General features: G+C 33.1%; 8 protein-coding genes across 14 annotated transcripts; 5 read left to right on the forward strand and 3 right to left on the reverse strand.

The window, feature by feature from the left end:
* The first annotated feature begins 9,606 nt into the window (after positions 1–9,606).
* On the forward strand, positions 9,607–20,142 carry LOC114310987 (DEA(D/H)-box RNA helicase family protein). The gene is made up of 19 exons (XM_028257079.2): positions 9,607–9,998; positions 10,352–10,531; positions 10,650–10,718; positions 10,852–10,958; positions 12,909–12,987; positions 13,509–13,682; positions 13,917–14,065; positions 14,306–14,401; positions 15,245–15,347; positions 15,425–15,487; positions 15,589–15,650; positions 15,929–16,025; positions 17,351–17,469; positions 17,549–17,591; positions 17,789–17,890; positions 18,050–18,148; positions 18,254–18,337; positions 18,508–18,776; positions 19,719–20,142. The coding sequence occupies exons 1-19, from the start codon at positions 9,705–9,707 to the stop codon at positions 19,732–19,734; spliced, it is 2,205 nt and encodes a 734-aa protein (XP_028112880.2). The 5' UTR covers positions 9,607–9,704; the 3' UTR covers positions 19,735–20,142.
* Positions 20,143–21,969: 1,827 nt separating this feature from the next.
* LOC114310989 (uncharacterized) lies at positions 21,970–25,514 on the reverse strand. Its single transcript, XM_028257083.2, has 4 exons — positions 25,211–25,514; positions 24,706–25,079; positions 23,184–23,439; positions 21,970–22,580 (listed from the first exon to the last, which is right to left on the reverse strand). The coding sequence occupies exons 2-4, from the start codon at positions 25,015–25,017 to the stop codon at positions 22,186–22,188; spliced, it is 963 nt and encodes a 320-aa protein (XP_028112884.2). The 5' UTR covers positions 25,018–25,079; positions 25,211–25,514; the 3' UTR covers positions 21,970–22,185.
* Positions 25,515–31,194: 5,680 nt separating this feature from the next.
* On the forward strand, positions 31,195–36,324 carry LOC114285401 (uncharacterized). 2 transcript variants are annotated; one of them, XM_082903457.1, is made up of 5 exons: positions 31,554–31,585; positions 31,666–31,772; positions 34,757–35,285; positions 35,422–35,653; positions 35,749–36,324. In XM_082903457.1, exons 3-5 carry the CDS (start codon positions 34,767–34,769, stop codon positions 36,216–36,218), a joined length of 1,221 nt encoding a protein of 406 aa, XP_082759583.1. In that variant the 5' UTR covers positions 31,554–31,585; positions 31,666–31,772; positions 34,757–34,766; the 3' UTR covers positions 36,219–36,324. The 2 variants fall into 2 exon arrangements, with proteins under 2 accessions (XP_082759584.1, XP_082759583.1); XM_082903458.1 differs by lacking the exons at positions 34,757–35,285; positions 35,422–35,653; positions 35,749–36,324 and adding exons at positions 33,409–33,735; positions 33,826–34,692 and having other exon boundaries at positions 31,195–31,585.
* A 7,917-nt stretch (positions 36,325–44,241) lies between these two features.
* On the reverse strand, positions 44,242–49,721 carry LOC114310988 (syntaxin-32). 2 transcript variants are annotated; one of them, XM_028257080.2, is made up of 5 exons: positions 48,872–49,721; positions 46,635–46,885; positions 46,330–46,499; positions 45,069–45,278; positions 44,242–44,636 (listed from the first exon to the last, which is right to left on the reverse strand). In XM_028257080.2, the coding sequence occupies exons 1-5, from the start codon at positions 49,107–49,109 to the stop codon at positions 44,477–44,479; spliced, it is 1,029 nt and encodes a 342-aa protein (XP_028112881.2). In that variant the 5' UTR covers positions 49,110–49,721; the 3' UTR covers positions 44,242–44,476. The 2 variants fall into 2 exon arrangements, with proteins under 2 accessions (XP_028112881.2, XP_028112883.2); XM_028257082.2 differs by having other exon boundaries at positions 45,069–45,275; positions 48,872–49,678.
* A 22,984-nt stretch (positions 49,722–72,705) lies between these two features.
* On the forward strand, positions 72,706–81,735 carry LOC114310990 (uncharacterized). 2 transcript variants are annotated; one of them, XR_003646350.2, is made up of 6 exons: positions 72,833–73,149; positions 73,321–75,901; positions 76,299–77,996; positions 80,050–80,305; positions 80,401–81,259; positions 81,369–81,735. XR_003646350.2 is itself a non-coding variant. In XM_028257084.2 (5 exons), exons 2-5 carry the CDS (start codon positions 73,406–73,408, stop codon positions 80,976–80,978), a joined length of 5,028 nt encoding a protein of 1,675 aa, XP_028112885.2. In that variant the 5' UTR covers positions 72,706–73,149; positions 73,321–73,405; the 3' UTR covers positions 80,979–81,735. The 2 variants fall into 2 exon arrangements, 1 of the variants encoding a protein (XP_028112885.2); XM_028257084.2 differs by having other exon boundaries at positions 72,706–73,149; positions 80,401–81,735.
* A 6,131-nt stretch (positions 81,736–87,866) lies between these two features.
* LOC114310991 (uncharacterized) lies at positions 87,867–94,746 on the forward strand. 4 transcript variants are annotated; one of them, XM_028257087.2, is made up of 14 exons: positions 87,867–88,106; positions 88,219–88,346; positions 89,486–89,547; positions 89,755–89,842; positions 89,961–90,022; positions 90,102–90,198; positions 90,407–90,823; positions 91,902–92,399; positions 92,708–92,872; positions 92,962–93,069; positions 93,162–93,245; positions 93,701–93,869; positions 93,961–94,006; positions 94,359–94,746. In XM_028257087.2, exons 2-14 carry the CDS (start codon positions 88,248–88,250, stop codon positions 94,501–94,503), a joined length of 2,040 nt encoding a protein of 679 aa, XP_028112888.2. In that variant the 5' UTR covers positions 87,867–88,106; positions 88,219–88,247; the 3' UTR covers positions 94,504–94,746. The 4 variants fall into 4 exon arrangements, with proteins under 4 accessions (XP_028112888.2, XP_082759585.1, XP_082759586.1 ...); XM_082903459.1 differs by having other exon boundaries at positions 87,902–88,106; positions 90,150–90,198; XM_082903460.1 differs by lacking the exon at positions 89,486–89,547 and having other exon boundaries at positions 87,920–88,106.
* An 8,895-nt stretch (positions 94,747–103,641) lies between these two features.
* Positions 103,642–108,895, forward strand: LOC145806445 (protein TAP1-like). The gene is made up of 2 exons (XM_082903461.1): positions 103,642–104,005; positions 108,613–108,895. Exons 1-2 carry the CDS (start codon positions 103,693–103,695, stop codon positions 108,678–108,680), a joined length of 381 nt encoding a protein of 126 aa, XP_082759587.1. The 5' UTR covers positions 103,642–103,692; the 3' UTR covers positions 108,681–108,895.
* A 1,480-nt stretch (positions 108,896–110,375) lies between these two features.
* LOC114299913 (leucine-rich repeat extensin-like protein 7) lies at positions 110,376–112,618 on the reverse strand. Its single transcript, XM_028244738.2, has one exon. It carries the CDS (start codon positions 112,286–112,288, stop codon positions 110,735–110,737), a length of 1,554 nt encoding a protein of 517 aa, XP_028100539.2. The 5' UTR covers positions 112,289–112,618; the 3' UTR covers positions 110,376–110,734.
* Positions 112,619–130,900: the final 18,282 nt, after the last annotated feature.

Here is a 130,900-nt window from a genome sequence, read left to right on the forward strand (position 1 = left end):
CGAAGGGTAAACTATTTTGGGTCAATAAGTTTCATACACAAAGTTCAAAATCTATCTAATTCCAAAACAAAATACTTGCTTCAATTAGTCTTACATATTTTTAATTATTACCAAAAACACTTTTTTTTTTTTATCACTTTAAAAATGTTGCTACATCCAACGACTTTCATAAGACTTACCGAAGACTCACCGGAATATTCAACATTACCGGAAGTCGCCGGAGCATCACCAGAAATTCACTGGAGTGTTTTGAGCATCGCCAGAAGTTCGCTAGAGTGTTCTGAACGTCACTGGAAAATGTCAAGAATATCATCGGAGACTCACTGGAATATTCAAAATATTGCAGGGGAAAAAAGAAGAAGGAATAACTGGAAAAATTATAGTTAAAAAACATAACAACTAAGCAAATAATCTGTAATATTGATCAAATTGAAAAGTAAGTTTTGAAACTGTAAAATGTTACAATTTCAAAGCATTATTCTATTAAGCTGGAAAACATGTTATGAACCTGCAAAATTTTACAGTTTCTAAATAATGTTATGAAACTACAAAATTTTACAGGTTTAAAGCATAATTCATTTCAGCACCAAAAAAGCTTACAGTTTTCATCGCTTGTAACTAAAACTTGAAAACAACTTATTCAGAACTTGGATTTTTTCTTCATTAAAACAAAAAAATAGACATGTGTAACAGAGAAAATGTAGAAAAATTAAGAAATCGAAAGAAATAATAGATATAGAAAGAATATTGTACTCCGACAACTATTTATGGTTTAGATCTAGTCGATTCTCATGTAGATCTGAGTAGATATATTCATCTTTTTTGCCGTCAGTGAAGATGAAGTAACGAGTTGATGTCGGTGGTTGCTGGTTGCCGGTGAACCCAATCAATGGTGGTCGTCGGTCATCGGTGACTATATATTAGAAAGCGAAAGAGAATAAAGAAGGTGATCACATCGATCGTCGAATATGACAAAGAAAATGAGAGGAAAACGTAGGAAAAAATAGAAAAACGTAAAGAATGAGAGAAAACAGAGAGAAAGAGAGGAAAATGTGTAGGACTTTTGGGTCTACTCAAAAAATTGTTGGATTAAATAGTGTACACATATTTCAAACAGGACTTACGGGTAATTTTTCCAACTATTTTTTAGTCCGCCCAAGAAGCCAACTTATTTTCTTAATTTATTTTTGTTTTTTGTTTTTGTTTTTGTTTTTTTATATTTCTTTTTCCAAATTTGAGTTAAGTTTTTTGTTAAAACTTTTTTAATCTATCTTGACTAAATGAATATAATTTTTTTAAAAATTTGAGTCAAGTTTTATCTTTCCTAAAAATAAATAAATAAATAAATTACATATTTACATGACTTTCAAAAAATATGTCTAAATAATCTTAAGCGCTTCACAAAATAACATTATTCTTGACATCGTGCAGAGAAAGCATATTTTGTTAAGTGTTGGGGCACCACCACCAGTTAAATGTGAGGTGGTGCCCAAATGTACAGTATCACCTCTTTTAAAATTTAGAAAAAATATAAAAAAATTCAATATCATTGTTAAATTAGATTTTCTGAAAATTTAAATTTTCATAACATTTATAGTCATTTTTATCAATAATTCGTTAATCACATAAATGAATAAATTATGTTGTTATATTTTTTTTATTGAAATATATATTTTTATTTATTTATTTCATATTTTCATATCATTTATATTGGGCTTGTTTAGTTTGTATTTCAGAAACAATTTTTGAGAGAAAAAAGTACCAAAACACGTTTGGCAAACCTGTTTCTGAAATATTCTCTGAGACTCATCTCAGAACACGTTTTGGAACTTCTCTCTCTCAAAACTTCTCTGAAAACGCATCTTCTGTCTTCTCTCTCTCAAAAGAACCTCTCTGACCTATCTCTGCGATACAAAGAAAATCATTCAAGGCAGTCCAACGACTCTCTATCGGCTGTGTGAAGGAAGATGATCCGCACTTGTACATCAAGATCTGCACTCGCCCAAGTGCCTTCGAAGACCACTTGCCTTTTCTGACCTATCTCTGTGATACAAAGAAAATCATTCAAGGCAGTCCAACAGCTCTCTATCGGCTGTGTGAAAGAAGACGATCCGCACCTGCACGTCAAGATCTGCACTCGCCCAAGTGTCTTCGAAGACCCACTTGCCTTCCCTCCATCAATACGTTGTTCAAGATTTGAGAAATCTTCCGCATTAGATGCACCGACACTGTCTATCACAACTTCTCTGCCTCACAGATTTCCCCAAATCGTGCCCTAGCTTTGGTCTTAGTCAAACTGAATGAAATCTTCACACAATCGGGACTTATAACATCAATGCCCTTCGTTTTTTTCTTCTGGGCTCTATAAAATGCAAACCAACCAGCGTCGAACCCCACCAAGACGAAGTATAACTTCATCCTTCGCTGCAAAAACGGAGAGGCCGTGCTCAAAACTTCGTTGTGGACGATGGGATTTGAGGGCCACCAAAAGCAGGCAAGCAAGAGGTATTTCTAATGCATGACTACTTTTTTTTTTTTTTTTTTTTAAATTTCATTTGGGTTTGCCAGTTCTGAACAATGTATTGACTGATTTTGGTAAATTTTTGAAATCGTAGTCCATACAGTCACACACCAGATAATTTTCGAAATCAGTAAATTAACCTTAGCCTAATTTATTTGGTGTCTCATAGAACATATGCAGATTACAGATAGTTCTCTTTTTAGGATTAGCAATTTTGATAAGAAAATGGCTGTTTCTCCCCATTTTTTGTGAAAAGATGAATTTACACTGATTTCAGCCATGAATTTCGTTCCACGGCAGTACACAATGAAGGTGAAAGAATAATTTAAAGGTCCCTCAATTCTGCTGATATCATTTTCAAGCTCTCAAATAAGAAGGAAATTTTTGCCCGAAAATGCAAGATTTTATGGTCATATACTGTAATATATCCCTGCATATCGTGCAAAAGCTTGATGCAATTTGTTATACTATCTTTGACGCCAGACTTTTGGGATATGGAATCGATAGCAATTGCTACACCACTTGGTTTACACCACAAACATTGGAATCTTCTTTACTTTATTATACATTTGCACTCTTATTTTTTGTTCTGTATCATTTTGTGCTGAATTGATTCCGGTGAAGCTTTCATTCTGTAGATTAGTAGGCTTGGTGTGTGTTTTATGTTTGTGAGCAAGCCAAGGCTAACATAGCAGTTGATGAGTGTTGCTTTTGTTGTAGTTTTGGCTTTTCAAAAAATCTTTTACTTTGAGAATATAAAAACAATGAGAAAATAGAAAATGCTGCACATATTTGATGTTGGAAATATAAGATGCAGTTTTGATACATTGAAAAATAGCAAATGTGAGGTTACAAAACACTACTGATTAGGCTTGTAAATGAGTCGAGTAGCAGTTTAGAATGTGTTAAAAAGTTTAAGTTGTTTATCTTTTTAGTAGATTTTAAAGTTTTAATGGAGTAGTTTAATTTTTTATATAGTGAGCTTTCAATGATTTTTTTTTGTATTGAAAGCTAGGATTTTGCGGTTCTTAGAGATCTAATTCATTGAAATTCCATCCAATAAAACAGAAGAATTATAAATCTCCAAAATAATAGATAGAAATATCGCAAATAAAGCCATTGGTAGAGTTTGCATAATGTTGTCAAGGCTAGTAGTTTTACTTGGTTGTGTTAGTGGCAATGGGAATGAGCCACTGCAATGTTTTCTCCATTTCAGCTTTTATTTTGGGAACAATATGCTGCAAATGAACCATTCAAGAGAAGGCTATAGATGACCACACAAATTCTGGTCAATGCAAGTACCGCCTTTTTTCTAGTCATGTATGCATACATAAATTCTGGTCAATACAAATTCTGAGAGCATTTATATCATCAATGACAGATCAAAAACTCTGTTTGGTATATTCGTACTGAAATGATCTAATGAACGTTTTGCAAAAATTAATTTCCCTGTTTGGATCAGCCTTTTTATTTTCTTCTTCAATAAACTTTGAGTTGTTCTATTGGCATTTTTCAATTATATTCATTTTTCTACTTTTGTTGGGATTTTAGAGTGGAATTAATTTAGTTTTTGAATTTTTATCAGTTAGTGCTGTGGAGTCGATGTAGCTGGAATGACAATTCTCTTCAGTTTTATAAGGCAAAATTGATTTATAATACTGGCAGGATTTAAAATTTAAACTATGAAGGTTTGAATATTGTATTTCACATATGTTCACTTAGAATAACTTCAATGATTTTTCTTGCATTGACCAAAAATGAATGACTAGAAAAAAGGCGGTACTTGATTTGAAATATAAATTCTGCTCATGTATGCGTACATAAATTCTGCTCATTCTGAAAATTCTGCTTTGATAATTCTGCTCATGTATGCCACATAAATTCTGCTCATTCTGAATTTTTCATTTTGATTTTAAACCAGGCCAACTTTGTACTCTACGGTCATTGTTCAATACACCAAGGGCCAAGAGGAAGAGATCACCTCAACCATCAGTCAATTCCTCCACAGCTGAAAACGATTGTCCTTATCCGGTAAACTTTTGCACGCGGAATCTCATATTAAATATTTGTAATATTCATAATGGCTATTATTATGCATATGCTTCATGTCACATACTGCCAAACTTTTTCTGGAACTTAAGTTGTTCACATAACTATAAACTGTAATTTGTTGCACTTGTATTAGGCTAGAATGGCTAACGATAATGATGACTTTAAGATGTGGGGGTCCGAAATTGTCGAGACATTTTTAGAAATATTGGTGGACGAAATAAAGAAAGAGGGTCCTTCCATGTCAAAGAAAGATAGAAGTTTTTTACCAAGGCAGTGGCAAACAATTGATGATGAGATGACTAAAAATGTTGGAAAAAATTATGGGCAAAAAAAATTGAAGGGTAAGTTCGCGCGTTTGAAGGCAAACTACAAAGAGTTTGTTGCTCTGAAAAACCACGCGGGTTTGGGCTGGGATCCAATCACTCAAACAGTGACAGCCCGAGACGATGTTTGGGAAAATTATGTTCGGTAATTATTTGGCGCATACATTTAGCATAACCATGTGCATAGAGAAATAATTTTCTAAATGCTTAATTAATTAAAGTTTACTACTTGTAGGCACACCCAAATGCAAAACAATTCCAAACCAAAGGCCTTTAACATTATGAGCTCCTGTCATAAATATTTGCCAAGTCATTTGCCACGGGCGCTTTTGCGCGTTCTTCTCATCAGGGTGCACCCACATTTGATAACGAGCGAGAAATGGATGAACGCTTTCATGCATATACATCGGGAAAAGGCGTAGTAGATGAATCTATAAATTCCGAAAGTAAGCGTAAGTCTAGTGGCCAGGGTCAGTCCAGCAAGAACCCAAAAGTGGACGATGCACTGCAATCATGGCAACGTTCATGTGAAGCACGTGAACGGTTTTACCTTCAAGCCGAGGCCAACGCTGGGGCAGCTGATGCGTACTCTGTTGCAGCATGTATGACTATCCTAAAATCAATGGCCCTAGATCCGAGTTTGTTTTTGAAGGCCATGAACATGTTCACATCACTAGAATGGCGAACCATGTTTATGACCATGGAACTGGAAATGAGGTACCTTTGGATCCTCAGTTTGTGAGAAGCTTGGTCATCCCACTATTTGGTTTGAGGTTTCTGGAAATGAAGATGCTCGTAGAATTGTTTGGGTGTATTTTTCTTTGTTTTTCGCATTTGTTAAACTTAAATTATATTTGTTTTAATTTGTTTGTTTTTGTAATATTCGGTTTGGACTATGTTAGGTGTTGACCTAACTATCTATATCATGCTGTCTAAGTTCATTGGCTTTAGACTTACCACTATGTTGTTGTAATATCTTTTCGCCATGCTTTCTTTGTTGCAATGTCCTCATTAAATTTTTAGTGCTGTACTCATGTCATTACTGATAATACCTTGACTGTTTTACACTTTCTGCTTTAGATGTCGTCGTCACGACCTAATGAAAGGCAATCGAACAATATGTACAACCCGTACAGTGACGATGGCGATGATGTGATGGACTTACACATGGTTTGTCAACTAACACGTGACATTCCTACGAGACAACCGCAACGTAATTGTCTATACACCGGTGAGCAGTACATAAAATTCTTACTAAGTGGAAATCCTAAATCAATCCGTGAACAATTGTGAATGGAAGTCCTGACATTTGTGGAATTAGTTAAATAGATTGTCCGTAGAAATGTTGTAGACTGGTCGAACATGCGATTGTCACTTGAAGAGTCGTTGGCTATGTTTTTATTTATCTGTGGTCAAAGTTCAGGAATAAGAAATGCTGGAGATCGATTTCAGCACTCAAATGAGACAATTCATCGTCATTTCGTACTTATGATGCGGGCGTTGGGAAATCTTGCGCCATTTGTAATCCAACCACCGAACATGGATGTGACCCATCATAAAATTCGGAATGACAGACGGTACTGGCCATGGTTTAAGGTAACAAAAACTTAAGTTCATTTGCATTATTTTATATGGCTTATTCAGACTGAAAATTAGATAAATTAATTCAAAGTTATGTCATGTAGGACTGTATAGGGACCATAGATGGCACACATGTTGTTGTTGTGGCACCAGAAGGTGACCAAATGCCATATCGAGGTAGAAAAGTGCATACAACTCAAAATGTCATGGCTGCATGTTCATTTGACATGAAGTTTACGTTTGTATACACTGGTTGGGAAGGTAGTGCACACGATTCGCGAATTTTCCTAAAAGCACTTACCACAAATTCTGCTGACTTTTCACACCCACCACCTAGTAAGTGTATTTGTTTTTAATTTAGAGTTTTCCTTTTTCTCACACCCAAATATGGCATGACATGTTCTTACTGAAAGAGTTTTCCTGTAGACAAGCATTATCTCGTTGACGTCGGGTATACACACATGCCCGGGTACGTAGCCCCATATCGTGGCAAAAAATACCATTTGCAAGAGTTCAATAGGCGGCGTCGCTACCATGGTCCACAGGAGTTGTTCAACCATAGACATTCTTCTTTGAGGAATGTTATAGAAAGAACCTTTGGAGTGTTGAAGCAACGGTTTCCATTATTGAGACACATGTCACGGTATGATATGGTACGACAAGGGCCAATCGTTATGGCAAGTTGTGTTCTCCACAATTAGATCCGGACGGTGCAAGAGCAGGATGAATTTTTCGATGCAGAAGAATCAAGTGACGAAAATGAAGATGACGTTGAAGACGAAGATGAAGATGAAGGTGAAGGTGAAGGTGAAGGTGAAAGTGAAGGTGAAAGTGGAGGTAAAGGTGCAAGTCAAGTTCAAGGTGAAGTTGGAGTTCAAAATGTCCACAGAAATGAAGATGGAGTACCAGCTATGCAACAACACAACCGTGTGAACATGTCACGTGAACAACTAGTGCAGATGGAACAATGGCGAGATGAGGTTGTAGCATCTATGTGAGAGGCATACAACAATAGGTATATGATAACAAGTAGGTAGATTCTTTTTGGTAATTGGAAAAAATGGAGCACATAATCAAAGTAGGTTAATGTTTCAAACTTCACATTATATTTGTATTTCTTGTATATATTTGAAAATGGGATTGCTAACTCAAAAGCCATATGCAGATGAAGCCAACGCATGGTGCAGCTGCTGCAATCAAATTCACTGTGGTGCTGTTCTGAATCTGTGTCTTCTTTATCTAGGTGATGTTCTGTATCCATGTGTTGAAGTCTATGTTGCTGTGTTGCTGGCAAATTAGTGAAACAGTGGATGAATCTGTATTTTATAAATTTGCTGTGTTGCTGGCAAGTCTGTGTTGCTGTGTTATAAATTTGTTGTGTTGCTGGCAAGTCTATGTTGCTGTGTTCTGAATCTGTATTTTAAATTTAGATGCGGTAACTGGTGAATCTGTATTTTAAATTTAGATGCAATGGTAAATCTATATTTTATATTTAGATGCTGTAACTGGAACAGTCTCATCTCTGTGTGTTCTGAATCTGTAACTGGAACAGATGCTTCTCTGTGTATGTTAAATTTGCATTATGCTGCTTTCTGTTTTCTGGTCTATGAACAGACGCTTTTGTGTGTTCTGAATGTGTGTTTACATATTTAGATCTATTTTTACATGTTTTTACAGAAGGTCTTAATTGGGTGCTTTAATAGATTCTGTTAGTCTTCATCCATTGAGACACTGGTTTGGTATGTTGTCAGTGTGGTAACAGGTACTGTGTTCATTTTAGTCTGGTAACTGGGTTATCCTTCATCACATTATAGAGTTCGGTGGTTTATTTGAAAGGAGCATTTGATAGGAGTAGTAGAACGAATCTGTATTGCTTGTCATCTCGTTCAACATTTTAAATGTATCATAAAGATCTGAACACTTTGCATACATTGAAAGTAAAGTGTTACATACTGCTATACCTAAATCAAAACCCACTTTGATAAGGTATGGCTGTATCTGCATGCCTTGATTTAGGGTAACTGGACTTGTACAGGCACAAAGCAGGGAGCGAACTGTGATATCATCTAGGGTCAATGCCAGATGCCTCATCTGAGAAAAAAATAGCATGGCTTCGTCTGCATCACCACCATACGCAAACCCTGCAATGATTGCATTCCAAGACACTAAATCAGGCATCTCTATGTGATAGAAAGTTATTTTTGCAAAATCCAATAGACCACATTTTGCATACATATCACTGAGCGAGCAAACTGCAAAAGTGTCTCTCCCTAGCCCAAATTTTGTAATCATCCCATGGATCTGCCTCCCACATTCTGGTTGCAGGAGACTGCCACAAGCACTAAAAGCACTACCAAAAACAAATTCATTTGGCTGATAAACACCTTGAGACAGCATTTATTTAAAATGGCTCAGTGCTTCTAACTCGTAACCAATTTGTGAAAAGCACGCAATCATTGAACTCCATGAATGAAATCCTTTTTTCTTATACCAGAAAACACATCCAATGCATCAGCAATTTGACCAAATTTTGTGTACATTGCAATCAAAGCATTTTGTGCAATAAGGTGGGAACCAAATTCTGATTTAATGACATGAACATGCAACTACCTCCCTAGCTCAATGGAACTCAAACTTGAGCAAGATCTTATTATGCTGCTAAAGGTGAACTGATTTGGCATAAGGCCAGATTTTTACATTAGAAAATACAGCTTTATTGCATGAATTTCTTGACCATGCTGTGAGTATCCATCAATTTCATTCTAATTTGTGTTGTTTTGCTTCATTCTCAAAAAAAAAAAAAAAAAGAAAAGAAAAAAACAAAACATGTTTACATAATTGGAGGTGTTTGTATTTTGTATTTCTGAAAAAACCAACCAAACGGATTTCTGAGAATTTGTTTTGAAAAGTGATTCTAAAAAAAGACAACCAAACACATTTCTGAGAATTTTTTTGGGAAAATCTGTTTGGTTTGATTACTCCCAAAAATGTGTTTTCAGAGAAGATTTCAGAAAATTATTTCTGAAACACAAACCAAACAACGCCATTAATTTTGATTTTTTAATATAAATATATTAAAACTAGGAGACCTATTGTATTTTCTTAAAAATACGAGGGAGTAAGTGTAATTTACTATTCTTCAAAGCGTCTAAAACCCCTGCGCGTAAACCTAAAACAAAAGCTCAACCTTTTTGCTTAAACCCCTCAAATTGGACCTGCAACTTCCCATGGCGGAAAATAGCTTCCTCTTCGAGCCCCCGAGCGACGAAGACGTCGAGCACCAACACGACGAGCAGGAAGAAGAAGATGAAGAAGACGATGGAGAACAAAGCCTAGCTAATCACAAATCTCAATCTCCATGGGACTTCGCTGCCTACTCCGAATCAGTCGCCGAAGAGCACGCCCGCCGCAGCACCACCTCTGTCGATTTCAAGATCTCCAAACTCCTCCAAGAACGTTCCACCACTCTCCCCGTCGCCGCCGCCGACGAAGACTCCTCTGATTCCGAACCAGACCGCCAAGTAAGTCCTCCTCACATTTTCTCGTCAATCTTATCTTCATGTTTGGTTTTCGAACTCATAATTTGTTATTTTTTTGTATTTTTTTTCCATATATTTTTTAGATGAAGGTGCAGTACCTAAAAACTAAAAACTTTAAACTCTTGTGAAATAATTCTTTGAAAAGAGCAAAAAAATCGGCACTTTTTGGTGTCTTTTTAGTGAATTTTTGCAAGATAAGTGTTTTTAGTGATTTTTTTCATAAATATTTTATTTTTAAGTGTATTTAAGAGATAATTGAAAAAAAAAATTAAATATTAACAAATTAATACGAAAAACAACAAATTAAAAACTAAGCAAGATGATTGTTTCTTTAGGAGGATTACAAATCCGAGGACGGTGACGATGCGGCTAACACCTACACCGGTGAGAAGTCGTTCTTTGCCCCCTCAGAAGGGACCTCTTTCCACGCGAATTCGTTCATGGAGCTTAATCTGTCAAGGCCATTGCTTCGAGCTTGCGAAGCATTGGGCTACACTAAGCCGACGCCAATTCAGGTCTTCTTCTATCTGTGGCTTCATTTATTTCTAATTTACTATTCAATATATATTGCAAGTCTTTGTGTATAGCATTTGGTTATGTATTTTTGGTAAGGTAATAGCATTTGATTTGTAGGCAGCCTGCGTACCACTGGCTTTATCGGGGCGTGATATATGCGGGAGTGCAATTACTGGTTCTGGAAAGGTAATTGTCTTGTCTGTAATTAGTTGCCAATTACAATATGAAGTTTAATGATTGTTTTGAAGGAACAAAAATTGTAGCATTTGATGATTGGCAATTTGGTGAAAGTAATTTCCTGTGGTGTTCCTCTGTACAGACTGCTGCCTTTGCCTTACCTACTCTGGAGAGATTATTGTACCGTCCAAAACGTGCACCAGCAATTCGAGTTCTTATTCTTACTCCAACCAGGGAGTTGGCTGTTCAGTGAGTGTTATTTTAACCAAGTTAATCTTTGTTTGATATTATAATGATCCGGTATAGTGTCATATTTACACTTGAATCATGGATTTACTTCTGTGTGAGGGATTATTTTCCTTTTTGGCAGAATAAAATAAGCTCAAGCAACAATTTGCCCCTAAGTGGTTACATCATTACATGACTAAAAAATATATGACTTTTGAAGTAAAAGTCCAGAACTTAACTGACTGAATTAATCATCAAATCTGCGAATATAGCACAGATTAGACTCCAAAGCAACTTAGAAAGCACACAAAGTGGTCTCACAAGCACAGGCTAATCCAAAAAGAGTGCATAGTATTGTTGTTTCTTGGATTTTTAATCCACATTATTTGCATCATTATGTTAACATGTATGGGTGACAAGGCATGGAAGGACATAATGAAAATGAACATATAAGAGGGTCAATTGAACACAAGATTGGAGAAGTAACCTGAGATTTGCCATGTGTAAAAGAGGAATGAATGATATGGATGAGTTATTTGTTTCAATGTGAAGGCTCTACCAAGCTATGAATCACGGATACTTCAAATAGGGTGATGTATTCGTATCGTATCGTATCCGTATCGGATACCGATACTCCTTGGATACTCACGGATACATATCGAATACTTATTAAAAGTATCGGATACTTCTTAATTATTTTTTCATTAATTTTGGAGTATTGGATACTTAATTTTGAAATATCAGATACTTCAAGTCATGTTTACTTGTTTTATGAAATTAAAATTGTAACATTTCTTGCATAGTAATATAATATAATATAATTGCAAGTATAAATATAAGAATATTTTTCTAATACTTTGTTAAGTTCTTCGATAAGAAGAGTATAGTGAGTTAAATAATAGAATTTATCAAATTGATGTATTTTAATTATTTCATGCATGTCCCCTATAACTGCATAGAAAGTAAGAATTAACAAGAGAATATAACAATGGTAAAATTAAATATCAATAAATAAATAAGCAAGTAAACTTGAATACAATATTTTTCACTAGTGTCAAAAGAAAAAGTATAGAGACAAGTTGTGAATTGTTCTATTATTGTAATATAAGTATATTAAACTTGATATTGAAATGAAATATTTGCAAGACCTATTAAAAATTTAAAAAGTAAACAAGCTACTAGCTTAAATTAAATCAAAATTCTTAAAGGTTAGTATTTTGCATTATAAAATTACATTATGGTTTCTCAACGTTCTTTAGCTTTTGTGTAACTCACTATTAATAATTTTAAAAAATATATTTTTCACAAACGTATCCTAGCCGTACAGGTATCCTATTTTTTTAGGTTTTATCGTATCGCCGTATCCGTATCGTGTCGTATCTGTATCTCGTATCTGTATCTATGCTTCCTAGCTACCAAGGGGCAAGAGGAGCATGTAAAAAAATGTGGGTGGAAATTTATGAGAAAAGAAATGATGACAAAGGATTTAATTTAAAAGTTAGCACGTATAAAATATGTTTTTTACTTGGAATGTTGTTACATCTTTTGTTTTTTTAAGTTTTCCCCTTTTCCTTTCCAAGATGATTTAAAGCCCATCTTTCTTCTTACTTTGAATTACGAAGTCTCCCTTTCCCCTCCCCTATGCATCAAAGCATGCATACTGAGTAACAATAACCATTGAGGGATATGTTGCAGTAATCTGTCCACTAGGAATAATTGTTGATTATCACTTTCTAATTTGGGTTATTTGGAAAACTATGGATTGACAAATAGCTGCTATTAATGTCAACAATCAAGATGCTTTTCAAGAACCACACAAATTGAACTTACTCCCAATTTTGGTTCCTTAGTACTTTACACTTTTTAGCGAGAGATATTGTTTGGAGAACATGTCCTTCCAATTGTACTTATATTCTCCATTTGGATTACCTTGTTTATGAAACAATTTTGTGTTTCTATTATTTCTTACAGGGTTCATAGTATGGTACAGAAAATTGCTCAATTCACAGATATCAGATGCTGTCTGGTTGTGGGTGGGCTATCAACGAAGGTTTGTATACAAGTTTTGATATCCTTAATAGTTTATTAACTTTAAATCTGGTTTTTGGTGGAGTTAGTTCCTTCTAGTAGATCAGAATTCAACCCCTCCGAACCTCTTTTAATTTTTGTGCAATTGAGTTTGCATCTACTTTGTGGTTGAATTAGTGGTTACTTCCCCCAAACACCTGAATCTATTTATTGATTTGGATATGAATGTCTCTTGAAATTTCAAACATTCAGTTAGTTTGGAGTTTTTGATATTCTCGATTTTTTTGGTCACTTAAGAACACTAAAATGGCATGTATGAATGATTGCCTTTTCCAGTTTTCTTAATGTTGTGTACAGGCTCTATGGATGGAAGGCCTCTTCTCTTTCCCGAGAAGAAAAATGGTCCATCCTTGTGCGAACGATGTGGTTCTCACATTTCTCATTTATTTTAGGAAATGTTGATTCCCTGTTATTCATATCGTTTGACCTTCTAAAATCTGTGTTTCTGTCAAAATGGTATTATTGATCCTGAATTTATTTCAGATGCAAGAAGTAGCTTTGAGATCAATGCCAGATATTGTTGTGGCAACTCCAGGACGTATGATAGATCATTTGCGCAATTCTTTGTCCGTAGATTTGGATGATCTTGCAGTTTTGATCCTTGATGAGGCAGATCGCCTTCTGGAGCTTGGATTTAGTGCTGAAATTCGTGAGCTGGTATATTCTAACCTACAGTTTCTTTCCCTATTTTTTTTTTTGATAACTAACTAAACAAGCTCGAAGTTTTTGTCTGCGCATGGCTTTGATGAAATGTCTGTCCCTCTTGAACAAGCCGAAACCAAACTGAACTTCTGAATTGCTCATGTGGAGCTTGCTTTGTTTTGCAGCCCTAACCGGAATATGCTGTTTTATTTTTTATATTTCGTATTTCTTTTTCTTTTATTTTTTCAGGTTAGACTGTGCCCTAAACGAAGACAGACCATGCTATTTTCAGCTACTATGACTGAAGAAGTCGACGAACTTATCAAGCTTTCTCTCACCCGGCCATTGCGCCTCTCTGCTGACCCATCCACAAAAAGACCAGCATCACTGACGGAGGAGTAATACCTTTTAACTTCCATGGCCCCTTATATTTGGCTGGAATTTTACAAATTGATGGTCACATGTCAGGATGATATACTTGTATATGTACATTTGTGTATATATATATATGAATAGTCTTTTATAATCTTGAAGGATTGAGGGTTATGTTAATAACAATTTTGATGTATAAGCATTTTATTTTTTCTTTACATTCAATTTGGGTTGCTCACAAACAACTATTGGTTGCTTGTGTGCAGGGTGGTTAGGATACGCCGAATGCGTGAAGTGAATCAGGAGGCAGTTCTTCTTGCACTGTGCTCCAAGACTTTCACATCCAGAGTGATAATTTTCAGGTTTTTCAATGCTGTTAAGCATATTCTTACCGGCGTTCCTTGTAATCTAATAATGTGATTCATTTTGGGGGATGCACTTTCTCTAAAAATGTTCTTTTGATCATTGTAACTCAAATAGAGAAACAAATTTGGGTCAGTTTGAATAAACTGTATTGATTGAATCTACATTTGTGCGCTTCATGATTCCTACTGAAGGCCCCTGAAAAGGGATCCATAAGGTAATCTATTATGAGGCAGTTTCGACTCAAGATTCTCTTCATGGACATTGGCCTTAGCAATGAAACATTCAATCCTGGATTTGGTGTTACAGAGGAAGTTATATCGAAAGCTATTACCATGAACCCTGAACAACCTTGATGGTTATTTTGCAAGTCACTCAATTGGAATTGGAAAAAATTCAAGGCTCAATGTGGATTTTGAAGATTCGTTTAAAATGTTTTATTTTGAGAAATGTGGTGCAAATCTCATTACTGGTGTCCATCTTAAGAAAAATGAAAAATGAAATGAAATGAAAAGAAAGAGAAAAAAAAAAAATGGGAGCACTCAGGAGTAGGGATGGGAGGGACTTGCATCATGAATCCCATCCTGTTATAGTCAATAGAAGAGAGAAGGGGAACAAGAAAAGCCACAATTTAGCATGTTGATCAAAATTCATGTTTGAGCAGTTCAGCATTGCTTTAAGCTGATCAAAACCCTCAATATATATTTAACGCAGGGAGGCGTGTGCTTAGACTAATAATAGTCTCATCATTAATATCATTTTGTTTGTTCAATTTTCCACTTTCACTTACTGATGTGGTCTCTGTGACTTCATTATATTGATTTTACTTTTTCCGTTGGCAGTGGAACAAAGCAGGCTGCACATAGGCTGAAGATTTTATTTGGATTAGCTGGGTTCAAAGGTGCCGAACTACATGGAAATCTTACCCAAGCCCAGCGTCTTGATGTGAGTTGCTAGTTCTGTGAGTTGCTAATTGAGCGGATATTCAGTTTGCTAATCTGTTACTCATGGTTTCTGTATAGGCTTTGGAACTTTTCAGGAAGCAGCAAGTAGATTTTCTTATTGCAACTGATGTTGCTGCTCGTGTAAGATGAGATTATTCAACCCAGTTCTTCAACCTAAACTAAAATAAAATACCAAGCCATATTTTGTTAATGACATCTTACAGCTTGGTTGTCTTCTGTAGGGACTTGACATCATTGGTGTTCAAACAGTTATAAACTTTGCATGCCCCCGAGACCTTACTAGGTTGATACTTACTTGTCCTTGATGCTGCTATTGCATTTCTAAACTGTTATTTACTTCAGTTTCACATTGGAACTATAATTTTTGCTTTTCTTGATGTGCATACACATACTTTGTTGTCCCCCATTATTTTGTTATACATACACTAAACTTGCATTAGCATATGCCCAAAGAAATCAGAGATCAAATTATCCTTTTGCAACTATTGCTTATTTAGCTTAATTGAAATTTTTTTGTTCAGTATCTCAAATCTTATTTCTTTTTTATTTTATTTTCTGCAGTTATGTTCATCGAGTAGGTCGCACAGCAAGAGCTGGTAGAGAAGGATATGCTGTTACATTTGTCACTGATAATGATCGGTCTCTCTTGAAAGCCATTGTGAGTCATCATATTCTTTCTCATATCTAGCTAACTCCTTATGGGGTCTATTAAATTTTTTGTATGTATATTATACACTGAAAGATGGAAGCATTATGATGAAATGAAAATCTAATATATCAGTCAGACTCTAATTTTTTGACATTTCATCATTGAATCGATGAGCTCCAGGCCAATTAATATCTAGTGTGTACTAGGTAATTGAGGGGTGTTGGGTTTGATTTTTTCTGAGGATGCTGATGACTAGGTTAGGCAGGGTTGTACATCACGGGGTAGAACTGAGGGCAATACTACGTGATTGAAAAATAGAATGTTTGAACCACTCAGTTGAAGTTGGTGTTGGCATTCGCGTTGGTGGTTGCATGATAAGTTTATCTAAACTTTGAACTTCTGTAGATGTGGTGGCATTTTCTCAACTGAAGTCATTTCAATTTACATACCCATGTGGCTATATATGCTTCATGGTTAAGTTTTCATGCATGATCCCTCAAGGGCCCCTTTGTGCCTACAACTCTAAGTTGCGTCTAAGACAACCAAAATTTGCCAAATGCATCTCTTTTAGACAGAAATCTGTACATCTTTTTATTGTTGATAGGCAAGATAAAGACTCACATGAGTCTTCTTGTTAGGGGGATGTGACCCTAAGTCACTGAGGTGTCCACTAGGGGTCCAGAAAACTGTACATCTTGCTAATGTGTATATGGCGTCTTCTTGTGGATTCAAAGCCAAAGAAGTGTATTCCTTGCTACCCTGGTATATCCTTAAGTAATTTGTCTACTCTATTTTGAATTTCAGAACTTTCTATTTTATGTTAATTTTTCTTCTTCAGTCATAAAATAAAATCCTATATTAAATTCTAGAATGAAGTATTAAATCTCTTCTAACTTTTAAAAAAAAAATTAGTTAAGCTTCCCATATTTGTTTAAAAATCCAAGTCCTACAAAGATGCATGCAACGGTCATGCCAAGTTCTTGTTTCTTTCAGCCCCTCTCTACCATTAACTAACTTCATTTGTTGTAGCTTTTATTCTTTCTCAAATCAAGTTGTGCTTGTTCGTTCATCTCCTTAGCCATGTTGACACACACATAATTGAGTGATCATGCTTTCAATCAGTTCTGGTCCTTGCAATAACACAGTTGCACCATCACTTTTATTAAAATTATTATCAAAAGGATGCATGGTTATGGGAACATGGTGGCTCGACTTTCTGTAGTTCAAACCATCCAACTCTTTTAGCATTTTTTTTAGGGGCCCCTCTCGAGAAGTATATTGATGCTAACAGATGGTGAATGACAGTTATCGAGTTGTGGTTTTTACTGTAACAGGCAAAGAGAGCTGGTTCAAAGCTGAAGAGCCGGATTGTTGCAGAGCAATCAACAACTAAATGGTCTCAGATCATTGACCAAATGGAGGATCAAGTGGCTGCAATTCTCCAAGAAGAGAGGTCTTTATTATTTCCAATATCAGTTTGTTTTCCAAATGTGCCCTCCTTTAAATTTGATCATCATTTTATGTTTGTGCAGGGAAGAGATGGCCTTAAGAAAAGCTGAAATGGAGGCAGCAAAGGTTTTTCTCTCTCTTATCTACTGACTGAAATTTATGGCTGTGGTTTGTTGGAAATGGCCATAAGTTCGATGATCACTTCCAAAACTTATACCATAAATGCTTTCCACCTAATGGGAAAGTTTCATTTGTTGAGGCAATGTATTGCCAAAAGCTTTATTTTTTTTAAATGTGATTTACACTCTTAAATGACTTCACAGGCAGAAAATATGATTGAACATAGAGACGAAATCTTTTCACGCCCTAAAAGAACCTGGTTTGTAACAGAGAAGGAGAAAAAACTTGTAGCTAAAGAAGCAAAGGTAGTTTTTTTTGTAGCATAAATGTTTTATTGAAGAACCCTGCATCTCTTGCTGTATGCCTTGATTTCTCATGTATATCAAAATTTAATCTTGGAAAGTAAATTTTCTTGCTGTGTAGTTAAATAATTGTTGACTTGGCATCTGAAATCCCTTTTACAGGCAACTTCAGAAAAAGGAAGAAGTTCTGGAAATGAGTTTATTAGTGCCCAACAAGCTGAAGACCTTAAGATGAAGGAAAAGAGAAAGCGAGAGCGTGAGGTGTTTGTTATTGTACATTTAATTTATATATTTCAAACTAAAATATTCTGTGAGGTAACCAAAATAATTGATGGTACTCACTGTCGCCTGATCTTTGTTGAGTAGAAAAATCTTCCGAGGAAGAAGAGGAGGAAACTGGAAGCAGCTAGAGAGAGATTGGACGATGAGAATGACATGGAAGAGTTGGAAGTATGTGCCTCTCCTTTTCTTTTTCTTTGTTTTGTCGGTTGAATTTCACTGTAATTTATAGGAAATTAACAACATAAAATGGGCCCCTATACATGTAAAGTTGCTGGTTAATCAGTTTTTATAGTTCTTGCATTACAAAGTGGTTGGTAATTGATGTTTGAACTTTTCAGGGAAGTGGAAAAAATAAGAAAGAAAAAGGTGGGATTTCCCTTGTTGACATAGCTTATCGACGGGCAAAAGCAGTGAAGGCTGTGAAGAAGGCAGCGGATGCTGGCAAGATTGTTAAAAAGACAGTCAAGAAAGCAAAACGTCCTTCACAAGGAACTCAGTCAAGGACAGATGAGATGCGGGACCTGTTCCAGAGTGATATGAGTGAGAAAAAACAGAAAAGAAACCTTCATGGAGGTGGAAAGAAAAAGTCATTTAAGAGCAAGTCAAGGTATGCATTTTGTTCCAAGTTCCATTTACCAAAGCAATTGTTGTTTTGCATGTATGGTTGGTATTGATATCAAATTCAATATTTTGAGTGGTCAACTATGGGAGTTAGCTGTCTCAGTTTCTTCCTATCTTAGTAATTCAAGAATATATTCTACAGTTACGTATGAAAAGGTTAGCCTGATTGCTTGCTTGCTAATGACCCCTTAATTGTGACCTATAGTAGCTTAACAGTGCTGAACATACTTTGTTGTCACATGTTACTAGCCTGTATTTCCTTAAGGTTGTGTTTGGATCTTGGATTTGAGTAGGGATTTATGGAGGGAAAGGAAAAGGGAAGGGTTTAGTGACCAGAATAGAAGCCAAAATTTTCACTTTTCTTTCCCTCTCATTTTCCTTTCCTTTCACAAATCCCTACTCAAATCAAGATCCAAACATCAACGTAAAACTTATTTCTAATTAATGTAAACTTACAGAAACAAAGAGAAGAAAAAATGAGTAGTTTTTTCTTCTTTTGTGTGAAGACCTGAATTCTCCACAAAAGGAATAAAAATCAGTTTGTGTTTGTTTGTGCCCTGTGGTAGCTGATAGAGGCTTCTTTTTCATGTTGTTCCCTTGTATGATCTTGCAGTACTGTAAATGAATCTGTTTGTCTTGTCTACTCACTTATTTGGTATTATTGGCATTTTGGGTCATCACTTCCAGTTTAACTGCTCCTAATTTCATAGCTGATTTGTGAGTTTTACAATGTGAATTCTTGGTCCATGATGGCTCCTCACTTTCTAGGTCTCGCTTGAGAAATTTTTGGTTAATGCTGCTGCCCTACTTTCATGCTGAATCTGTGCTAGTAATCCATCGGTGTCCTGTTAATATGCAGTATTTGCATTTGCTTCATCATAAAAGTTGGAAGTAGTTTCTCATACTGTCTTTCATCGTTTTTCTGCAGGTACAAGCGGAGATAGTATCAACACGGGCAAAATCTGTGCTGCCTTAGATTCATGTCTTGGAATTGGGTTGGGATCCATGATATGGTTAATTAAATGTTGGAAAAGAGCTTATCATCGCTCTCTCTGTCTTCTGCTGCCAAGAGATAAGAGGCATCATCAAGCATAGATTGTATACCTTGACAGGTTGTTCAGTAAGCTAGCAATCTATAGCTAACATTATCACAGAGGGGATGTGGGATATTTGTTGGATTGTTGTACACTCTATATTTATTTTCAGAGTTGAAGAAATGAAACGGTCAATTGACCTGACCATTTTTCTAGAGACTTCCATTTTTTCTTCTTCTTTGCTATTGGTGCTTAAAAATGTTTGTGAATTCTATGAAGATTTTGATTTGAGTTGAATGCAGCAATAGTTTCTAGATATTAGGGCACATTGTACATGGTTGTTTGGAAACTGATCAGAATGCATCCCTTACGTGGTGGTCCTATTGGTATAATTTATTGAGTTGTTTAGGCTGTGTTTGGTTGTGTTTTGCAATCATGATTTTACATTTTCATTCAAGTATCATGTTTGGTTACAGTTCTCAAAACACGTTTCCAAAACTCTGCACAAAACACTCTATCTCAGGTGCAGTTTTCAAAATTTTTTTTTCCAAATTTCGCCTAACCGGTCGTCCCACCGGTTGACCGGAACAGTGCAATTTTTTTTTTTTTTTTTACAATTTACATATGTTAATTTTTATATATTCAAAAAAAATATTTTCTGAATTTTTAAATGTTTTTCTGTGTTTTAATAGAATTTTGAATAGTATGTTTGGTTATGAGTTGTAAGTTTTTATATCAAACATTATATATCACATCAAAAATTCTCTACTCAATTCAAACTCTTTTCAAAATTCTTCACCAAATAAATTTTTCACACTCAAATCATAATTATAAACCTCATAAACTCAAAATACAACTCATATTTTCAAATTATATTTATAAAATTCTATCAAGCGCAACCTTAAATTTTACAGTCTGGTTGGTTGAGTTTTCAAAAATAATTTCATATTTTGTTGTTTTCAGTGAAGGTTTTTCATATTTTACTCAATTTTTTTTTTAAAAAGCTCTTAGATGCACTTAATCAAAATGGACTTAAAAAAGTAAAATAATTATGAAAAATCTAAAAAGAATTCAAAAAATACAAAAAAAAAAAATGAAAATGTATTAAATTTTTGTATTTAGTGAATTTTAATTTTTTTAATTATAAATTATATATTTTTAAGTGCATTTAAATTATATGAATTTAAATTTTTTTAATATATTATTAAAATATTAAAAAAATCACTAAAAATAAGAAATTATGAATTGAAAATTCAAGAAGTAATTTTGGGAAAATCCAAAACCAAAGAAAGTGATTTATTTTTTTATGGAAAATTTACCCATAAATCCTAATTTCTGAAAAGTTGAACCATTTAGTCCTAAAAGTTTTCTTATGCTCCATTTAGTCCCATTTATACATCATCATGATGTTCATGATGTAAATGAATTTGATGTTTCATTCTATAATTTCAAAATTTATTGAAATCTGATGAACATTAGATGTTTGAAATCTAATGTTTGAAACATTCATCCTATAATTTCAAACATTATTGAAATCTGATGAACATTAGATGTTTGAAATCTAATGTTTGAAACATTAATCTGATGTTTGAAACATTGTAATGCGACCTTTCAGTCTATAAGAAAATTTTTAGGACTAAACAGTGTATAAGTTATTAATTTGGGATTTATTGGTGCATCCCCCTTTTTTTATTTCAAAAATTTGTGTCAAGTATTTGGTATAGATTTTATTTATAACTAATGTACCAGAAATGTATACAAGATTGGTGAATCCTATGATTCAAATATGAATAATGCTACAGACCTTAAAAATTCTATCAAAATTTCTACCAAAGGTTTCACATACGCGTGAAACCTACACCATGTGAATCACACACGCATCTAACACAGGATAAAATTTTTGATAAAAATTTTAAGATCCCTAACATTTTTGTTCAAATATATAATTGCCATCAAACATAATTTAATAATAAGTACATCTACAGAATGAGATTCATTATGCTCAGTTTGATTGTTATTAATAATAACAACATGATATTATTGTTGCATTGATTTATTTATTTATTTTTTCCCGATTATAGTACCAAACAGTATTATACTTTCTTCTGTAAAAACAAGCACAACTACCAGTCTACCACCAACAAATTACATAACCTTTCTGAAAGGGCTTTTGATTTGAAATTCTCTTGATAAAAATTTTGTATTGAGTTTTCTGTTTTTATGAAACACTACACCCATGGAAAAACTACAAAAGGTCATCTGTCTTCAAATCAGCACCACCCACATCCCGCTCTGATTATTCTGCGTTGGCAAATGAACAACCAAAGGTATCCTCGTATCAATGTCAAACAAAAAGGGCTCTTAACGTGCCGGCTGCTGGTTATAGTGATTCTTCTCTTTCTTTTTCGCAGCAGCAAGTCTTGCACTTCTTGCAGCAGCCTCTGTGGCAGCAGCTTTGGCGGCACTGTCCAACTCTTTATTGGATTTCTTCTTCTTTGCAGCAGCAATCTTCTTTAGCCGCTCTTTTACATCAACAGCAGATGCATCTTCTTCTCCTCCCTGTTCGGTCCCAGCAGTTTCCTCCGGTGCATTGGTGACGTCTGAGCTGTTGGCTTGATCTTGCAGTTCCTTGACCTCCTTGGAAGATTTATCCTTCTTTTTCTTTTTCTTTGCACTTTTGGACTCTGAAGGTACATTCTCATTCTTTTCACCAGCTCCTACTCCATTTGTCTCTCCATCTTTCTTCTCTTTCACATCTGCAAATGCAATCAAACACATCTTCCTCGTTCAGCCACAAGTAAAATAGTAACCTAAAAGTTTTATAAATGAAATCATTTTGAAGTACAGAGTTTAAAAGCCTTAACACCAACAAATTGTAGTCACTTCCACACAAAAAAAAAAATATATATATATATATATATATTACTTGGTGGAAAGTATTAAAATTCATTTTAGAATGGTATCATGCAAAAATATAGAACACATGAAGTCCACATAACATAAGACAAAGGACTCGGCACTAATATTTGCAGAAGAGCAGTCTTCAAAGAATGATAATCACTAATCTAAAGCTCAAAATCAAAGAAAAGGTGATGATAGTGCAACTATACAAACTATAATTTCAACCATGATTTTGGAGTTGAGAGAGAGAGACTTCAATTTTAATTGCATAAGTCACCCTTTGATGATGAACTACTACTTGGGAAAATATGAATAATTGAATATCAACAAGATTCAATCCTCACGCTATAACAAACTCGAGTTTTAGGTTGCAAGAAATATTAGTCCTAATTGTAGAATTGAAACAATTAGAGATGAAAATCAAATTTTTATGAGCCAAAAACTGATTGCATAATTACCTCGCGACTCATCTTGGGCATTATCCACATTTGGGGAAACTCCAAAATCGGCCAAAAGAGCCTCGAGTTCTGCAAGCTCCTTTTTCTTCTTTTCCTTCTTAGAAAGCTGCCTTTCTGCCTCTTTAGGTGCTGAAGAAACTTCAGAGGCCTTATTCACCACAGGCTTGGGTTGTACTGGGACTTCTGGTTCTTGGTCATGCTCTTCATCTGCCTCCTCATCACCCTCATCAAGAATGTCTTCTTCACTTTCACTTTCCTGTAATTCGACATCATATTTGAGCAATAGTTTTCCAAGACTCGTCATTTTTTTAAACCAGCTATTAATATAATGCCACAAGTAAAAAACATATAAATCCTGAACTGCTCAAAACCAGGAAAACTTTACTCAACTCAACGAGTCAATGTCCTTAATACTCAGGGTCGCTACGTGGATCCATCTCTTCCAAACCAAGAAAATATTAAAAGATAACAAAACACCTTTAACAAAACAAACGAGAATAGAACTATTAATCAAGAAGTAAAAGTCATAATTAATATATGTATATGTGTATTTATATTACAGGGTAAATCTGCATCAGATACAAATTCTAAAATTTTACACAGAAGGCTTGTTTCAGTCAAGTATCACAATATTAATTGCCGAATGGTCTCCAATTGATAGCATGAATGCAAACAGAAATTCTACCCCATCTTCATTCTTGGACCTTGCTTCTTAATATTGTGAAAACAGCTTCCAACTTTTATGACTACATCACCTACGCATTGAGATAGAACCAACCCAAGCCAATGATTCTACCTCAACAAGCAATCATCATTCTATAGAAACTACAGTACCATTGTCAAATATGGTGCAAACCTCAAATATTATGGCTAGAAAATCATTCATAAAGAAATTATTGTTTTGTCAAAACTAAAGCTTCATTTGTCTCAATGGAAAATAACGAATTAAAAGCCCATCCTCTGAACATAAATTGCCTAAGGTCATTAACTCAACGAAGGTTTACTCTATCAATTTCTTTTGATGAACCAATTAACATCAATTTCAGCAGCTTTACATAATTGTATCAAATAAACTATTATAAGATTTCAATTCTTTTACACACTCCCCATTGCGAGGATCTATAATACTTGTGTCCTCCTCACAAACACAGTTCTCCTTTAAGCAACAAAGGGAAGAAAGAGGCAACCAACACAACACAAGTAACCAACACAACACAAGTATACCATCAATACACCATCCTAAAATTGATGCAATTGGAACCTTGAACACAGCTAAATGAATGGTGCATAACATTTCACAAGCTAAGAGTACTCAAAAACAACTAATAAGAACACTAACTGAAGATGATGTAATAAAATCTTCATGTTACAATTCTACCAAAATCATACAAATAATAGATGAAATCCCAAGAAACGAAAAACAATATACAGCACTGTAATGTTGCAACAGAATTTCATAGCATAACCACAAAACTACAATAATCTGATTGAATAAAGAGTGGAAAAGCATTCATATACACACCTCAACATGTGCTTGATTGTCCTTAGTCTCTTGAGATTCCGACGAACCCCAAACCGACTGAGGCGGTGCAGTGGTGGCATAGTAATCATCATCATCCTCATCATCAACATCTGCCCACGATTTCACTGTCAATGGTGCTGGAGCCCAGAAAACCTGTGGCTCAGACTCTTTCGATTTTGATTTCGAAGAACCCTTACTCTTCGAAGACCCACGATCCTTATCAGACTTCTTCTTCTTCCCAAGCGCTGCAAACACGTTGGTATTGTTAATCATCAACGACCCTTCATCCCTCCTATTTCCACCACCCACCATTTCTCTTTCACTTCCAAACACGTCACAAAAACCCAGAAAATGTCTTTCAAAACCTGACCCTCCTATATAGCGAAATTTCACAGTTTTTCAGATAAATCAAATCAAAACCTTTTATTTCCAATCCAAAAAAGCTTCAAACAATTAATGTAAAATTTTTGAAAAATAACAACAAAAAAAAAGATCAAAATTTTACTCCGAACACTGATAACATTTATGCCAAGGATTGTTATAGAGACTTCGATTTTGCTCTTCTCTCTGTTTTTTGTGCGAATTTAAAAAATTGGTATGTAATTTACAGGACTAGAAACGTTTGACAGATCAGAGGTTTGATCAAATTAGTGAGAATTCACGCTATATAAGAAGGGAATTAGGGTTCTGATGAGGTAGGGTTTCGAGTACCTGAAATATATATATATATATAGAGAGAGAGAGAGAGAGAGAGAGAGAGAGGGTCGGTTGCCGTGATACAGATAACACAATGGGAAAGAAATGAAAGCGAGGCTTATATATCTGTGGTTTTAAGTAAATAGGACTCAAAAAAATTGTTTTTGCGAATTAGCCCCAAAATGTTTCCAAATTTCATATACGTCCCACTAATTTATCACTACTAAATGATCCCTAATTGTGTAACATTGAAGTTAGATCCAACATAATAAAATATTTGATATATTAAAATTTAACATTTGTCAGACGTATCATTATGAGTGATTTTTAAGAGTGATAAATTAAATGATAAATTATGGGTTATATATAGAAAAGACTATGGTACATGTTATAACTAAACAATAAAATGACATAATTTTATATTTTTTAAGTTATAACTAATTTTTTTTTAAAAAAAAAATCATAATCAAATACAAAAAAGTCAAAGTCAAAATCAAAATCTCAAAATAATGTTATAACTAACGAAAATTAGTTATAACTAAAGAAAAAAATGACATAACTAAATATTCATATGGTATATGATATGATATGCATAATAGAATTTTTCTATATATATAGTGAAATTCTATTATGCACACCTCATACCATATGCACCTTTAATTGCGCTATTTTCTTCTTTAATTATGATCAATTTTCTTTTTTAATTATGACATTATTTTAATTATAACGCATGAATTATTTAGTTATGTCTCATGTTGTGTTCAGTTATAACATTTTTTCTTTTTTTTAGTTATGATTCAAAAAATTAAAATTATATCATTTTTTTTTTACTTATAAGGCACATATGATATGTATTCAGTATGCACCATAATTTTTGTGTGTGTATATATATATATATATGGGATTCACTATTTGACATGATATATATTTATGAAAAGGAAAATGAGTGGGAGCATTAATTAGTGCTATCACTAATGATGTGGCACCACCATCAATGATTTGATGTTTTGACTTTGATGTTGTATTTTTTTTTTTATTGAGTGTTATGTCATTAGTGATCTTTTTAAAGCTCCAAAATTAATGGTCTCTGTCATTGTTGTTATGAAAAATAACATACGAGCCCACTTCTAGATCCATGATCCATTTTCTAGGCTGTCAACAAGAAAATTCGTTAATAATTAGAAAATAAATGAAAGAGAGAGTGAGTTGACGTTTATGGGAAGTCAGGCTTTTTGGTTTTTTTTTTTTTAAATTAAAATAGTTAATAAAATAAAATATCACATTAAATCATAATCGTTTTATTTTTTTTCTCACAACTATCAAATCAACTATCATAATAATAATAATAATAATAAGGGTAAATTACATTTACTTCCCCTGATATTTTTGACAAATACAGGGACTTCCCATGTGATTTGAATAATTATAGTAACCTCCCTTACTTTACTTGACAATGTCAACATTTTCCTTTCTGTCAAATTGTTCCAAACGGTGTTACTTTTTCTATAATAAATTACCTTATTGCCCTTCCTTTTGAAATATTAAAAAATGTTTTTGAATTTGATGATAGGTTTGGAAGAAACAAACAGTGTTTGGAACAGTATTTTTGGATTTATTTTTTAAAAAATATTAAAAAATGTTTTAAAAATTTATTTTTATTTTAAATATGTAATTTTTATTTAAATATGTTATTTTATTTTGTAAATATTTTAATTTTTTAAATTTTAATATTTTAAACTCAAAACACAACTTCACACTCGAATCATAACCAAATACATAACTAAAAACTCAATTTAAAAATTATTTTCAAACCTCATAACCAAACACATAACTCGACACTCTACACTACTTTCAAAACTCTATACTCAAATCGCAACCAAACGCATAATAAAAAAATTAAAATATTTAAAAATATATTTATAAAATAAAATAAAATATTTAAAATAAAAATTATATATTTAAAAAATATATTTAACATAAGTTTGTATTTTTTTAAGTTTGTGTTTGGTTATGAGTTTTGAAAATAATTTTTGAATTGAATTTTGAGTTGTATATTTGGTTAAGACTCTATGAGTTTTGAAAAAAAAAAATGAGAATTCTAATTAGAATTGTGATTCTAAAAAAGAACTAAACATGTTTCTAAAAACAATCTTTTTTCGGAACATGTTTTTACTCAAAACTCAATTCAAAAATTATTTTCAAAACTCTTAACAAAACTCAATTCAAAAATTATTTTCAAAACTCTTAACCAAACACAAACTTAAAACTCAATTAAAAACTCTTTTAAAATAAAAACCATATATTTAAAATTAAAAAAATATTTAAAATTTTTAATATTTAAAATATTAAAAAAATACAACACATAGATGTATGAAATATAATGCACATTAAAATAAATAAATAAATATTTAAAATATAAAATATTTACCCTAAAAAAATAAATTCAAAAAATTTCAAAATTTATAAGCAATAAATTTTTTATTTTCAAAACTCATAACTCAAAATACGGCTCCATACTCAAATCATGATTCTAAAAATAATTTTAAAAAATATATATATTTTTTTTGAAATTTTTTTCTTTTAAAATAGAGTTTTTGAAAAACTTGGTTTTGAGTTTTGAAAAAAGTTTTGAGTTTTGAAAAGAGTTTCTTTTAAAATAGAGTCTTAACCAAATACACAACTCAAAACTCAATTCAAAAATTATTTTCAAAACTCATAACCAAATACAAACTTAAAAAAAATTATTTTTTTATTTTATATGTATATAATTTTAATTTTAAATATTTTATTTTGTTTTATAAATATATTTTTAAATATTTTAATTTTTTTGTTATGCATTTGGTTACGATTTGAGTGTAGAATTTTAAAGTAGTGTGAAGTGTCGAGTTATGTGTTTAGTTATGAAGTTTGAAAATAATTTTTAAATTGAGTTTTGAGTTATGTATTTAGTTACGATTTGAGTGTGAAGTTGTGTTTTGAGTTTAAAATATTAAAATTTAAAAAATTAAAATATTTTCAAAATAAAATAAAATATTTAAAAATATGTAAATAAAAATTATATATTTAAAATAAAAAAATATTTTTTTTAAAAATATTTTTTAATACTTTTAAAAAATAAATTCAAAAATACTATTCCAAACACTATTTGTTTTTTCCAAATTTGTCCTCCAATCCAAAAATATTTTTTAATATTTAAAAGGAAGGACAATAAGGTACTTTATTATAGAAAAAGTAACACCGTTTGGAACAATTTGACAGAAGGGGGAATCTTGACATTGTGAGGTAAAGTATGAGAGGTTACTGTAATTATTCAAATCGTAGAGGAAGTCCTTGTAGTTGTCAAGAACCTCAGGGGAGGTAAATGTAATTTATCCTAAAATTTATATAACACTTAAAATGTTCCTCTAAATACAAAATAAAAGGCACTTATTTTATAATGGTCAAAAATCATAATTATTTCTTATTTTTTTTATAGTAAAAATTTATAATTTTTGTTCTTCATTTTTGTCACCTAGTTTTCCAAATGAACTGTGCCTGTCACATATTTGAGACCACAAAAATGTCTCTCTCTATTTTTTTTCCTATTCTATTTATTTTGATTATTTTTATTTTAATAACTCTAAAAGGTGTATGCAATAATATATTCAATATTCAATTAATGAGAGGGTAATTTATTTGAAAATTGGGCCGAGCTGGATCTATGGGCCGATCTGTGGGCCATAATAAGAGAGGCCGAGTAAAAGGGACTGGAAGTTAGCCCGGTCCAAGTGAGTTCTGCAGTTTGCTCGGTCATCACACTCAAAGCGGTAACAGTTAGCTCGGTCATACCATGTTGAGTCGAAGTAAGGTGGGATTTCCTCAGAACCTTGCTATTGGTTAGCTCGGTCCAAGCTTATTGTGGATAGCATGGTTTCAGACAACCTAGTTGGAATATGTCAACCGAGGTACAAGCGCAGTGAAAGGAAGAACCGAGCTAGTTGGAGCTCGGTCTAGTCTGCGGCTTTAGCATGGCCATGTTATCTCGGTCGTAACATCCAACCATGATATAACCATCTCACTTGGTTTAAGCAGTGAATAGTGTTGAAGGATAAGTATTGTCTTTCAGGAATGTGATTCGTAGGAGGACTCTACATGAAGGAGTAAGAGTCCTACTAGGATTGTGCCACACGGAACCTATAAAAACTTATAGCATCACCTATGGAGAGGTAACACAACTTTGATTCCCGAATACACAGAACTTTTGTTTATTTGTCTATTTTGTTGACTTAGGCATCGGAGGGGTATCCGGCACACACCCGCTGGTTAGCTCACGTTTTGCTGACTTAGGCATCGGAGGGGTATCCGGCACACACCCGCCGGTTAGCTCACGTTTGTGTTTTCAGGGAGTAAAGTGATGTCGTACGAAAGAGCGCAGACTTAACCAATAAGATTATACGAGAAGGTTTATTTCTTTCCCGTATAATTAACATTTTTTTTTTGGATGAGGCGTCACTGCAGTGGTGCCCCTGCTGTGCCGTTTAAAACGGCAAAACGGCACCGTTTTTTTTTTTTTTTTTAGAATTACATCAACTTCTTATTTCATTACTCAAAAAAAAAAAAAAAACCTAAATCCTAAAATAAAAAATAAATAAATTTTATCCCTAAATCTTAAAATAAAAAAATAAATTTTAAGAATTAAACATTAAACCCTAAAATTAAAAAAAATAAAAAAAATTTATCCCTAAACCATAAAATAAAAAAAATTAATTTTAAAAATTAAACCCTAAATCTTAAAAAAAAATTAAGAATTAAAATAAAAAAGTGACCAAATATATGGATAAAGTGTAATTTATCATGTCAAAAAACATAGTGAGAACATGAGAAAAAAAAAAAGAAGATGAAACTGTGCCCTTTTTTTCTTCTTCTTCTTCTTCTTTTTTTTTTTTTTTTTTGAGTAATGAAATAAGATGTTGATGTAATTTTAAAAAAAAAAAAAAAAAACGGTGCCGTTTTGCCGTTTGAACGGCACAGCAGGGGGCACCAGTGCAGTGACCCCTCATCCTTTTTTTTTCGAGCACATATTCAAGTAACATTTATGTAATGAAGAATATGTTGGGAAAAGAAAAAGAGAGAGACAGATAGTTATACGTTCAATTCTTTGGACATTTACTCATTCACATTCAATATTCAGTTTTTATTTATTTATTTATTATCATTAGAAGTTCAATCCTTTCCATTCTGAGGAATGCTACATTTATTTATACATGTCCAAATATCATTCCTTTTTTAACAATCAATGGCATTTGACCTATTATATTTTTAATAAAAATTTTAATATATGTAGAATTATTCTGTAGAAAATAAGATTAATCTGAAAATTATAAACACGTGATTTTGTTATAAATGTGTTCAAATAAATAAACAATATATATATTTTAAATTATATTTACTATTCACTTTAATATATCTATATATATAATAAAATTATGTAATTATAATTATTTACATACAAAAGTTATAACATAATCATTCAAATCATTAAAATGATGATTCCCAACAACACAAAGAGCTAAAAATATCACAAATTTTTTTAACATGGGTCCTTGAAACATGTCCATAAAAACGTTAGTAAATAAAAAATTAAATGATCAAATATTCATCGTTTTGTTAATGCATGTTCTTAAAATATTAATAAAAGTTAAAAGTATCACAAATGTTTTTAACACTTGCCTTTGTTTAATAATCGTATATTCCTACTTTTGTAAATTTGTGCCTTTAAAACATTAGTAAAAATTAAGGCTCTGTTTGGTTGTGAACTGAAATCAATTTTCAACACGTGGGCTCGCGTATGACGTTTGGATACTATGTTCAAAAATTGATTCCGCGTGTTAATTCAAATTACATTTTCAAAATCTGTTTGGTAGCAAATATCTCTTTTTCAACGTTTCTGCCTTGTTCATCATCTCCCAACTTTCACGTGAACCTCATCTAGACCTGTCCTTCAGATTTATCACGGGCGACTTCTCAGTGTTCAGATTCATCACGGATGAGTTTCAGAGAGTTTCAGAGGTCAGACTCATTTTATAAATAATGAATCTATCCAACCCGCTTCATACTCGTATCATATTTCACAAATCAACTGAGTTACGATTTGTGCGTTGCGGACGATTCTTATTACGGGCAACCAATCAACGACGACTGCGAGGTGAAATTATTCACAAAATTATTCACATATTTTGTTGTAGGAAAATTATTTGAAAAATTCATTCTAATTTTTTTTTTCAGGTCAAATTTATCAAATTTATTGTCGAATTCGACGAGCAAACAGTGGCTCGTTCAATCAGTATACACATTCCATCACCGGCGATAATTATTCAACTCCCACTAATCTGGTAAATAAATCCTTCATCCTTCATCCTTCGTCTGTTATCTGTTATCTGAAAATGATTTCAAACGAGTCGATCAACTGTTTCAACTTTTTGTTCTTCAAAAATAGTGTAAATCATTCATCTGTTATGTATAAATGATTTTGGAGAAGTTGAAATCAGTTCGTAAATGGTTTATCAGAATTTGGTATGTCGTATTTTCCATTTCAGATCGGTTGTTATTTGAAATTATGAACGGTTTGAACCTTTCTTCTATCAAATGTATAGTGGCAGTGAACATACACACCCGGCAGGTCGACCACGCGGTCGACCACGCGGTCATCCCACCTCTCTGCCGCTTTGTCTTCCACCTTCCATTCCTGAATTCCTGAATGGTTTGAACCACTGGTCCTCCCTGAACTGTTTGAACCCACCGGCTTTTTTACTATTTTTTTTCCTTAATTTCAATTAACAACCAATACTAATTTGTTTTGAATTCAAATCAATATAACACAATGTTAAACACATTATTAAACATTGAATGTTAACTAATTTTTTTTGTAAAACATTGTTAACATTGTGTTTTTTTTAATTAAGCTTTTTTTTTTTTACATTGTTAACAACCAATATTAAATTTTTTTTTATCTGATTGTTAATTAAAAAAAAATTACTGATTTCTTTCCTACTATTTAAACACAATGTTAACTGAATTTTGAGGCTTTGAGAGCAAAGACACCCCAATGTTAACTGAATTTTGAGGCTTTGAGAGCAAAGACACCCCTAGCGCTGGCACACACGGTTAAAACCAGGGATAGCTAGTGTTACATTACCATTTAGACATATATATGTCTATATTTATTTATTTATATGGTAAATAAGATTTATACAAAATATAGTAAAGTTTTTAATTTTTATAGCATTTCATTTTTTATTAATAATTTATCATTCATATGAATATGAATTAAAAACGAAAAAATAATAATGTTATCTTTTTTACATTAAAATATTTTTTATTTTGATGTTATGAAAAGATAAGTCAATATACTTATGTTAAAATTAATTATATTTTTTCATAATTTTTCAACATATTAGAATATTTATGTATGTATTTTAATTTTTTATTATTTTGAGTCATATTTTAATTTATAGAAATAAATAAATAAAATGTTCATACCATACTTTTGTTTTGATCGAGTTCATACCATACTTTACCCTCCTTTTCTTTCTAGTGGTTGAAATTACATTTTATAGAATTAAAAAAAAACGGTTTAGCGAAATTTTTTTTATGCAAAATTTTTTTTGATAAAACAAAAAAATGTTTTTTCCATGACTACTTGCAAGGGGTCGTTTGGGACACAGGAAAAAAAGTTGGTTTTGGGTTTATAAAAGTCGATTTTTTTTTATTTATTATTTGTGGTTATATTTCTGCTATCTGAATTTTTTTTTTTTTTGTAATTATATTTCAGCTATTTAAATTCAATTAATCTGCTACGTACTTTTTTCCTTGAAATAAAATAATCTGTACTTTTTCCTTTATCTGTGTTCTCCTTCAAATCATTTTGCACTGTTATTGTTGTATATCCATCGCAGTGTTCTTTAAAATACTTTGTTCTGCTTGTATATTCATCCCAAACTAGTTTAAATATAATTTGTATATTTATAGATGGATGGAAATAATTCCGATGACAATGAGAACACCAAAATGTGGACGCCCAGAATTGAAACGAAATTAATAAATATGTTGAGAGATGAGGTTAGAAACAATCAAACAACGGGCCGTACTACTTCATGGACAATTAGGCATTGGAATCATTATGCAAATCAGTTGCACAACATATATGGATTTCGGTATACAGGTGTTAAGGTGCGCCAAAAATATCAGCGCTTGAAAGCTGATTACCAGACATTCAAGCGACTCCAGGCACAAACTGGTCTGGGATGGGATCCTATTATAGGCACTGTTGTTGCACCCGATGAATTTTGGGATAAGGTTTTCCATTAATCTGTACTATTTTCTAATTTTATTTTAAACGTTTCATGATATACACAATGCTTAATTCTTGTTTTGTACTTGTTGTAGGCTAGCAGAAATGTGAAGAAGTTTAGGACAAAAGGGTTTGAATATTTTCAGGAAATGGCAGAAATTGTTGAAAATTGTTGTGCTACAGGGGCCCTGTCTCGTGCATCCACACAAGGACCCCTTGACTCAGAAGAAGAAGACGACATGTTAAATAAATTTTGGAACGTTGATGCTGGTGGGAGTAACGTTGGTGGGAGTAATGCTGGTAGGAGTAATGCTGCTGAGGCCATTCCTGTTGACTTATTCGGGGATGAGTATATAGATCCAGCCAAGGGCAAAAGTCACAAGAGAGGCCCTGCAACCAGCCAGACTGACAGTGGCCGTTCCAAAAAGTCACGGTCAAGTGGGTTTGATGATGTGTGTGCTGCTTTCACATCCTATGTACAAGCCAAAACAGGACATTCACGTGCACGAGAACATGAGACTGAGGCTGTAAGTGCAGGTGGTGATGATTATTCCCTTGATGCATGTCAAGATGCATTGCTTGAGCTTGGGGACATACCACCGTTGCAGTACGTTAGGGCACTGACACTGTTCAAGGATAAGGAATGGCGAAGGTTTTTCATGCGCACTCCTACCCATTTGCGCCTAGCCATGATCCTCGCTTTGCAGTGAACTGAGATTATCCCTGTTTTGCTTGTGTTAGCAAATCTTCTTGGCTGAACTGTTTGATCATTTCATTATCCCTGATTTGGTTTTAATTCTTATTTTTTTCATTCCATCATATCCTCTTTTCTTTTCTATGTTCGTATGTTTTTTTTTTTTTTAACTTTTAAGTGTTTTCTGTTATATTAAAACTATGGAAGTTATTATAATATGACCATGTGTTAAATAAATTTTCTTATCCTCTGAATTTTACTGTTGCACGAATAACGCTAACTGTTACTGCATGAATAACATATTTTATAAGTATGCTTTTACTGTGATGTAGACAAAGGCATATGTCATCCGACAGAGAAAACAATACAATGGAGCTCTCATCAGAGGAGGATGAGGTTGTTGATGATTTTATGGATTTCTTGATGATTGCTGTAATGCATGACCATATCAACGCGTCAAGTAGTCGCCGACCGCAGCGAACGTGTCCATTCAGAGGTGATGATTATATCTTCGGCCTATTAAATGGCCATCCAGAAACAATGATGAACGTTATGCGAATGGATGCACAAACATTCATTTTATTGAAAGACACTTTACTCCATAATGGCTTTATGGATACTGAACATATGCATATAAGTGTGGAGGAATCGCTTGGAATTTTTTTATACACTTTTGCACAAAATGATCGCCATCGAATAATGGCAGATAGATTTCAACACTCAACGGAAACAATTTGTCGGCACATAAAAATTGTTATGCGGGCATTGTGCAAGCTTTCATCATCGGTTATCAAACCACGTAACCTAGAGGACATCCCAGGAAAAATTTTAAATGACAGGCGGTTTTTTCCCTGGTTCAAGGTACGAACAGTGTGACTGTCCTGTAAATTTGTTCATATCCATAAGGGTTAATAAATATTATTATTTTTTAATTATGAAAGTAAAATCAATCAGTTTGTTTCGCTTTTAATATCAAAGGCTGATATCTGTCAATTAGGATTGTGTCGGTGCTATCGATGGCACATTGGTGGATGCATGGGTCCCTGCTTCAAGACAACATACATTCCGCGGTCGAAAAGCAACGGTATCGCAAAATGTACTCGCAGCTTGCAACTTCGATATGTTGTTCACATTTATTAATTCTGGATGGGAAGGTAGCGCTCACGACAATGCTATTCTGGTTGACTCTATTACACGAGCTGATCTACAGTTCCCACACCCACCCAATGGTGACTGTCCCTGAACAACATACTGTATATTTTTTTCCTTGGCTGTTTTTATATATATTAATTGACAGAACTGTGTATTCATTATTTACATGTAGGCAAGTACTATTTAGTTGATGCTGGTTTCACGAACATGCCTGGATTTCTTGCTCCATTTCGGTCTCAACGATATCACTTGCAAGAGTTTCGTGGCCATCGTTATGCAGGACCTAAGGAATTGTTTAACCATCGACATTCGTCATTACGCAACGTCATAGAAAGAACATTTGGTGTTTTGAAGAAGCGCTTCCCAATATTGCGGTCCATGCCAAATTACAAGTCTACACGACAAGGGCCTCTCGTGATTGCATGTTGTGTCGTGCACAATTGGATCCGTTTGCATGCAGTTATGGATCCATTATTTATGGAAGCTGATAATGAAATGGCCGCAGAAGCAGAAGCAGACGGGCTTCCTGGAGACCAACCTGACTACGTTGACATGTCACAACATGGGTTAACGTCCCAATCGAACGTTAGGGATGCAATTGCTACTGCTATGTGGCAAAATCATGTTCACCATGGGCACTGAAGATAATGGTTTTCTTAGTACATGTGTAGTTAAATATGTTGTTCATGCAATGTGTAATATGCAAATTTATGTATAGTCTACCAAAGACAATTAAATATGTTATTAATATGCAATGTGTTTCTTAATAACTTTTAGAAATAAATATGTTGTCATTAAATTAAATGTGGTGGTGGGTGGTGGGTAGTGGGTGGTGGTGGTGGTGGCAGATAGGTGGTGGGTGGTGATGGGTGGTGGTGGCAGGTGGGTGGTGGGTGGCGGTGGGTGGTGGGTGGCAGGTGGGTGGTGGGTGGTGGGTGGTGGGTGGTGGTGGTAGGTGGGTGATGAGTGGTGGTGGTAGGTAGGTTGTGGGTGGTGGTGGTGGTAGGTGGGTGGTGGGTGGTGGTGGCAGATGGGTGGTGGGTGGCGGTGGGTGGTGGGTGGTGGTGGCAGGTGGGTGGTGGGTGGTGGTGGCAGGTGGGAGGTGGGTGGTAGGTGGTGGTGGCAGATGGGTGGTGGGTGGCTGTGGCAGGTGGGTGGTGGTGGTAGGTGGGTGGTGGGTGGCAGGGGGGTGGTGGGTGGTGGTGGTAGGTGGGTGATGGGTGGTGGTGGCAGGTGGGAGGTGGGTGGTAGGTGGTGGTGGCAGATGGGTGGTGGGTGGCTGTGGCAGGTGGGTGGTGGTGGTAGGTGGGTGGTGGGTGGCAGGGGGGTGGTGGGTGGTGGTGGTAGGTGGGTGATGGGTGGTGGTGGTAGGTAGGTTGTGGGTGGTGGTGGGTGGTGGTGGTACATGGGTGGTGGGTGGTGGTGGCAGATGGGTGGTGGGTGGCGGTGGGTGGTGGGTGGTGGTGGCAGATGGGTGGTGGGTGGCTGTGGCAGGTGGGTGGTGGTGGTAGGTGGGTGGTGGGTGGCAGGGGGGTGGTGGGTGGTGGTGGTAGGTGGGTGATGGGTGGTGGTGGTAGGTAGGTTGTGGGTGGTGGTGGGTGGTGGTGGTACATGGGTGGTGGGTGGTGGTGGCAGATGGGTGGTGGGTGGCGGTGGGTGGTGGGTGGTGGTGGCAGGTGGGTGGTGGGTGGTGGTGGCAGGTGGGAGGTGGGTGGTAGGTGGTGGTGGCAGATGGGTGGTGGGTGGCTGTGGCAGGTGGGTGGTGGTGGTAGGTGGGTGGTGGGTGGCAGGGGGGTGGTGGGTGGTGGTGGTAGGTGGGTGATGGGTGGTGGTGGTAGGTAGGTTGTGGGTGGTGGTGGGTGGTGGTGGTACATGGATGGTGGGTGGTGGTGGCAGATGGGTGGCGGGTGGCGGTGGGTGGTGGGTGGTGGGTGGTGGTGGGTGGTGGCAGGTGGGTGGTGGGTGGTGGGTGGTGGTGGGTGGTGGGTGGTGGTGGCAGATGGGTGGTGGGTGGCGGTGGGTGGTGGTGGCATGTGGGTGGTGGTGGTAGGTGGGTGGTGGTGGTGGGTGGTGGTGGTAGGTGGGTGGTGGGTGGTGGTGGCTGGTGGCTGGTGGGTGGTGGGTGGTGGCTGGTGGTGGCAGATGGGTGGTGGGTGGCGGTGGCTGGTGGTGGCAGGTGGGTGGTGGCGGCAGGTGGGTGGTGGGTGGTGGTGGTAGGTGGGTGGTGGGTGGTGGGTGGTGGTGGTAGGTGGGTGGTGGGTGGTGATGGGTGGTGGTGGCAGGTGGATGGTTAGTGGTGGTAGGTGGTGGTGGTGATAAGTTCACCATTTAAAAGTGTAACAAATAACGAATAATAATAAGAATAATAATAATAATAAATTAAATAACATAAAATAATTATTATATTTTACTTTTTTATATTCCCCGATTGTTTATTATTAAATATATTTTTTTTTGCTTATCTGAATTTTTTTTCCCCTTTTCATTAAAAAAAAGAATGTTTATTATTAAATATTTGTTTTTTTAGTACACATGTTTATTATTAAATTATAAGTTGTTGTATTTAATTTCAGAACATTAATTTCATTTTTTCTATTAATTGATGCACACAAATTATTTAATAATTGTGTAATTTTTATTTTTTTTTATTGAAATGAAGGTTTTCATAGACATGTATGACATACTATTTATTAACATTATAACTGTGTAATTAAATGCTTCCAAAAAAAACCCCTCGTTCTTATTCATTACGTGAATAGGAAAGTTTATAACAAAATAACAAAAGTAAAACAATCACAACAAAACTCACCAAATAAATAAGCAAAACAAAAATAAGAGAAAAAAATATAACAACCGTATGATTTTTAAACAAGTTAAGCATCCTTATCAGGTGGTGTTGGAGGTGGAGGGAAATGCTGATGGTACAGCTGAGTGACTCGATGGTCAATCAGATCAATGCGGTTCCTTGTCAGTTCAGCACGTCTCTCGGAGTCTACGCGAAACTCACCAAATTGATGAATTAGTGAGTTCTGAGCGGTGGCAATTTCATCGAATCGAGTACCAAATTCATCAAACCGAGTACCCAGTGTATTGAGCTGATTAGCCATTTGTTGTTCCCATTGTAGGCGCTGATTGTACCGTTCTTGTTCCAAGGCTAAATAATCTGTCCAGTAACGGGGTTGTTCATTTGGTGGCATGGCACTGTCATGGGGTTCTTCCTCATCAGGTATTGGTTCATTTTGAAGATTAAGAGAGCCCATCAACGTGTCAGAACCACCAGCTCGGGTCAGTGTATATTCAGAAATTGGTGAAGTGATTCTGATCCATGCTTCATCTTCAAGGTTCACATCATGGGCTTTGAAAATTATGGTTAGTAAAGCTCCAAAAGGTAGGGACCGGCCACTCAGAGTATCCAATTTTGCAACCATCATTTCTTTTAGTAATATAAAGCATAAATCTAATTTTTGTCCAATTTCAAAACAATATAACAAGTAAACTTGAAAACATGCAACAATATTATAATGTCCTTTTTTGGGGGTGACATTTTCAACTATCCATCGATGGAGAATACGAAGGTGAGGTTTTAAATGGCTGACTTTTAAATTAGTGCCGCTAAATCGATTGTCACAAATTGTGGTATAAATCTGAGTGACATCATCAACAATTTTTTCTAAGGCAGACTCATTTTGAAAATAACATTGTAAATCTCCTGTTTCGACTCCAATAATTTGTGCAAAACGACGCAGAGAGAGTGTGATTCTTTTCCCTTTAACATAAGAGGTAAGACTCCACGGTTCATTTTGTTGGTCACCCGCTGTCAAGTGAACATAAAATAATTGTACAAGACGGGGATATATCTTACTTGGTAAATTATTTAATGGTAACCATCCCATTGTATCTAATTTGCCAATTAAGAGTGAATCATATTGAGAAGGTAGTTTTACGTTTCTCCCCGTAACAATTGGTCGACGAATGAAATGTTCATTGGCTTGTTCATAATGATATGAATAAAAATCATTAGTTGGATAGCCATCATCTTGTTGCTGTGGTGGTGGTACAGGGTTTGACGATTCACCAATTTCGGGTCTGGTTCGTTTTGTTCTTGGCATGATTGTTCTTGGCATGATGACTGTAAAAGTGAAAGAAAAATGTATATTAAAATATACGAGAGGTAAGAAAAATGAATGAAAAATATATCAAACATTAGTATCTTTTTATGCATACAAACTTTTTTTTATGAAAAAAATAAATATAAAAAAATTTGGTGACAAAATTTAATTAGGCAGATTCCAAAGAAACAGATTTGTATAAAAAAAAAAATCATAATGAATAATATTTGTCATTGGGGTTTGATTCATAGAGTTTATTAGAACTTAGAAACTGATACTTAGAAAAATAAATGATAGTGCGAAAAATTTAAAACAGATATCAAAAAATATAACAAATGAAAATGGAACAGAAATGAAAAGTGACTGGGCCGGGATGACCGGCCGGAAGTCCCACGGGATGACCGGCCGGTCGTCCTCCCCTCCCCCTTCAGTGAAGCTAATTTCTGAAGCTCATGTCTGAATTTCTGAAGCTCATGTTTGAACCAAATATGAAGATGAACTGGCATGAAAATCTCACCTGTAAATTATGGAAGTGGAGAAGGAGGACCTAACCAGATGGTGGATATCTTCTACTTGTCTAAATTAATTCAGTGATGTAACTGGAGAAAGTGCTTCCGAGAAGGTGAAGTTGGTGCGTTAAATAGAAGGAGGTTCAGATTTAATAGGAAGGGTGAGGTTCAGAAGGGTCAGGTTCATATAATTGTAGGAATATTTTTTTTTTTTTTTTTATTTGTTAAATATAATATTATTACTTTTTTCAAATCTTCATCACATGCGTCCTCTGCTTTTTCTTTCCATCAGTGTTAGAACACAGCTAGAACACAGCTATTATATAATAGGGAGTATATATTAAGTAAGTGAAATTACGATCTTACCCTTTGTATTTTGTTTTATATCATCACTTCTCATTTAAGTTCAGAGGGGCATAATGGTCATTTCACATGTCAATTCCTACAATTATATGAGCTCTTCGTGGACAATAATAGAGTGTATCTGTGTTACACATCTGTACTAAATTACAAAAAATGTAATAAATGAAAAATAAATTGATAATATTTTGTAAGATTTATATTATGATTTGTATTTTAAAATATGAAAGTTAGTATATTTATCCCTTATTTATTAATATGTATTTTCAAAAGTTGTTGACTTTAACAAAATGTTAGAAAAAAATTAAAAACGTATTTTATAAATGAATTGATAGAAAAATTAATTGGCAGAAAAAATTGACATCGGTTTATTTTAAAATGAAAAAATTATTTCGGAATCACAATTATTCAAAAAAATTACTAAAAAAAAATAATTGACAAAAAAAATCAATGTTTAATTTCAGTATTTTAAAAATAGTTTGGTTATTATTGTTGATAAAAAATATAGATATCGATATCGATATATGAGTTGTGTGTTTGATGATGAATTATTGATTGAATTAAGTTTTGAAAATTACTTTCAAAACACATCACCAAACAAATTTTCACCTTTCACATGTCACATCAAACTTCCAAAACATAATTCAAAATACATCTTCAAAACACAATTCAAAACTCTATTTAAAAATCATAACCAAACAAATTTTCTACACTCAAATCATAATTCTACAACCCATAAACTCAAAATATAATTCATACTCTCAAATCACATTTACAAAACACAACCAAACGCAGGCTAAAAGTATCACAAACTTTTTTAACACGTGTCTTTGTTAAATGATCGTATTTCCTACTTATGTAAACATGTGCCTTCAAAACATCAGTAAAAATTAAAAGTATCACAAACTTTTTTAAAATCGTAGAGGAAGTCCTTGTAGTTGTCAAGAACCTCAGGGGAGGTAAATGTAATTTATCCTAAAATTTATATAATACTTAAAATGTTCCTCTAAATACAAAATAAAAGGCACTTATTTTATAATGGTAAAAAATCATAATTATTTCTTATTTTTTTATAGTAAAAATTTATAATTTTTGTTCATTTTTGTCGCCTAGTTTTCCAAATGAACTGTGCCTGTCACATATTTGAGACCACAAAAATGTCTCTCTCTATTTTTTTTCCTATTCTATTTATTTTGATTATTCTTATTTTAATAACTCTAAAAGGTGTATGCAATAATATATTCAATATTCAATTAATGAGAGGGTAATTTATTTGAAAATTGGGCTGAGCTGGATCTATGGGCTGATCTGTGGGCCATAATAAGAGAGGCCGAGTAAAAGGGACTGGAAGTTAGTCTGGTCCAAGAGAGCTCTGCAGTTAGATCGGTCATCACACTCAGAGCGGTAACAGTTTGCTCGGTCATACCATGTTGAGCCGAAGTAAGGTGGGCTTTCCTTAGAACCTTGCTATTGGTTAGCTCGGTCCAAGCTCATTGTGGATAGCACGGTTTCAGACAACCCAGTTGGAATATGTCAACCGAGGTACAAGCACAGTGAAAGGAAGAACCGAGCTAGTTAGAGCTTGGTCTAATCTACGGTTTTAGTATGGCCATGTTATCTCGGTCGTAACATCCAACCATGGTAAAACCATCTCACTTGGTTTAAGCAGTGAGGGGTGTTGAAGGATAAGCATTATCTTTCATGAATGTGATTCTTAGGAGGACTCTACATGAAGGAGTAAGAGTCCTACTAGGATTGTGCCACACGGAACTTATAAAAACTCATAACATCACCTATGGAGAGGTAACACAATTTTGATTCCCGAATACACAGAGTTTTTGTCTATTTGTCTATTTTGCTGACTTAGGTATCGGAGGGGTATCCGGCACACACCGGCTGGTTAGCTCACGTTTGTATTTTCAGGGAGTAAAGCGACGTCATACAGAGGAGGACAGACTTGATCAACAGAATTATATGAAAAAATTTATTTTTTTCCCGTACAATTAACATTTTTTTTCGAGCACATATTCAAGTAACATTTATGTAATGAAGAATATGTTGGGAAAAGAAAAAGAGAAAGACAGATAGTTATACGTTCAATTCTTTGGACATTTACTCATTCACATTCAATAGTCAGTTTTTATTTATTTATTTATTATCATTAGAAGTTCAATCCTCTCCATTTTGAGGAATGCTACATTTATTTATACATGTCCAAATATCATTCCTTTTTTAACAACCAATCGCATTTGACCTATTATATTTTTAATAAGAATTTTAATATATGTAGAATTATTTTGTAGAAGATAAGATTAATCTGAAAATTATAAACACATGATTTTGTTATAAATGTGTTCAAATAAATAAACAATATATATTTTTAAATTATATTTACTATTCATTTTAATATATCTATATATATAATAAAATTATGTAATTATAATTATTTACATACAAAAGTAATAACATAATCATTCAAATCATTAAAATGATGATTCCCAACAACACAAAGAGCTAAAAATATCACAATTTTTTTTAATATGGGTCCTTGAAACATGTCCATAAAAACGTTAGTAAATAAAAAATTAAATGATCAAATATTCATCGTTTTGTTAATGCATGTTCTTAAAATATTAATAAAAGTTAAAAGTATCACAAACGTTTTTAACACTTGTCTTTGTTAAATAATCGTATATTCCTACTTTTGTAAACATGTGCCTTTAAAACATTAGTAAAAATTAAAAGTATCACAAACTTTTTTAACACGTGTCTTTGTTAAATGATCGTATATTCTTACTTATGTAAACATGTGCCTTCAAAACATCAGTAAAAATTAAAAGTATCACAAACTTTTTTAACACGTGCGATGTATCCTTAAAATATTAGTACCCAAACTATTGGCACTTTGGAAAGCTGGCTTTTAACCCATTTTATGTTACTTTAACTCTCACATTTTTTATCCATAAAAAAATAAAAAAGAGTTAAAAAATCAACTTTTATCTAACTTTTCAAAACACTCCTAAATGATCGTATATTCGTACTTTTGTTAACACATGTCTATAAAACATTAGCATCTAAACTATAAAATGATCATCTATTTGTACTTTCGTCAATATGTGTCCCTAAAACATTAGGAAATGCTAAAAGTATCACAAACTTTTTTGACATATGTCCTTCTTGTAAAATGATATATTCCTACTACTTTTGTTAACATATGTCCTTCAAATATTAGTAAAAGCCAAAAGTATTACAAATTTTTTTAACACATACACAAAAAGTTAGTAAACAAACTATTAAATGATCTTATATTCTTACTTTTGTTAACACGTGTCCTTGAAACATTAATAAAAACTAAAAATATCACAAATTTTTTTTAAAACATGCCCTTAAAATATTAATAAACAAACTATTAAACGAACGTATATTCCTAATTACTCACTTGTAAAAATGTAAAATTTTTACATTTTACAAGATTAGCAAAGAACACATGTTGACAGGATCCAATATTATATAACCACACTTACCATGGACACCCCACATCAGGATGCAAATAATTTTCATAATATTTCATCCAAACAAGAAATCAAAAGATTGGTTTACACAGGAACGCTCAGGGCACAATTAGAACGAGAAACATGTCCTCAGCCAAGAAAAAAAAATATAGGCCATTTACAAGACATACTTCAATTTACTTCCAAATTACACTCCATATATTTCAGAGCAAATTTAGTAACTATTTGAAATGAGTTTCATACAAATACATTCATGACATGCTAGTACAGAAGGCAAAAGGTGCACCAACTTCACACACGCGGATATTAAAAATGGAATACAAAATATTAAAAAGAATATAACAGGCTCATCGTTACACCAGTAAAAATTACATGATCACTGTCTTTTGTTATAGGCCTGTGAACTTTACCTATGCCACAAAAAATAGGAAAATCATGAGGAAGAAAATCAATACAAAGAATATTTTGATCATCAGCCACCTATTAGATGATATGCTGTTCATATATTTGAGCAAAGCCCCTTGTGCCCCCTCTACATTTGCCAATGTGTCTTCCATGTTTTCATCAATCCTGCCACAAGCATGCCATTCAGTTGGTTAAGATCAAATTCAAACGAGTCTTGTAAATCATCATTAGAGATCTAAAGATTTGCAAACCTAGATCATGCAGAATGACTACAATTTATCTACCAAGCACAAGCAAAGAGTTGTTAAAATGAATGCAAGTTCCCAACACAAATACATCCTTAGGTTGTGAGGTTCAAATTCAGATGAGTCTTAGAAACATCTAAAGATTGACAATTCAATCATGAAGAATTTCTGGTTAACACAAGCAACGTTGTACATCAAAATGGGAATGCTTAAAAGTGAACATTTCCAATCAAAATGTTAAAACTGATTGGGCAATAATAATGATGCATGAAATATAATTGGCTTAAAAAGAAGAAGAAAAAGAGAAGTTAGTGCATGTAACATGTAATGTGCCAGGAGTTAAAAGTGAAACCTGATGGCAATTTCTCCTTGTTCAGAAACCAATGTTGCCAGCTGGTTGAAGATGTTGCTCAGCTCATGAATGGTTGACTCCACATTTTGAAGAGCTTCAGCTCTACTCTGCATGTAACTGTCTTGTAATGGAACCAACTGCTGTTGCTGTTGTTGATGGTGCTGTTGCTGCTGCAGCAATGGCTGAGTGTCCCCATCCACCTGCTTCCTACTAGAAGAATAACCAGGACACAGGTATAAGGTGTTGCTAGTGCATAAATATTTATCATCAATTCATATTTGTGCTTTCCACAGTACAAAATATTACAAAAAAACAAACATGACATAAGCTTTCGTGATCAAGTGCAGCCCAACATATAGGAAAAAAGGGAACTCCACAAAAAATCCCACGATAAAAATATTTTACTTAACAAAACCAATTCAGAGTGTTCCTGTCTACACAAAAAAAAAAGGTAAGTATAGATTATTAGTTTTTGTTTTTTGGAAGGTGAAAATATGAAATGACTAAAGTTGTGACTTGTGAGCAAATTAATAATTTTAAAAATTGCAAAGGATAAAGGTGGTATTAGTAATGTCCTAGAGCCCATTTGAACATCCAATGACAAAATACCACATTGTGCTTCAACACATTTGAAGCTTTCGATCCATCATCAAAAAGGTGGGCAGTACAGAACCATCATTGAAAACTAATGGTACGGATCATATTCTAACATTATTTTCTTGAGAAAGAAAAGTGACAAATGGTTTAAGCCTAAGAAGCATGGACACAAATACGGACAAGCCGACGTGCCAATTTTCAAAAAATGGACGCGACTGTGGGAGGACATGCATGAAATATATAATATTATATATTTATTATATGTCATATATATATATGAATATATTATTCAAAGATAATAAAAAAAATGCAACATGAATTTTCTTTTATTACCCTATCTTAAGTTGTTTTATTCAAACTTATAATTAGTTTCACCCGTGTCTAATCAAGAGACACGTGTGTTTAAGTGATAGACACGCGTATTCTCTAAATGTCCGAAGAATGTCGGGATCTTTAAAAAAAATTAAAAATAGGACACGTTTTGACCGAGTGTCGAACACGTGTCAGGAAGTGTTTAAAGTGTATTGCTGTCCGACACGGACATGACACGGATACATCACCTTCTTAGAAGTGTCCGTGCTTCTTAGGTTCAAGCCTTCTAAAAGACTAGGAAGTTTAAACCAGATGCTGAATGAAAGTGCTGAAAGGGCATTTCAGACTTTACCCATGCTGGGATGAAGATGGTGACCCATTAACCCAGGGAGGAGGAGGAGCGACTGATGCACTGGCAGCTGATCTTGTAGCCAGTGGACGCTGGCGAACAAACGGATTTGTAGACTCCTTGGAAGCAGTAGAAGAAAATAATTGTCTTCTATTCTCATGAACCTTCAAATTCTGCATAAATTGAAGAGAATGCATTTAGTCTAAAGGTTAACAATGCAACAAAGAAAGATCCACAAAGTAACACCACCCCAAGATAGTCCCATACACCCCCCATAGCCACACTGAGCAAGCAAAGTACAGCCTCACCTCTGTTCGCATGGTGAGGACTTCTTTGAACTCTTTCGTAGTGCTCATCAAGCGGTTCTTCAAGTCATCTACAACTGTAGTTGAATGACTGCTTGTGTCGGTGGAGATATTCGCGCTTTCATTCCGGGAGTTACAGTGGAGCTGAAGGTCCACAACAGCCGAATTGAGTGCAGTAATATCTTGCTTGATAACTGCAGTCAACTCCTGGATTTCCATGGTGGGGTCATCAAAAACAGAGGTCCTCTTTGCCACTGTGGAAAAAACAAGAAAGTAATAATTCTACATAAAAATACGAAAGGCACCAGATAATCAAGCAGCCTAACAAACAATGACCACATCACTTCTCATCCAAACAAAATCACCAAATATTTCTTATGACCTTGGAAATCATAATGTACATAAAAGGTGGTGGAAATTTTTCACAAATCTGTAAAACCTTTAATGTTTTAACACACAAGCAATGCCACTTAATCTATACTATCCATAATCTTATATTAAGTGAAGGCTAGACTTGGTGTCCAAGCCTTTGCTTACTTCTTCTTATGCCACGCGTTACTCATTTCTCTATTTGAAACAAAAAAAATTTGATAGATGAGCGGAGTGGGACTTAAACCTTGGACCTTTGGTCTAACGAAGAAGACTCTTACCACTTGAGTGACACATAATATATAGTAAATATTTTGTTTTATTTTTACTTATTTGAATTGCTAGTGTATGATAATCTCTACATCAATACGATAATCTAATTAAGAAGCAACAGATACATGACATAGCCATGGCCATGCCAACATGACTTTTTTTTTTAAATACAAGACACGATAAATGGGAGACACACACAAAATATATAATTTTATATATTTATTATATGTTATATATATGAATATTTCATCCTTTGAGTTATTTTGTTCAAACTTATAATCATTTTATGTGTGTTTAAGAGTTTAAGTGATTGACATGTGTATCCCCAAGTACTTGAAACATCTCTAGGTAAAAAAATAACTTGACATTTTTGAACATGTGTCCACCTTCTTAGAAATATAAACCTATTAAAGTCCACAAATTACGACCCAATAACACAAATAGGCTCAAAATACAACTCATAAGCCACCCTCTATAACCAAATAAGTCTAAAAATTACCATAACAACCTTGAATCCTATACATTACGAATAACATAAATAAAATTATGCCAACAGTATATTAACCTAAAATTAAAATAGAAAAATACTTGATCGAAAACTTTATTACACAGTGTCCCAACTGTGCCCTATACCTAATTTCTACTTTTTCCAATCATGGCCAATTTAAGGGTTCATGTCAACTTTTTCATCTATACAGCATATATTTTATAGATGTAATATATCAAGATAACATGGCAATTCCTACGACCGATGTCAAAAGTTCCCCCATTATTAATATGCGACACATGTGAAGTCTGTGCACTTCTTTATCTTGCTTTGTTAGACCAAACTGCGTATATGTAATTTTAACCCACTTACGTGTTTAAGGTTATGGTTTCTGCCTATCATCTTACATAACTTATCAAAATTGACAATAATGTTAACACATAAATAATGGGAAAGTTTACCCTGCTCCATTAGCATATTCTTTTAATAATTTTAATCCAAAACAAAACCTATGTTACTTAGAACGTGGATCGTTCTGGTACATACGTTACATGCTCTAAAATGTGGTACAATAAGAGTAGACTTGTATATATTATGCTTAAGAATTTAATATTTTTTAGAGTAATTTTCTTTTAACTATTAGGTATTTTTTTTTTTTTTTCATATAGCAAATCATTTCTATAAAAAATATGACTAATTTTTATGTTTTTGTCTTGTCAAAACATCTTAGATTTTATTTATATATTTGATTTTTTTTTCTCCTAAGAAATATATTGGAAAAAACTTTTCGGATCACATCGGATCATTCAATTTACGTACCAGTATGTAAATTGCAAGGGTATTAGCGTTTTCTGACAACGTTGAACATAACATTCCCTACCCTGTGTTTACGGATTGAGAACTCTCTCTCAACAAAATACCAACATTTTTGAGCTCATAAAATACTAGAAATATGAATGTAACATATCAGAAACTTCAAATGGAAACAGATTATCAAAAATACTTTCTTTTTTTCTTTTCTTTTTTTTTTTTTGGGGGGGGGGGGGGGGGGGGGGGGGATGGTTGTTGGGGGTAAGTGGCTATGAAAATACTTGACTATTCAATTGCTTACATTTAGCCAGTTTCGCAAGCTTCTGCGATGTCTGGTGTATTCCAAACCCAATTTTAGATGCCCTCTTGTTGAACTCCGACTGAATGGCAATGGCTGCGCGCTGATCCTCTGGTTTTGAACTACTGCTACTACTCTGCACATTCTGGGAAGACGAAAATGACTTCTTTAACCTCTCTGCTACGCTCAAAAACTCCTGAGTCCGATCCCGAAACGACAAATTCGCAGATTTAACAGGCATTTTCAAAATCTACCTCAGAAATCTTAACACTATGATAACATAAACACCTAAAACCGCAAAATTTGCCTCGAATCTGGGCCTCAAACAGCGAATCAAACCCAGATCAGAATCAATCAATCTATGAGCCTGTACTGGCTCTGTATTCAGTTCGAGTTATCAGAATCTCTTCCTATTCTCTCTCTCTCTCTCTCTCTCTCTCTCTCTCTCTCTCTCTCTCCGCAAACCCCTAAAATCACCTCCAAAATTGAATCCGCCAAACCAAAAAACCCAGATCTCGAACCCCAAACCACCAATTCGAAGCTTTCTCGGCGTAAATCCGCGAAATTGACTCGAAATCTTCGAACACGAAGCCCTAGATCTGGTTCGAGATCACCACTGTTTGCGATCAGCAACCTAATAGGACTCTACAATGGAATGCATAGATTTGGAATTTGGGTGAAAATCGGAATTGAAGTTGAAAGGTGAGAATGAACTGAGAAATGTTAAAGAGACAAAAAAAACGAACACTTGCAATGCAAGAATGGGAATTTGGGAGGAAAATAGAAGTGCCACCGTCATCTGATGTTGTCGGTTTTTGCTCTGGTGCCCTCGTATTTGCTTTAATTTTTGTTTGGTTCTAGAAAATGAGTTAACTTTTCAGAAATTAATTGAGCAAATTACAAATATCCCTTCGAGATTTGGTAAAAATACAGATTTTTTCCTGAGATTTGAGAAATTACAAATTACCCCCTAAAGGTCAAATTTGCATAATAAATTAAGGGAGAATCTGTATGAAAATAAAAACCCCATGAGGCAATTTGTTATGGAAATATAAACCTCAGGGGGCAATTTGTTATGGAAATATAAACTTCAGGAGGTAATTTGTAATTTCTCAAACCTCAAGGGAATCTTTATTTTCACCAAACCTCAAGGGAGGTTTTTGTAATTTGCCCAAATTAATTCTACTTCTTAATTTGCATGTGGTATTTGGTTACAGTTTTTAAAAATTAATTGCACATCCACTTTTGAAAACTCTTTTCAAGGCGAAAAAAAATTGGGCTAACCAATCGTCCCCCAGACGTCCAGCCGGTCATCCTCCAAAATGTCCGGTCGGTTGACCAGAACAGTGTAATTTTTCTTTTTCTTTTTCTTTTTTTTTAACAATTGGAACATGTTATTATTTATATTTTAAATAAAAAAAGTGAATTTTAAAAAAAAATTGATTTTTTTTTTAAAAAAAATTATGAGTTTTAAATAGAATTTTGAATTGTGTGTTTAGTTATGAGTTGTAAGTTTTTGTATCAAATATCATATGTCACATCAAAAATTCCCCACTCAATTCAAAACTCTTTTTAAAACTCATTCACCAAGCAAATCTTTCACACTCAAATCATAATTTCAAAACTCATAAACTCAAAATACAACTCCTATTCTCAAATCATATTTAGAAAACTCTGTCAAACGCTACCTTAGTTTATTTGTTTTTGTTTTTTTTTTTTTTATAATTTTAGTGAATTTCTAATATTTTATATAAATTTATTATTTTTTAAATACACCTAATCTAAATACACTTAAAAGTATAATATTTGTAAAAAAATTTCACTAAATATAAAAAATATTTTTTAAAAAAAAAGTTCAATATTTTTTTTGTATTCAATAAATTTTTAAAATAATTTTGCATAAATTTTTTAATATTTAAGTATATTAAAATATTTTTAAAATTTATTAAAAATATAAATTAAAAACTCAAAGAATTATTTTTAAAAACTTAAAATCAAACAGGTCGTTTTTAATTTGTAATTCTATTGGTTATAGTATGCTACTTGTTGTACTTACCACCACTTTAAATATTTTGGCATTTACATTGTTACACAAATTTATTTATTTATTGCTATTTGTTTATGTTGTATCTATTATATTGTTGAAATGATACTTGTTTTAAATTTTATAATTTTAGTATTACATCTAACATCAATTAGTATAAAAATCTGCAAAAATTGTAACATTTTTCCTTAGGCATGCTTGCAAAATTACTTGACAAACGTTACATCATACGCTATCTCACGATGTTGGTATTTCTTGTCAAAAAGTAAAACTCTTAAAAAAAATTGCCAACTTAAAATAAATATTCCATTTCAATCTTTGTTTATAGGTTCTCATGTTAAGCAATCAGATTAAATCTTTTGGCTAGTTTGAGAATTTAGCTATTTCACTATTTTATGAGATGAAAAAAATTGTATTTTAGATGATTTATGAATTTTTTTTATAATTGAATATATGGTTAAGTACAAAAAATTATTGATTAATGTTTAAGATATGACATTTTATCTTATTGACTATTTTAATTTTTTTTTATTGATTGTTTTAATCAAAACCCATAATTCCAAACACCGCCTTTATATACATACCCACTACCATATTCCTCTATTCAAACAACTAGAAGCGTTGGGGCCACTTCGACAGTAATAGTAGAATGATAGAGGTGGTTGGTGGTGATGGTATTATGTAGTTTTTAGTGGTGGTGGATGTAAAAATGTGGTGGTAGGTTGTGGTAATATAAAGGTAATAGTGACAACGATAGTAGGGTAGTGACAGTAAAGTAGTTATAATTGGCGATAATAGTTGTAGGGTAACAGTTGGAGTAATAGTGACAGTAATAAGATGATAATTATGGTAGTTGTGACGGTAACAATTATGATAAGTGATAGTGGCAGTTGGATAGTGATAATAAAAACATATAATAGTAACAGCAGAGATTTAAACCCCCTCAAATTTCAACCCCCACCAGCCCCACACACACGTGGCATGTGTGGTGATTGGAGGAGGAGAAAAAAAAGAAAAAGAAAAAAAAAGTGACAAATCAAAAAAGAAAGAGGGTCAAAAGAGGATGGAGGAAAGGGGGTCCCAATCTTTATTCGTAAACAGCAGAGATTTAGACCCCTCAAACTTCAACCCCCACCACCCCTCCACACACACGTGGCGGGTGGTGATTGGAGGATAAAAAAAAAGAAAAAGAAAAAAAAAGTGACAAATCAAAAAAGAAAGGGGATCAAAAGGGAGTGGAGGAAAGAGGGTCTCAATCTTTATTCTAATAGTAAACAGCAGAGATTTAGACCCCCTCAAACTTCAACCCCCACCACCCCACACACACGTGGCGGGTGGTGATTGGAGGAGGAGAAAAAAAAGAAAGAAAAAAAGAAGTGACAAATCAAAAAAAGAAAGAGGGTCAAATGGGGGTGGAGGAAAGGGGGTCACAATCTTTATTCTAATAGTAACAGCAGAGATTTAGACCCCCTCAAACTTCAACCCCCACCACCCCACACACACGTGGCGGGTGATGATTGGAGGAGGAGAAAAAAAAGAAAAAAAAAAAAAAGTGACAAATCAAAAAAGAAAGAGGGTCAAAAGAGGGTGGAGGAAAGGGGGTACCAATTTTTATTCTAACAATAAACACTAACTTTAATTAAGTTATGAATATTTTCACTTAAATAAAGAACATCAAATATTAAAAAAAAATACGAAATTAAAATAAATATTCCATTTCAATATATTCCATCATGACCAATATGGTAATAGATTCCCATGTTATTTTATACTTCTCATATTGGGTCAAATGTATACATCACCACCAACATATAGCATTTCTGCTTGTAACTCAAAAGTTGGAGCCACAATTGGGTCAAAATTCATCTGGACAAATACTTCGTCAAACCAAAGTCACCTTAGCAATTCCTATCACCAATAACTTCTATTAAATTACAAATTGACCCAAAAGACTTGAAAAAATTACAAAAAATAAATATATAAATAGTAAATAAAAATTATATTTTCATATAAAATTAGAATTAGTAATTATATGCATTTAATTACAACACTTATAACTGAAATAAAGGATAGTCTAGATTATATTCTTGAATTAGAAAATGAGTTAAATAGATTAAATTATTGACAATCTATAATAAATTATAGTCAAAGAATTACCAATATTAAAAATAAAATATCATTAGAAAAAACGAGTATATACAGAATAACAACGAAAGATTTTACAAGAGTTAATATTAAATTAGATCCGCAAATCCGCAATTGAATTGGTATCAGAGTCCGATTTCTCGGCCTTGCCAATAACTCTTGCATGAGTATTAAATATAGTGAAGAAGTATAATCTAATAACTTAAATAATAATAGAATAAAATAATACCTTATTTAGGCTATTAAAAGAAATTAACGAAAAACTTAGAACTAATTAATTAGAAATAATAAACGAAATTAGACATTTTATACAAGTTCCAGAAAAATAAGTAGTCATTTTTGAAGAAAAACAAAAAAAAAAAAAAATAGATTTACATCCCTATCCATGTAGTGGAAATCATCCGGAGAAACCCTTTGAATTAATTTCACTGGCAAAACAAAAAGATAACGGAGTTAAGTAACTACAGATTAAGATAGTTAGAAGAAATGATTGAAGGAGAAAATGATAATGAAATAAAATACTAAATAATATTACAAATAACTGAACAATTAGATATTGTAGATGGAGAAATAATAAAAGAAATAAATAATGAGAGAATAGAATTAGAAGAAGATATCTATAAACAATTAGAATTAATCAGCTTGGGAGAAATGGAACATATTTCCCTTGAAGATTTAGAACAAATAATGGGAAATGATGACAAAAAATAAAATAATAATAATAATAATAATGTACTAGAAAACTTCTAAGACATAGAAAAAGAAAAAGATAATGCCTTAGAAGAATAAACTAATAACGTTAATGATATTGATATGGCAGTAATAAAACAAGAAAGAAGTAGCTCGTCTATCCTTCCTACCCAATCCAAATCATCCAGATTTTATAAATTTTATTAGACAACAACTGGAAAATAATATCAGAAATTATAAATATAGAATAAGAACGAGACACTATAGTTATCTAAACAGAGGATCTTTTGCTAGATGAACATCCAATTATGCAAATTTTACCACGGTGAAGGAAGTATTCTTAAGGGAGGCACCATTAAAACCAATAAGTAATACATGGTATTTATTGGAAATTAATTGTGTTACAAATACAAGTGAGTTAATAAAACAATGAAAGAGAGGCATGCACTACGTTTTAAATATCCATAACAACAATTGGAGCGCACAAAGTTTTCTAAATTATATTGAACATAGCTTTATAGGTATAGTAGCAAGCTGGTATAACAACTTGAAAGAAAGTGACAGAGAAAAATTAACAGCAGAAATTACCCCAGAAGGTATGTTATACCTATTTGTAAAATATATTGAAGAAGAATTCGTAGGAAAATAGTGGGATGATGATAAAAGAGAAAGAGACTGGGTCATGAAATTAAGTAACATAGAAATATAGAATATATAGAAAATTATATATGCGAATACTCCCATTACTATTATCAAATAGGTAGAAATAAAATTTATTTAACCATGTTTTTTCATAAATTACTATATCCTATAAATGTTAATATAGAAGAAAAATATGAAAAATGGTTAAAAGAATTAGGAGATGCCACAAGTGATACCTTGGGTCATAGAATTAAATATCTAAGAGAATGGGTAGAGTAGAAATGCATGAAAATGAAACAAAGAAGAAAAATGAGAAAACAATATTTACATTGCTGGCAAATATCTAATTCATGGGGATGTGAGCCTTTAAGAAGAAAAACATACAATAAGAAAAAGAAAATATTTTATAAAATAAAAATTTTAATAAACAAAGAGAAGAAAAATATAAGATAAAATATTATAAAAAAAACCTATAATTTCAACAAAAGAAGAAGGTTATTTAGAAAAACTTATTGTTATTCAAAAGGAAAAAAGACTTGTAAATGTTGGGCATAGAAAAATAGGTTACTTTGCTAATCAATACAGAAATAAGAAGAATAAAATAATAGAAGCCTTAGGAAGTTTGGATTATGTGGAATTAGAGGAAGAAGAAACTTTAGAATTGGCCTTAGAAAATAATAAAGGAATAATAGAATTAATTAAAAAATAAATAAAAGTAGAAGACGAAAATTATAGCGACACTGAGGAAGAGTTAAATGTTATGATGACATAAGAAATAAGTATATAAAATTTAAGAGAAGAACAATTTATCATAGAAAATTCTCAAGAAAAAGAAGTAGAAAAAGATTGAATATTAACAATAATACGAAAAGACGCAATGTATCAAAAATCAATATTCAAATTAAAAAGTAAATATATATATATATATATATATATGTAAAAGAATGGAATGAGATATTGAAATTAAGTATTGTGAATATGATGTATGAGAAATAAATTTAATAAATTATGAAAATATATTAAAAAATAATAAAGATAATAAGTATAAATATATTCACATAGGGAGTGTACAAATACAAATTATATCATTATCTGATAAATGACAAGATATATATATATATATATATATATATATATATATATATATATATATATATATATATATATATATATATATATATATGATATTAGACAACAAAATTTTGAAAGGTCCATAATCAATGGAATAAAAAGTACTCATGTGGAGGACCATTAGGTTTTAATTGTAGATCAGTGAAAAATCTAGAAATCCCCTAGATGTTGATTTGTGATTATGTATCAAATTTAAGCAGTATATAACAATCACAATCAAACAATCAAGACAAATCAACACAACGATTTTAACGTGAAAAAATCACAATTGGACACCTCCAACTGTGATTAAAAAACCACGGGCAACAGCTACAAAACAATCCACTAAGAAGATTTAAAGGAATTATACAGGTATACCCTCAATTACCTAGCGAATCCACGCCTAATTGAACCAACCTCTATGTGCCTCTTCCAACCCGTCTTCACTTCGGAATTGTCTTTACGATGAGCCACCCCGGAATCCATCAAAGTTTCAGGCTCGAATTCTTCAGAATCCACTGAAGAACAACTCTATCTTTTGTAGAACAAACAAAACCTTTGATGTACTCTCTTTAAACCATGAGTTGAATACTCAATCAAAACATCAAAGAAAACTTACAAAGTATCCCCAGATATAAACCTTAGAACCCAAAAAGAAGATCTGGAGTAGTAATCCTAAAATCTGACACAACATGCGAATTTATAGAATCTGTCCCGCGATCTCCGCTCGAGCGCCTTCAGCAAAATATGCGTGTGATATAACAGAGGTCCGCTCGAGCGCTAGAGAACCCGCTCGAGCGCGAAATCACACCGCTCGGTACTTTTACAGGCGACTAAAACTGCTGGAATCAGGGATTCTCCGCTCGAGCGGATAGGCAACTTGGAATGCATTTTTGCATTTTGCTTCGGGGGCGCTGCCCTTTGACCCCGCCGTGGCACTGTCCCGGACCCGCCAAGGGGCGCTGCCCCTTCGACCCCCGCGAGCTGACCGACAGCTCGATCCCCGTCATAATCAGCGAAGTGGCAATCTTGAAAGCATTAGCATCACAAACTTCTCTGAAATGCTTGATTCGGGTTGGATTCGTATCTAACAACTCATAGCCTCACTGAAATAAAAATGCGAATAAAATTACAACTTAAAGGAGTTTTGTCAAACGGGATTGCCAAGAAATAAAACCTAACAATTAGAATATTATATTAACTTAAAAAATAGATTCATAAATAGAGTTTTAACTTTAAAAATAAAAATCTTAGGAATCAATATGCATGAAACCACCTATCTGTTAAGGATATTATGAAAAATAATATACAAGTTAGATAATATCATGGATCCTAAAATGCAACATAAAATTATAGAAGCAAATAAATTTGAACTTACCAATGGAATACCAATAGATAGAATTACACCTAAATGAATAAATCCTAATGAGATCAAGTTAGATAATTGATGGATAAAAATAATCTTAAAAATATTACAAAAATAAAAAATATAATTAAACTTGATAATATAGGAAATATTAAAATAGAAATTCCTAACACAATAGAAAATAATGATGAAATGGATAACGTGAGCATATCGTTATGAAGACGCTATATAGATAACTAGCGTATGCCCGTGCCTGAAGGCACGGTACAATTAATTATGAGATTAAAATATAAAGGAATGTATATCATAGAGGAATGTATTCAAATTTTTTGTTTATGGGATGAAAGTTTAAAAATCTGATGAAAGTTCAAATATTTAAACTGATAAAAAAAATCTAAAACTAACCCAACACATTGAAAAATAATGAAAAGTTTGAAAAATTTAAAATCTAAAATCTGATGGAAGTTTAAGTATTCATGGGATGAAAGTGTTCATGGCAGAAATTTTATCAGATAAAAGTTTCTGTACCAAGTGTAGCAAGGAAGTGCAGCAAGGAAAAAACCCAAGTAAAACTATCAAGTATTCCACAAATGGCATAGAAAACCTAAATAAAACTAACCCAAATAAAACTAACCCAACACATTGAAAATACAATGGAACACAGCTATCATCAAATGCACAACAATTTCCCCCACTTTCTTTCCAACCAAACAGGATATAATTTTTTTGGTACAAACTATTGATTTAGGGGTTGATAAAAATATGATGAAACTACTGATTTATGGGCCGATTTATGGTGGATTTTCGACATATTTATGGGCTGAAAGTTTAAAAATCTAATGAAATTTTAAATATTTGAACTGATAAAGAAACCTAAAACTAACCTAACACATTGAAAAAACAATGGAAAGTTTGAAAAATCTAAAATCTAAAATCTAAAATCTGATGGAAGTTTAAGTATTCATGGGATGAAAGTATTCATGGCAGAATCTTTTATTCAATTTGGTCTGATTTTGATAACAAAAATACAACATTAATTTCATGGCTTTTCATAGATATCCATAAAAAGCAAAATAAGAGAGAGACATAGAGAGAGCATACCATTTCTGCTCACAAATTTATATGTTTATAGATTCATATATCTATACACATTTCTAGGAGAGATAGAGAGAGTAAACTCACGGGGATGTGTCGGAAAGCACCGAAGCCGGAAAACTTGTTCCCGGGGATGATGTCTCAAGCGAAACGACTTCAAATTTCTGCAGATTTCTGCGAATAAAACCCATCAAATCCATTTCAAATTTCAGAAATCAAAACCCATCAAACTTTTTTTGGTACAAACTACTAATTTATGAGTTGATAAAAATATGATGAAACTACTGATTTATGGGCTGATTTATGGTGGAATACTCGACATATTTATGGGATAAAAGTTTAAAAATCTGATGAAATTTTAAATATTTGGACTGATAAAGAAACCTAAAACTAACCTAACACATTGAAAAAACAATGGAAAGTTTGAAAAATCTAAAATCTAAAATCTGATGGAAGTTTAAGTATTCATGGCAGAATCTTTTGTTCAATTTGGTCTGATTTTGATAACAAAAATACAACAATAATTTCATGGCTTTTCATAGATATCCATAGAAAGCAAAATAAGAGAGAGCATACCATTTCTGCTCACAAATTCACATGTTTATATATTCATATATCTATAAACAATTCTAGGAGAGATAGAGAGAGTAAACTCACGGGGATGTGCCGGAAAGCGCCGAAGCCGGAAAACTTGTTCCCGGGGGTGATGTCTCAAGTGAACGACTTCGAAGTTCTACGGATTTCTGCGAATAAAACCCATCAAATCCATTTCAAATTTCAGAAATCAAAACCCATCAAACCCCAACAAATTAAAATAGTTTACACCAAAATCATGAACTTTAAAGCAAAACCTGGAGAGTATTTGTGTATTTTTTCCTAATGTAAGAGTTTAGGTTATTCCTACACTCTTCTAACTCATTGAGGGTATTGTTCCATGGAAACCTGAAAAAAGGAATGTGGGACATGTATTTCATAGAAAAGAAAAGTTACATTATTAATTGGAACATGATTAAACAACGTTATAATGGATAAGAATTTTTTAAGATTGTAAACCGACACATAATTAAATTCAAAAAGCAATTAAAGTCTACCTTGTGTTTAATATTCATTTTTGGATGAATATGTTGCTTTGAGTTCCCATCAAGAAAACAAACCAATTGGAAACATTGTTAATTATAAAGGTTAAAAAATATAAAATAAATATAAATGATAAAAATAAAAATAAAAAAACAATATAATATTTTGATTTAGATCCAAAAATATACATGATCCCCTAGCCAGAAAATTCAAATCATATTAAATAAAACCTCCAACGAAGCTCAATAATTAAATCATGAATTTACCTTTTTAACTATAACTCATGCCTCAATCTGGAAGAGTTCACACTGGCAAATAAAAAAATTACAAACTTCAATCAATGTGAATTTTTCCAAAGAAAATGAGCATCAAAACTAACATCCTAAAAAGCAATATATTAAGGACATGGAAAGAATTTCAAAACAACAAATATGAAGGTCGAAAGAGCTTAACAATTCAATAAATCCTAGTTCTGCTACATCAATGGAAAGAGTGTCTCGACTCCATACAATATAATATTAACACCTAAGCTCAATCCCGTTCAGTCAGTCAATTTTATTTATTTTATTTACTTTTAACAAAAAAAATAAAATACATAAAACAAAGAAGATCATGAATTACTCTACTCAAAAAAATAACATAACATCCATACAAAGATAAAGAATTACATGCCTAGAATCAAACCATGACAAAGTTGGACTTTCAGCATGTTTAACTAATAAAGATAAAAACACATTAGCATGTTTTGTAGACTAAAAGAGAAATAGTTGTATAACCTAATCAGCATAATCCACAAATCTAAAAGTAAATATTTGAAATCCAATACACAAACTGAAGGGAAAAAAAAGAAAAAGAAGAAAAAGAAATCTCCCTTAAATTAGCAAAAACTTTAGTCTTCCCTGGGGATCGATTAGTGCCCTGTTGATTTCTTATAATTTATTTTTTCAAACTCTTGCTAGACCTTTAATTCCACAACACTGTTCAGATTCCATAAAAAAAAAAAAAAAAAAAAAAAAGGAGTATGATGATTATCGATCATAACGCACATCAACTTATAACTTTTGCGTATATCACTTGCATAAGAACTGAAGAACTGAAGAAATAAAATACCTCTCATATTGGGAGGGTGGGAGCCGAGGGAGGGTGGACAATCACGGAGCTTGATGTTGATCAATGGCGAGACCACCGTTTCTGTTGCAGAGAAAAGGGAAAGTTGGAAACCACAACCAGAATATAAAATTATTAAATTAAAATGTAATTTATTAAATTCATTGCTAAAAATTTGAGGTTAAAATATAATTGTTGGTTTCGACTTTTAAATGAATTTTGTAAAATTATTAGGCCATAAATGCACCCCAATAAAATTAAAGTAAAAACTGGAAAAGATAATTTATTGTAAGAATATGTCCCATGGGCTTTGTCACCGAGATGGATAACAAAGTTTTGTTAAAAAAAAAAAAAAATTCCTTTTCCCAGTCTTTAAACAAATAACATCACCCCTATTATCTCTCTCCTCTCTCTCTTTTTCACTTGCCTTGTGAAAAGATTACATTTAATAGTAAAGCATAAACTACTTTGATTACTATTTTTTTTTTTAAACAGAACTCAATTCAAATTTTGAGTTTAAATTTGTCCACCAAAAAAAAAAAAAAAAACATTTTCAAAAAACAATTTCACATGCCCTTTGCCTCCAAATCCTTCCCTACTTTCTTTTTACCTTTCCTATACAAACTACAAAAACACATAAATATAGGGCATGCTATTCACTTTAAGAAGTCCCATAAAACCCATAAAAAAGAGGGACCAATTTTACACTTAAAAAGCCATCAACTCATACCATACACTTTCTTTAGGAAGTCCCCTTCTCAAGACACTCCTCTTTCTACCCCCACTCACTTTATATAGAATAGAATGAATTTATATATAAATACTGGTTAAGATATAGAATACTGATAAATTAAATGTGACAATACAATTTTTTTTTATTTTTTGTTTTTAGCTCACCAACATATTCAAAATTACATCCCAACTAATCTTGAGATGTATGTATTTCGCATATACCAAGTAATTTCCGTCATTTTCATAAAATCTTAAAAAAAACTAACGACCATATATTGTAGTCAAATATTTTTTCCAAATCATTTTTTTTAAGCTCTCTAATTTCTAAAAAAAATAAATCATAAAAATTGTAACAATATATTCAATAGAAATCAAAACCTAAATATTCAATAGAAGTAACCAAACACCAAATATATTCAAAAAAACATACATACAGATGTATGTATGTTTCTACAATTTAAGTAGTATTCAAAAGCATACCCACCTTCCCCTCTCTCTCTCTCTCTCTCTCTCTCCCTATTTTCTTTTCTCCTTGTCTTAGGTTCTCAAAAATCCTATGATGATCAACCTTTCTCTATGGTGTTTGGTTACTTATATAGATTTAAAAAAGCTTTAAACAATATATCAAAACCCAAATATATTGTAGGTTATTAATAGCAACAAAGATACTATTTAACCACAAAAAAAAAAAAATCCAAAAAACAATTTCACATGCCCTTTGTCTCCAAATCCTTCTTTACTTTCTTTTTACCTTTCCTATACTAACTACAAAAACACATAAATCTAGGGCATGCTCTTCACTTTAAGAAGACCCATAAAACACATAAAAAAGAGGGACCAATTTCACACTTAAAATTCCATCAACCCATACACTTTCTTTAGGAAGTCCCCTTCTCAAGACACTCATCTATTTACCCCCACTCACTTTATATAGAATAGAATGAATTTAAACCATTTGCCTAGAGGAAATGGTAATGTTGAGACATGGTCAAAATGGAGCAAATTTGGCTGGGGATGTGTGGGTGATGAAAGAAAAGAGAACATATAATGTAGTTCTTCTATTAGTCTTTTATATACATATATATATATCAACGTCAAGTTATCCACAAATTGAATAAACAAAGAAGTTTCATCTTGAAATTTGTTCAGTACTTGAACCTTTGAATTCCCCTTTTTCTATAAATTTAGTGCAAATGCATAAGATATACTTGAAGATACAATCTTTTTGTTGCAACAAACCAAAAAGATCAAAATTGAGATTTAAAAATCACCTACTGAACAGGACACTAACCTTCTTGCACCCTGAAGCTGGACTATCACCAGCTAAAAATCTATGCTCATACCATAGAAGCCTCCTATGATGTTCGGCCACATGTTCAGGCTCATGTTTAGGCTCAAGAGGCAAATTATGTTCATCAGGCACATGTTTAGGCTCATGAGGCGCATTAAGCTCATCAGGCTCATGAGGCAAATTAAGCTCTGGTCCATGGTGCTGGGGAGGATGTTTCATGGGGCGTGGCAACATTGTGTCTGCGAGCTTTATGGGAATACAGATGTTGGCAATGTAGTGTTGCCCAAATGTCAAGAGTAGGGAAATAAATCCAAGAATCATAAGCTCTGCAAAAATTAATCAAGAAGAATATAGCTTACTAAGAATAAGAGAAACACACGAAAAAAATCAATTGCAAAAACCAACAACCCATATAACTTCATAACTATTTTAAAAGTATTATATCTTAGGATCAAGTGCTCATGTAGTTACCGGCTTTAATTTTCTCGAGCGCTTCTAGCATAGGTTTCTTGCGTCTTTGCCTAAACCACTGAAAAGAAACATTGTTTCTTATAGGAGAGAAACCAATGAAGAAACTAAAAATAGATGTGAAACATAAAAATTCCAAGCAGTAGAGATTTGATTTTTTTATTCTTTCATTGTTCAGTCCAGCATTAAGAAAAGCTTTCTGTGTGAATTAAGTTTTGAACCCAAAATTCATCGTATGGAAAAGAAAAACAACTCTTCAATCTGATCGTTTTCCTTAGCAATCCACCAACTTGAGTAGTTTTGTCACCTTAGATCTGGTCAAATTATCATTTCCCAAAACAGAAACAAAACAGTTCTAGAGAAACAATGTGTTACCTTGAGTAGTTTTGTCAGAGAAGGTTTACATCCTTTTCTTTTCTCGTACTAAACAAAGGCCAGTACCTACCAACGCTGCATTGGCTTCGAATGGTGTGAAATCTCAAGAGTGCAATGGTAGTGATGCATCTAAAAGCCAAAAGGTAGCTCATTCAACAAAAGCAGTGTCTACGAAACAAACTGTTGATCATTCTTTTGTAAAGGATAATTTGACCAGATCTAAGGTCAATAAAGTGCTTTCTGGTTCACAGGACAACTTGAGTGGCTTTGGAAATTCTGCTACCAAAAAGTTTCCTGCAACTGTTAATGGAAAAATTGTTAATAAAAGTCAATCCAACGGAAAGAGTGGGGATCTGAAACCCTCAGTTTCTATGGAGAAGGGTGAGAAGAATATGTCATCAGTAAATGGAAATGGTGTTACAAAAAGTAAAACAGTTGAAGCAATTGATGGTGAGAACAGCCATGCATTTCCTTCAGCAAATGGGAATGGAAAAAGCCAGAGTGCACCTGTTAAGTCTGCAGAAGTAGGCATGCCTGAAAATAGTCATGAAAGAAATGGGTTGACAACAGAAAGAGGAGCCAATAGGCATGAACTGCAGAATGGTGTTCACTACCCCTCCAACATCTCAGGGTCAAAGAGAAAATCACTGGATGGAGATTCATGCATTTTGTTCGCCAAAGATATTCATTCTCAGGAAAAACTTAAAGAATTCAAAGAAGTGTATGTTCCTTGTCTCATATGCTTCTGAAATTTTATTTGATGAGATATGAATGGATATGAATTTACCCTCATTATGTGTTTGAATTTGATTTAGATGGTATATGCTTATGCTTGCTTATTTCAACATTGCTTATTTGAATTTGAAGTAGTTTTTCCAGCTGGGAGTCATCAAATATGACCTACTGGAGTGTTGCATCATTTATTGAATAAACAATGTGAATAATCTATTGAATAAATAATTTAAATAAACACAAAATAAAAAATAAGGGTATTCTCAAGAAACCTCTTCCGATAATTTCTTTCCGCTTTTTTTTTTCTTTTTCTTTTTGCTTGAATTCAATTTCAACAGCCCCAAAAGGGAAAAAAACCAGAACTTCATGCCACCAAGAATTACAAATTTACAATCTATCCAACATGCATCTTTTATATCTATATAGCACACACTCTCTATAAATCTTGGATGAAGATTATTCACCACAACCAAAAACTAATAAAAATTGTGATAAGTTGATTCAGATTAGTTGATTCAAAAAATTACCTCTGTAAACTAATTCAGATCAGTTGATTCAAAAAATTGTGGGTTTTACTATGGAGCCCAATGTAATTGACCCATAAACAATTGAAGCCTCTGGAACTGAAGAGCTTACCTTTGTTGAACTGAAGAACGATGGGTTTGAATTGAAGCAACGATGGGGAGCCGAGCAAAGAGGGATGGGTGCAGCCAGGAGCGTAGGTGTCGATCTTCGATGGCGGCGATGAACGGAACTCAATCAACGATGGGTTTGAAGGGAGCGGGTGCGAGTACGAGGAGGGTAGGTGTCGATGAGCCAAGTCCTATCTTCCCCTTCAATGGCGGCGATAGCGAACGTGTAGAGAGAGAACGTGTAGAAAGGGCCAGATGTGTAAAGAGAGGCGTCTGTTTGGGCAGATGTGGGAGTGAAAGAGTAGAGAGAGTTTGGGCGGGAAAAAAATAGATCTCAACCATAGATATTGAATAGGATTGATCTTGACCATTTAAATGAAATGTATCTCACATACATTTTATACATTTTTAAAATCCCTCTTGCCTTATTATATAGATTATAGTATGCAATTTGGAAGGAGTTCTGTTAGCAAAAGAATAATAGGATATAGAACTACGAGTGTGCCAGTATATGAAGATGAGAAGAATCTTGTGGCATGGACAAAAAATGATGAAGAAGAGGCACAAAATGAATACGATATATTTGCAAAATGGTATAGCAAAAAGAATAAATAAAATAAAATGTCATTATCATATACTAATGCTAATAGTATATATATACCCATAAGAATACATATAAAAGGATTTAATACTTACGAACTATGTGCTTACCTAGATAGTAGATGTGTCATGACCCAAATCTACCTATAAAAATTTGGATCATGATCGGCCAGTAACCTTAGATTACCTTTAGCCTCAAAAGCAAAATTCAAATATTCAAATCATATCGGGCCTAAAGCGGAAGCAAATCAAATATATAATGTCCATCGAGCTGTGCATACCCAATGACCTGAAATAATTAAACAATTTAATTACACTTTCCATATTTACATATACAATGACAGCCCTTATATGAATCTCACACACTATATGAAAGACTTCAAACAAAACTAGGCTCGGCGAAATAACACTACACCTCTACATGAAGGCACTTCATGGGTGGCTTGACGGAGAGGCAGACTTTGGGATAAACTCTAATGCTAATCCTTCAATTGCTCACCTACATACATATATATATATATATATAAAGAAAAAAGAGTAAGCTAGAGCCCAGTGAGTAATACCAAAATAAAGAGGTTAATGAATGATGTCCACTACATTATATAAACATGACTTTTAATTGCGAAATATATATCTTAAATTATTTTCAGATATCATGTTCATAACAAGCACTTATCGTATCAAAATCCGTTTATATACAAAAAGCCCGAAAGCGTATTAAAGGGACCACAAGGGTTAAGCAAAGGGTCAGGATCGCATTTCAAAAAGAGACATCCATTCATTCATATAAATTAACATTTTATAAACATACGTCATATGACAATTACAAACATCCATATTCACACTTACAGAACGGCATCGGGTTCACATAAGACAGAACGGTCTTGAGCCTAACATAATACTGAACAGCCTCAAGCCCAACATAATAATAGAACGGTTTCAAGCCCAACATAATAACAGAACGGCCTCATGCCTACATTCACATAACAATTTAGTTCATGAAATCCACTTAGGTTGAATAAATACACTCTTAAAAAAATATAACAATTATTAATAGTTAAATAAATGAATAGAACATATCTTTATACAGGTATTACTCACTGTAGTTTCCAGAAATGGTTGATCGGTCCTCGAATATTGACCTGTAATCACAATGTGCATAGCACAACATATCGAAACATAGAATTACTCTCTTAATCAAATTTACTACTCTTAATCTTTTCTTAATCAAATAAACCAATCCCTTACTTTTCTCCTTAACCAATTATTTATGTTGGTTCTAAACTCATTAGTTCCCAATGGGTCATAATTCATATCTAGGAAAATAGGAAGAAACGAAAGGAAACTGGGTTAGGAAAAGAAATAGCATTAAACGGTTAGAAAGAAAGTGAACAACCTTCACTAATTTGAACATGTCTATTTGTGTACTTAGAATTTGGATGTGAGACTACCACCATTGGAAATTAGACTTCTAGAGCTTGAATTTAGGCTTAATAATCGCCTAAAACAGAGTCCGGATGAGGGAGATATACCTATTTAAAGTTGGTTGAAACAAGGTAATACGCACGTGTGGAAATCCAAACCACACATGTAGTTCTGGGCATCCAGCAACACGTCCGAAACTTTGCTTGTTCTAAAATGGTTTCCTTGCATGTTCTTGGGCTAAGGCTTATTGAAACTCAACATAAACTTCATAAATTCATTGATAAACATGGGAATAAAATTGTTTTCCAAATTAAAAGCATCAAGACTTGGTTTAACTCAAGAATCAAGAATCTTTGACAAGAATTGATAAACTCTATTTTTGTTACAAAACCTAACTTTTCTTCCAAATGCATATAGATTTTCATTTTGTATGTAATTTTATGAGTTCAAACCATACAAAACCTCAAGATTAAGGCTCAATTTCTCACAATCAACTTCAAGATAAGCAAATATAAGGGAATTAACTATTAAATCTAACAAATGCAAGGAATCCATGTTTAATTTCAAGAGTATAATTTGCTTTAGCTTATGAGTTACAACCCTAACTCATTTGAGTGTGATATCTCTAATTTAAGTCTTGATTTTACATACTTAAAGAGGTATTCCAAGAGTTTTAATTGGTTTACAGATACCTTGAATTAAATTCTTGAATTCCCTTACAATTCCTTCAATTTTCCCATGTTCCTTATTCAATCTTGAACTTTTTCTTCTTTCTCTCTTGCTTCTCTCTCTCCCCCCCCCCTCTCTCTCTCTCTCTCCAGATTTTTCTTTTCTTTCTTTTGTTGAGTCTATCTCAACTAAGGTTTATATACCTATATATAAATATAAGATATAATATTAATAAAATCAATTTGATTCATTATGAATCAGATTTTTACAAAACTTCATACTAAGCTCTAAAAATCATGCTGATCATAATTATGTGGTTAGTTTCGGTTTATCACGCCTCTAAGACTTTCAATTTTCAGTTTAAAGCTATAAATTCGATAGATTTTTTTACAATCAACAGATATAACTTCAAATCCTTATAATTCACATCCTTAGACATGCAATTCCACATCAATAATATAATTAGCCTAATCATGACTAATCACAAGTCCCATAGAATTTAATTAACCTAATTTGACTTCCATTTGAGCCCAATTAATTATATTTAAATTTATCAGTCTGAATCAGAATCAAAATGCTTCAAATATCAAATTAAGCTTATTTCCATCATCAATTGTGATTTCTTACATCAGTAAGGCCCTCAATTTCAAGTCAAACTCAAGGTCTCCATCAAAAAATTATATACTCAAATTGAATACCTCATAAATAAATTGAATTCACAATAATCTTAATTCCCACTCCTCATAATGTAATTAACTCCAATTCGGAAATTAATCAAATCTCAATTTACAAATCTGAATCGAATATTTGATTAAGCCTCCATATGGTTCGATACTCGAAATTAAAATAATTCAATTCATTAATTATTCTTTCTTGAGCCAATTAAGCTTTCAATTTCTAATTCCAAATAAATCTTCAATAGAATCGTATACAAATTAGTCTCCATAATTTTCATAATTCCCAAATTAAATCAACGTAGTAAACAATTAAAATTCAAATCTCCGTCATTAATTAAATATAAAGTATTAGATGATGGGGTTATTACAGGATGCTTAGTATGTTTTGGGAAAAGAAAACTCTTTCCAGAATGTATGTGGAAAAAGTAAAATCCACCATTAATAGTTCAAATCGCTAATAATAATACGGTGATACATAATGATACTATAGAAAATTTAGTTATAGAAATTAATTCAGTTACCTTTATCATTCCTAAATTTTTAACAACCAATCAACCATTACATGATGTAATTATCAGTAATAATTTTCAAAGATTAAAACTAAAAATGACTGTTACATATCACAATATTGACTTCGTACGCAACAAGCGTAGTGAGGAGGTAATCTCTCTAACCAGGCACAAAATTGCACTAAGTATTGAAGAAATTAGTATTCAAGATTAAATTAAAAAAAGAACAACAAGAAAGATGCAAAAATTTATATAGCGAAGATCCGTTAAAATTTTGGCATAAAGATAAAAGTATAGCTAAATTACACCTAATTGACCCTAAAGAGTAAAGCAATGGTATATACTTATAATGATATAGAGGAATTTAGAAAAGAGATAGAAGATCTTAAACGAAAATGATTAATTAGAGATAGTAAAAGTCCACATAGTAGTACAACATTTATGGTTAGAAATCATTCTGAGATTAAAAGAAGAAATACTAGAATGGTAATAAATTACAAAAAATTAAATGATAATACTAACAGATGTGGTTATTTTATTCCAAATAAACAAGTCATTTTTAATAGAATACAAGGTGCCTCCTGGTTCTCCAAAATGGACTATAAAAGTAAGTACTGACACATAAAAACAGATAAAGACAATATTCCACTAACAGCCTTTAGTGGCCCCGTTTGGTAGAGCTGTGGGAAAGTGATTATAGCTTATAGCTTATAGCTTAACAGCTTATAGCTTATAACTGTAAATATAAGCTGATTTTTGACTTATAAATTAAGCTTCTCCTCCCCCACTCAAAGAATAAGTTGATTTTTGACTTACAAAAAGCTATAAGCTGTATTGTTAAGCTGAATCAAACACATTAAAATAGCTTAAATTAAGCTAAAAGCTGAAATAAGCTGGAAATAAGCCCTACCAAACAGGGCCAGTGTACCACAAAGACCTTATGAATGGCTTGTAATGCCATTTGGATTAAAAAAATATACCTCAAATATTTCAAAGAATAATGGATAACATCTTTAAATAATAGAATAATATTTGTCTTGTATATATAGATAATATTTTAATTTTTTCTAGATCCATAGAACGACATAAAATAGATATCAAAATAATAACAAAAAAATGTGCAGAACATTGAATAGTGTTAGGTAAAAAGAAATGCATATATGCACAAAAGGAAATATAATTTTTAGGACTTGAAATCAAGTTAAGATCAATAAAAATGCAAAGTCATGTTTTTGAAAAAATTAATAAATTTCCTAATAAAATCACGGATAAAGAACAATTAGAAAGATTTTTAGGATGTTTAACTTATGCCTTAGATTTTATAAAAGACCTAAAAAAAATAAGAAAACCTTTACAAAGAAACTAAAAAATGATGAGAGTTTAAATTAGAACTCAGCCGACTTTACTTTAGTAAAATTCTTAAACGAAAAATGTAAAGATTTACCTACCTTAACTCTTGCTAATGAAAATGATAAGTTAGTACTAGAAGCCGATGCAAGTAATAATCACTGGAGCGCAGTGCTAAAAATAAAAGAAAATAATCAACTATGTAAATATTGTAGTGGAAGTTTTAATCAAACTGAATGTAATTATCCACCATGGAAAGAGAATTATTAGCCATAATAAAAGGTATAATTTTTTTAAAAATATTTTTAACACCAAATCGTTTTTAATAAGAACTAATTGCAAAGACTTACTAGGTTTCGTAAATAATAATTTGTCTAACATGAAGGCACAAGGAAGGCTTTTACAATTGTAACTCTAGTTAAAATAATTTACCTTTGATATAAAACATATTAATGGTAATAAAAATAGTTTAGCATATACTCTAGCTCGAGAACTTGTAGATCGCATCCACATTCACAAGACTTACACCACCAAAGAAGGAAACACTCATGGCAAAAACTCAAGAAGTGCTGGACTTTGTGACACAAGACAACGCTGAAATTATTAGAAAAATACTGACAGTAGGGAAGAGTCGTTCTATGAATGAGCTTATTAGGACAACCCATTTAGTAACCAAAACCTTTTTACGATTATAAGTATTATATTTATTTCTTCAACTCCGTTCTAACATCCAAGATAAAATAAGAAGATGTACGCTTATTAAGTTATTTCTGAGATGGTATGAAGAATGTATCACCTATCTGGGAACTCAGTCCTGCTACTTCAACGGACGGACAACCTTGTACAGTTATAGAATGTTAAAAGTGTCATTCGATCCAGACAAGGTCATCAACCCAAAGGATCATTTGGTTCAAATGTCGAAATTGAGAATAATCAATACATTCGACGTTTCACTTCATCCACAGAGTACTATGTTTTCTCAACTCACAAAATTCTAACAATTCATATTCAGGAGAATTTATGAAGTCTATAAAGAATATCTAAGCATAGCACTCGTCACATTTACAACTGTCCAGATGGAGGTAAAAGATGAACGTCTTAGTACAACTCATTATTTGATAAAAGTCAAAGACAAGAAGGACATGATCCCCTACAAACGTGATTGGTTCAAAGATTATGATGAATTTTTTATATTAGATCCAACAGAAGTAAGGGCAAGAGGATTTTTCATAATATCTTATGAAACTACAAAATGAGCAAGAGTTGGATTCAAATTAGTTCATTATGAAAGGACTACGTTTGCAATAACACCATCATTGGCGAAAAAGTTAATTGTTACAGGATTGCCTTATGAATCAGTATATAATTATTTGGAACAGGTAGATTTGGAGATGTATTTATCTAAAAGGGAATGTAATTTTTGGAGAAATATTTGATAGAACAAGATCTAGAAGGATGAAATGAGATGTTTGAAGAATATGATGAAAACTATGATCTTAGTGATATCATAGGTGATGAGGGAGTATGAAATCTAGACAATGCAATGGATTGACCAAACCATGGTCAATTTGGCAAAACTATGGGCTGAAGATTACACTTCCAAGTGACCACACCACTAGGTGTCTCTTGTTCATAAATAAACTAGCAAGTGGCCACACCACCTGCTTGTTTATCTCTTGTTTGTCTTCAAGTAACCAAAAAATAAATAAATAAAATAAAATAATAATGTATAAAATATTTTATGTTTATAGAATAGGTTGAAGTCCAAACTTTGAAGTCCACAAGGTGCCTATATAAAGGCTTTAAGGGAGAGCAAACGAGGAGAGATTATGTAGAATATATTTAAAACTAAGAAAGAAGTCTGGTTCTCAGACTTTCCTAGAATAAACAATACTTTAACAATCCAACAGTCTACAAACACCCCTTTCCTTGTAAATATTTGTTCAATAAACAAAAAAGTTTTTCGCTTTCAGAAAAGAGTGTGTTACTACTGTATATCAAATTATTAATCTTAGGTCTTCTGCGTAACCAAAGAAGCAGTTTCTGATGTTATGGTCTGAGGTAGGAAACGAAACAGATTTGTGCTAAGCTTGATCTATGGAAGGAAAGGTTGAGGTTAGCCACCTCTGTAAACTGGAAGCTTGCCAACGCTAAAGCCCTACGCCCACTACATTTAGGTAACGATCAAAATCCTTAGATACTGTTTTTTTTTTTGGAAACATAGTGGGCCTAAAATCAAAATGTCGTAGAATTATATATAAGTTTTTATTTTCTATGAGTTTATATTACAATTTCTATATTCAAGACCTGTTAGCAGATCGTAATCAAATACTAATATTAATTGCAAACTATTACCAACGTTGTGAATTTTTACAAAATTTATTAGATACCGGTGCTGGTAAAGATAAAAAAATTTATAAGAATGAAAATTAATAAAATATCTAAAAAAATTATATATTATCAAGAACAACTAGATTTAATATCTTAAAAAAAATAAAATAAAAAATTATTTTTTATATCATTACCATATCATTTGAGCCACGAAAATTTTGAACTACAACCAATATTCAAATTTTATAATAATATTTTGTAACTCGAATATAAAATTGATTTGAATGACACGAAATTTATTTTGCCAATCATTCAAGTGTACGTCCGACAAAAAAATTGACAGCCACAGTTGACAATCGTTCGAACGGACGACGGACTTATACCCATTCCAGCCATTGGAACCCTGTTTTTTTTCAAATTTTAATCGGCTACGTCATTATTTACAGTTACGAGCTCTATGAGAAATCACCCCTAACCACCTCCTAATGTACCTTAAAACCACGCGCTCGGTGCTCTCTCCCACCACAAAAGCTACAATCAGCAGAAGCACACGTGTCGAACAAATAAAGCGAGTACAATCTTAATTTTCTTTCGACGCGAGTAGTCCAATGGCTTTCTTTATGGCGGGTCACAACTTTCCCTCTTTTTGAAAACACCAATGGCACCATCGTAATTATGTTAACAATCAGGGCTTATTTAAAAACCTATAAATGGGAAAGTTGGGATTAACTTTTTTTTCGTAAATATATACTGAAATACCGACTAGATTAATTATCGAACTCCTTCAAAAAATTCCACACATCTCAGTCGTCCATGTCAGTGAACAAGCTAATACTGACCGTTCATATTTCAACTAACGAATCGATGTTTATTTCAAGTCGTCAGGGCGCCAACTACTCTGAACCAATCTGAACCCTAGAAATCAGAATCCGACGGTGTGGATCATCCTTGGTAGTTTATCGTTTTTATTTTTCGCAAATCTCGACCCTTTAGCCTCGTGAACCCCAAGAAACCCTAGCTCTCACTCTCTCTCTCTATCTAACACGTCGCTCACGGTAAAAAGAAATTAAATTCAAAAAATTCGAAAATCAACCGAAAAATCGACTAGGGTTTCAAATCGAACTCTTTTTGTGAGATTCGAACTCCCAAATCGATTCTCTCTGCGTTTGATCTTCGCAATTCCATGGATGCGTTGGCGTTTGGTTTGTTTGATTGAGGTATGTATGTCGTGCATGAGCTGTTTGTTTTGTTTATCTTTGGTTTTGATCGATTGGTTCGAGAAATGACTTGTTTTTTGTATGTAATTGGGTTGGATTGGGATTTGAGTTTGAATGTGTTGTGCTTATTTTGAATTTTTGTTGATTTTTATTTGTATTTGTGGTTTACAGATCTGAAAATTTGGGTATGTGTACTCATGATGGGATATGAAAATTGGGGATTTTGGTTTGGGGTGTTTGGATTGAGGAATTGTTAATGGAAAATAGCGCGGGAAAGTCTGGTGGTGCTGAAATTTCCAGGAAAACTAGATCTTTGGATATTCAGAGTCTGTACAAATCTACAGTTTCGAAAAAGGAGAGGAATAACAAGAGGAAGATTGGCGTAGAGACTGATGGTGAGGTTAGGAAGAAGAAGAAGAGTAGGAAAGAAGTGTTACTGAGTAGTTTTGAGCAGGCGGGCAAGAAAAGGAGCACGTTGGATAAAGTCTATGGTGATGGGGTGAGTTCGGATTTGCCTGATTCAGAGAGGTCGCAGTCGGGGTTGAGTCAGAAATTGGATAGCAGTAGTGGGTTCAACAGCATTTCGCTTAATTTGGATGATAGTGGTAATGTTGTTCAAATTCCAAAGCGCTGCAGAGACTTTGTGGTGCACAAGAAATCTGAAAGCAATCAAGTATCAAGGCCATTGGGATCTTTGTCTAGTAGAGTCCATGGTTCTGTTGATCAGACTGTCAAGTTAAATGGGGAGTGCAAGACATTGGAGGGCAATCAAGGTTTGAGGAGGTTGTGGCCTCCTGGTGGTAAAGCCAGTTCCACCAATCAGATAGCCAAGTTAAATGATGATTCTTCTGGTGAAGTTGTTTCTCCAAAGAAGGTTAAGGGGAAGTTGGGATTTGATGATTTGAAGGAAAATAGGAGGGGGGTGAGTTCAGCTCAGCTTGCTAAGGAGGAAGATGGTCATTTGTCTGTAAATAGTGGTGATGCATCTTCTAGAAAGTGCCGCAGCAATCATAGGAAAAGGAAGAACTCGGCATCAGGTGGTGAAAACCTTGAAAAGAAGGTTGAGCTTCTGGTTGATAGCTCGATCAAGGTATGTGATGATTCCCAAGACGACAATGAGGACAACCTTGAACAGAATGCAGCAAGGATGCTCTCTTCTCGATTTGATCCAAACTGTACTGGATTTTCTTCAAAAAACAGATCTTCTGGATCACCAAGTGCAAATGATGAGTTGTCCATTTTCATCCATTCTGATGATGATTTTGGTAGTCGGGGAGCAAATCTGTTGGTTGGGTTGGAGTCGGCATATGTAGATACTGCTAACAGAGTATTGCGGCCAAGGAAACAGCACAAAGAAAAGGGTTTTTTGAGGAAACGACGCCATTTCTATGAGATTCTTTCCAGGGACTTGGATGCATACTGGGTGTTGAACAGGAGAATCAAGGTATTTTGGCCGTTGGATGAGAGTTGGTACTATGGCCTTGTGAGTGATTACGATCCTGAAAGAAAGCTTCATCATATCAAGTATGATGATCGAGATGAAGAATGGATTAACCTTCAAAATGAGAGATTCAAACTCTTGCTTCTCCCCAGTGAAGTTCCTCGTAAGACACAGCCAAAAAGAGCTACCATGGGAAAGAAGTACAATGACCAGGAAAAAAGAGACTTGGCTACTGATGATGATAGCATTATAGGTAGCTATACAGACTCAGAGCCCATCATCTCATGGCTGGCTCGTTCTTATCATCGGGTCAAATCTTCTCTCGTTTCAAAAAGACACAAAACATCTCATTTCTCACCAAATTCTGTGCCACTCGTGTTGTCTACCAAGACTGATGGTGCGTGTGGGTGTTTGGACATGGGTTCCTCTGAAAGGGATATGAACAAACTATCTTGGAATTCTATGCTGTCAGACAGATTCATTGATACTGGCAGGGGTGATAAGTCTGTGTTGGAAGGCACTAGTAGCTCCAGAAATGGCAAATTACCTGTTGTTTATGTCAGAAGGCGCTTTCGGAAGAAAGACGATGGATTGTTTAATGCATTTGAGGATGGCAATGGATGTGGAAGTGCACCTGTTTCTATTGCCTCTGTTGTTGAGGGCTTCCATGCTTCTAGAGAATATGATATTTCTCCTGGACACATGGAATCTGAGGGGTTATTGTGGTCGGTTGATAATTCAGGCTTGTTAAAATTGATTATTCCCGTGGTTGAATTTAAACAATTTAGGTTTGAGTTAGGCTCTCCAGTTCCTGTCCAGTGGTACACATTTGAAGCAGAGAACTCCTGGTTGCTCCGCACTGTATTACTGCTTAATTATGGTACCGTTATGATTACGTGGCCTAAGGTTCATCTGGAGATGCTTTTTGTTGATAATATTGTTGGATTGAGGTTTCTGTTATTTGAAGGTTCCTTGAAACAGGCTGTGGCCTTTGTTTCACTGGTCCTAACAGTATTTAATCAACCAAATGGACAGGGAAAGTATGTTGATGCGCAAATGCCAGTAACTTCAATCAGGTTTAAACTTTCTTGTGTCGAAGATTTTAGAAAGCAGCATGTGTTTGCATTTTATAGCTTCTTCAAAGTGAAATATTCAAAGTGGTTGTACCTAGATTGTAAGCTGCAGCGACATTGCTTGATCACTAAGCAACTACCTCTTTCTGAGTGCACATATGATAGCATCAAGGCACTGGAGGGTGGTAGTAATCAGCTACCCATAAGTTCTAGTAGCAGGGAGTCCTCAGCATTTGAGGTATTCCTTCTCTATTTCTCCGTGCCTGGGCATTTGTTTGTGGACCTCCCACATTTAAGAGGGAGCAAAAAGAAAAGAAAAATCTTTAAAAAAATTCCTCTGAGGGTGGTCAGTGGCTTTGGATTCCTATTTGTTTTGCTACCTACTTAAAAAAAAAAAATTCTTATTTTTTACAAAAACTCTTATGCCTGCTTTGTTTCGACTTTGAGCTTTGTGTTCTCCATTTTTTCATCCCCTCATCTTTCATTGTGTATATATTAAAGGAACAAAACGTTAAGTAAGATAAGCTGTAGCTGTTATACTCGTTTTCACATAGTAGGCAATGAAATGTTGGTTATGCAGTTCAATTTAACTTCATATCACTGAGATTAACTGCTTTGGGTTTCACCATGAACAGGGCTTATGGAAGAAGTCTATGCGGAGTATTATGCCCATGGGTGCTTTCAGAGAGTCTTGCAGTGTAGCTATGAACCAGTTGTCTAACTTGGACGCTAAGCATGGAAAACTTCTTCCATTTGCTCTTTCTTTTGCTGCTGCACCTACTTTCTTCCTTAGCCTGCATCTCAAACTGCTTATGGAAAATAGTGTTGCCTCCAGCAGTCTTCAGGATCATGATTTAATGCATTCACTTGAGCATTCTGAAAAGACAGGCCATCCAATTGCAAATGTCTCACAGTTGGTGACTGACACGATCTCAGAATGCAATGATGGTGGTCGTGTCAGATCATTTCAGAATTTCCAAAATGGCAAGTTGAATTTTGCTAGAACTTCTGCCTGCTCCAGAGATCCTGGAGAAAACGCAAGTGATGTAATTGTGCAATCAAAGAAGATGGAATGCAGCAGTCCAGAATTGGAACAATTGGTTACATTGCCACAGCCTTTGGTTGCCAATGATCAGGTGTCTGTGGGCATGTCTGATGCTAGGTATTACTCTGGTTTGACTGGTTTGAGAGTTGAAATTCCATCACTGGACCAAGTTGAAAGGTCCGTTGTTGGTAAAACACCCACTTCCACACAATCTGATGATATGGCTTGGAATATGAGCTATAGCATTGTCCACAGTCCCAACCCCACTGGTCCTACAAGTATGGGGAATCACAACAGGAATAGCTCAAGTTCTTCATTTGGAGATGTATTCCATGCGTGGCCTGATGGAAAGGCAGACTTCATGCGCAATGGCTTTGGCAATGGACCGAAGAAGCCACGAACTCAGGTTCAATACACTTTGCCTTGTGGAGGTTTAGATTTTAACTCAAAGCACAAAATGCATAACCAGAGAAGGCTTCCTTACCAACGAATTAGGAAAGCTAATGAGAAGCGGGCATCAGATGGTTCTAGAAATTCTCGTAGAAACCTGGAGTTGTTGTCTTGTGATGCAAATGTGTTGATCACAATTTGGGATAGAGGGTGGAGAGAATGTGGGGCACGTGTTGTGTTGGAACTTGCAGACCACAATGAGTGGAGACTTGCAGTAAAACTTTCTGGGACTACAAAGTATTCATACAAAGCACATCAATTTCTGCAGCCTGGGTCAACAAACCGCTACACACATGCTATGGTGTGGAAAGGAGGAAAGGATTGGGTCTTGGAGTTTCCTGATAGGAGCCAGTGGATGCTTTTCAAGGAGATGCATCAAGAGTGTTATAATCGGAACGTCCGTGCTGCTTCAGTCAAGAACATCCCTATTCCTGGAGTTCGCCTGATAGAGGAAAGTGATGATAATGGAACAGAAGTGTTATTTGTTCGCAGCTCCCCCAAATACTTTCGGCAGATTGAAACTGATGTTGACATGGCTATGGATCCATCACATATTTTATATGACATGGACAGTGATGATGAGCAGTGGATTTCAGAAAATCAAAAGTCTTTGTGTGGACAAGGGAGTCAATGTGAAGAGGTCTCTGAAGAATTCTTTGAGAAGACGATGCACATGTTTGAGAAAGTTGCATATGCCCATAAGTGTGATCACTTTACATCTGAAGAAATTGAAGAGTTCATGGCTGGAGTTGGGCCTGTGGAAGCAATTAAAATCATCTACAAGCATTGGCAACTGAAGAGGCAGATGAAAAGGATGCCATTAATTCGACATCTCCAGGTACCTTTAATAATACTTAGTTGTTATTTGCTTGCTTAAATTTCCTGTTCGTATTTAAAAAAAAAAAAAAAAAAAAAAAAAGTTGTTACCTACTTGAGATGAACATGATCCCCTTAGTTTTGGTGCCAGTTGAGATAATTGAGTAGTTGAGGATGCTGGGATTATGTTGGCATAATTTTATATATAATGTGTTTTCTTTTCCATACTGAAGTTATACTGAGACAATTTTAAAGTTCATGCATTTCTCTTATATTCTCGCTACCACTTGGTCAAGTTATGCTTGGGAATCTTTATTTATGTTTGCTACTTTCATTGTTGCTGTGGTCAGAACCTAAAACAGACCACTAGGATGCCCTAGGTTTAGGATGAGAAAGGTGTAGAATAATAAAGGGTGGAGAAGTTATTTTTTTAGATGAAGCTTGTGCACAAAAGTGGTTGGGAGTTAATGTAGAGAATTCTTTTAAAGATTGTTCTTCCTTCCGATAGTAAGGTCAGCTTTGAAGCTGTAGCTTACTGGTTTTCTATTATCCAGCATCCAGCATGTGGCTTGAGAATTTGCTGAATAATTTATTTATGGTGCGTTCTATCAGGTTCATGAATTATTACTGGTAAATAAGCTTGTGTTATTCAGTGAAAAATGTGTCTTTGTAGACAGGCGTTGTGAACTCTTAGGCCTAAATGTTATGGTGTTGTTCTCGTGCACCCTTGCCTCTTAAATTTTTACATGTTTGCATTACGAATATATGCAAGCCGTTTTTGAACTAGGGATTACAGGTTAACTAGGGAAAATATGTTAAACAAACTTTTGGTAATGCAATGAAAAATCCGTGAAGTTGAAGAAACCTTACAAAATAGTAAGTATTGGAAGTGTGTAAGTTCCTAGTATATTTCTTCTTATGTCCTTGGGATGTGAAAGCTACTTTTGTAGCCAGTAGGTGTACACACCAGGCTATGTGACATGGACCACGGGACAAGTGTTGGGTGCTGGTTTATTTATCCAAAAAAAAAAAAGGTGTTGGGTATCTGTTTGAAGTGTTGGACTCAGCCTTACTAGTTACTCATTTATGGTGAAGCACTCTCATGACTTGTCGGACATAGGTAAAAAGAGATTGACACTCACGTTGATGCTTTGGAAACGACTTGTTAGGTTAAGGCATTGTCTGCAGCCTGCTGAACTTGCTTCTTGTGTGATTTGAGCAGCGGGATTGGAAAGTTGCTAAGTATTGGCAGGGTGTGTGGCCACATTGGGCTATGATAAGAGTTATCTTTTTCTTTCTCATATTGCCGATCCACTTCGTTTTTGGAAGTTCTCTGATGCGTTACAGATGGGTCAGACTATTTATTTTATTTTTTTCATGTCCTTTGTAAATCTTATAACTGTTCTCACTATGTCTCAATTGAGATGCAAGTTATGTGCAAGGTTGACATTACCTCATATCAGAAAGTTGCTTTACAATTCTGAACCTCACCTATATGCCAGATCCTCCTGTGGTAACAGGTTTAGAGTATAACTTTAATTTGCTAGTGTTTGTTTTTCTTGTATGCCTGTGTCCGCTGGTAGACTGTCTTAAACTGGCTTAAGTACCTTTGTTTCCTGGGATACATACTTTCTTTTAATCTTATAGCAAAAGGTTTTGAAATATTGCTTCTCCACTTCTTGAAGATGCTTCCCTGCCTGATGTTGAAATGAATTCTGCATGGCATTATTCCTGTAAACGGGATCTTGTGCATTTATATTTTACTATGTGTGTAAATATATATATTGCCAATAACTTTTTTATTTTATTAATTTCAATGCTGTATTCCAATTTTCATTAGTCCATCGTGTTTGTAGAAACAAATTCTAAAAGAATGATTTTCTGACTTTTTGAGCAGTCCAAGTTGATTTAGGTTCACCAAGCTCCTTGCTTATCCTGCCTGATACTTTTTAAGCAGTCCAAGTTGATTTAGGTTCTTTTTTTTTTTGTTTTTCATTAGTCCATTATTTTGTTGGTCTTTTTAATGAGCTTGGGAATTATTTAGCATAATTTTTAGGTTTTTTGTGCTTTGTCAGCCTCCATTGTGGGAATGGTATGAGCAACAAGTGAAAGAGTGGGAGCAAGCAATGACCAAGGCCAACAGGGCTCTCTCCAATGGATGCCAGGAGAAGGCTTTACCCATGGATAAACCACCCATGTTTGCTTTCTGTTTGAAACCTCGTGGTTTGGAAACGCAAAATAAAGGTTCAAAACACAGGTCACATCGGAGATTTCCAGTTTCTGGGCACAACCATACTTCTCTGGGTGATCAGGATGGTCTTCATGCTGTTGGTAACTTTCTTTTTTTCCTTTTAAAATTAATCAGTAATCAATCTGGTGCTTGCTTCAGCTTTAAAGTCTTTTGTCGATCTGTTTCTTTGTAACAGGGCGAAGATTGAATGGATTTGCTTTTGGAGGAGATGAGAAGGTTATGTTTCAGGGATATAGCCATGAACCTTCAGATGCTTCCCCATCGTTTCAGGCATCAAGGTCATTCACACCACGGGATAGTGGCTTTGGAAACTTCTCATTGAGTAGTGACTGGTCTGAGTGGAATCATCACCCAAAACTTCACAGGAACAAATCGAAGAAAATTGGGACATTTCTGTCCCCAAATAATTCACTAATGGTGGCTTCGTACAATCAGAGGACAACAATAGGAAAGAAAAATGGGGTTCATCGGTGGAATATGGGCTTGCCCGAGTGGCCAAGTCAAAAGCACTACCAATCAGAAATATCTCTGGGGCATGGCATTGAACTTTTGGACGGTTCAGATCTTGATGAGTTCAGGTTGCGTGATGCATCCGGTGCAGCTCAGCACGCGCTTAACATGGCTAAGCTCAAGAGGGAAAAAGCTCAGAGATTGCTTTACAGAGCCGATCTGGCAATTCACAAGGCCGTGGTTGCACTCATGACCGCTGACACAATCAGAGCTTCTTTTGAGCACTCGAATGGCGATGGGTAGATGAATGACATTGAGTCAACATTGTTTTTTTAGCTAAGAGTGGCTCTGGTATTTCTTTTGTCAATGGTGGCACAGCCTTTCATCATTGTCTGTAGATTCCAAAGTGAACTTCTTACATTGAAGTCTATTGCGGGCAGTCAAGATGAGCGAAACTGTTGTTTCTACCATTCATCGCATCGTCGTTATCAAGGCAGGTTTTGGTACATAACTTCCTGGTTCTACACACTAGTTCTTTTTCCAAGCATTGGGTTTTCTGTGTGCAATGCGACTCACTTGTGCTGGTAAGGGGTGTGTGGAATTTTGGTGCCGATCATTGTACAGATTTTTTTCACCCTCTCCTCTTTGTTCCTTTTTATGTCTTAACCTCAGTTTAAGTGTTTGATATTGAAGGAGCAATTGGCCCAAATAATATGACACACCTCATGAAATTCGAAGTACAGAATCAAATGTAGAGCATGTACCAACCAGAGCACCTGTTGTCCCTAGAAAAAGATGAGAGGAAAAGAAATGCTGTAAGTAAAATTAATCGTGATATTTTGTCAGGATTTGTTAGAGGCTTAGATCTTGTAGTTTTTTAATTGGCTGAAGCATATATGTATAGATAGATATGTATATGCTATTCTGTATGTGGGTTGTTCCTTGTTAATCTGTGCTCTTGCATTGTGATATGCATGAAGTTTGTCTGCAGCATATAGCACGACATAACAGGGAATGTGATAATTTATGTGAACTGCTTACATATCTGTGGATTGGAAAACCTAGTGAGCTTTGAGGTGCCGTGGTGGTGGTGGTATTTATTATGCATCCAAAAAAATTATCATGAAAATTACATTAGAAATGGAATTGTGTGGGCGGATTTATTTTGAATGTGGCTCATATAGTACACCAAGTTTGAATTTACTATGTATATTTTATTTTTAGAATACTTTTTAGTTTTTTCCTATTAATTTTGATTGGTAGGAGACTGACAATTCTTATTTGAATAATTTGTGGTTCATTGTAAATGATATGAAGTCATTGGAGTAGGGCTAGGGTGTTTAAGTGAATTTGCTTTACTTGCAAAAGAAAAGAACACCCACCTCTTTGTCAAGGTTTTGGTACTTGGAGAGTTGGCTTCCCTTTTTAGGGGTTATTTGGGATGACTTAAATAAGTGTATTTTTTATCTTTTTACGAAAAGATATGCAGAAAAGTAGAGAGGTGATGTGATGGAAAAAAGATAAAAAGATAAAAAGATGGATTATATTGGAATTGTCAAACTTAGCCTTAGTTTTTGTGTGATGCCACTAATGGGAAATAACAATGTAAATTCTTCAATGGAAGCATAGAACAATGATTGTGCTTGTGTTTACTTTGAACTTTTTAAGCTTTTTTGTTTAAAAATGTTATATAGGCATTATTAAATCATGCATGGATGCCTCTTCGAGGCCAACCAACAAGCGGACATTCGCTCTCTCTGTCTCTCTCACACACGATTAGTTTTTGGCTCTCTTCAAGTGTGCTGTAGGTTCGTGAAGATTTATATGTGGGGTTTCGTGAAGATTTATTTGTGGGGTAGTAAAATAAATTAAGTGATTTGGGTTCAACTTGTGTTATCACCGGGTGTGGTGGTGGAGTGGAAAGGTGCTTTCTTTCCACACAGGTGAGCAGGGCTTGATTCTTAAGGTGCATGATTGGCGGTTTGTTTTTTCAAATGGTTAAAGTTGACTTTGCTGTATTCTGCTTGTGATTCTATTTCTTGTGTGCATTCCTCTCTTACTCCGGTTGTGGGTCTTTTTCTTTGGATTAAGTTGGATTAAATATGGTCGGCAATCAGTTATCTCGGGATCAGAGTCCACAAACGCTGTGATGTTTCATGGGGCATTTTTTTTTTTTAATAGTTCTGTTGATTTTATTTTTTAAAATTTCATTTGAGATTGGATAGAAAAATCACACATAGTTTTATATGGACTCAAAATTGAAGCAAGTCCTTGTGATTCTATCAGCGTATTTATTTTATTGACTTTTGGAGATTAAAATATAGAATGAATAAAGAAATTATTACGAGTAGATCTTTCTAATGGTGTATGGGTGGGCGCATTCTTTCCTAACTTGAGGTTGAAAACAATTAAACTATTCTAGTCATTGAATTAATTGAAGCTTGTTTGATATTAACATCATAGATAATCAAATGAAATTTGAACATAATTTTAAAACTTACTGGAATTGCTTAGTTAGAGTTTTCTAAAATTATTTTTTAAAAAATTCTACTTTCTTATTTTTCGCGTTTTTTTTTTTTGTTTTTATTGATTTTTCAAAATATTTTAAGCAATTTTTAAAATTTTTAAAATTTTTAAACATAACTAACATAAATATACTTAGAAAGTAAAAAAATTCACTAAATACCAAAATATATTAAAAAAAAAAACGAGAATTTAATACATTTTTTTTTTTTTATATTTTTATGTATTTATTATTTTTTAAAAATATTTTTTCACAATTTTTTTTACGTTTTAGATACATCTAAGTAAGGTATATCTAAAAGAGTAAAAAAAATGTTTAAAATCTTAAAAATATTTACTAAAAACAAAAAACAATGAAAATAAAAAAATTCAAGTTTCAAAAAACTTAATCTAAAAAGTTCAAATCAAACACACGGTTACTATTTAGTTTTTCAGTCAAACTTAAAAAATTCATTATTTGAGTCATCAGATTTGAGATAATCTTAGGCAACCTAAGGTGCACACTTGAGACAAACTAATGCAGAAAAGGACATATTTTTTTCCATGTAAGAGAGCCCCAAAACATCAAAGAAAAAAAAAGGCAAATCATTTCTACACTCACTAACAATGTATGCTTATATGAACTTATTAAACTTCAAATGAGAGCAAAACAATGAAATAATGATTTTGGTCACTCCAATGGATTTCCAATTAAAGATTTTTTTTAAAAAAAAGTTTCCTAAATTATAGAAAATTGTGCAACATATCCAAATAAAAAACAGCTAGGAAAAAAAGAGAGTAACTAATTGTATTCCAAAACAACAAAACATGCCCTCACATGATAACAAAAAAACAAGAAATACGAATTACCTTTTTAAGATTTCAACACTTAATTTTTTAAATAAATATATCTATAAAAATTGAACTTAAAATTAGGGATTTTTTTTTTTAAGGTCCCTGGTATTAAGATTTTATAGTATAAAGGACATCTAATATTTTTCATATCATCTAAGGTCCCTCAGTTTGATCCAGAGAAATTCTCTCAAACTCAGAGAAATTCTCTCAAACTCAGAGAAATTCTCTGTTTCTCTCCAGAAAAATTTCGTGGCCGAGTATTTCAAGCTTCCTTTCAAAATAAACTCTCCAGATCAATGGCAATATGAAGAAGCGCACACCCATTAGCAAAGAAGATCTGAAACTCTATGTCCTTAACAAATGCTATCATGAACAGAGAAAATTCAAACTCTATGTGCTTTTCGGAGAAATTCAAATCCTTTACCAGAGAAAATTCAAAATCCTTTACCAAGGAAAATTCAAACAAGAGAAAAATCAAAGAAAATTGAAACCAGAGAAAATTCAAGGGCAATTCAGAGAAAATTACCAAATTCAGAGAAAATTCAAAGGTAATCCAGAGAAAATTGCCAAATCCAGAGAAAATTCAAGACTAATCTAGAGAAAAATTAAGAGTAATCCAGAAAAAATTAAGAGTAATCTAATTGAGCACCAACACACTGAGTCAACTCAAATCTAATCTAGAAAAAACATCATCTACGAATCAATCACCACTATGGTGAGGACAGAGAGAAAACCCAAAGAAATTTCCCTCTATAACTCAGAGAAATTCACTGAAAACCAGAGAAATTCTCATCTCCAATCCAGAGAAATTCACTTAACCCAGAGAAATTCTCCCTCTCCAACCCAAACCAGAGAAATTCTTCCGCTCAAATTCAGAGAAATTCCAATTTCTGTGATTGGGATGCCCGAGATGGAGGCAAATTTCTCTGTTTTAACATCATGGGCAACTTTGTATACATCAAGAAGATAAATACAGAGAGGGAAAAATGCAATGAAGCCTATTACATTACATATATATATATATATATATATATGGCCAATGAACACCTTAACATCTTCAGCAAACTTACATACTAGCAAAAGGCCGCCACCGGAACGCTGTACCGCGCCGGCAAAAAGTCATACTCATTTTTAACTTACTTCCTCCATAAGATCCACCAAAGACCACAATAGGGGATTCATCAGAAGAATGATTCTTCTTCAAACTCCTAATCAAAACTGAAAAATCAACCAATACTTGCCGTGAATTTAAGTACCCCAATGTCTTTGCAGAATTGTAGGAGTCCTTCCCAAACGACATTGATTCTCCATAAAACCTATGCTAAAAAATCACAAAAATCACACGGTTCAAACCCAGAAAAAAGCAATCTCAGGAAGTCTCAAGAAAGCAATCTAGGTGATAAACCCATTATTGTTGTCAACTACAAGGGCGAGGACAAGCAGTTTGCAGTTGAGGAAATTTCTTCCATGGTTCTTATCAAAATGCGTGAGATGGCAGAGGCGTTTCTTGGTTCCACTGTGAAAAATGCTGTGGTCACTGTCCCTGCCTACTTCAATGATTCTCAACGTTAAGCAACAAAGGATGCTGGTGTAATTGTTGGTCTCAACGTGATGCGTATCATCAATGAACCCACTACTGCTGCCATTGCTTATGGTCTTAATAATAAGGCAACCAGTGTTGGCGAGAAGAATGTGTTGATCTTTGATCTCGGTGGTGGTACTTTTGATGTCTCTCTTCTCACCATTGAATTGAATTGAAAAGGATCAAAAAGACAAATCAGAGTTGGATCATAAATAATCGATCGAAACTCCGAATCTACAAATAAATCATGAAATGAAAGTAGAAAACAACAGTTTCTTACTGTGTATTCAATGGCCAGCGTTCAAGAGAGAGAGAGAGAGACCTTGCCGAAGAAGATGAGCGAGAAAGAGTCTCCAAATAGTGCCGTCTGTTTCAGAGAGAGATAGATATATATAGTTTTAGAGAGAGAAAGTAGAGAGAGAGTGTGCGTGTGTGAGAAGATGACTTCATACAGTGTCGATTTGTTAGGTTAGAATAGAATTGGATATCAAATTTCTCTGTAGGGACCTTAGACATCATAAAATAATATTGTGGACTAATTTTCTCCTTAAAATATGATGGAAATAAAAAAAAATAGAAAAAGATAATTAAATGGTAAAAGATTTGTGCTCAAATAACAAATTTTGTTAACTATTAAAAAAAATAAAAAAAAATAATCCCAATTTTCACCTCTTGATTTCATTCTTAGCATAATATTTATTTATTTTTCGTTCAACCTCAAACCTTCTCTAGAAATCCTGCTGTCCTTTTGACCACCCTCCTCTCCTCTTCTCTCTTGACTATCTTTTATTAATCTTCCTTCCACAATCAACTAAGGGTACGTTTGTTTAGACGGACTGGATAAGGGGGGATTGTAATCCATTAGATTATTAGTCCTGGGATACATTATTCCGGAACTATTTAGTTAGACTAAATTTGTATCCTATGTTTGTTTAGTCATAGAATTAGATGTCTGGATTGGACTATTTTTAATTATCTAATATTTGTTTGCGATATTATGGAGAATGATAAATGCTCAAATTACTATTTTATCCTTTTCAGTTATTTATTAAGTAATAGCAATATTAAACATAACTTAAATATTTTAATTATTTTTAGCTAGATTAAATAAAATTTATTTTATTTTATTTTTTGCACAATATTTTAATTATTTTAATTTATTATTTTCAATTAAATTAAATTTATAATTTATAATTTATAATTTATATTTTTTATTTAATATATAATTTTAAATTAACGACAATAAAAATAATTTTATTTAATATATAAATTAAATTTTCAACAATACAAAAAAATTTAATTTATAAGGCCATAATTTATAATTTATTATTTATATTTTTTATTTAATATATAATTTTAAATTAACAACACTAAAAAAATAATTTAATTTAATATGTAAATTTAATTTTTTAACAACACTAAAAAAATTTAATTTATAAGGCCATAATATATAATTTATTATTTTTAATTAAATTTAATTTATAATTTAAATTTTTTATTTAATATATAATTTTAATTAACAACGCTAAAAAAATAATTTATAAATGTTTAAAAGACTATTTTATCCTTTTCTAATTGTTTGCTAAGTAATAACGTGGAGGGTAAAATGAACATTTCACAAAATAATCTCATGAGATACCAATTCCATGGTTTCTATCCCACCTCCCTCCATGGGATAGAATAGTCTCATATTTGTGAGACTAATAATCCGAGTAGTCCGGAACAAAAAAAATGAAACAAACAATGGACTATTAGTTCGGTAGGACTAATAGTCCAATCTCATCTCCTAATCCTTCAAAACAAACACACCCTAAGAGATAGTTTGGCATCCCTTACAATAACACACTTTTTGTCTTTTTATATTTTTTAAATTACATCGTTTCTCTATTTTATATAAGTATGTATATATATATTTATAAAAAATAAAAAAATAATACACTTATTTAAAGTTATGTTTGATAACTTTTAACTAATAAAAAGTGTTGTTTAGCAAGTTGGTATGTAGTTAAAATAGTCACAAAAGATAAAATAGATTATTTTAATCATAACAAACAAAACATTACATTCAACTTATAATTATTACACTCTTTTTTCACTAAAAAAAATCAAAAAAATCAAAAATTTTAAATTTTTTTTTCAAATTAAATTTTTTAACTCAAACTAAAATAACTAAAAAAATCGAAAAGTCCAAAACCCAACCGACTTCACAAACGGAGGCTTAATTTAAAATTTTAAAATTTTGGTTTGGGAGCAGCCAGATAAGCACACACCCCTTGAACCGTAACGTAACCCAACCGTCTAAACTGGCAACTTTCGCTCTCCTCCTCTCGTTCTCCGCAACTCTCTCTCTCTCTCTCTCTCCCTCCTCTCGCAAGATGTCTCTCTGTGTGCAATTCAACCCTACCTCTCAACCTCCCCCAATGTCCTCAATCTTCATTCCGCCATTGTTACAGCTCAAATCTTCCACTCCACGCGTACTAATCTTCGATCAGGTCCACCCTCGCCGATCTGTCTCCTTAAATTTATGCTCCTTCTCAATTATATATATGTATGTGTGTATGTGTCTATTAGATTGTGTTTGTATTGTGTCTTGATTGCTTTTAGATCAAGGACGTGAATATATTTGGGGAAAAATGCCGATCCGAGTGAAGGAAGAAGAGAGAATCGAAAGGATCATTCGTAACCTTTTGAAGCTTCCGGAGAATCGGAGATGTATCAATTGTAACAGTCTGGTGTGTGACTTTGCCTCTCTTGTTTTTTCAATTTGTTTTATGGTTATTTATTATTTGAATCTAGAAATGTGGAGTTCAATGTGAATAGCTGAGATTCTTGTGATAAGATGATTCGATAGTTTTATAGAATACATAATTCATCAATTTTATGTATTCAATAGGTAAAAATGGTTGCTTCTTGTCTGAATTGATGTATTATATGAGTGAAAACTGAATCCAAGTTCTCTACTTACATATGACTCTAGATTTCTTAATGCTGACTTTGGATCGAGACTACGAAAAACAGACAGGATAGGAGATTCCTTAAAAGTGTTGTTTATATTTATAGCTTTTTTTTTCGCTTTCTTTTGACTTAATTTACTTCATCAAGGAGAATTGTGGGGAGAAATAGGTGAAAAAAGTTATCTTTCTAGACACCTTTGGGCTGTGTTTGGTTAGGGGATTTAGGAAGAGATTTGAAAAGATAAAGGAAAAAGGTGTGTGAAACTATATGAAATGTAGGTATATTTTTATTTATATTTCATCTACATTTTTCCTTTTCCTTTCCAAATCCTCCAACCAAACACCACGTTAGAGTTTGAAATATAAGAAATGGATTTTTTTTCATATGGTGTTTGCCACTGGGAGGTTTGACTTAAGTTTTGATGTTGTGATGACATACGATCCAGCTAAGGATCCTTTCAAGATAAGATTTTAGTGGGGCATTAGTGCTTGGCACATACAAAAGTCAATGCTAGACCTCATTCTCTGTTTCTATACTTGAATTGTCACCTCACCTTTCTGTGCCATTTGCATATGAACAGCTACAGCTCTAATTCTATAAGTTTTGCTAACATTGCACACAGCACTTAAAATGATTTTTCTGTAGCATCGCTGGCTGTCCATTTTCTTTTTCAGGGAAAGTATTTGTGGAGCTGTCCTAGTTTATTTATTTATTTATTTTTTTAACAGGAGTAAGGAGTACTTGTGGTACATCATTCATGGATTTGAAGTGAAATTATTACAATTATGGAAATTTTTTTTTTTTGTTCCTCTGTGGTTCAACAAATGAAATTATAGTTCCATATCGAAGGCTGTTCATAATTCTGAAAGTCCTTTGTTTGGTTCAATACTATGGCTGACATGTGTTCTTTAATCAGGGGCCACAATATGTGTGCACTACTTTCTGGACCTTTGTTTGCACCAACTGTAGTGGAGTGCAGTAAGTGTTGATCTGTACCCTTACATTTATTCCTTACCTACACTTTTCTCTGTCATATTAAGCTGTGTGTAATGCATGCTGAAATTTTGCATGATATCAATGGAAGTCCTGATAAATTGGGCTGTATTTAATTTCATATTACACTGTCAGATTTTAGTTTAGTATATTTTTCCTGGCTTGATTAATTATTCTCTTGATTAATTGTAGTCGGGAATTCTCCCACCGAGTAAAATCTGTGTCAATGGCTAAATTTAATACAGAAGAAGTTAATGCTCTTCAAGCTGGGGGAAATGAGGTGTGTGACCCATTCAAAATAGAGCTGCTTTTTTTTCCCGCTCTTTTGTATTCCTCTCTTCTACTGTAAATCAAACCTTTCTGCTTATGATTGGTCAATATGTTTTCCATTTTCATAGCGAGCAAGGGAAATTTACTTCAAAGAGTGGGACCCACAGCGTCATTCATTTCCAGATTGCAGGTGCTTGTATATTTTAATTGGTGTTCTGTTAGGATACGCCATAAAGATGTCAACTTATTCAATATTTTTTGCAATCCAGTAATCAAAATAGACTTCGGGATTTTATTAAACATGTCTATGTGGATAGAAAATTTACTGGTGGGAGGAGTATGGGCAAGCTTGCAATGGTGAAAACAGTAAGTGTCTTACTCATCATCATTTATGCGCAACTGTAGTATTTTTTCCCCTTGAAAAGCTTTTCTGACCTCATATTGTTCTGGTCAATATAGAAAAATCCAATTCATGCTGTTCTGTCTCATTCATTTCAATTTCCATTTTCTGCTTGGTTTTCTCATAGATAAACTCATCTCCTAAATAAAAAAACATTTCTTTTGTATGCTACAGGATACCAAGGAAGACTCCTGTGACTGGCATTCAGGTGAGAGACCTAGTTCTGGACAAAGGAGTGATGACAGAAGTTCAAAATATTATATTGATGAAAGAAGAAGTCCGGGGTACAAACTAGACAATGTCAGATCTAGCACTCACAGGAACCGTCCCGTTAACTTTGAGATAGTCGATGACAGGTTTCGAGATGATGGGTATGGAAGTGGCAAGCGATCTGAAACGCATAGGCCTTCTAATGCAGAGTCCAGGGCACGGGGCAAGTCACCAGTTTATCAGAAAAGCAGGAACGTCATCAGTCCCCCAGTAGTGCGCCCAGTCAGGGATATTTTGGGTGATAATGTTCCAAATTTGAGGGTAGGCGAATCTCCCGAAGCAAATGACAGGATGGATAATGAGAGCTCTACTCATGGCAGGGTGAGATTATCTACTTAATTATGTAGTGATAGTATTTTGTGTTTACGTCTTATGTGTGTGTTTCCATTATTGTATTTTAGCGTAATGTGCTCAACATGTCCTCCTTCCGGTAAGATATTACTTTCCATGTGATTCTCTGGTAGTTTGAGAGAGCATTACCACTGGCAATTTTGTGCAGAATCATGCAAGTTGCACAGAATTTACGAGGTGAAAGTATGAAAATTCTTATTGGATGGAATCCTATATTCACCATGGCTTATCAATTTGCAACTTTCTTTGTGTCATTCTGGTGTAGCATTTTTTGTGAAAACTTAATAGTGGTGGAGTCCCCTTTATGTTGTTCTCTTTGAGGTTCTTGGTTCTGCTGAAGCTGGTCATATCAGATCTTATTCTTTATTGGGCTGATTCTTGTTTCTTGAGACTATTTCATCATTGAAAGCTGTGAAATGGTCCAAAACAATTGTCCTGGGCAGGTTGTTGCACTCAGTCTCTGTACAGACTATACTTTCTTACAGATATATATATCTTCTCTGTATTCAATTAAACCATATAAAGTTGCATGTACCCAAACACCTTAGTATTCCTCCATTGACCTAATGCAGAATTGAAAAAATTACAATGGACTGATTTCTGTTGTTTCATGTAAAAGGCGATGAACATCAATAATTTTTAGTTTACACTAATTTTCTTTGTTCTGCCTCCATTCATTGATACCATTTCTCATGCAAATAGGAAAGCCAAGTTTTTCGCAATATCTCAACAATGGTATTTTCTTTGCAAAAAAGATGAAATTACATTTTTGTAGTGTTTAAAAGTAAATATTGTTGCTCTCAAATGCAACAATATTTACTATCGTGACAACTCGTGTGGCAATTGGTATAAATAAGCCGACAGGATCATCGCATTGCCCCATTCAAGAGGATAACAAATGTTTATTTGCTAAGTTCATTTTTGGCTTCTTGTTACTTTTTTGGCAGAAGAATTTTGCTAATAATGTATTTGGTAGCCTAGCCTATTCTGTAATCCTATGAAGTTAAAAGCATGTTGCATTTTAATCTTTAAATCTTTCTCAGTGCAGAAAACAGAATCTTCGAATGATCCAGGCTCTGTTGATAGGAAATCACAGGAACATAAAAGAGTGAACTCAGGTAGCTTGATTGATTTTAGTGCTGATCTCGAGCCTGCTGATCCTGCAGCAGTGCCACAAACACAACAAACAGCTCTATCAATCGATGGTGGCAATGGGGCCTCTGTTCAATCTTCCACAAAGGCAAATGCTTCTGATGCTTCAAATGCAAATTCTTTGGAATCTATTTTTTTTGAATTGTCAGCTCCTCCAGCTGGACCTGTAGATATAATGTCTGCAGCACCAGGCAATGCTGTTGCTCCTTCAGCTACACCTGTTGCACTATCCAGTACACCGACAGCCTTCAATACTGGAGATGCTTCTGCATCGTCACCATTTGGAATGGCGCCAATGCCACCAAGTAGTAGCAGTGATTCCATGGCCAGAGCTACTGATGACAGCCCTAATATTCAACAGACTTCTCCGTCAGTTGGAGCTTTATATAATCAGGTCAAATTAGTTATTTCCATCAAAGTTCTAGTTTTAGCAATTGATCATTCTTGGTTGAATCTGATATGAAGTTACATTTATCAATGCTAGAATTTTCATACAAAAAATGTGTGAAAATAGTCAAGTTCGTTTGCTTGTGTAGGACTCAAACCTTTGACCTCCTAGTGAGTTGCAGGGATTCTGGTCAACTGTGTTAGCGCCAATTGATCAAAATCTGGATGTGTTGAAGTGAAGATGAGATGTAAAATAATTTAAAAGTTTCAAACCTGTTTCCTGAGATGTAATAGGTAGTGTGTTTCTTCTTACAGACATGGACTTCATCACTTACACCAAATGCTCAAGATTCATCAAGTGCTGCTGCTGGAGACTCATCTCAACCCAGCTCTAAAGTAGTCCAAGATACCACCTCCGGACTTGGGTCACAAACTCTTCTGGTGGAAACGAAGTCTCGTGGGAGGCAGGAACTTCCATCGGTAATTGCAATTTTTCCTAAACATTCTGCAATTTTGTGGATTTGTGTTTTGGCTAAAATTTTGTAAATAATATGAATTATATTGTGCAGGACCTTTTCACTGCAAGCCATTCATCATTTCCAGCACCAGTTCCAAGTTGGCAAGTCCATCCACCTTATGGAATGGGATATGGCATGCAGTACCATCCTACAGCCATGGTATATAAACCTGCCAAAATATCTATGTCAAAGAAGTTGAATATCAACTCCAACAATCTTATAATAGTGTCTAACTTACATTTTTCATTTAGTCCACGCCAGCTTTTCCCAATTCAGCAAAATCAAGGAATCCATTTGATCTCAATGATGACAACACTCAAGCTCAAGGTCCAATGGTATGCATATTCAGACTGTTTCTGATGTAATTTTGTTCCCATATCCAAAAAAGTAACAATAAAAAAGAAAAGAAAAATAAATTCAAAGACGTTGGAGCAAAAAATGAGAGCTTATAGTTTCAGGCTTACATAGTAATTGGGTGCACAGTTGCAAGCATGTGGCTGAGCTGAAATATTTCTATTGATAATTTCAGTGTTTGTAGAACACTAACTTATATTAAAAGCCTGTAGTGTGCATGTCTTGATTTATCCAGAACAGGTTGTATTTTTGTTCCTGTTGCTTTCTAAACTCCTCAATATGTTGAAGAAGCACAATTAGGTGGATGATGAAAACTAGACATGCACAAACCTTTAGAAAAGCGTGAGAGATATGCTGAGCTAGACAATAAATTGCCAAATTTATTTATTTATTATTATTTTTTAATCTAAAAATATTGTGTTTTCCTGTGATGTAGTTGCCTTCTATGTTGCCTGTGCAAGGAGCACTGTCAAATTCGTCAGCTCCTACAGCCTTATTGCATACTGCAGATACCCACTCCTCCCATTTGATGCAGCCTCAGGCTTCATCTTATGGATCTATACCACCTTCACAGATACCTTCTTCGGGAATGTCTCCTTCTCCTGGTAAAATCACACACCATCAGCTTCTGTTTTTGTTTCCATTCACTTGAAATTTTCTTCTATATTTTTGTCATGTCCAATTCAATGGTTTCAGGGGTGTTCATGGGGCAACAATTTCCCAATAATATGCCATTTCCCAGGTATTGTTGGCCGTCAATTGAAAAACCTTCCTTTCTAGAATATTACACAAGAAGGATATTTTTGAAATATTGTCTATCCTGCTGTGTGACTACAATTATTAACCATTTAATCAATTTGGCCTTTATTTTGAAATTGAATGCCCTTACCAATATGCTTTCAAAATATTTTATTTACACTTCATGAACTCACCATTTAATGTACAAGTTTTGATGTGTGGATACGGAGTGTTATGCATGTACACACTGTGTCACTTCTGTTATCGGTTGTTTTCTCTCTCTTATGAATCTGACTATGATATGATATTTGCATCCAAAAGAAACAAATCCTGAACCTCAATTTTCTTCATTGCAGACCACAAAAAGTTGACACTGTTAGTAGAGGTAACGATGCTTTTGCCTCCTTGAACCCAATTCAGCAGCCCATCAGCAGATATTCAGCACCCACTTCTACTCCGAATTCTGCTTCATCATCATCAGGAGGAAACCCATTTGCATAGTGGCTAGAATGCATTATTGGTATTCCATATTTGAATCATAATCTTCCCGCTTTGGGGCCCCAGTCGGGTTGAGGATGAAATGTAACGAGCGAGCCATCTGAATGAAGTAATTTGCAACGAAACAGATTGTCATCCTTGGAATGGAGCACGTGTGCGTATGCTCAGCACAAAGGTGTTCTTTCAAGGTATTTGTAAAAAATTATTGTTAAATTCAGATTAATATATGTTTCTGTTTTCTTCTCACTATTGGTTTATTTGTTGCCATCCATGGTCGGTGCTCTTTTTTATCTGATAAAGATTGGTTCCTACCATATTTTTTAATTAAAAAAACTTGTTTCAACATGTAATATGTTTTAATGAAACTTCCAAACAACACTTTTACTAAGTTGATTCTTCCAAATGGGAAGGATTTGGCAAAATCATAGCAAGGTGTTATGTGAATGATCCATCCAATCATAAAAGAAAACACTGATACTCTATTGAATCACGTTTTGGGACGTACGTTTTAAAATATGGTATATTTTCATTTCAAAATAATAAATTTAACAATTCAAAACTATTCCACAAACATGTTTTTTTTTTCCAGTATGTTTATTTTTTCTGAGGGGTAACAAAAAATCAAATATAATGAATTAAATCTAAGGTGAGTGAAGTTTTTACATGACAAAACATACAAAAAGGGTCATAATACTAATAGAAACATGTTCTTATGTGGTTAATTTTAAGGAGAAAGAAAAATTATATTTTATTAGATATCTGATTGTTTTAAAAAAAAAATATCTCTACACTAAAAGTACCTTGAATTTTAATTAGTGTAAACTATACAAATTTATCTCTATCATATTACATTTTAGATCATATGACGTAAAGCATACCACATCCGTATTTTCATTCTATGTACCAATGGACCATTAACATACGATCCATCATCCTACTATACTTTTTACTGATTGGCCTTTTAATCATTTTTAGAACTCAGAAAGAGTAGTTTCAGTAGTCATCCTTTTGAAACCTGTCATTGTTTTTGTTTCTAAAATCATGAAAAATAAAACATTCAAAATGAAAATGGATAGCAAACAAACAGTTGTTGAATGATGTTGAAATTGGGAATGTTAACTTGCTGTTTGTTGAATAATTATCACATGGCCTAACCAAATGCAGCTGGAATCCTTCAAGCCAAGCTCCTTTCTTATACCTGTTTTTGCAGGGACAGTACGAATATGGAAAAAATAGTACACCCACAATGAGTCATTGGCTAAATAAGAGAAAACTCTATGATTATTTTTAAGGGTTATTTACATGAACCTTCTCTAAATTATTAACAAATATCATTTTAATCTCTTAAATTAAAAAAGCGTACAAATAGATCCTTAAACTATTCAGAACTATCACTTTACTTCACAAATTATAGAAGTGTACAAATAGAAACCCTAACGGAAATAGTCAAAGTGAAATACGCCAATAGTTTAGGAGTTTATTTGTACACTTTTATAGTTTCGGAGATAAAATAATATTTCTAAATAATTTAAGGAGTTTATTTATACTTTTTTATAGTTTAGGAGATTCAAGTGATATTTTTCAATAATTTAAGAAGTTATTTCCTATAAATAATCTTATTTTTACTTTTATTTATTTTTATTGTTGACTGTCAACTTAAAAAATTGTAGACGTGTTGTACATGCATGCATTGCGTAAAAGTCCAAACATGAGATCAGATATTCGTAATTGCATACATCGAAAAGCAATGAATAAGATATTCATAATTTTAAGGATTAACTTGCAGTTTATGTAGGTGAGAAATTAATTAAATTTCTTTTTCTTTTTCTTTTTGTTTGATTCATAAATTTCTTTAAGTGCTCTTCAAACACCTACTATGAGATTGACATAATTTTCTTTCCTTTCTTTTTTATTTTTATCATATTATTTGGACGATATTTAGAAAACTTGATGAATGAGAATGAGTCAAAATTTTAAAATATAATTCATTCAAAAAAAAAAAATAATAATAAATTTATGTAATTCAGCCAGTGATAAATGCACCCTGTCAGCAAATTGATCACTTTCTCACCTAACAAAATGTTTTTTGTTTTTTTGATTGACACCTAACAAAATGTTGAAATGTTGAAATGTTGGGATATTTACTTTGGGATAAATGAGTAAGTGGGCGTTCGGAATGTGTTTGGTTGTGTTTTCAAACAATGATTCTACACTCATATTTAAATATGATGTTTGGTTGCAAGTCTCAAATCACGTTTTTAAAACTTTGTAGAAAATTTTGTTTCAGGCGCATTTTTCAAATTTTTTTTTTTAAAAATTTGGCCTAACCGGTCGTTTGGCCGGTTGTCCGAAACAGTGATTTTTTTTTTTTTTACAATTGACATATGTTAATTTTTATATATTCGAAAAAAATATTTTCTAAATTTTTAAATTTTTTTTATGTGTTTTAATAGAATTTTGAGTTGTATGTTTGGTTATGAGTTGTAAGTTTTTATATCAAATATCATATGTCACATAAAAAATTCTCCATTTAATTCAAAACTCTTTTCAAAACTCTTTCACTAAACAAATTTTTTACACTCAAATCATAATTCCAAAACTCACAAACTCAAAATACAACTCATACTCTCAAATTATATTTACAAAACTCCATCAAAGGCAATCTTTTTTCTTGTTGTGTTTTGTCTTTTTCCATTTTTTTTTGTTTTTGTTTGGGCATTGTCAGTTCAGTAGAGCTGCTTTTAAAAGAGCTCTATTAAAGCTCTCTATCATTTGGGTGTGTGCTATTGCTAAATAAACTAATAAAATTTCTTAGGTGCCGTTTGGTAACACTTACGTTTTCAGTTTTCTGTTTATATTTACAAAAATTTAAAAAACTCAAATAAAAACTTGTTTGGTAAAATTTTTGATTTATAAATCAGTTGTCTCAGTTTATAAATTTGGCCAAAAAATCAAAACATAAAAAATGTGTTTCCATTTTGAGTTTTCAGTTTTTTTTTTTATATCACCCAACATTAGCTACCACCCGCCACCATTTTCCACTACCGTCATCCGCCGCCACCACCCACCACCCACCCTCCACCACCACCACCTGCCGCCACCACTCACCACCCACCTACTACCACCAGCCACCACTCGCCACCACCACCCACTTGCCACCCACTCACCATCACCACCCACCCCTCGCCACCACCACTACCACCACCACCACCCACCACCACCCACCTGTCATCCACCTGCCACCATCCACCACCTGCCATTACCATTCGCCGCCCGCCACCACCACCCGGCACTTACTTGCCACCACCACTCACCACCCACCTGCCACCACCAGCCACCCACCACCACCGCCCACCTAACACCCACTCGCCACCACCATCCACCACCACCACCACCCACTCGCCACCCGCCTGCTACCACCACCCACCACCACCACCACCCACTTGCTACCATCTACCACCCGCCACCGTCACCCACCCACCCACCACACCACCACCACCCGCCACCCACCTGCCACCACCACCCGCCACCACCACCACCACCACCACCACCACCACCACCCACCTGCCACCACCACCCACCCACCCACCCACCCACCACCACCACCACCCGCCACCTACCTGCCACCACCCGCCATCCGCGCACCCACCTGCTACTACCACCCACCGCTGCCACCACCACCGCCACCACCCACTCGCTACCACCCATCACCCGCCACCGTCACCCACTCACCCACCATCACCACCCACCACCTGGCCGCCACCACCCACTACCACCCGCCATCCGTCACCTACCCGCCACTACCACCACCACCACCACCACCACTACCACCACCACCACCATCACCACCCACTCGCTACCACCCGCTACTGTCACCCACCCACCCGCCACCACCACCCGTCACCCACCACCCGTCACCTACCCACCACCTACCACTACCCGCCATCCGTCACCCACTCACCCACCATCACCACCCACCACCCGCCCGCCACCACCTACTACCACCCGCCATCCGTCACCCACCCACTCACCATCACCACCCACCACCCGCCCGCCACCACCCACTACCACCCGCCATCTGTCACCCACCCGCCACAACCACCACCACCACCACCACCCACTCGCTACTTTCCGCCACCGTCACTCACCCACCCACCACCTACCACCCGCCACCTACCCACCACCTACCACCACCCGCCATCCGCCACCTACCTGTCACCACCACCCACCACCCGCGCACCACCCCACTCGCCACCGTCACCGTCACCCACCCACCCACCCACCACCACTACCCACCCGCCACCATCCACCACCACTAGCTACCCACCACCCACCGTCACCACTTTCCACCACCGTCTTCCGCTGCCACTTGCCACTTGCCATTTCTCACTCTTTTTTATATTTTTAAATTTTTTTAAACATTTTGTCAATTACCAAACGCGTTTGTAGTTTACGTTTTTCTAAAAATAAACAAAAAATAAACAAAAACCAATTTATAAAATTTTTGTAAATATAAACTAAAAACGTAAACGTTACCAAACACACCCTTACTACACCTATATGTGTTGTTAGGAATGCTTTATTTTGCAATAAACAATTTGGATGTTGTTCATATTCCACCCTAAAATATTGAAGCACTCAATTTTTACAAGGGTATTTTGGGTTTTTCCTTTAAACACATTTTGAGAGAGAGAGAGAGACCTAAATGAGTAATGTGACCTTATAAAATTAAATACTCTTTCCATCTTTTTTGTTCTCCATTTTTCAAGGAAAATGATTTTTTTCCCGATTTTGCCCCTCCGAACAGCCCGAAACAGATAGAAGAGAAAGAGAAAGAGAGAAAGAGGGAATGGAGAGAGAGAGAGAGAGAGGGCCCCTTTGCTTCCGCCGATCGATCGCAGATCGCCCGGCCGATCATCGCAACTCGTCGCAGCCCCGCTTCCGCCTTTGCCTCTACCTCCGCCCGCCGTCGTCGTCGCCTCCGCCTCTTTCTTCTTCTTATCTGCTACTCTTTCTTCTTCTTCTTCTTTTCTGATTGAAAAAAAAAAAATCAAAACAACGAAATGACGTCGTTTTAAATTCGGGGGATTCAGGGAAACTCTTTTTCGAGCTACGTAGCACAACTCATTCTTCAAAATCCAACTCTTTTACATTTAATTAATTAACTATTCATTTCTAAAACTATCTTCTACTCACACCCACATGGATTCACATCTATCAGGAAAACAAACAAACAAATATACACATGTATATATATATATATATATATGTAAATTACATTAACCTCCTTCAAAATTTAAAATATATATTGTAGCGACCCTAATTTTTTTTAGTCATTATTTATTATTATTTTGGTTATTATTATCTTATTTTATTTTTGACTTTATTAATTGGGTGGTTACATGAGATTTAATGTGATATTTAATGGATTTAATGATATAATTATTAATTGGGTGGTGACATAAGGTTTAATGTGATATTTAAGGCGTTTAATGTTGTGATTATTAAATTTACTGCATATTATAGTTTATTAAGCTATTATATATTGAGATTTAGGTTTATAGTATAACATTATTAGGTCATACTAGCTCTTAGGTTATTATATATATAATAACATAGAAGTATTCAACTAGGTTTAGGAAATCAAAAGGAAAAGAGAGAGACCAAGTTGTGAGAGAGAGAGAGAGAGAAATCAAAGAGGACAAAGAAAAGGGCGGCAACAAAGAAAAAAAGAGGAGAGGGAAGAAAAGGAAAGGATTAGGGTTTTGTTTTAGTGGCTCCTTTAGTTCTCCAAATATTTTATTGATCTTCAAAATAATATTGTGAGTACAAAACTCTCTTTCCTTGATTTATATTTAATTCTTTGTTTTTACTTATTTATTTGATATTAGTTTGATTTTGTATTCACATAAAGATGATAGATTGATTTTAATTATTTTGACTAGTGGTGTGTGTAAAGCTTAGGGTTCTTAGATAATTGATTGATTTTAATTACTTTGATTAGTTGTGTAGGTAAAATTTAGGTTTTTTAGATGATTGATTAATTTGAATTATTTTGTTTAGTTGTGTAGGTAAGGTTTAGGGTTTATAGATGATTGATTGATTTTAATTATTTTGATTAGTTATTTATGTAAGGTTTAGGGTTTTTAGATGATTGATTGATTTTAATTATTTTGATTTGTGGTATATGCAAGGTTTAGGATTTTTATATGGATTGATTTTATGATTGTAATCACACTCATGATTATATAAAATTAAAATAAACTTAGAATCCACAGATATTGGTAGAGGATGGATTGATTCGTTATTTTTATTTATTTATTTTTATTAGATGTTAGATTGATTTTGTATTTGCATGTAGACGATGGATTGATTTTACTTATTTTGATTAGTTGTGTATGCCATGTTTAAGATTTTTATATGGATTTATTTTATGGTTGTAATTACACTCATGGTTATATGAAATTAAAATTAATTAAGAACCCATAGATAAATTCCTTATACTCCACCATGACTCCATGAATTGTTGTTGTATTTGAGTGTTGTGAGAAAAAGTGTATAACAAAAAGTGAGGATTATGAGATTTATTTGAATGCCTTAGGCTCGGCATTGTTATGTTTATGCTCATGTGTGAGATGTTGTGTATATATATATTGTTACCTCGTTCTCATAAGTAGACGAGTGCTTTGATTTGCTCGCGTACGTATATGCTAACCATCCGGGGAGTGTGAGTCAAACTCAGGACGATATCCCCGTTCAAGTTTGGCTTCGGAGCGGTGTTAGGTATACGGGAGGCACGTGAGATATATGTGTAGGTCGGAAGGGAAGGGCCGGAGTGATGGAGTTAAGGAACAAAGAATTTAATTATGAATTTATTAGTATAGTGTGTATGGTACTGTTATGTACATGATAAAAAAAAAATAGTAAACGATCCTGACAAATTATGAAATTTGAGTAGAGGCATGTATACGTGAGTTTGGTCAACTTTTGTGTTGTACCTTTTTATTAAAAAGATCGATTAGAACTTATAATCGGATGACCTTGGTTATTGTCGGTTTGATTCATTTTGGTAATGCAGATTTTATAGGTTGTTTTAACCCACAAAACGAGCTCATTTTTATTGGTTTCTGCACACTTTTTGTGTTTTGAACTTTTTTGAAAAAAATCATCTTGGGGCAGTTTTTTATTCGTTTTCAGCTTTAGATTTTTCGATTGAATTCTGTCTAGATTTTTATATCAAGTTTTTCTCTTAACCTGTTCAGTTTCTGTTAAATTCGTTCACGTTGTCTTTTAAGAAATTTGATTCTGTACAACTTTCGTTCTTTGAGTTTTGATCAATTCGAATTATTTAAGTATGAAACGGTGTAATTTTATATTTTTTTCAACAAGTTACTTATGATTAAATTATACTAACGTTATTTGTTTTGCAGGATGGTGGGTCTTACTAACTTTTTATGCAGGGCTGACCCACTATATTTTTATTTCTATTTTATAATAAATTTATATTTCGTTGTATACGGACAAGAAACTAAATGCCACCGTATCTCGGGAAACTACCCATTCGTCTCGGTGCGGTTGGAACTACTTGTCTTGTCCCGTGATAAGAATTAAATGTATTTTTGTCTGTGTCTGGTGGACACGTGGGTGTTAAATATTGTACTCATACCAGTATACCTGTATACTAACCCGTTTTGTCTCTTGGCAACTCGGGTGCGTTCTATTTGAGCGCAACTGAGCTTCCTTTGCAGGATTAGTTGGGGCTACGGTGGTGATGTGGATTTACGATAGTGTTGGACCTGTCGTTTGGACTTCTTTTGTTTTATTGAGCTGAGGATTGATATTAGTTTATGTATTTATTATTCTCTTTATGACTTTAGTATTGGAATAATTTAGAATGGTTTGTAACCGTACATTATTTAAGTTATTTTGACTATGTATTGTTACTTTAATGTTGAGGTATTAGTTAGTTATGGAATTATGGTGGATGTTTTGGTTGGTCTTTAGTTTTTGTTTCACCCCTAAGATTTAGATGATAAAATGTTATTGGGGTTTAGTCCCAATTTAATATTTAATTGTCCGAATTTTGGGGCGTGACATATATAATAAATTTCACAAGCATAACATAATTATATTGATAGTAAATTAAATTTTCACCTTTGTAATTTAACTTAAATCACATTTTTTTTCTTTTAAAAATGAGAAATGACTGAAAGTCGTCTTTTTATTTTTATTTTTTTATCATTAGATGGTAAAGGTGCAACTCGGGCGGATTCAGGTGGATTGGGAGATTATCCAAGCTCAGCTTAAGTTATGTTGAGACCTGCTCAGACCCGAATTATAATCTGAGATTGCCTGCCCAAGCCGGACCCAAGTTAAACCCGAGTTGCTTGAATTGTAAATGAATTTTTTTTCGCAGCTACATTATTAAGTTATTAAAATTTGACTCTATTTATATATTTTTTATTATAGAAAATCATTAATAACATCAAAACAAATAATTTATATAATGTAAGAGAGATGTCGCTTTAGTAGTTTTTAGCATTTATGAGTGAATAAAAAAAAAAAGGTAAGATTTTATGTTATTTGTATATTTAATATATATTCAATATGATTTAATAGTTTAAATTACTTTAATATCATGTAATGACTAATAATTTATATGTGTATTTGATATTTTAATATATTTATATATGTATAATTCAGGATTTGAGTTACTCGAGTTGTTTGACATTTTTGTCCAAACCCGCCCAAATTTAATTCGGGCTTCTAAATTTTTGTCCAAGCCGTATCGAATTTGAAAATATCTTATCCAAATTCTAAAAAAAATCGGGTTAAGTTCAGGTTAACCTGGTTGAGTCCGTTCAAATTGCACCCGTATTCGCTGGTACCTAATGTAACTTAAATCTAAGGAGAATGGGTTTTTTTTTTTTTGGGTCACTCGTTGAAATCTATACTATTTAATTTGCTAAACCCATTTTTATTTGGAGGAGTGGTAGCTTAAATAAAAACAAAAGGAGTAATTAATGTTTCTTAACCATACTCCTAATCTCATTCATTATAACCCCCCACCTCCATTAATGAGCCTCAAATTTAGGTCCTTCGAAGCCCATTATAAATTTTGACCTTTGATACAACATTTGCAACCATCCACATTCACTGAAAAAAAACAAAAAAAACAGTAGTAGTAGTGCCATGGAGAGGAGCAAGAAAATTATTAGTGGGAAGGTTTGGGGAGTGATTGTACTTGTAGGGTTGATTAGTGTGATGGCACAACAGGCCAAAGCACTGGGAGTTAGAGAGGCATATGGATGTTGGGGAGGGTGTTACAATGAGTGCATTCTTCAAAGTGGGATGGCCAATTCAGAGAGGCTGCCTTGCTATTTGAAGTGCTTGGGGAGTTGCATTTCTCTACCTCTCTCTGTCTCTGCATCTTCTGATAAAACTGGTTATCAGTACTATTGTCAGCTTGGTTGCTCAATGGATCAATGCATCAGATTTAGCTCTGGTATAATCTCATTCCTCCATGCATGCATGCTCTCTCTCTCTCTCTCTCTCTCTCTCTCTCTCTTATATTTATGTATTGACTTATTATATAGATATAAAATAGAAAAAATTACATGTTAGTGTATTTCTATAAAAATGATTACAGATGAGTAAAATTTTATTAACATTAATAATTAAAGATAAAATTTTCAATGATTCTATAATTATTTTATTAAAAATAATCTGAATTGTAATTTTTCTTATAAAATATATTTTTTTTATCAGCCAAAACAAAATTATTGATGGAAAAAAAAATATACAACATATAAAAATGTATTAATAAAGGGAAGGAAGTGTAAAAAAGTTTGAAATATGTGAAAAATTATTTAATAAATTTGAAATATTTATTATAATATGTGCAAGTGACGTTTTAGTCAATGTGATTGTGCAAAAATTGACAAAAAGGGCTCGCATTGTCTATCACCCAATCAATCAGAATTGAAAAATAATGTTGTGTCATGTTTGAAAAAAAATGATTCGGAGCGCTAAATTTAAAGTTTTTATTTGACCGGGTACATTAAAAAATATAAAAATAAGATATAAATATATACATTATATCATAAGTGAGACCCACAGATTTAGAATTCTTGTAGAGCTCTATAATTAGAGTTCTAAATTATTTTTCATATTTCAATTGTTGTTGTTATTGATACGAGAGCATCATGTCAACATAATGTGTGAATACTTGAAATCATTACTATAATTGCTATGGCTGTTTTGGTAAGATTGTTAAATTTTTTTTTTTTTTGATATTTTTAATTTTTTTATATAAGAAATGATGAGACTCAAAATAAATTAAAAAAAAATTAACTTTTTTTATTTTATGATCTTCCTAAATGACCCTGTATAACTATGATTGTCTAGTTATGTTGAATTTTGAGTGTGACGGGATTGCATGTATAGTAATATTAGGTTAATAATGTGAGATAAATTTATTTTTTTCACTAATGTGGCGGTGTATGTTAGTGGAGACTAAATTTATAAAATTACGTAATATTAATTTAACTTTTTAGATAAAGCTCTTAATTCATGTCATTTTGTCTCAATTAAGGAGTTGTTTGAAATGATCTAAATAAATATATTTTTTGACTTTTTATAAAAAAAATATATAAAAAAATAAAAAGATAAAAAATATGCTTATATAACACTCCCAACAAGCTCTAAATACAATTTTAATAGGACCCACGTATTAGATATTAGCCTCTTTTTAGTTTTGACTATTTGCATATTAAGGTCTCGATTGGTAATAGCCTATTTTAGTAATTTTTTAATTAAAATATAAGGTAAAAAAATTAGTATGTTTAGAATGACTTTTGATTTTTTACAAAAAGATGTGCAAAAAATAAAGAGAAAAAAGAATCTTTGATTTTTTTTTATATAAGTTATAAGTTTTTTTATTTTTTAAATAACTTTTTGACTTTTAAATTAAAAGGGTTGCATGCGAAACGATGCCTAAAATTCCACTCTACTAAGGTACTGTGCCCATTGATTTTATTTATTTTTATCATGCTTCGATTACTATTTCATATATTTAATTAATTAATAGATGTTATCATTTACATCTATTAGTTACGAATAAGTTTACAAACACTGAAATTAGTTAGAGAATCAAATAGAGAATATATGTAGATGTAGAAGATTTTTATTAATGACAGTAATCAGAGACAAATTAGGATAAACTCCTCCTTATATCTTCATCTCCCCATATCTTTTTATACATCTCTTGTAGCTCTTAAGTCAAATCCACACTGATAATTCGAACTTTCATCTCGTAAACTTTGTAATAAATGTCATTTATGCAAAAAAATTATCAAATAACTATGACCACATGAACAATCACATTTTATTTTATAAAATAAATAATAAATATAATTATAAACTTAAACTATTTATTCTATAAAATAAAATGCGATTTATATATATATTTATAATTATTTGATAAAATTAATTTTTTGTATAAATAATTTTTATTGTGAGATTTAGGGGATAGTCAGTTCAATTCATCGGTAAGAGTTTGAATTAGGACTAAGAAAGGTACGGAGAGGGATATGAAAAGATGAGATATAAAAGAAAACTTATCCCGACAAATCATGGACTTCTGGCGTCATTAAATGGAACTATCTACTTTTGTAACTTTACGTTAAAGTTGAGAGCCTCCAATTTCAAGACTCCCACTGGATTATCATTATCTACTCCAAAGTAATATATATATATATATATATATATATATAGTGGAGAAAGGTATTAAGGCTATGTTTGGTATGTTAATTTTGGGTTAAAATAGTTATAAAATGATAAAATAAGTTAAAAAATTAATAAAATAAAATATCACATTTAAACGATAATTATTTTATTTTTTTTAAAAAAAGTCAAAAAAATCAAAAAGTCTATCCCAAACGAGATTTTTGTAGCCCCAAGCTAAAATAATTAAAAAGCCAAAAAGCTAACCCACATCCCAAACAAAGGTTGTAATATTTAAAGAGTCTTGTCTAGAATGTTGTTCGGGTCATGAGATTTATTACTGATCCATTTCGGTAATTTAAACTATTTATTTTGTAGAGTTATTCGTTCATTGCTCAATATGCCCTTCAACTAATAAAATGTGATTTCAACTAATTAAGTTTCATTGAAAATTTTATTTATGATATTAATTAAATTCTTCTTTTTATCGGCATATTAATTAAATTCTTGGGTTTTGGGGGTTTAATCATATCTCTAGATATTTGGCTAAGATTTAAATTTTTTTATAGGTGTTTCGAGGAAAATTTATGATGGCAGTTGTTTGGCAAGGAAAATGTTTTTTTTTTTTTAAAAATGGTAGTTGTTTCTAATTAATTAGAGATTTTATGATGGAAAATGCTATTTATACAAAAATTACCACCAAATTTATGCACATTTTTGTATAAATATCATTTAAATGAACAATTTATTTTAGAGCATTGCTTGTCAAGTTTAAAATTAGATATACTTTTCAAGTATAATAATGTGACAATCAATTAAAATATGTAAAACAATACTCTCTCTCATATTTTTCTTAATTATCAATCAGTCATATCCCTTACGCATCATCATTGGGTCTAAAAAGTAAACTTATATATCATTTTTAAAAAAAATAATAAATTATAATATTTTTGTCACATAATTCTATATATAAATTATGTATATCAATACTTTTTTTTTTTTTAAATTCCAATCCAACCACCAATTAATTGTAAACGAGGCTGATAATTGCATCTTTACTGCCAGTTTTGGGCGGGGGTGGCCCTAGAGTTGAGGGGTACCTTACATTGTCTTATTAAATAATGTTGTACTCATCTCAATTAATCCTTGTCCTGAAAAAAAAACGTAGCAACTCTTAACTCATATGCAAATAATTGAGTCTTAGGGATTGTTTAGAGTGTCTTAAATAAGTGCACTTTTTATCTTTTTAGATTAAAAAGTTGAGGGAAAAAATATGGATGTTTGGATTAATTTTTTGACTTTTTATAAAAAAATGTGTAATAAAAATTGGTTTGTAGAGAAAAATTAGGATTGAAAGTTGTGCAGCCGTAATTGTTGACTTTTGATGAATAGTGTTAACTTTTTAACTTTTTAAATAACTTTTTGACTTTTTAAATTTTTTCATATTACCCAAACTTGACCTAACAATACATTTGAAATAAAAAAGAAAAAGATTTATACAAACCAACAAATTTTATCTTTTTTTTAGTATTATTAATTGATGCATCATGCATTAATGACACTTTATAAAGGGCGCTGCTCCGGACCCCTGTACGCAACGAACCCAACACCCCCCACCTCCACGTGGGGGGGCTGCCAATGAAAAAAAATAAAATAAATAAATAAATACAACAATAACAACAACAGTTTTTGATCAATCAAAACAGACCCTAGCACCCCAACTGGGGTTTTAATGCATTTTCTCTTTATAAATTGAAACATAACACACTACAATGATATGACAGGTGCGTCACTAATGGGTCATTTGATCTTGGTTAATATAATCAATTTTTTTAGTTTGAGACTTTTTTAACCTGTCTTTTTTAATTTTATTTGGTTTTTGTTTTGAGATTTTTTTTTATTTTTGTGAGAAAAAAAGTGTAATAATTATAGATAAAAAGTAATATTTTATCTTATTAACTTTATAACTTATTTTGTTTTTTTATGCGTTTTTAGACCCAAAATCTTAGCTAGATGAGGGCTAAGTTTTGTTTATTTGTATTTCTTAAAAGAAAAATAACAAGATATATTTCCCATCAAGTTTAAAACACATTTTTTTATTGATTTCATACCATGTTTTCGCTTATTTTTTTTCAAATAGACTTATTTTTCTCTAGTTGAGAGTATTAAAATAGACTGATTTTTCTCTGGTTGAACTAAAACTCCCAATCTAGTCCCTTTTCATTACCTTATTTTAACTCAATCTCGATATAAAACAAGATTCTCGTATACTGATTAGCATTTGTCTTTCACTAATTTGCCCATAAACACTGTTTTTTGTTTTTGGTCTACTAACTAAATCTAGTATTAATATTTCAGTTTTTATTTTTTTATTTTTTAAATTTGCAGATGGGGGAAAAATGGAAGGGTGCTTGGAGAACTGCTCCACCAAAATCTGCAATATCAAGAATGTTTAGAAGTCTTCTTCATTTGCATGCATGCACACTAGTGTTTGCATCCATGCAAAGCATTGTCATCCCTAATTTGTTTTTGCATTGTTAAATCGTGTCCCTGTTTAGATTCGGTTTGCTTATGAAAAATGTTATTTATGTTTTGCATTATTATTAAATGGTGTCTATGTATGGCTTCAATTCGATTATGAACATGTTATACACCTCATTTTGTCAAATAATTGGCACATTTTTTTAAAAGCAAAAAGCTAATTGTTGTGCTATCAAACATATTACACATAAAATCTAATGAAAAGATAACTTATCCTATGAATCACTAAACACTTCCAATTTTTTAGCCCTAACTTTTTTGTTGACACTTTTTAATTCAATTTTTAAGTTAATATCGAACGATCATGTTTGGTGATTAAAACAAAAAAAAATTATTTTTTTAACTTTTCACACATCCAAAATAGTACTTTTACTTGATAACCAAATCCTTCAAAGTTAGTGAAGACCCATCAAAATAATGATATGATAAATGTCACAACAATAAACACAAAAATTATAAAATTTATTAAGTTATATAGTATTACTCTATTGAATAATCCCCCAATGGCAAATGCTTTTATATCAGTATGATGTCAGTATTAGCAGTGATGGACCAAAAATTATAATTAGGGGGGACTGCGTGCAAAATCATAATAAATTTTTAATTTTTTCATTCAAAGCGAAATCATTGTATATAAATATATTAAAATATACACTTTTATAATTATAAAAATTAAAATATTATTCAATCTGAAATAGCTCAGGATAGAAGTTCAAGGCAAAATCTCAACAATAAGTCTTTTTTACATTTAAATATTATTATTTAGTATAAATTTTTAATGTAAAATGCATTTACCTATCCTATTTTTGTAATTAAAATTTGAAATTATTCACAATATTTATTAAAACTTAAAAAATGACATTGTTCAAAGACCCTCAATAACAATGCTTAAAAAAAATTGTGTCAAAAAATTTAAGGTAATTTAAAGGTCACAAATTTTTCATGATCATTTTCATGAAAAAAATTTCATGATCCCTAACATTTCTCTTTAACTATTGAAGGTCTTTGAACAAAACAAGGAGAAAATTTATCGGACTTTATTATTAGATTTTTTTTTTGGGGGGGGGGGTCCTTATAAGGCACCCATACACCAATCATCAATTATCACCCCTTATGCAATTGGATAAAAATATCAAAATAAAACTAGCGATGCTACCATATAAAATAAAAACAAAAAAATACCTTACAAGCATCCATAAACTTAGGAGTGTAAATTTTAATTATATTAAAAATTTATTAATATAAAATAATAAACTTTAAAATTTATGAGTTTTTGAAAACTTATTAACTTGTAGGGGCCACCCCACTCCCCCCGCCTAGCAACCCCTAGCATGAGAAGTTAAGAGTTTAATTCAAACCTTAGAATTCGCATATATATATATATATATATCAACTAACCAAAAGAAAGAACAAAACGAAAGTGAACATTGTCACACTAAATGAAATATTGTAAAAGCTAACAAGCAAATGTGCAACATAGAAAAAAGATTATAAAAATGGAAATTTAGAAGAAAAAAAAACAAAATTTCAAATAGAAAAGAAGACCCACAAAGCCCTGCTCATCATTTGTTTTCAGGAAACATTCTCATCTATCCTGCAATTGGAACCTATATTCTATGTCTGTTATTTTATTAACTATCAAAACCACCAATAACACTACAAAACAAACTTGGATACACTTTCTTGACCACACCTTTTCCATCTCTTGTAGGGCAACCAAAAAAAAAACACTTGGAATTGCATCATACACTAACCGATTCTTAAACAATAATTTGCAAGAAAACTAATGGTTTTAAATATCGATGATATATAATTGTATTGCGAATATCAATACCGTTACTTAAAACCTTGACAAAATTTTCACATAATTCTTTGTTCCATTCTAAATCTTCTTTTCCTTGTTTTGTGCTTTGAAGAATCAGTAGCTAAAATTCATTGTCTTTTCATCATGAAGAGAATCCCCAAAAGATTAGAATTTTGGTGGTGGGGGAGATATATATGGAATTGGAATAATTGGCGGCAATGGTAGGGGAGTTAGTGAAGGTGGAGGTGAAGACAGATGTTGCTGACATGGTGGGGGTGATGGTGGGGGAGGTGGTTCTACACAGGGGGTTAATGGTGGTGGTGGTGGAGGTGGATTTGGGTGGGGAGGTGGCGAATAAATAGGCGTTGGAGGTGGAGGTGGAGATGAATTGCTATGAATGGGTGGTGGTGGTGGTGGTGGTGGTGGTGACAATTGTGGAGGTGGAGGTGGTGATGATAGAGGTGGGGGCGGTGACTGTGGTGGCAATGACGGTGGTGGGGGTGGGGGTGAAAATATCGGTGGACATGTGCAATTATGTGGCTGTGACGGCGGCGGCGGTGGCGGTGGTGATGGAGGAGAAGGAACAACAACTTTAGCACATTTAAAAGCATTACAATCAACTGGTCGAGACAAAAACACCTTACATTGTATTGTAGATCTTTGTGTTGGTCGTCCTTTCAAACAATTCCTTTGATCATCAAAACCGGGCAAATTCAAGCACACAGACGACTCATCGGTGAAGAAATTGTAATCATAGTTAAAATTCTCCAAACTCGGGATCGAACACACCCTCTCCAAAACCTTCCCAGACACCATGTTGTGAGAAACATCCAAATGCTCCAAACTCATCATCTCTCCAACATTCTCCGGCAACGACCCCATAAAATAATTATAACTTACATCGAACACAGTTACTTTCTTCAACATCCCAATCTCACTTGGAAAACATGACCGAAACTCGTTGTTCTGGAGAATTATCTCGTTTAGGGTTTCTGACATATTGCTCAAACTTGCCGGCAGGCACCCTTGAAACTTATTATTGGCTAAAACCAATGCTGACACAGGCGAGCTTCCAATATTTTCAGGCAATTCAGAAGAAAATCTATTATCGTTAACGAAAATTGCATCGAGATCTTTCTCAAATAGTTTTGAGGGAAGCCCACCTTCAAATTCATTGAACCGGATATCGAGGTATTTGAGCTCGGGCAGTTGGAGTACAATACAAGGAAACTTGCCAGAGAAGCGATTGTTGCTTAGGTCTAACTCTGTCAGTAACTTGAAGTTCAAGAAACTACGAGGGATTGTACCACAAAATCGGTTAGAGTTTATATGAAACAATCCAATGTCATATAGTAGCCCTAATTCATCTGGGAGGTGGCCAGAAAGGTCGGCCTGGTTGAGATCTATGCCTGCAACGGTACGTTCTGAAGGAGAATCGGGTGCTTCTGAACAGAATACCCCGGTGTAATTACACACATCGGATCCGATCCAATTTCCAGTATTGTTGTTTGGATCTGAGATGATGACTTGTTTCCATGCTTGTAGTGCAAGGTAAGCATTTTTCAGTCTAGGGTTTTTGATATCGAGAGACGGGTCGATGGTGAGAGTGTCTCCTCCATTGGTGAATTTAGAGGCATTGATGAATATGAGAAAGATGGTGTAAAAGCGAGAAAAGCTCAAGTGTGGAAGGGGATGAGAATGGTGGATCTTTTTCTTCATCACACACTACTTAGCATTTGATTTTTTTATTTGATCTCTTTCTTTTGTTATTAAGAGAAGTTTCGGCTTGGACCTTTGGATTTTGAGAGAAAGATGGGTATGAAAGTAGAGTTGCGTAGGTGAAGATTGAAGCAAAGACAAAGCTAAAGTTAGTAGAGTTTTGGAGTTGGTTGTGGTTTGTCAACTGATGAGAATTTTTTTTTTTTCCTTTCTTTTTTTCTCTCATAATTATGCGGCTTGATTTTCTGATTAAAACAAACAATTTTTATTATGTTTAGATTCTAAATTTGTGGATCAAGAAGAAAAGGAAAAGTTGGTAAAATAAAAGTACAACAAGCTTTTCTTTTCTTTTCTTTTTTTGATTTACTAATATAATATAAAAAGAGAGTGTAATTACTTGTCAAAAGTCTATTTTTTGTTTAATTATTCATAAAAAATAATACGTATAAGTGATTCAATTTCTTTATATATATTTTTCATAAATTTAAGATCCAAACATAGCATTTTTTTTTCTTTTTAAATTTTATTCACCATTGTGGTACATCTTTATACTTTTCTTTTCTTCTACAAAAAATTATAGAAATAGCTCGAATTTCATTTTTTTGGTAACTCATGCATTGAGAGCAATGCTATAGACCACTAATTTGTCATCACTAATCCCACCACTAGTGAGGTGGCAATTAAAAAAAAAAAGAAAAAAAAAAAAACAAGGCACAAAACACATGTGACAGTGGGTGGGACCTACTGCCACATCATTAGAGCCATCACTAATTAGTGGTCTAAAGCATTTTTGTTTAAACTCCTATTTCTATTTCTTATAATAATAATAAAAAAATCAATAGAAGTATTTCAATGAGTTTTTTTCCATAAATATCATAGATTTTGGTTCAAATATTAACTACTTTTAAGTTGATAAAAAAAAATTTATTGGAAACAATTTGCTCAATTTGATAAATAAATGCAAAATTATTATGATTAATATATTTATTTTATATTTGTTTAAGTTTAGTAGAAATCTTTTTTTTTATTTTAATTTTATTAAATAACGTTTCAGACAGTTGGAATTTTCGCGCACAATGGTGGCTAATATTTGTTTGACCACTCAACTTATTACTGACTATTCTCGGAATCGTTACCGCTTTTTTCTCCATCAAACCCAATTTTTACTTTTCAACGTTTTTAACTTTTTAATCGGCAAATTTCCAGCTTTTTAACAATGAAATACTATTAATTATAATTTTTAAAATATTTTTATCTAAAAGCGATTTTCAAATATATTGATAAAATAATTAATCTACTTAATATTTGTTGTGATAATTTATCAAATTTAATTTTGAAATTTTTTTTTTTTGTGCCAAAGCAGTTGTTATAAGTATTGTTAATAATATTTTAAGATAAATAATCTAATGTAATATATTAATTGATGTGTTTTTCTTTTCGCCTATTTGAATAAATTCTTTTGACAATTTTAATTTAGACAATAATTCTAAACCATCAATATCATAAAAATAAGGAAAAATTAGTCTAAGGTTCCTCTCTTATTTTTTGTGGTAGAAGAGATCCACAATATTATTTTGTGATGTTTAAGGTCCCTTAACCCAACATCCATATATCACAGAGAAAATTCCCTTAACCCTACACAGATCCATCACACCTTTCGTCGACCTCCCGTACGTCATTTCATCAATTTATATCACCAACCATGGCACTCACTAAATTCACCTCTCTCTCTCTCTCTCTCTCTCTCTCTCTCTCTCTCTCATCCTTGATCATCATCGATTGTAATTTGCAAACGAATGCTCTTAACCAAACATCTACTTGGTTACTTGCACGTATAAAGCATCAAAATGTAAGCTCTCATTTCTCAATATTATTATTCTGGACTACATACCTGATATATATATATATATATACATGCGTATTGCGTAACAACACTGTGTTTTGATATATAAAAATGCAGAGAGTTGTGAAGAGATTGGAAAGTAGCGGTTGAGATCGTCGGAGCAGAAATGACGGAGAAGGCCAGAGAAATTTGATGGATGGTGGATATGTAATTCAAGTCATTGTTGCCAATGGAAAATCTCTTTTGTTGTTACTACATTGAATATGAGTAAAATAAGGGTGTAAAGATGTCAAAACTAGTACTGCATTTTATATGGCAAAGATCTAAAATTTCTCTGCATTTTCTCTGATTATGATAATTGTTTGTAAATTTTCTCTGGCTGGAGAGAATTTCTCTGGTTTGAATTCAAAGAAATTTCAATTTTCTCTGGTTTGAACCTAGAGAAATTCTCTTTTCAAATTTCTCTGGCAGGTCTTTCGTTATTGAAATTTCTCTGGTATTGGATTTTCTCTGCATTATTGATTTTTTCAACAAAATCGAAATATCTCTAAAGAGAAACAGAGAATTTCTCTGGGTTTAAAATCTACTTTTCAACTCCAAATTGATTGTTCTTATTGCATTTATGGTTTTGACTTTGAATTTTCTCTGCATTAGCAGTTTTTTTCAACAAAATCAAAATTTTTCTCTCTAGAGCCAATGTGTAAACCATGGAACACATTTTGCTTGAGGTTTATGATTTTCAACCAGAAAAGATTGTGAAGGGGAATTTCTTTGAGTTGAAGAGGAAGATTTTCTCTTGTTTTAGTGATTTTCTTCAGGGTAGAGGTGAGATTTTCTCTGGTTTTGAAAATTTTCTTTGGGTTGATGTGAATTTCTCTGGAAAATCCAGAATTTCTCTGGTAAGATTTTCTCTGTGAATTTTGTTCAAGTTGGAGTTTAAAAAATTAACAATTTTGTTCAAGTTTGGAGATGATGAGAGTAGTAATTGTTTACTCAAAGATTCTGGAGGTTTATGTAGACTATGTGAATTTTCTATGGATTTAATCACTGTGTGAATTTTCTCTAGATTTGGCTATTGTGTGAATTTTCTCTTGATTTAGTCACTGTGCAAATTTTCTCATGAAAACTCGGGATGTGTTAGTTTTTTTTTGATATTTGGTTGCTTTAGTTTCTCTATTAATTTGTATACTTGCTCAGATATTGAAAGGGGGAAAAAAATGAAAAATGTGATTTTGAATAGATTTTCTCTGGTTTAATAATGATTAGGTATATATTGATCTTGAGGTTCCTTTTTGATCAATTTTCTTTAGTTGAGTCAAAACACAAATTTTTCTGGAGAGAAAATCTCTAGGAGGTCCAGAGAAATTCTCTGGGAAGTGCAGAGAAAATCTCTAGGAAGTCCAGAGAAATTCTCTGGGAAGTGTAGGAGAGAAAATCTTGGGAAAGTCCAGAGAAATTTCCAGAATTTCTCTGAAGAGAATTTTTCAGAATTTCTCTAAAGAGAAATTCTCTGAGTCGAATTTTCTCTGGATTGATGTTGAAGGACCTTAGACATGATGAAAATATTAGGTGTCATTTATGCTATAAAATCTTAATACCGAGGACCTTAAAAAAAAGTTTCCTAAAAATTATCATATTTTAAAAAATTCAAAATGTAAGAAATAATGTATAGAGAAAGAGAGAGAATAAATTGTATGTATTATTATTGATTGATATATTGATTTCTATTACAATGATTCATGATTCCTATATATAGAAGAGGGTGAGTGTGTAGTAGGTAAGGAGTAGGTGAAGTGGAGGTGGTAGTGGTGTAGTGGGTTAGGTTTAGTGGAGTAGGTGAGGTGGTAGTGGTGTAGTGGGTTAGGTTTAGTGGAGTAGGTGAGGTGGTAGTGGTGTAGTGGGTTAGGTTTAGTGGAGTAGGTTTAAGTGGGTGAAGTAGGTGGAGAGTAGGTGGATTTTAACAGCCCCCGCAAACTCAAGGGGGATAGGAACTAACCAACTTGAGTTTGGAGAGAGTAACAAAACAAGAAAATACATAAAAAATAAAAGAGGATAAGAGACACTGTATGGTCGTGTCAGACCATTGGTGAAGACACTGGATGGTGGTGTCATAACGTTGTAGAGGACACGGTATGGGGGTGTCATAACGTTGTAGAGGACACTGTATGGGGGTGTCATAACGTTGTAGAGGACACTGTATGGTGGTGTCATACCGATGTAGAAGACAGTTTATGGGGTCATGTCGGACCGTTGTAGCAGACAATGTTGTGACAGTTGTTGTGACAGTTTACAGAGTCTTGCTGGACCCTTGTAGAAACTAACCGGAATCAATGTCGGAACAGTTTACAGAGTCTTGTCGGACCCATAAAGGAGCTAACCGGAATCAATGTCGGGACAGTTTACAGAGTCTTGTCGGACCCATAAAGGAGCTAACCGGAATCAATGTCGGGACAGTTTACTGAGTCTTGTCGGACCCATGAAGGAGCTAACCGGAATCAATGTCGGGACAGTTTACAGAGTCTTGTCGGACCCTTGAAGGAGCTAACCGGAATCAATGTCGGGACAGTTTACAGAGTCTTGTCGGACCCCTAAAAAGTCGCACCCTCAAAAGGTGTGCCCAATCTTTCAAAATGCGTGCCATCAAAAGGCGTACCCAATCCATAAAAAGACGTGCCATCAAAAGTTGCGCCCTCAAAAGGCGCGCCCACTTCATCAAAAGTCGTGCCCGACAGAAAGCGTCGAGCCATCAAAAGGGGCGCCTAAGACGCGGCGAGGCACGTGAGCGACAGAGCGGCGTGTCGGCCGCGTCGTCAGTGTCAATATAAACCAATGCGGAGGCGGAGGAAACCAAACCAGACTGAAACCTCTGAACTTGTCATTCTGAAACAATCTGTAAATACTCTGTATCCAACCCTTCTCGGAAACACTCAGCAACCCAAAAAACATGGCCTCTTCTTCCCGTTCAGCTACCCAGAACATGGCCTCATCTTCCCGTGGTCTGCTCACTCTCTTTCCCGACCTCAACGAGTCAACAGGAGAGATAACAGGTGCGGTGGCCCGTGAACCTCAACCAAACACCTCTGGTTTTGCTCCGTTGAACTTTCCGATGCGGTCGGTGGAGCAAAAAATGGCGATGCAGTCGGATGTGGAGGCCAATCAGTATACCTTGAAGTCATGTGTGGAAACCATGACTGCGGTTACAAATTTGTCGAACCGGCTGCAGAGTAGGACAAATGAGGTGCAGCAGTTAAACGCCCAACTGGCTCTGCTCCAACGCATGTATAAGGATGCGCGAGCAGAGATAAGTGTGCTAAAGGCGGAAAACAAGGAGCTGAAGCGGAAGGCCAGTTTTATGTTCCGATTTGGAGGGCCGCCATATGCTGCAGTGGAGGAGCAGGGAGTAGTGATCATGTCCAGTGGAGTGGGAAACACGGAGGCAACACCGGCAAGGGCCGCCCAAGACGGTGGCAAGAAGAAAAGACCGGCAGAATAGGCGAGAAGAAAAATCCCACTGTTCCGATTTGTGTTGGTTGTGTTTTGTTTTGTTTTGTGTTTTTTTTATTTTTATTTTTTTTATTTTTTATTTTTTATTTTTATGGTGTAAAATGCTGATCGGGGTTGATCCCCGGCATGAAGAAATGACAAGTTTGTACAATGTTGTTGTTGTTTTTTTTTTTTTTTTTTGAGTGTTTTGTTGAAAAAATAAAAATAAAATGAAAGAAAACAAGGGAGAAAGAAAATAGATAAAAAATATTTATAGATGGATTATATGAAAAACATCAGTGCGATTGTTTCAAAATAAAGTGGGGTATTTAAAAAAGAGGAAAAGTGACTTGGAAAAAATAAATAAAAATAAGTGATTTTTGAAATCAAATGGAGGAGAGAGAGGGACAAACCCATGTGATAAAGTGGAGAGAGAGTCGGTGAGTGGGGTGCAAAAGGTGAAGGAGAAATGATGGATTGAAAATGGTTTGGGTCAAAAGTGGACACTGTTAGTGGGGAACATGAGTGCATTGATTATTTGATATAATAATAATAATAATAAAAATAAAAAGTTAGAACAGTTGGAGAGAATGAGTGGAGTATGGTAAGGGTTTCATCCAAAGCCAAAATTCCTGCAGCGAATCACTTCGCAAATCCTAGCATGAGCTTTTTCTCTTTCCAGGCTTATTCATGAATTTCCTGGTGATTTCAAGAGCCTCTGGTGGCATTGTGGCAGAGAACACCCCAACCTGGATTTTGGGTGGCAGCAACTGAGAACACCCCAACCTGGATTTTGGGTGGCAGCAACTGGAAAATATCATAGATCTGATTTTTAAAAACCTCGTGACAGCATTTCATCAGCTTCATCCAAGACAAACATTTTGATGTAAACAGGGCGAAGTGATTGTCTCCGCAACATGTCAAACACACGACCAGGAGTACCAACAACAACATGAACCCCACTGGAGAGAATGCGCTGATCTTCGCGCACACTAGTCCCTCCAACACAAGCATGAACCTTCACACTTTGCTGGGCAAGTTCAAGAGTGGGTGGAAGAACCAAAGCTTGGCACTCAACCAAGCTATAATCTAGCTGCTGCAGAATTCCAGAGCAGAATGTTGCAGTGTTTCCAGTTCCAGACTGTCTCGTCATATGAGGTGAAGAATTCTTCTCCATCAGCCTCACACATGACTACAGTTGCACAAATCTTTGTTGATTTTATCAGCGGAATAGGTTGAGGTCCGGCGGGCGGCTAAGGTGAGGTTGCCGCCCGCCGGGGAAGCGAAAATACTAGGTTTTAAACCAGCTCTGATACCATGTAAGAAATAATGTATAGAGAAAGAGAGAGAATAAATTGTATGTATTATTATTGATTGATATATTGATTTCTATTACAATGATTCATGATTCCTATATATAGAAGAGGGTGAGTGTGTAGTAGGTAAGGAGTAGGTGAAGTGGAGGTGGTAGTGGTGTAGTGGGTTAGGTTTAGTGGAGTAGGTGAGGTGGTAGTGGTGTAGTGGGTTAGGTTTAGTGGAGTAGGTTTAAGTGGGTGAAGTAGGTGGAGAGTATTATTCCAACTGTCATTGTCTAGTGATTTTAATTTTTCTAAACTAAATAAAAAATAAAAGGATTGGAATTTATAAGATAAGTATAAAAAAAAATAGATTTTATTTATAATTGCCTTTAGTGCATTTGTTACGAAGTTTATAATAGTTGTACGTTGTTTATAAATATATGTATAATAAAAAATACACAATCATTTTAAATGTTGCTAATTAATAACTTTAAAATTAATATCTTTAAGATACTTGTTAATATATACATAGTAGTGCTATGGATGGGTATAAATAAATAATGAAAAATTAATTTTTAAAATTAAATAATAATCTAAAAATTTATCTACAATATTTAGCAAAAATGATTTAGAATTAATTAAATTTTATTCATTTTTATCACAATTACATATAAGAGAATGTTTTTTTATTATTCTTATATCATTAATTGTGTGCTCTAAGTTCTTAATAACCAATATATGTCATAATTTAAGTGGTAAAAATTAAAAAATAAATCACAAAAATTACATTTATGATAAAATATAAATACATTTCGTCTTACGAGTTTCGTAAATTTAATTTATCATATGATAGTGCTAAATTACATTTGTCAATATAATAACTTTTTCATGTTTTGTGAAATTTAAAAATTATAATTTGTCTCATGTCATAAGATTTACGTAAAAATGAATTAGAATTCACTTGTGATATTAAAGTTGGGGTTAACATTAGATTTACGCTAACTTGTCTTTCACCTAATCATTAAAAATTATTTTGTTTTGTTCTGTTTCCAACTTATATAAATCATTTGACCTATCTATTTATTAAATTAGCAAATAAATATTTGTAAATGTTTTTTTTATAATAAAAATAAGAAATATGGACTTGTTTTATGCATACTTATTAAACCAGTTAGCAGCAGGTTCTGCAATGAGTCCAGACCAGGTTGATAGACTTGTTTGGTCAGCATTTAGTTCAGGTCAGTTATCTGTGGCTGCAATGTATAATTTTGTTGTGCATAATTTAGGCCCAACTCGTAGAATTTGTAAATTGGTGTGGCTGAAATTTCTCCTCCTAAGGTTCAAGTGTTTGGGCGGTGAGCTTGGAAAAAGAGAATCAAGACAGTTGAATTCTTACAAAGAGTTGGTGTTCTTCAAGTGACTGGGTCTTCCCTTTGTGTGTTTTGTAAGGCTGCCACTGAATCTGTGAACCATGTCCTAATATGTTGTCCTCTCGTTTGGAGTGTATGGGCTGATATGCTGAATTGATGGGGGACTTAAGGGGTTTTATCAGGATCTGTGGATCAACTACTGTTGTGATGGGCATGTGGGAAGATGAAGAGGTTGGAAAGAAAGATTTGGAGTGCTATTTTGTTGGCTGTGTTGTGGTCAATTTGAAAACTTAGAAATGAGTGTGTATTTAAAGCAGCTAACCCAAACTGGCTTGAGGTGTGTGAGTTAATCAAGAATAGGATTGCTATGTGGTTGAATCCATACCTGAAGGATTTTAATTTCACAACCAATGATTTCATTTGTAATATAAGACAGATCAGGTTGTGCTTTGGAGGAGCAATGATGCAATGAGTTGGGATGAGCCCAGTTAGCTTCAGGCAGAGCAACTCTGTTATGCTGTTGTTTTGGGTGTTGTTCTGTTTGCTAGTTGGTCTCTCACCAACTTGGGACTGTGTAGCATATGATCGGTTAGGCCACACGGTGCCAACTTTTTTGGGTTGGAGAAGGTCTTCTGTGATGTTATTTGCAATCCTTCTTCTTTGTTAATGTAATCCTTATGTTTGTTTATTTTGATTTCATTAATGAAGTTTTTTTGGCTGATAAAAAAAAAACCTAATTAAAAAGTTTGAATTATAGTTTAAAAAAAAAAAACTATATATTTATGTTTAAAACAATTAAATGAATCGTTATATATATATATTTATGTATAAAACAATTACTTAAGATAAAGTCACCCTAAATTGTAGGTTATATTTTAGTCCTAATAAATTTAAATTTTATATTTAAATTATATCATAGTTTATTAGTTCGTGGCTGACATGAGCTAATTCGGGAATTCTAATATTGGATTAAATATTAAAAAGTAGTCAAGAAAATTTAGTTCAAGTTGATTTTTTTTTGTTAATAATTCTTGATTTAAGCCTAATCTTTAGAGAATCGTTTAGTTCATGTCCAATCCATGAGTTAGTGGACCTACTTATTTATTTAATTTTTAATTAGTAAATATTTTTTAAAAAAAATTATAACAAAAATAAGAAATATGTACATATTTGTTTGGTATATTTATTAACAATTTCAAAATTAATTAAGAAATTATGTACTTATTTTTAAAAGGATCAATTACATTGATAATCCCTATATTTTAACTCTTATGTTATTTTTGTCCTTGCAATTTTAATTTGTTCAATTTTGACCATAAATTTATAATTTTTTTCTCAATTTAATCCAATTGTTGTAATTGCTAGCGTTTTTTTAATTGAAAATACACACATTAGTAGCATCTATTATACTTTTATAAATAAAATTATAAACTTGTTCAACTCAATAAGTTAATCTCAACCAACTCAACAACTATTTTCTTTCAAAAATCTTAACCGGTATTATCAATTAGACCAAATTAGTAGAAAATCTAAAATTAGGGGTACAAATCAAACTAATTGAAATTACAGAGACCAACGTGACACAAAAGACAAAATGTGGGGACTATCGATATAATTTACTCTTCTTAAAATATGTCTAATATTGATTATCAATATTAAGATATATTTATATCTGAAAAACTATTTAAGATCAGATTAGGTTAGAACCTGAATAAAAAATTAATGGCTCATTAAAAATATTTAATAATTATAAATTCAAATATGATCAATTTTTCATTTAAATTTTTTCATAGAATTAGGTTGTTTGATAATATTAATTTATAGTTCCAATTTTTCCTTGTATGTTTTTTAAAAATATTTTAAAATTATATATAATTATAATTTTTTTTGAAATTTCCTTTTCAATCTCAAATTAGTTATAATTTGAATTTGGTTAAAACTTATTTTTGATTTCTCATCTACATAAACTAACAATAAACATAAATTAATTCTTTGAACATTGTAAAAATGTAAATAAAGAAATATATTATCAATAATATTAATAACAAAATATATTTTTATTTATCATGTGACGTCTCATCACTGCATTGATAATAGACATTAATAATAAAATTTATCACGATAATACAACAATAATATATCAAATGATAAGCAACATGTGATCACAATAATTTTTGATAGTTATACAAAAGTACCCAAAATTATATATAAAAAATAATATATGATCCATATTCAATTTTTATATGATAAAATTCACACATAATCTCAACCACACATTAGTTTTCTAAATCAATTCATCATCCAAACTATCAACTATTCTTTTAATATTCACATTTTCAAAATCCAACCAAACAATGCTCTGGCCGAGCTCAGAATCACCCTTGTTGTCATACTCACCACCTCCACTAATTATTATACAAATTCGGTCTAGTTTATTATCTTTGTAAATATAAAAAGACAATGTTGTGCAAATAAAAAGGTACCGTTAGAGTTTTAAAGAGTTAAAAATGAAAAATAAAAAAATGCGTGATTTTAGGTTTTTTTTATTCTATATATGGGTGTTGAGTTTTTTTTTTTTTTTTTTTAAATTCCATAAATTATGGAATAGTGTTCATTATTTAAAATTTTATTTATTGATGGGCAAGTCAATTAAATGTTTTTAATTTTTTACAAATAAAAAATTTGAAAATTTTCTTTAAGAAATTTAAAAAATGGCCAAATCATAAATAACAATGTAAGACGGCTTATTATTAAAAAAAAAAAAAAACTCATAACTATATTATCAATTCACATATATCAGAAGAAATAATAACAAGAATGTAAAAAATACACAAATATCCACACAAAAAAACAAAAACAAAAACAAAGAAAAAAAACTTCAAATCAACTCCCAAAACAAAGATAGTTAACAGATATATATTTTTTATCAATTTAGTTGGGAAAAAAAATGCACTGGAAAAAAAAAGTTATATAGAGAAAAAAAAAATACTCACACAAAAATATAAATTTACAAAAAAAAAAAAAAAAAAAAAAATCACAAACCAACAAACAAACTTGAAATAAGTTTGGTAAAGAAAAAGAATAACCATTGTGTCCTTACATTTGGGGAAGAGTTGGCCGGGTTGAAAAAAAAAATCAAATATTGAATATTTTAAAGAGAGAATTGTATTGAATTTTTAATTTGATTGGATTTTTGAAATTTTAGATTTATATTATTTTCGGAAAATGTGAGAGTGGGATGAAGCTGACTTACCATATTATTTTGAATTTTGAAATTCAAAATCATAGGTAATTAGTGTCTTTATTTATTTATTTTTTTTGAATTGTTTTGATCAACATTATTTTTGAAAAGAGTGAGGGTGACTTATCATATTATTTTGAATTTTAAAATTCAAAATTGTAGATAATTAGAATTTTTTTTTTTTTGTTTTTGGATTTTTGACTTAAGAAACTAACCAATAGATTTTTTTTATTTCTTTAAAAATTAATAAATTAACATAATTAGTTTAGGAGTTTGAACATTACAAAAATATGAGACCTTCTCCAATTTGAAACCCAAGATAATGGTCTTAGGTTCGTTTGCGATGTGAGTTAACGTTTTGACTTTTGGCTATTTAGCTGTTTTAGCTTGGATTAAAAAATCTCGTTTGAAATTGATTTTTTTACTTTTTTTACTTTTATGAGAAAAAAAATGAAATGAAATGATTATGATTTTGATGTAATGTTTTATCTCATTAAGTTAAAAAACTTATTTTATTTTTTTATAAGTAAAATTATTAAAAAAACTAAAATATCTGACACACTTTTTGTCTTTTTAAGAAAAGATGTGCAGAAAAATAGAGAGATGATGTGATGGAAAAAAAATAAAAAGATAAAAAATGTATACTTATTTAAGATAGCTAAACTTGACCTTAATAATATTGCACTTGGGTGGACAGGGTGGTCTATGATGAGGCGATGGCTTTCATGTGCAATGAGGACTGGAGGACCTTGTTCCTTGAAGCAACTGTGCAAGTTCTCTCCCGAACCTATTCTGATCATTCGCCTTTGTGGTTCACACCCAAGGTATGCACCCTTTAAACTCCCTAAATAGGCCATTTAAATTTGAAACTGCGTGGATGTCCCATCCTGGCCTTATTGAGATTATTCAAACTTCTTGGCTTTCTATGCATAATAATCTCATTGATGGTGCTATTGATTTCACTGATAGAGCCACTGTCTGGAATAAAAAAGTGATTGGCAATCTATACTATATATTAAGTAAAAGGGAGTTTTAATCCCAAGCCTTGTGAGAGCTCCAATCTCCCAATCTAAATTTCTTAGTTTTTTGATTTAAAAAAAAAAAAAAACACCTTAGCATTTATTAACTTCTCCCAACCCCAAAGTTTTACCCTCATAATAATACTTTAATGCATTAAGTACAAGAATAAAAAAAATTCTTTGAAATCCAACACATATAAATTCCTTGAAAAGTCGCAACACATATGATTATTATCCCTCATAATAACACTTTAATACATTAAGAACAAACATAAAAAAAAATTCTTCAAAAGTCTAACACATATAATTATTATCAAAATATTAAACTTAATATAATAAAAAAAAGAAGACATTTTGTCACGACCCGCTCCCCGTACCCAAGGGTTAGGCATCGTGATGGCCAGTAACCGAGGTTACCTCCAGCCAAATCTTTAAACAATTTAATAAACGCAAGCGGAAGAAATATTTAAATAAGGGTACTAAAATAATCATTGGAGCGTCTATTTTTATTACAAAATGTATTGACCAAAAAGGCCGATTTTTACATAAAAAAAAATACATCAATAAAAGTGCTTTGTGCCTACTCCACACGCTGGTCCCGACATGCCACCTGAAAGTGGTAAAAAACTATAAGCTCATGGCAGAGTGAGCAATATTATACTAAGAGTATAAGGCATAAAATTCACCATGAATAATTAGTTAGGCCAAAAAGAGCTTGTTACGTATAATACGAAAATCATTTGATATATACTTCAGATCATTTAACATATAATATGAAAATCACTATACAACCATAACCACGGTACATCACTAAGTGCCAAGCACTATACTGGTCAATGGATCCACGACAAAAACTGGACCACAAAGTGGTCAATCACTAAGCCAATGGTTATTTAAGTCCCCCAAGGCATGGGACTCACTAAGTCAATGGTTATTTAAGTTCCTCAAGACATGAGACTCCCGTGGTCTTACTTACAAAACATATTTTCATATAAGGTCATAGCCAAATATTCTTTAAAATATAAACAGACATATCCATGGATTTTCTTTTAAGCAAATAGGGTTCAGAAGATAAACCACGTAACTGAAACCTTTATAAAACATAACTTTTATTAAAAACATAACTTGTATAAAACAGAGGTCTTACTTACAAAACATATTTTCATATAAGGTCATAGCCAAATATTCTTTAAAATATAAACAGACATATCCATGGATTTTCTTTTAAGCAAATAGGGTTCAGAAGATAAACCACGTAACTGAAACTTTTATAAAACATAACTTTTATTAAAAACATAACTTGTATAAAACAGATTTTGATAAGTTAAAACATACGTAAAATACATTTTGGTGATTCAAGATATAATATAACTCACTTTAACTTTAATATCTTACTCTTTCTTTTCACCGTCAAAACCCTTTTAACTTGTACTATTCTTTCCTCTCTTTTCTTTCTTCTTTCTTTCCTTTCCTTCTCTTTCTTTCTTTCTTTTCTGAGTCAACTTCGCCCCCTTATATACAGAGAGGCAGCCGTGGGCACCAAGCCACGGGCTGCCACGTGTCACACCTCCATTCGCTTATCATTAATTTGTTCTTATCTTTCATAGATATTTAAGATAATTACCCTTTGACCCAGTATTTTAATATAATTATATATATATTAATTAATTCTTAATTAAATTACACATTATCACATACCAACATAAAATTAATTATTTATTTTATTATTATGTCCATTATTATTATTATTATTTATATTTTGACCCCTAAACTTTTAATAATTATATTATTTTACAAAATTACACATAATAATATATAATAAATTATATATTTTCTTAACTGAGATTAAATAATATTAGTATAAATTTTACAGAATAATTAAAAATCTGGGTTGTTACACATTTAATTCCTTGAAAAGTCCAATACATATGATTATGATCAAAATATTAAACTTTAATATAATATAAAAAAGAAAAAAAGAAGACATTTAAAAAAAAAAAAAAGACATTTAAAAATTACAATTCACATATATAGATAATTGTAATATATACTATATATTAAGCAAAAGGGGGTTTTTAACCCCAAGGCCTGTGGGAGCTCTAATCTCCTAATCCTAATTTTCTAATTTGTTGATTTAAAAAAAAAATTCAGCATTTATTGACTTCTTCCAACCTAACCTCAGCATTTATTGACTTCTCCTAACCCACAATCCCTTTTGACTCTCTCATAATTATTGCAACACCCTTTTCAATTTCTTCCGTACACTATGGTTACACACAAAAATAAAAAAATAAAAGATAAGAATTTAGCTATAGATCTCAAAAAGATATAACATCTAAATTTGAATTATGATTTAATAATATAATTATGTATTTTTTTATGTATATCTATCAAAATTTTAAATCACTTAATGAGACAAATTAATCAATTTTTCAAAATTATTTTTTTTTAATTTACAAAATAAATTAAAAAAAACTATTGACTGATTTATTTATTTAATAACAAAAATATTTCATAATCTCTCCCAACTAATCTCTCTCACAAATTTTCAAAAAAAATATTAAAACTTGCATTCATTTTTTCTTCCCCAAAAAATCAGATAATATTTTTTGTTAAAGTTGTAGATATCTACCTATATTTTATATATTATAGTATAACATAACAAAAAAAACTAAAAAAACAATCTTTAAAGTTTATTAATAAACTTTAAATCAATAAAGCTCACATGTCTATCACATATCTAACTCACATCATAACTTACCTAAATAATAATAATTAAAAACAAATGGAAATCACAGATAAATTAAATTTAAAAAAAAAGATACCCACAACTCCATCTTAAATAAATTGAAAAAAAAATACCCGAATAGAAACCACACAAAAATAAAAATAAAAATAAAAAGATATATCTATCTATCTATCTATACTATATATTAAGCAAAATGGGATTTTTAACCCCAAGCCTTGTGAGAACTCCAATCACCCAATCTAAATTTCTTGATTTTTTTATTTTAAAAAAAAAATCTTAGCATTTATTAACTTCTTTCAACTCCCAAGTCTTACCCTCATAATAACACTTTAATGCATTAAGAACAAGAATAAAAAAAATTCTTTGAAATCCAACACATATAAATTCCTTGAAAAGTCCCAACACATATGATTATTATCCCTCATAATAACACTTTAATGTATTAAGAACAAGCATAAAAAAAAATTCTTGAAAAGTTCAACACATCTATTTGTATCTATACTATATATTAAGCAAAAGGAGATTTTTAACCCAAGGCCTGTGGGAGCTTCAATATCCCAATATGAATTTTTTAAATTTTTTATTAAAAAAAAAAAACTCAGCATTTATTGATTTGGTCAAAATCCCCTGATCAGCATTTATTAACTTTTTTCAATTCATATGTTTTTCCACATGCCTGCATTTATTGATTTGGTCAAAATCTCCTGATTATAATTTAAAATCCCCTCATACAAATAATTATAGATACAATCTGTGTATAACTACTGCAGTATCATTTTCAACTTCTCTCATACACTATGGTTAGTGATAAGATTGTTAAATTATTTTTAAAAAAAATCTAAAATAAATATAATTATCTGTAATTGTCCCGTGCATAGCACGGGTGATATGATATCTATACTATATATTAAGCAAAAGGGGGTTTTTAACTCCAAACCTTGTGGGAGCTCCAATCTCCCAATCTAAATTTCTTGATTTTTGTATTTAAAAAAAAAAACCTTAGCATTTATTAACTTCTCCCAACCTCCAAGTCTTACCATCATAATAACACTTTAATGCATTAATAACAAGTATAAAAAAAAATTCTTTGAAATCCAACACATATGATTATTATCCCTCATAATAACACTTTAATGCATTAAAAACAAGCATAAAAAAATTTCTTGAAAAGTCCAACACATATGATTATTATTAAAATATTAAACTTTAATATAATATAATAAAAAAAAGAAGACATTTAATTCCCTAAAAATTCTAACACATATGATTATTATCAAAATATTAAACTTTAATATAATATAAAAAAGAAAAAAAGGAAGATATTTAAAAATCGCAATTCACATATATAGATAATTGTAAATATATTAAGAAAAAAGGGGTTTCTAAACCCTGAGCCTTGTGGGAGCTCCAATCTCTCAATCTTAATTTTCTAAATTTTTGATTTAAAAAAAAAACCCTCAGTATTTATTAATTTGGTCAAAATCTCCTTATCAGCATTATTAACTTTTTCCAATCCACATGCTTGCATTTATTGATTTGGTCAAAATCCCTAATTAGCATTTAAAATCCCCTCATATAAATAATTATAGATACAACACATCCATAGTTACTACAGTAGCCTTTTTAATTTCTCCTATACACTATGATTAGTGATAAAATTGTTAAATTATTTTTATAAAAAATCTTAAAAAACATAAGTTATATATTAAAAATGAATTAAAACAAATATAAATATCTATAATTATCCCGTGCATAGCACGGGTGATATGCTAGTAAACATATTAAGGCAAAATGGGTTTCTAAACCCCAAGCCTTGTGGGAGTTCCAATATCTCAATCTTAATTTTCTAAATTTTTGATTTAAAAAAAAAAAACTCAGCATTTATTGATTTGGTCAAAATCCCCTGATTAGCATTTATTAACTTTTTTCAATCCACATGCCTGCATTTTTTGATTTGGTCAAAATACCTAATTAGTATTTAAAATTTCCTCATACAAACAATTATAGATACAGCTCGTGCATAGTTATTGCAGTAGCCTTTTTAATTTCTCATGTACACTATGGTTAGTGATAAGATTGTTAAATTATTTTTATAAAAATCTTAAAAAATATAATTTATATATTAAAAAAATTAAAACAAATATAAATATCAATAATTATCTCGTGCATAACAAGAGTGATAGGCTAGTGTATAGTTACTGCAGTACCCTTTCTAACTTCTTCCATACACTATGGTTAGTGATAAGATTGTTAAATTATTTTTATAAAAAAATCTTAAAAAATATAATTTATATATTAAAAGAAATCTAAAATAAATATAAATATCTATAATTATCCCGTGCATAGCACGGGTGATAGGCTAGTATCTTTAAATGTAAAATGAGACTTCTTACTAGAATCGAGGGGACTCAAAAAGCCTTTGCTGAGAATTTCACCCATAGTCTTCAAAATCTTGAAAAATGTCTTTTTAAAGATTATAACGAGACTTTGTTTCAAGAAAAAATGCTTTGATTTCAAAAATCGAGATTAAAGCCCTGTTTGATTTTAGGATATAAAGGGTGAGATTGGATATTATATCTTGTGAGAACCACATATCTCATGTTTGCAATTTTTTTTCAAAGAGGATATAATATACTATGGGATTGGATATCCCCTAAAAGTGAAGGATATACTATACCACCACCCCCCATTATATCATATCCCCTTGGTTGTGATATGATTTAAAAAGTCCAATTTACCCTTTTGTCTATCTAACATAATATAATTTAATATATTTTTTCAATTTAATATAATATAATTATTGAATTTAATTTAATATTATTGAATCTAATTTAATATAATATAATATTATTTAAAATTTTTAATTTAATATAATATAATATTATGAGAGCAATCTTGGAAATTACTTGTTTATATCCTACAATATATTTTATAAAACAAACATGAATAATATATATCCAATCTTATATATCAAGTCAACAACCATGAATTGAGGGATATATTATCTAATACCTATATCCTATTCATTATATATCCTGACTAAATCCCATATCATATTATATCTTCCATTTTATATCCAATGAAACAAACAGGGACTAAGTATATAACTCTTGGCGATAAAAATACTAGATACTTTCGTATATCTACCATAACCAAAAGAAGAAAACTCAAAATTAATTCCCTAAAGGATGAAGAAGGTAAACGTGTCACTGATATGGCTGGGGTTAAAAACATCATTACCTACTATTTCAACAGCCTTTTTAGCAAAAGAAGATACTTGCTACCTTGAACATTGGAAAAATGTCAGTTTGAACAAATTCTCAGAAGAAGATAATGATTCTTTTCTACTACCTCTATCCAACCTTGAAATCCATCAAGTGGTTAAAGATATTGAGGCTTTTAAAACCCCGGGAAAAGATGGTATTCAGGCTTTATTTTACCAAAAATATTGGCCTATTGTTGGTAAATCTGTGTGTGATTTTGTCAAACAATGCTTTCTTAATAAATCTGTGCCTAATATGGTGAATGAGACTCTCATTGTTCTTATACCCAAGATTAAGAACCTTGAAAACATCAAACAATTTAGGCCTATCAGTCTTTGCAATGTGA

Source organism: Camellia sinensis, chromosome 13 (genome assembly GCF_055761805.1).
Source record: "Camellia sinensis isolate YWXY chromosome 13, ASM5576180v1, whole genome shotgun sequence".
Lineage (NCBI taxonomy): Eukaryota > Viridiplantae > Streptophyta > Magnoliopsida > Ericales > Theaceae > Camellia > Camellia sinensis.

Coding starts and splice junctions, on each gene's coding strand:
- LOC114310987 (XM_028257079.2), top strand. CDS start 9,705: ATGGCGGAAAATAGCTTCCTCTTCGAGCCCCCGAGCGACGAAGACGTC. Junction 13,683..13,916: donor GTGCTGAAATTCGTGAGCTG/GTATATTCTAAC, acceptor TTATTTTTTCAG/GTTAGACTGTGCCCTAAACG. Junction 17,891..18,049: donor TTGTAGCTAAAGAAGCAAAG/GTAGTTTTTTTT, acceptor TCCCTTTTACAG/GCAACTTCAGAAAAAGGAAG.
- LOC114310989 (XM_028257083.2), bottom strand. CDS start 25,017: ATGGTGGGTGGTGGAAATAGGAGGGATGAAGGGTCGTTGATGATTAAC. Junction 23,440..24,705: donor ACAATCAAGCACATGTTGAG/GTGTGTATATGA, acceptor GTCGAATTACAG/GAAAGTGAAAGTGAAGAAGA. Junction 22,581..23,183: donor TGCCCAAGATGAGTCGCGAG/GTAATTATGCAA, acceptor TTGCATTTGCAG/ATGTGAAAGAGAAGAAAGAT.
- LOC114285401 (XM_082903457.1), top strand. CDS start 34,767: ATGTCATCCGACAGAGAAAACAATACAATGGAGCTCTCATCAGAGGAG. Junction 35,286..35,421: donor GGTTTTTTCCCTGGTTCAAG/GTACGAACAGTG, acceptor TCTGTCAATTAG/GATTGTGTCGGTGCTATCGA. Junction 35,654..35,748: donor GTTCCCACACCCACCCAATG/GTGACTGTCCCT, acceptor ATTTACATGTAG/GCAAGTACTATTTAGTTGAT.
- LOC114310988 (XM_028257080.2), bottom strand. CDS start 49,109: ATGCCTGTTAAATCTGCGAATTTGTCGTTTCGGGATCGGACTCAGGAG. Junction 46,886..48,871: donor GCTTGCGAAACTGGCTAAAT/GTAAGCAATTGA, acceptor TTTTTTCCACAG/TGGCAAAGAGGACCTCTGTT. Junction 46,500..46,634: donor TCCTCACCATGCGAACAGAG/GTGAGGCTGTAC, acceptor CAATTTATGCAG/AATTTGAAGGTTCATGAGAA.
- LOC114310990 (XM_028257084.2), top strand. CDS start 73,406: ATGGAAAATAGCGCGGGAAAGTCTGGTGGTGCTGAAATTTCCAGGAAA. Junction 77,997..80,049: donor CATTAATTCGACATCTCCAG/GTACCTTTAATA, acceptor GTGCTTTGTCAG/CCTCCATTGTGGGAATGGTA. Junction 80,306..80,400: donor GGATGGTCTTCATGCTGTTG/GTAACTTTCTTT, acceptor TCTTTGTAACAG/GGCGAAGATTGAATGGATTT.
- LOC114310991 (XM_028257087.2), top strand. CDS start 88,248: ATGCCGATCCGAGTGAAGGAAGAAGAGAGAATCGAAAGGATCATTCGT. Junction 90,824..91,901: donor AGAGCTCTACTCATGGCAGG/GTGAGATTATCT, acceptor TTCTCAGTGCAG/AAAACAGAATCTTCGAATGA. Junction 93,870..93,960: donor GGGAATGTCTCCTTCTCCTG/GTAAAATCACAC, acceptor CAATGGTTTCAG/GGGTGTTCATGGGGCAACAA.
- LOC145806445 (XM_082903461.1), top strand. CDS start 103,693: ATGGAGAGGAGCAAGAAAATTATTAGTGGGAAGGTTTGGGGAGTGATT. Junction 104,006..108,612: donor ATGCATCAGATTTAGCTCTG/GTATAATCTCAT, acceptor TTAAATTTGCAG/ATGGGGGAAAAATGGAAGGG.
- LOC114299913 (XM_028244738.2), bottom strand. CDS start 112,288: ATGAAGAAAAAGATCCACCATTCTCATCCCCTTCCACACTTGAGCTTT.